The sequence below is a fragment of the Mya arenaria genome, chromosome 13, assembly GCF_026914265.1.
Source record: "Mya arenaria isolate MELC-2E11 chromosome 13, ASM2691426v1".
In the NCBI taxonomy this organism is placed as follows: domain Eukaryota; kingdom Metazoa; phylum Mollusca; class Bivalvia; order Myida; family Myidae; genus Mya; species Mya arenaria.
In genome coordinates, this window is record NC_069134.1 from 25352530 (window position 1) to 25496708 (window position 144179).

The 144179-nt window shown below is 35.1% G+C and overlaps 3 protein-coding genes and 1 pseudogene across 5 annotated transcripts; 3 read left to right on the forward strand and 1 right to left on the reverse strand.

Moving 5' to 3' along the window:
* Positions 1-8216: 8216 nt before the first annotated feature.
* Positions 8217-27799, reverse strand: LOC128213395 (2-iminobutanoate/2-iminopropanoate deaminase-like). The gene is made up of 7 exons (XM_052919045.1): positions 27677-27799; positions 11605-11760; positions 11010-11115; positions 10760-10814; positions 10263-10331; positions 9786-9841; positions 8217-8730 (listed from the first exon to the last, which is right to left on the reverse strand). The coding sequence occupies exons 2-7, from the start codon at positions 11745-11747 to the stop codon at positions 8674-8676; spliced, it is 486 nt and encodes a 161-aa protein (XP_052775005.1). The 5' UTR covers positions 11748-11760; positions 27677-27799; the 3' UTR covers positions 8217-8673.
* Positions 11722-20261, forward strand: LOC128213394 (ribonucleases P/MRP protein subunit POP1-like). Its single transcript, XM_052919044.1, has 8 exons — positions 11722-11768; positions 12039-12129; positions 13058-13230; positions 15449-15691; positions 16101-16188; positions 16605-17357; positions 18321-18473; positions 18889-20261. The coding sequence occupies exons 2-8, from the start codon at positions 12045-12047 to the stop codon at positions 20037-20039; spliced, it is 2646 nt and encodes an 881-aa protein (XP_052775004.1). The 5' UTR covers positions 11722-11768; positions 12039-12044; the 3' UTR covers positions 20040-20261.
* Positions 24809-26617, forward strand: LOC128215152 (zinc finger MYM-type protein 1-like; annotated as a pseudogene).
* Positions 27784-73792, forward strand: LOC128213393 (interleukin-6 receptor subunit beta-like). Of its 3 annotated transcripts, XM_052919043.1 has the most exons (18): positions 27784-27923; positions 32315-32461; positions 36745-37020; positions 48032-48155; positions 48972-49162; positions 49944-50080; positions 50645-50807; positions 54973-55064; positions 56121-56346; positions 56938-57104; positions 57834-57990; positions 59673-59837; positions 64305-64463; positions 64670-64757; positions 66469-66625; positions 67972-68037; positions 68488-68528; positions 69864-69982. In XM_052919043.1, the coding sequence occupies exons 2-17, from the start codon at positions 32383-32385 to the stop codon at positions 68491-68493; spliced, it is 2253 nt and encodes a 750-aa protein (XP_052775003.1). In that variant the 5' UTR covers positions 27784-27923; positions 32315-32382; the 3' UTR covers positions 68494-68528; positions 69864-69982. The 3 variants fall into 3 exon arrangements, with proteins under 3 accessions (XP_052775003.1, XP_052775001.1, XP_052775002.1); XM_052919041.1 differs by lacking the exon at positions 68488-68528 and having other exon boundaries at positions 69864-73792; XM_052919042.1 differs by lacking the exons at positions 27784-27923; positions 68488-68528 and adding an exon at positions 28016-28223 and having other exon boundaries at positions 69864-73792.
* The last annotated feature ends 70387 nt before the right edge of the window (positions 73793-144179 follow it).

The following is a 144179-nucleotide window of genomic DNA, read 5'->3' on the forward strand; positions in this document are numbered from 1 at the left end:
GGTATCAGTAGGTGGTGAAATATTATTTTGAATACAATTATATATATATATCATTTTTGTTATCATCTCTGATTACTGCCAAATATGCAACAGCCAACAGTATTTTTGCGGTTTTCTTTGATACCAGGAAACCTAGGACAGCCACTTCAGCGTGGCTATTTCATTGTCAGTTTTCAACGTTGTAGTCAATGCGTGCACCATCTGTCAAGTTTGGACATACATGGACATCTAAAAGTTTGACACAACAGAGAAACAGCAAACGCACGGCCTGTAAACGCCAGCTCCACCACTGTAGGGTGGTACAAAGAAAAAGAGCTGTCGACACTTCCGTGGTGGAGCTGTGCCCTATGTATACATGGACAAACGTGAGTATGATTTATATTTTATTTGATAATTTCATTTAACGGACATATTTCGAAAATCGCAGAATGTGGTACCGTTTAAGAAAACTTCTACTGTAGGCTGGTTACTATTTCGTTTCAATATTGTGCAAACTGTGGTGCCAGGAGCTTTTCTCCCGAATCAGACTTGTGCATATTTTGAGATCTGATTGCATAGCAAGTACATTTCGGTGCTTACACACCCCGTAAGAACATTCTCACGCATGCAAACATAACTGTTATGTAAAGTACCTATGCCGGAACACAACAATACTAATATGCACTTCTTAAAAAGGAAAAATGCACATATTTATAAAAGTGGTGGCGCTGTTGCCCTAGTGGTGGCGCTGTCGAGTAGGGGTGGCGCTATCGAGTATGTTTTGCGCATGAAGTAATATAAAAAGTTAACGCTTTTGGAATAAATACTAAAGTTGCTATGTTTATCATTCATTGCACATAATGCTGGTTATGCATACTACTTGCGGAAACAAAACTCTTCGCGAATTATCCTAACCTTACTGAAAACTATTTCGAAAACAAACGGCTAGGTGCTGTTAATTTACCATATAACTATAAGTATCTACCATGTGTGTCCGGTACGGATAGAAAAATCTGACCCGAGTGCACGCGCGTAAGCCGGTCACGCAGCGTGACCGAAGGACGGATTTTCGGTCCGGATCGGAAAAACAGGATTGATATTTTTTCTTGCAATTCTAAAATTATCAGTTTGTGTAAGAATTGACGTAGAAAACGCACTTTTGTACATTTTACCTTATTAGTTTTGTTTTGTTCCGGCATAGGTACTTTACATAACAGTTATGTTTGCATGCGTGAGAATGTTCTTACGAGGTGTGTAAGCACCGAAATGTACTTGCTATGCAACCAAATCTCAAAATATGCACAAACCTGATTCGGGAGAAAAGCTCCTGGCACCACAGTTTGCACAATATTGAAACGAAATAAAAACCAGCCTACAGTAGAAGTGTTCTTACACGGTACCACATTCTCCGATTTTCGAAATATGTCCGTTAAATGAAATTATCAAATAAATTATAAATCATACTCACGTTTGTTCATGTAAACATAGGGCACAGCTCCACCACGGAAGTGTCGACAGCTCTTTTTCTTTGCACCACCGTAAAGTGGTGGAGCTGGCGTTTACAGGCCATGAAACGGCTGCGTCGTATACTAACATAAAAACACACATTTACCCTAAGAAGTGCACAGGTTTGTTATTTTGAAATGATACTTTGTAATTTTGCATCAGACACATGACAAAATAAATCTTCGCGTGCTTGACGCAAAATCTGGACATTGGACCAGAACAGAGGGCTAGTTTCTCATGCAAGTGTTTTAATTTCGTCCCTCAATATTTGATTAGCGTTCGTCATATTTAGGAGGCCAAATGCTCGCCAGATGCCGCGTTTACACAATTTATGAAGCCATATTTGTCTTAATTTTCTGGCGTATTGATATTCCCGTACAGGAACATATTGTCTACGTATGTTCATGTATTTCTGTCCACATGTGTTCATGGTTGCCCATTGTTAATTAAGTAACATCAGCCGTTTTGAGTAAAGTGTTTTCGCAAACAATGAAAATATGTTACGTTATGAAGTAAATAACTCCAGGAAAGAACAGCAGTTTTCCTTCTGGCGTCAAATTTACAATAACTGAGATGATGTATTTCTGAAACATCTTGCTTTAAATTGCAAAATACCACATACAATATGGATCATATCAGGAAAAAAACTCTTATGTGCTTATACATGGTTCTGTGATGTTTAAGTTCGATAGACAAGATGTTAACAATGCCCAGGATCCATTTCGAGGGGTGATGCAAAAAGGTTCTAAGTGACATTAAATAAAGAAGAAGATAGAACCTTTTCACTTTCACCCCCTAGATTTGAAACGCCTATCCCACTCCGATGCCCTATCACATTGTAGGCCTGATGGTTCTACGTGAGTTTGGGGACTTTCATATGCACATTACACACACCTACTATTTGTAATGATTATAATAAAATCAAGCAATACACCCTTCACGTTGTTTAAATAACTCGACACCAGACCAGCTTTGTTTAAAAATAAAACAAATTTTAGAGCTGTTACAAATGTTAAAGCAGCTATTGTTATTGTATTTTAGGGCTATCTCAATTTGTCATTTTTCAAAAAGTTGTAAGCCCAGGCCTACAAGACCTATATATAGCTACGCCACTGCATGTATATAAATGTATAACATTGTGTGCTAGAACACGTCATCGATAAAACAAGGCTTTGTAATTCAAAACTTTTGATGACATGTCAGGAACTTTACACAGTCTGGTTTTAATTATTCGTGTATTTACTACGTCAAATACTGGGCAACCAAAAACACATACATTACACTAAATACTCAAATACATTTATAATGACGACTGTCAAATGCATGAGGCTTGCAATTCATTTCTGAAAATAGAACGTTTAAAACAAATAATACATGGGTACCATGACCAAAGCATCTGCACTTTGTTGTCAAAACACACACAAGACAAAGAGGGCCTTCAAAAACAATTGACTTCTACTGACCTCCGTCTTATTCGCACGAGCCATGCGATTTGTCATGCACCTGTGCCACAAGTCCTAGATTTTCCATAGGAAATTAAAATTTTGAAGTTGTCCCTGCTTAATTGTTCTCCCGCCAATAAACTATTTCCGGGAAAGCGCTCGTCACGTGTCGTGTAATATCGCAGCAAATGGAAACAAGAATTTTCATTCGATAAAGCACCTGCATCGTGGATATAATGACAATTTTCTGAATTTCAAATAAGTTCAATCAATTTTTTTCTAGAAGGCTAGAAAAAGCTTTATATCACGAAGACAAAAGCTGGGATAATGAATGAATTATTCTCACACTGTTTCCCCAAGTAGCGTGGAAAATGGAAACGGTCGCTTGTCCCACAGTTATTATTGGTATTGCGCGGGACCATTTTGTCTATTAACTTAATCAACGGGGACATGTGTCAAATTGCGTGATTTTTGTGGGGAAAATGCAGTTTTTGCACCTCTCACGTGTTGATTTATTAGCCCGACTCGGGCAGTCTTCACCTCACAATGTCGTCTGCCAAACGTCCCACCGTTTCTGTGCTACTCAAAAACTGACACATGCATTGGCGCCGTGGTACAGAGCGCCCGTGCATCCATATGCACAATGATTTGTTACACAATTAGCCCCAACGTTGTCACCAAAAACCTTAAGGAATAGGAAACGCACAGCCACACTTCTTGTGTGGTATATCGTGTTTTTCAAACTTTGTCAAAATGGCACCAAGAAGTGGTCGCCGAAATAATCTCGTTCTACATGTCGAGAAATGGCATGTGCTTTTCCTCATACATAAAATGACAAAAAGAAGATGTCACGGTTCTGTTGATTTGACTACAGAATGCAGTCACTGATTGGAGGGACGACAACGAAATAACACACAGCTTCGCTAGTGATCGAACCGAGGTCGCGAAGCTAGCAGTTTTGTTTAGTACATGTCGGTATATGTTCCAATTCCCTTTAGCTCGTATGTGACTAAATTAACTGAAAATCTTCGTACTACGAAATCTTCTGTGTAAAAACAAGTAATGGTACATATTTTGAGAAGCCTGTGAAAAGAGCTCCTCGGAGTTGAGAGGCTCAAACTAAGGCTTTCTTGGATGACAGTTGGGCACATGCTTTATATACCTCAAAACATCTTTAGTACGTATATACGTCAATACATGTTAAGTGTAAGACATGTTTTAGAGTAAACTTCAACACAAGTTTTAAAGTTTTCTTCAAGACATAGTTTTGAGTATACTTCGATACATTACTTCAGGACATGTTGAGTGTTTACTTCAAGACATTTAAATGTAATCGTTATGACATGTTCTGGGGAAAACTTCAGACATGTTGAATGTATACTTCCAAGACATGCTTAGTGAATACTACAAGAAATATTTAGTGTGGACTTTTTTAAGATGTATACTTCCAAGACATATTTTAATAGTGTATATCTCAAGACATATTAAGTGCACAAGTCAAGACATCTTTAGTGTATGGTTCAACACATGTTTAGTGTATACTTCAGACATGTTTTGGGCTTATTTCAAGACATGTTTAGGTGTTTAGTTCAAGACAAGTTTAAGAGTATATTTCAAAACATGTTTAGTGTATACATCAGGACATGCTTTAGGGTTTACCTCAAGACATGGTTTAGTGTATACTTTAAGATATCTTCTAGTGTATACTGCCATACATGCTTTAGAATATACTTCAAGACATGTTTAGGGCTTACTTCAAGACGTGTTTAAGTGTTTACTTCAATACAAATTTAAGAGTATATTTCAAGACATGTTTAAGTGTATACATCAGGACATGCTTTAGGGTTTACTTCAAGACATGGTTTAGTGTACACTTCTTGACAATTTCTTCTATATACCGTACATCATGACATGCTATAGAATATGCTTCAAGACATGTTTAGGGCTTACTTCAAGACATGTTTAAGTGTCTACTTCAAGACATTATTTAGAGTATATTTCAAGACATCTATTTGGGTGTACTTTAAGACAACATTGAATATATACTTCATAACATGCTTTAGCATATTCTTCAAGACTTGTTCCAGCCTCAAAGCTTGTCTGTAATTTCAGCCAATTGGGTCCCATTCACTGAGAATGGTTTTATTTGAATTTTTGAAGTGTGTCTTGAATCGTTGCATTTATCATCTGAAGTCAAGGTCACACGGTGGACAAGTAGTATATGCGCGATATAAAAAAGACACATGAAACCTCTACCATATAGTATCAAATTTGAATATCGCCTAAAATCAAAAGCTGCACATGAAAACCGATGTTACAGCTTTTAATAAATTAAAGTAAATTTCTTTTAACTTATAAATTAAAGATTGGTACAAATGAAATTTCTGACATCAATTTTTATGTAGATAGTACACAAAACCAAACAAAGACTTGATGGACTAATATTTATTGTAGCTAATAATACCAACTTAGGAGTTTCTGCTTACAGTGAACCACACTTTCGAGTCCCATGTTATTTTAGAATATTCTTCCAAGATCATCAAGCTGATGGTATTTGTTTTGTTTTTTTTGGCAGAAGACGTAATGTTACAAACGTAGAAACTTTAATCTTAAAATATTGAGCGATTACAATGGCAGTTTCATATGGGTTTAAACCTCAAGGGATTATTTCAGAGAGGAAAGATTCCATATTTGTGTCATGCGATCTTTCTAGGAGACAAGATAATGGCTTTATTGTATAATGCATTATCCTCCCAGCAAAGTTATTACATGGAATCAAGGGTTTATAGGGAAATCAATATTGGCTCGCACAATCTGTCTGATTTTAATGTAGACTTTTAGACTTCATAAGGGAAAATATGTGTGTTTTATATCAAAGCAAATATAGCATGAAGCAATATTTTCCCCGGAAAACGAATATGCCAATCTAATATCAAATAAATCATGCCATCCTAATAGATTGCATTATTGCCTAGCTTTATTTTGTGTGGAAAAGTTGCTTTTTAAATATGAAGATGAAATTCATATTAAAACAAGGGCAAAAAAAGAGCACTATGGCCGAATATAGACAATAGATAGTTCACTGTTCTTTCAAAAAAAGATTAAAATGATGCAAAATATACTTAAACATAATCATATGCACTTTAAATATATTATACATTAAGCAAATATAAATTAACTGCTAAATTTTCATCCGACTTTTTAACCAGGTTTTCACATAGTGAAACCTGGTTATTAGAATGATGAATGTAGTTATTCAGGCGGGCAGGCAGGCGGCCGGGCGGCGTCAAACTCACCTATGAAATAGAATAATTTCAGTAAGGGTTGACATATCTTGACTAACTTGGTCTATAGGAATAGTTTATGTATACCTTTCATGGGATTGCGTTTGGGGTTCTTCGAGTCAAGGTCAAGGTCACTGTTACTAAAAATAGAAAAACGGTTGAAACTGAATATCTTTGTTAGGTTTGACATATCTTGACCCAACTTGGTATAAAGGAAGGGTTTATGGATACCTTCCATGGGATTGCGTTTGGGGTCCCTATGGTCAAGGTCAAGGTCACTGCTACTAAAAATAGAAAAACAGTGAAACTGAATAACTTTAGTCAGGGTTCACATATCTTGACCAAACTTGGTATAAAGAAAGAGGAGACCTTTCATGGGATTGCGTTTGGGGTCCCTAGGGTCAAGGTCACTGTTACTAAAAATAGAAGAATGGTTGAAACTGAATAACTTTAGTCAGGGTTCACATATCTTGACCAATATTGGTATATAGGAGAAGTTTATGGAGACCTTTCATGGGATTGTGTATAGGGCTTCTAGGGTCAAGGTCACTGTTATTAAAAATAAAAGAATGGTTGAAACTGAATAAATTTAGCCAGGGTTCACATATCTTCACCAAGCTCGCTACATAAGAAGAGTTTAAGGAGACCTTTCATAAGATTGTGTGACATTCACCTTTTATGGGGTTGGACATAAACAAATGTTCAAGTTAAAAGTGACCAATATGCTTGTTTCAATGAAAAACATGACAAAATGTGATCTTTTCCACTGAAAATGTTCTCATCATTAATAAGATTACACATGCAGCTTTTAGTTTTTCATAATGATTTTAAGTAAAATGAATTACTTTCAACAAAGTTTAAAAATCTATCAAAATCCAGACATTTGTGAACAAGTTCCTTTAAAATCATTTTCATTTTCCAGCACCAGAGTTTGATGATTACTAAAATCACCGATGATAACAATATCTATATGTGCAATGACAAAGTAACATAATCATCTTCATTAATTGATTAACCTTTCCCTATTTATTTCCACTCTTATGCATGCTTCCTGTCTTCAGTGTATATCCTCTAACCAATTTGGGATGTGCTTATACATACACACAACACACAACAAATCAACTTAATTATAGTTCTCACAACACAGGCTGAAGTTCTTCTGTCACTGAAAACCTGGTTTTGTCGCATTGCGGCATTTCTTGTTTGTTTTTTTAATGGGGGCGGTCACAGTTGAATATGCATTCATGCTCTTCCTTATTGCATAAGGGACCATATACATGTGTCTCAAGATGAACCCTGACAGGATTGTAACAATTTTGTACATAGTCATGGTAGGTATGTATAGACGCCGTTTCCTGACAGTGCTAAACCCATTCGCAAATAAAGACCCTAGTTCAACATTTTTATTTGAGTCAATAAAATTGAAGGGGCGGCTGGAAAAGGAGGAGGCGAGCGAGTATGAAAATCTACAATAAATTTATAGTTGCCTTATTGAAATGAGTGATATTGTTAGAATTTAGTGTACTGATATTTACCTAAATACTGACCTTCACTACTTATTACTATGACACATAATAAACTAATGAATACAATGATAAATATAATAGTTTCAGACATTGAAATACTATTTACATTGAACTATTATCAAGGCAACTAATTTAGATGTATCAATTACTAATCAAAGACAGTACAGACATTTCATCTGTTATTTTATACTAATGTTATTAGCTTAATTGTGAAGGCAGCCGAAAGCTGATCTCTTGAATCAGTTTCCTGGGCGGCTATCAATACTTTGTACATTTTAGAGGCCATGAACGCTCCCTCGATGGGATCGAGCCAACATCATCTTGGGTGAGAGGCAGAAATCTTTACTACCATGTCCATGTTAATATGCATACAAACTTGCACTGTTGAAAATATTTCAACATACTGTACATAAAAAACATCAGTGATATTTGTTTTATAGTTCTTAAAACGTGTTGTAAGGGAAATAACTACAATAAAATTACGAACAGATGCCTTTTATTCCACAATTTTATGTGATGTAAGGGGAACAACTATTATAAAATATTCAATATGTACTGTTGTCATAAAATTTTAAATATTATTGCATATACTTTTTTAAACATATTGATAATAAGAGGAAAGCCAAGAATTGAAATATAGATATTCTTTTTTGATAAGGTCTCGAATAACTTTTATAATAAATTTTAATATATTGTATAATTATTTTTTTTTAAAAATACATAATTTTTCATGTAAAAATATACATCTATTTTTTATGAAATAATACTTAACACATATGGCAAATGAAGTTTAAGTTAAGTTAAAGTATTCACAATGATTTCAAAATGTGTAAAATTATCTTATATCACAATAATGATAAAAGCTTGATGCAACATAATCACATCCATCTTGACTGGCCCCTTCAGAAGTCCCTGTGGCCCCTAACAGGATCCAAGTTATTCATCCTTCACCTCTCCAGCAATTGCGATGGCTTCTATTTCCACTTTGGCTCCCTGACAAAATGAAGTGAAAATGCAGTTAAAGGACAATAACTATTGAACAAATTGGCAGCAACAAATGAAAAATATGTGTGCCAAGTTTCAGAACTATCCGACCTAAACTTTGGAAGTAAAACCTTTCTGTTGCATAAATCCTGTCAACCTAACAGACAAACAAACAAACTGGCCAACCATATGGTGACTCCAATATACACCCCCTTCAAAATTTGTTTGTAGGAGTATAAAAACAACATGGAATATATGAACTTTGTGCACTAAGTAAATTAATGAAATGGATCCTAATAAATGGTTGACGCATTTGGGGTTTTTTAAAATTTAAATTCTTTATCATGTTTAACTCATTTGACTTAAAAGTTATTTTCCAAAAATATTAGCGCTATTTTGGTGCTCTTATAACCTGGAAATTTGTGGCCACGTAGATTAATTATTAATAGCTATTAATTGAAAAAAACATTTATAAAGGCTACTATTTTTCATCTGTACACAAATCATATATATTTTTTTTAATTTTATCATTAAAAGCAAATGAGATAGGCATAAAAATGCATTGAAATTAGATTTTTTTTTCATCAACTTATATAATGCACCTTTAATGGCACTAATGATTGTTCACATTTCACATGAATGGTTACAAGCAGATTGTTCACATTATACATGGAAATATGGCTTACCATGGTAACAAGCTGTCTGTTCACAAAACACTTTGAAATATGACATTTTGATTACAAGCAGTTTGATTACACATGGAAATATGTCTTACCAGGTTTACATATTGAAATTAAATGTTTTATGGCTTACACTATAAAATGCAAGAAAGTACCTTGAACTCAATTCTACTTCATATTAACTCCTTTATTTTGGCTTGATTGTAAAGACTGTAAAGCTGATATGAATCACTCTCCTGGGTAGAAAATATTAATGGTTCCCTTTCTTAGGAGGCCATGGGAATTTTCCCCTGGTTGGACACAAACACAAACCTCTTGCATGAAAAGCAGACAATTTTACTACTAGACTTCTCTCAGCCTCACTCTCATTCCCTGCTAACTCACCTTTGGCAATGCAGCTGCTGCATATGCTGCTCGTGCTGGCAGCTTGGATTTAAAAACTGAAATAAGACACATTATGTATCATGCAACAATGATTAAATATACAGACATGTTTCACTTGTGTTTTAAATTGCCAGTTCTAAATGGCATTCTTTTTTATAAAATGACAATCTTTTAATATATATCTATACATGAATAATATCATGTGTATTTCAAGAGGTCTTGCATTGTATTTAAATCAGCCATTTAGATAATAATGATGAAAATCCCCTGGTTTGTGACTCAAATTTCCTGGAATTCTGAACAAAATCCCCTGGGGAGCCTTCCAAAAAAATAGCATGTATGAAGACTTATCAAAATGAAGATTTATAAAAAATATTGCAAAATTATGTTCACATGCAATAATATTGGTATTTAACAGTCTTGTATTAACTATTGAAAATGATAAGATTGTGTACATGTGTACATGTTACTACTCACATTTCACATACACTTCATTAACAGCACCGTAGTTACTCATATCATCCAAAAGAACTGTAGTTTTTACAACTGAAATAACAATTTTTTTTAAAATAATAATTTAGAAGCATACCTCTAAATAATATTTTTGAAGGATTTAACATGCAGTCAATATATTCAAAACATTTGAATTGACCAATACATGGGGTTTATATACAAGTTAATTAATTCAATAAAAAATACAGGTACAAGCCCAGTAATTGAAAATATAAAAAAAAGTTGACACTGTTTAAAGGCACAAGGCTAGGGCAAATGGCAATAAACTTGAGACACAAAGCTATCATATTATTTTATACACTAATTAATGTCACTTTTCAAGTTCTGGTGCACAATTTAAAACTTTTATTTAATTTCATATCAGTTGAGATACTGGCATAAACATGCTGTTAAACATGATATTCATGTGGTGATCATACTTATACATACTTTTGCTGATAATCCTATAAATATAAAAGTACCTTTATCATAAGAGCTCCCAGCTTCTTCCAGAATGATTCCCATATTTTTCAGTGCCTAAAACATTCAATTACAAGTAAATAAACAGTAGAGGTATGCTTTTCAATTTTTTCAATAGACCAAGGGACATAACTCCAAAAATGTTTAAGCTTGTGTGATATAAGCACATAGTGTGATGTATGTACATGTAGGTGGTATTCAATAACAGTGGGTAATAATATATGTGTATTTATGGGTTGAGCAATGTCACACCTGTTCTGCCTCTGCGACCACACCACCAGAGACGATGCTTCCAGTAGTCACATCCAGCCCGATTTGTCCTGATATGTACAATGTCCTATCTGCAAGCACTGCTTGGCTGTAAATCATTCACAACAAAATTACACAAATTAAATAAAAATATTAATTATTATATCAGTGTACATATATTCAGGTAAGAACACTATACACATGTACATCTATGAGTTCATATTCATGGTTGAACTTCAATTTTATTAAAACATATGTACTTACTTAAGGTAAATTTCACACTAAAGTTCTTCTATTATTACTTTTAGTACTTATAACTCAACATTTAAGGTTACATACTGCATTCACATGTAGTTCTTTATGACTTTTGAGCACATGCAGAAGAGATTTACTGCGTGTGGAACGGTTATTGCAAGCAACATATTTAATAAATGAAATAATTTTACCTGACTGATCGTTATAGAAAGTCAATTTAAACATGAACATGTAAAACGAAACAAGTGGGTACGAATTATCCCTAAAAATATTAGTTCTTCCAATTTAATTCTAGTCCGTGACACTTCCAACCATTACTGGCATTATCAAGAACAGACTCAACCTGTATGGACCAACTGCTCCAGGTGCCTTGGTCGTCGATATTATCTTTCTAATAACTGCAGACATTTTTGACATTTCCAACTTCGGCTTTTTACTGGGCGATAGGTCCATCGAGTAAGCACAATGTAAGATGGCTGCGCCCATTACACAGAGCCAACTGAAACGGTAACATGTATCATTTTTACAATTTTTAGCGATGCCAACAGAATGAAGCATTTTAATTCCATTGATCATTGTACTTGCATTATAAGTGTTAAGGTGAAATATTCTTACTAAATCTATTGTCTTATAAAATTGATTTGTCATATGTATTCGCGACTTCACCTGTGGGTTTTCATGAATTAATTGCCCAGTGTTTATTGCTATTCATTAGTCAATAAAAATACACGTGTTTAAAATGTTTTAACGTGTATGTGTTTCACAATTTACTTTTAGAACACTATGAAAAGGTTTGCCAGCCCATCACACTCGGAAGCCAAAAAGCTGAAAGCAAATGACGATGATTTGCTTAGTCTTGCGCCAAGAGGTAATTTACTTCTCAAGTTGTCATGTCTGGGACTGTTTACAGGAATGAACTCTTCACAGTTTATTATATGACAAGTCATTAGGAACAACAATTGCTTATCTTGGGCAAGCAATTGAAATGAAGCACTGAAAGACTACATGTAGGTGTGACAACCGTGATTTTATTTTTTTACAGTTCAGTTCACAGGCAATAAAATTGAATCCAAAAATTCTTTTTAGTGACCAAAAACTCTATAAGACTAACTGATAAGTGCTTTTCATTACCTATGAATAATGTAAATTGATGATCATTAGTTAGTTTCATGACAGTAATTAATAAACCTATATGTACATGTACTAGGATATATAAAATGTTACATTGCTTTTATCTCGCAAGTGTTTAGCTAGTGGAATATATGTTAAATGAAACCTGATATTAGCTGAGGGTGTTTTGACAATTTCTAGTAGGTAAAGTAAGTAAGTTAGTCAACCCATTTCCATTTTCTGCGCAATCATCTATCATCATCTATTCCCCTCAGTTCCAAACAAGATTTATTTAAGATTCTTTGACTTGCTTTCAAGTTCACATTTATGCTGCAATCTTATGAACCTAATTCAAATAGGGTTTTTTAATTTGCACTTTTTTAAACCATAAAACACCAAACATCCCTTATTGTAACCCCTGCATATTAATTCTTTTAACATGTCATGTCAAAAATTAGATCTGACAAGACCTGATTTCAGTTCTTCGGTTATATTACCTAAAATCGTTTAAAATTATGACATTTCGTTTTGACAAGTCATTGGCCACTTTGACCAGAGGTAAAACAAGCTGTCAAATTAACAGCAATATAAATCACTGCAAAATCATTATATATAAATACATATTACATTTTAAAATCAGGTTGTGAAACTTGTAAATATACTTTATAGCTTTATATTTTTTCCAGAGGTAAACATTCTTCAGTATGTGGAGAGCCATGCAAAGGAAATTCATAAGCTTACTGAAGAGTTGCGGCCAAAGCCATGTGGGGCACAGATTTCCCAGAAACTACCGAAACACATGCAGAGGAGGGCCATGGGACATGATGTGAAGAGACTTCCTCGCAGTGTCAGAAGTCAGGTACTATGATTACAAGTTCGTTTTGATGGAAATTGCATCATAATAGTATATGTATAAAACATGACATTGTGCTGATAAATTTAGATAGCATAAATGGAAATTTAATTTTATCTGGTCATTCTAAATGCCTCATTCAGGTCACTAACCTTTGATCTAACTTTTAACTGAAATGCTATTGCAACTGTCAGATGGAAGTCATATACGAGGGGTGATCGCAAAGTTTGTGTAAATTGTTCGTAACATTTTTATTTTTATTCCAATACATCTGAAACTGTATTATCCAGAAGATCAATATATTTAGAGATAAAATACGAGGCAAAATAATAATCGGCTCACTATAACAACAATAAACAGTATCCTTGGCAAACCATCAGGCCCTAGTCAGCGCACGCCGAAAAGTGTATACTTGTTATCATTCATCCACCTTAAGTAATGCAATATATACACTGGTTATTATTGTCAAAAATCCGTGCAAATCTTGCACGTTCAATATCAATGTCATGACATCATTTCCATAGAATTCATCGTTGTTTACTACATCCGGTTTGAAAATAGCAGCTTGTTTGTTTGAACAGTCAAGGAAACCAAACCTGCATCATGACGTCAACTGGAAACGTTGAATTACGGAGCGTCATTAAATTTTGTGTCGGAATAGGAATGACACCAGCTGAAACGATTTCAATGATTAAAAGAAGCAATACTTTAAAGGAGTTTGGCCCGGCATTCGTCTACAAATGGCACAAAAGATTTGAGAACGGCAGAAAATCGATTGAAGACAATAAGAGAGAAGGTAGGCCTTCAATCGTGATCCCAAGTGTTCGAGAAAAAGTGAGGGGTTTTATTCGGGAAGACAGACGGAAAACATTGAGACAGATTGCCAGTGAACTCGACATATCTCCTTCAACTGTGCATGGCATTCTTACGAAAGAGTTAGGTATGTCGAAAGTCAGTGCGCCCTGGGTCCCGAAGTTGCTGTCGGACAAAGAAAACCAGACGCGTGCAAGGTGTTCAGCTGCATTTTTGGATCGGAGTGCAGCCGAAGGTGACAAATTCCTTGATAGAATAGTAACAACAACCGAAACTTGGCTTCATCACTATGATCCGGAGAGGAACGGCCAATCGTCGGTGTGGAAAACACCAAGAACACCGCCACCAAAAAAAGCTCGGGTTCAAAGGAGCTGCCGAAAAGAGATGGTCATCTTCTTCATGGGTCACTACAGGATGATCCTTCAGCACAGAGTCAAAGATGGAAGGGCGGTGAATGCTGACTATTACTCAACGGTAAATATCTATGCAACCCATGGATGTAACTAATAAATATATTAATAATTATACAGTTACAAAAAAAAATAAAAAAATTATATATAAAAATATATAGCAATTATTAATTTTATTGAAAAGGGATCTTGTCAATGCTCTTAAGAGGAAATGGCCGGCTTTGGACCTTGATCGGATTATCCTGCACCAGGATAATGCTCCTGCACATAGGGCAAACTCTACACAGCTAGAGACTACATTACTGGGATTTGAAGTATTACAACACCCTCCCTAAAGCCCTGACTTAGCACCCATGGATTTCAGGACCTTTCCCCAGATAAAGACTTCCCTCCGTGGACAGCACTTTCAGGACGTTGCTGATTTAACACTGGCAACCCGTCGAAAAGTTTCACAACTTGACACAGACTGGTATAGGGAGACATTTAACAAGTGGATTGCGAGACATCAGAAATGTGTTGCCTTGCGTGGTGACTACGTAGAAAAAGTGCACCGTTCATTGAACATGGATGACGTGTGATGTTAATTGACGTCGTTTACTTTTTCAGCGTGTGTCAAGTGACGCATAGTGACTGTGTTGTTATTGATATAACTTTCAAACTTTTTAATGGATTCGTATAATATTTATCATGGAGTATTGTAATTCATTAAACATTATTGTGGTGTATTTTTCGTTTACTTCTTTACGATGGAGCAAAAATTACAATACATTTACAAGAACTTCGCGATCACCCCTCGTATATATATATATATTACAGACATTCAATAAATTTAATTGAAGAAAATATTTATGTTATGACTATTTCAAATAATTTGACAGACTCAGCAAAGCTAATAAATACTTGGTAAAATCCCTTAAATGGGTTGTAACGGTTTTTTTTTGCCTGAATAATAACGTTCCTGTTAATGTTCCATCCATACACATTCCATATTCTTGTTCCAGTTTACAAACAAGCCTGCTGAAAAAAAAAACAAATGCCCGAGCAGACGACACCGAAGACGCCCAAAGAATCTTCTGGTCGAGTACAATCGCCGTCAGAGGAAACACGTGTGGTTGGAGACTCATATTTGGCATGCCAAAAGGTTCCATATGGTGGATAAATGGAGTCATAGGTTACCATGGAAACCAACGCAGCGTGGAGAGAGGGCTTGCTACAGAGCTTCTGCTCAACACTGTCTTATTCAGGTGATATTATGGTTCAGAAAAGAATGGTCTATAGTTGCCTGTGTAGAGGGCCAAGTTTTAACCTTCTTGTTGTGCTAGTGTTCACATAAACAGAAATGTCTCAGATTATCAGCTATAAAAATAGAAGCTGAAAATTAAGACCCCAGAAATAAGTCATCAAAAATTTGCTCCTACTTTCCGAAAGTTGAAAATGTGTAAGAAACAAAGCACAATTAATATTAAAAAAAATCATAAACTCTGCAGTCCTAAAATTGCAGATAAATGATATTTTTTTTGTTATTCACAGCATTTATTTTGGCAGAATTGGACAAGTTACCAAATGCAAACATTAATTTACTTGATATATATATTATTATTGTCTGTGAAAGCATTGAGCAGTTTTTAAAACAGCCTTGTTTAATGTTTCCAGGATGTGTCGTATCTGTGCTGTATTGAGTTGCAAGGAGACCAAATCACCCTGCTAGATGGCCTGTCCCATCTTACAAGTTCCCAGGCTGGTATGTATTTTCAAGAATATTGTGAAGGTATGCACAGCTTGTTTGCTGATGTTGGTTTTTATTTAAGAAAAAGATTGAGGTATTGTCATATCCTTGGTTTGTCACCATTGTTGTGCAAAAACTTGAAACTTGACCATTATGACAGAAATTGTCATGTTGGCTGAATGATCATAAGACATCGTTAAAAAGTTAAGCTATTCTTATTTAACAACCATTTTATGATGTCCTAGTAAGGTTACTTTAAGTTCAATCAACTGTAGCCACTATGTGAAGTGCCTCTGAAATGCTGAATGTTCATATGATTCAGTAGTCAGCTGTTGGGTTATCATGTGTGACAGTTCGTAGCTTAACAACTGGTTTTGTGGATTCATAGTGTGTTGAGCAGAAGATAAATGGCACAGCTTTTTCAATTTCAGGCCAGACATTTTCCGCAGTATCATGCCTATCAGGGACAAGGGAAGGACAAACCATGCTCTACCATCATGATTCCTATCCCTGGAAGGCCATTGGTCCAGTTTCTTTTACATGGAACCCATCTCAGCCAATCACAGTGCAGAATGAAAATGAGTCTTCATCCCAACCCTTGGCAATACAAACTGCCAATGGATTGACCAATCATAGACAGTTGTGGCTGTGGTGCCATCCAGCATGTTTTGATGAAGTTTGGTTAGAACTTGTGAAGAGCTTCAGCTTAACCGAAAAGTTAATGACAAAACAAAACAGTGCTTCAAATGATATGAAAGTTGACCAAGAGGAGACAGCAAAAGAGACAGAAAATGAAGGCATTAATCCAGCAGTGTGTGACAAGTTTAAAGCTGACATAGGTGCCGAAAACAAAGAAAGCAATGTAAAAATGAAGTCACTGAGTGGTTCTATCAATAGGTTCAGATTAACTGGACCAGAATCTGTAGCAATTTTAATGGACATTTTGCAACCAGCAAAAGTCATGACCAGTGAAGAAAAAAAGGTTGGCAAACAGTGGTGGGGAGAATACTACACAGATAAAGGTAGAATTCTGGAATTCGAGGAGCAATGTATGTTTTTCAAGATCGCGAGTCAATGTTTATCACCAGGGGAGCTACAACCTCATAGTGTAGTTGCCATGACAACCAGGGATCCAAGGCTGACAAGACCTGAGCAAAGGACTAAGGTGGTTGCTGATGAAGGCAGTAAGTGTTGGTAACTGAAAATGTGGCCGAAATTTGGTCCCATTCGCAATCCCCAAAAGTATACCTTTTTCACAAAAATTGACTGAAATTCACAATCCAGTTTTTTTGTTTTTTTTTAAATTTTCCTCAACTTTCAACAAGTCAACTTGTACAGTGGTGTTTAAATGCATTCCTTATCTCTTAAAATTCTTCAAATTTTGTATTTTTGTGCATTTTTTTTGTTTCCTTGTTTGAAATATACTATTGTAAATTCACAACTTTGTCGCTTATTTTCACAATTTTAAGGGGCAGGGTAAGGGCCCTTGCTTGCCCCATTCACAAAAAACACAATGTTCTACTTTTATTGTCAGTTGTAAGGTTGAGCTTGAAATGCACAACAACAAAAGTATTGAATCTGTACATTAGCTTTTTTACAGGTCACAAAAATTTGAACCACAATTTTACAGGACAATTTTAAATCAAATTATTAAATACTCTTCCCCAAAAAAGAAGTGAAATTTTTCCGTAAAAGTACCCATGACCTTCAATACGAATCACCATATGGGAACTGCAATTCCCATTTTAGTAACAAGAAACTATGATGTCATATTGTTTGCTGACATCATATTAACTATAAGACCCATATCTGGTTGTCATTATTCACTTGTTTGTACCTGAGCCCCATACTCAGTGTACTACCTAGATAAACTCTAAGATTTCCTTCTTGATTTGTTTGTCTAATATTTTGCTTTCCTTGGAAATATAGTGTACAGCTTTTATGACTTCTTTCAGATAGTATACAGTACACACCATGGTTGATTATTTAGTCTCAATGTTGCCACTTTAGTCCACCAAGAGCAAGGAGTCAGAGGCATAGAGGCAGTGTTGTACACACCAACATGGAGAGTTCAGATTCCATGTCACAACTATGGTCCATTTTTAAATCCCATCTGTAATTATTATTCTCTATTGCCTTTGTTTCAGATATCAGCAGTGACCAGTCCGCGGTACAAACCAAGGTTAAGTGTTCAGTCTCCTCTTCGCCATTATGGTCCACTGAGGTCAGGGAGAAAGTTTTAGCAGGGAAACACACAGATGCCGAGATACACAGCTTCAAGGCTGATCAGATAGTTAGAGGTGAGAGAGAGAACAGATAGACAAACTATTCTCTAATAACTGAAATGGACTATAAACAACAAGCGATTCTTGTATAATGCCTTGCGTCAACTAAAAAGGAACAAGAAGTCTGGCCCCAATTTCTCGAAACTTTTTAAGTCCCTTATAACAGGATTAAGCTAAGCTGCCTTTTTTTGGTATGAATTTGTGTAATATCAACTTCTGTAAAAGTTTTTAAACTTCAAAAGTGAATTATATTAAGTCATTTATCAAAATAAATTTAAGTACCGTATGTACTTAGGTTTATTGTTATAAGCTACTTAAGCCAGTTAAGCTTAAGAAGTATCCAAAATTGGCCTGTTACTTAGGTATTTTGATGCAGACTATACACTTATTTCACTACTCAACGTGATTAACTGACTTTATTGTACTTTAGGCCAGCCTCTTGAACTTGGAGTAGAAGAGTCTGCAATACCAGTTATCCTTATTCAGCGACCTGGCAACACTTTTACCCCTAGCAATAAAGGTCATCTCCATGGCAACAATGGAAGTAAAGATGTTGCTATTGGTTTTGGAAGTGGTTTTGACATCCTTTTTCCTAAAGGCTGGGCAATGCCTTTCTGGCTGGGTTTGGTGTACCGAGGAGCGAGATGTGGAGGTTTGAGTGAACTTGAGGGTCAGGCTCATGAGGGGAGAGAACTTATGTTCCCTAATTGCCTACCAGATACTCAGGCTGGTAGGGAATGGGAGTCAAGTCAGGAAAAAGAGTTAGTAAGGAAATATAACCGGATTCCACCGGGAAAGAGGCCTAACTACACCAAGTTGAATGTCTTGTCACCTTTTAGATGCCCCTGGGAGATCTTGGTGAATCAGGCCAATGGGGATAGATTAAAATTGAATGGAGTAAATGAAGAAATGAATGGTGATTTGAAAAACGGAGAATGTATGAAGCAAGGTGATGGTGATGTAACAAAAGGTGTTCAGGAATTTGATGGTAACTTCTTTGTGGTGAGGTCTTTACAGACTTTGAGGCGGTTTAAGAAGATCTGCAGTGGAGGCCTTGGCACCAGTAAGGCATTTGATCAAGAATTAGTATCTTTCTCTGATGATCAAAAATTAGGAATTGTTCCTGTGACTTTATCCATGGTTCATAGAGGCTGTCCTGTCCAGTTTGCCAAAATTTGTCTTCCTAGTTTGCAGGATTTGCAACAGTTACAAAAGGACAAATCTTTCGGAGGTCCCCTGGAACCAGCTAGGGTGGACCCCTTGGAGCAACAAAGAAATGAGTTGAAGAGAGAACTTAAAAAGAAGGGAGTGAAAAAGGCAGTGAAAGTAGACAGAACTGTGACAGTGTTGGCAGAAACAGATGGGGAGAAGATTGAAAAAGGGAGAAGGGAGGTAATTGGTTATGTCTGCCAGGGAGGGTTTTCTCTAGGCACGGGGAATGGGGGTGGTCTAGGGTACATTGCTGCTGCAGTGTTTAAGAAGTTGTTGGATCAGGCAGCAGACAGGAAGGGACCACTGGTTTTGATCAGGAATCCTACATCTCTACAGTACCGCTTTGCAAGCTTGTCTGTCATTGTTTAGATAATTTTACATCAAAGATACAATGATATTGACTTGTACACATTTTAAACATTATGGTTGAAATTGACTTTATGCAATGAAATTGCCATTGGCATACAGTACACTCCTGTATGTATTATGAAATGATTTTGGTTGTTAGCCTTATTGTTATTGGAAAAACCTGTGACGCATATGTTGTTTATACTACATAATTAAATTCTAATAAAGATTCATTATTTTATATCCAGGTTGTCTGTTCAGTATTTCTGATCCATTTAACATTCAGTCATAACAAAATTTAGCAGTTCTTGAAACAAACAGCTTGGGTCTCTTCAAATGACTTGATACTTCACACAGTTGTTCAGGACAATCACACAATGAGGTTACATAACTCCATATTATCCTTAATACAGCTATGGCTCCTGATTGACTCTGACAGGAACTAAGGTTAAAGTTTTAGAGAAGGCTGAAGTTTTAGGGCAAGGTGGGATTTTATTAAAAAAAACTTCTATACCCTTTTAATCGACTTAATACTTTGCAGAGTTATTGACGACCATCTTACAACAAGGTTACATAACTCCATTTTAACCCTAAATACAAATTATGGCCCTTGATTGATTTTTATTCCATATGACTTGCACTTTTTTTTATCTTTTAACTAGGTTTTCACAAATTGAAAACTAGTTATTAGAATGACTTGCATCGTTGTTAGCGCAGGCCTGTGGAAGGGCGGCTTCAAACTCACCTATGGCATCAAATTATTTTAGTTAGGTTTGACCAATAGTGACCAAAGTTAGTATATGGGAAGTGTTTATGGGACTGGGTTTTGTGCCCCTTCAAGGTCAAGGTCACTGTTACTATAAATAGAAAAAATGGTTGGTATTGAATAACTTAAGTTAGGGTCGACATATTGGGACCAAACTCGGTATATATGAAGAGTTAAAAGAGACCTTTGATGGGATTGTGTTGGGGCCCCGATAAGGTAAGGTCACTGTTACTAAAAATAGTAATATGGTTGTTAATGAATAACTTAAGTAAGGGTTGACATATTGTGACCAAGCTTGGTATATGGAAGAGTTTATGGAGCATTTAGAGCCCCTAAGGTCACTGTTACTAAATATATAGTACAGTTCGGTTTTCTATAACTTAAGTGTTGTCATATTGTGACAAAATGTGATATGTAGGAAGCGTTTATGTAGGACTTCCATGTTATTGTGTTTTAGGTCACTAGGATCAAGGTCAAGGTCACTGTAACTAAAAGTAGAAAAAAGCAGTTGAAACTAAATATCACAACAAAGCCTGAAATTCTGTCAATCACTGATTTGTCACATCTTGATCAGGGTTTTTGTTTTCTTTTTTTATTGCTTTTGACATGCACTATACAGCATTATTGTATTCATTTCTAAGACATTTCTAAGACAATGCAGCGTAGTGGAGCGTGCTGTCCTATGACAGCTCTTGGTTAGTGTACTGGTATAATGCATATTAAATGTGAGTTAAATGACGTTTTTTAACGCTGTAGTTTGCTGCAAATATTATCCTGTTCAGTTTATAATTGAGTGTCTCAAGTGGTTTGTAGAAATGACAATAATATCAGTTTGGGAACGTTTTTTGAAGGATATCGATAAGAATTGTTTTAGTTTTAATTATATTTTTTAAGTGTATGTTAATTGAGTCTTAATGATATTTTTTATCGTTGTAATTGATATTTGCTCCCAATAACAAGCAATTTCCTAACACGTGTTGTTGTTTTTGTAATGTGAAGTAGCCTGTGATGTCCCTAGATTAATTAAAAAACAAATGTTTAGTCTAGTCTGTAGTGTCCGGTATTATTGATGACCTTCAAAAATTGTGAAGAAGTCTAGCTTGTTTATTCTGGGATATTTTTACTATTTTGATTAGGAAATAATTGCACAATATTGCAGGGGCGGTATTCATAAAAGTTCTTAAGTCATTTTCTAACTTAAGTCACTTTTCCTAATTTTATTTTCTCTTTAGTCATATGAAATTCCAAAATACATTATTTCTATTGACCTTGTTGAAAAAAACATCCTTTAATGTTAAAAACACTAAAACATTTCTTTGCATTTGACTTCGAAAAAATTAAGAAATTGACTTTAGTTGGGAAATGACTTAAGTAGTTTTATGAATACTGCCACTTGTGAGTAAAACCAAACGTAGGACTGGTGCACGTGTCTTCCAGAGAGTGAATTAAGATTTGATAGAATTTTTAAAGGGACTTGCTCATGTTTTTGGATCAAAAATAAGTTGTCCTGTCAATGCATCTGAAAACACTTATTTGATCATTATTTTACTCAATGATATCAGAATTTTAGAAAAAAATACAATTAAAGTATAAAAATTATCTTGCTTTGAGTGGGTTGCGAACCCACCCTGGTAAAGTCAAGAAAAAATTAGAAAATCAACACCTTATACATTAAGCCATGATGCACCAGAAAAATGGATAGTTTGCCCATTTAAGAAGACATTGATAACATCACCTGATAATGCCAACATCACCTGATAATGCCAATCAAACAATCAGGCAACAATAAAAATGCTCAATCCCTTTAATGATGGAATTGAAAGTTGTGGTCTTCAGAGACATATATTTGAGCAAATATCAACATTTGCTGAAGGTTTCCAGCTGCTAGTATATATAAGTTTTAACAATGCTTATTATTTGCCACACTTTATTTTGTATTAGAACACAAACTACATTTTTAGCCAATGAAATTCTAGATGGGCAATCACTAAGTACTAGAGTTGTAATCATTAAGAATTACACCTTGCGCAGGTGTTTAAAGGTCTGCCTTCTACCACTCATCCGATACACACTCCCTCTGTCAGAGTTTAATGTATCAGCCAATGAGGTTGTATTCTACGTGAGGAAGATGACCTGAAGTAATTTCCTAATGAATAAGAAAGGGCTTGTTCGCTACTCTCATTCTGCCCTTTCTTATTCATTAAGAATTTACTTCATGTCATCTAACTATTACATAACAGTCAGGGGCGTAACTAGGCATACTCCTGTACGCCTGTGCGTACAATTCGATTCCGATTTTAAAAAAATGCGAAAGGCTTAAACTTCGAAAACAGGCATAAAAACCAGAGGCTTAGGGGGTATAGGCACATAAATACTGACTCTGTGGTTTGTCAGAACTGTTTTCGAATTTATGACTTCGAAGTCAGTTTTCGGAAGAGTGATAACAAAACGTGTCTGCTTTTTTAAAATTTTAACTATTTTTTCAATGATGTCACGCTTGTGACGTCATCTATATAAGTACACCGAGGTTATTCCGAGTAAACAGCCATTTAAAATGGCATCCTCGTGTGTTTATCCGCCGTATCCGGGTGTTTTTGCTAGCAGTATTCAACCTTTGACTGATGCTCAGAAGTTTGAGCTATTGTCCACTTCATGGGACGAGGCACATTGTTGCTCTTTCCCATCAAGGTATATGTGTTAAATAATTGCTTGACACTGTACCTCGATGTACAACTATTTCATATTTGTTTACGTCGGATATGTATACTAAGCAACTAAAGTTAGGCACCGATATATCATTCATTTATTGCCTTCTGTACCGAGTATTGTATGTTTTGTTATGAAGATTTTTTCCCATGCTAGGGGATTGTACACATGCATTATTTAAAAAAAAACATGCAGCTATTGTCCACTTCATGGGACGAGGCACATTGTTGCTCTTTCCCATCAAGGTATATGTGTTAAATAATTGCTTGACACTGTACCTCGATGTACAACTATTTCATATTTGTTTACGTCGGATATGTATACTAAGCAACTAAAGTTAGGCACCGATATATCATTCATTTATTGCCTTCTGTACCGAGTATTGTATGTTTTGTTATGAAGAATTTTTTCCCATGCTAGGGGATTGTACACATGCATTATTTAAAAAAAAACCATGCAGTACAGTACCATGGTATGGTATACGATTTTGTAAATAGCAGGCAACATTGTACCAGTGTGATTATTAACCGCAGAGTAGCAAATACTTTTGAAACGTCGTCATAACATGGTAAAGCAAAAGCTTTCAATACTGTCAAAATTATACGATAAACAATTATTTTGAATTTATTTTTATAATTTTCAAAACAAATAATGTAAGTGCAAATACATTATAATTTTATCTTATTTACAGATTCAGCGGAGGAAAACTTCGGAAGGCCCAAGGTGTCTGGTTCAGGACCCATTCATGGCTGAGGTATTCTATCAGCAAAGATGGCGTTTATTGCGCGCCGTGCTTCCTTTTCGGTGACCAGGTGGCCCGTAGTAAAGCTTTGACTAGGGAACCTTTTACAGACTGGTGTAATTTTTCAAAGATTGTAGAAAGACATAGCAAATCCCAATGTCATATTGACCAATTAATTGCTGCGGAGAACTACTTGGCCGTGTTAAAAGGGCAGAAAAAAGACATTGAGTGCACAATATCATCTCAATTTAACGCCATGGTTGAAAAGAATCGTCAGATTTTAGTGTCTATTGTTGAAACAATTATTCTTTGTGGTCAGCAAAACATTGCGCTAAGGGGTCATGATGAGTCATCAAGCAATTTCCAAGCGCTGTTGCATTTCCAGGCAAAACATAATAAGCTTCTCAATGATCATTTGGTAAATGGTGAACCCGGTATACATCGCCCAAGATTCAGAATGATCTGATAGGTATTTGTGGCCAACTTATAAGTGGCGATATCGTTTCGAGGTGTAACGATGCTGGCGTATTTGGTTTCATGGCGGATGAGGCAACGGATGCTGCCACTATGGAGCAGATGGCCCTATGTGTGCGCTTTGTAGATTCAGAGAGTGACGAGATACACGAGGAGTTCCTCGGGTTCTCCCAATGCGAGTCTACCTCTGGAGAGGCATTAGCTAATGCATTCATTGAAAACCTCACGAAATTAGGTATGCAAAACTATTGAAAATATTTCATTGTTCTGTAACACATAAATTATGTAGTCGCATAAATGATCTTTAGATAATTGTTGGATTTAGATTAATTATACAAGTGAAAATTCCATACAGAATAAAAACGCACCCTTTAGAAAACCTTTTCCTTTTTATGTTGTATGCAATTTTCATGTGTCGTACACTTTTTATTTTATGTAATGTCGTGTTAGGGTCTTTGCTAAAAGATTAAAATAGCAGAAAAACGAATAAAACTTACCTACTGTTTAAAAAACGTTCTACAATGCTTATCATAACTCGTTTTAAGGTGTCAAAACAGATCAAATGCGTGGCCAGGGGTACGATGGTGCCAGCAATATGTCGGGCATACATCGTGGAGTGCAGGCGAGGATTCGATCCCTCATACCAGAGGCGATATACACCCATTGCAAAGCGCATTGTTTGAACCTCGCCATCATCCATGCATCCAAAGAGGTTTATGCCAGAAACCTTATGAGTTTGGTGCAACAGGTGGCATTCGCCTTTAATTATTCCGCAAAACGCTTACTTCAATTCCAAGAAACGCTTGCAGGAGATGATGTCAGCAGGGAAGGCATGGCGGAGCGAACGCGACTCCGATCACTTTGTGAGACTCGCTGGACGTGCGGACGCTTTGCACACATTCCTTGTATCATACAGGTATAAAACAATCTTGATTATACAGTCGAAAATGAAATCATTGCGTAAATATTGTTTTATTGTTATCCAAACACCATACTGGCATGGACATACTTTTTTGTATCCTGTAGGACCGTGGTAACGACACTCGACCGACTTGCCTATGAAGGGGATACGAAGGCTGCGGTACATAAATTGTCAGTTACGAATTTCGAATTTATTGTGACCCTGGTGGCGATTGAACATTTTTTGTCAGCCCTAGTTCCACTGTCTAACATGCTACAGGCAAAGGACTGTGACTTGCTTCATGCAGCTAACAACACACGGGTGTAATTATGGTTCTTCTTCAGGTAAATTTTATTTTCCATTTTAAATGATAAATGTTCATATTCAGCACACACGTGTAAGCATGTACATAGTAATTCGTTATAATATCCGCAGCGCCTTACGACTCCTAATTCTTTCAGGCGGAGAGAAATGACAATGAAGTCTGGAACAGCCTGTTTCAGAAAGCGGTGGAAATTGCTGGTGACGTTGAAGTCATACCCGCCGCTCCCAGACGTTATGGTCGTCAACAAAATCGACCGAACGCTCCAGGTAATACATCCGAATTTTGGAAGAGAAACATGTATTTGCCTTTCGTCAACCACTTGCTGGTAGAATTAGAAACACGCTTGATGCAGGGCCATGGTCGGTTCTGTGCCCAAAAGCTTCTTCCATTGAAGGTATCTTTTAACATACATATACATCCTTGGATTTGTTTGCTAGATCAGGTATATGATTTATTGTAAACTGATTTATTTAATGAATAAAAAACCTATGTCGCAACATTTGCGTTCTTATGTAGATTCAGAATGACGGTCTTCCCCGGAAGAGTATCAATGATGTGTACCAAGCCTTCCACGCATGCCTAGATGTGGATGAAAACATTTTTGTCCGCGAGTGTGAGCGGTGGCGTATGTGGTGGACGGACGCGACGTTGGCAGTTAACCGTCCAGCTGCCCCGGCGTCTTTAGCGGAATCAATTACGCTTGCAAGCAAAGCCCTTTACCCAAGCATACGACACTGTCTCACCCTTTTAATGGTCATGCCGGTGTCTACGGCAACAGCCGAACGGTCGTTTTCGGTAATGAGAAGGGTCAAGACATACCTAAGAAGTACGATGGGTACTGAGCGCCTGTCAGGTCTTGGTCTCATGAATGTATACAGAGACAGAGAAATCAGTGCCGAACGCATTGTCTAACCAGCAAAACAGACGCCTTGCCTTTGTGTTCAAGGTTTAAATCTTAATGTCGCTTGAGAAAGACACAATAGGGAAATTTTATGAGATCGATTATGTTTAATAATATGTACTGCGTATCAGAGAAACAGTATATTAACATTTAATCAATCTGTTTTGATTTTTTCTACCCAAATATATGTCGTTAATATAGCCCCTGGATAGTCACGAAATGCCAGTAAATCGCATCCTTCTCCAAAAAAAATTCCGGGGTGGGGGGGGGGGGTGGGGGGGTGGGGGGGGGATGCCCCCGGACCCCCCTGTTATGGGAGTACACTTCAAAATGACTCAGTTACGCCCCTGACAGTGGCGTAGCTACATATAGGCCTTGTAGGCCTAGGCCTACAACTTTTTAAAAAAATACAAAATTTAATTAACCCAAAGATGCAATAAAAACTGCTCAAACACTTTGAACGACTCAAAAGTTTGTTTTATTTAAACTAAAGAATGGTATTTATTGAAACTATGTACAGAGTGTATTGCTTGATTTTATTGTTATCATTGCAAATATAATTAAGTGTGTGAAATGCTAAAAAAGTCCCCAAAACTCATAATAGAACCATCGGCCTACAAGCTTTTTAGGCTAGCTACGCCCCTGAATAAGGAAAGAGTGCATTTTACAGACCGTGAGTGAGTCCCATTAAGGAAGAAAAATATTTAACAGACCAACTTCAAACATTAAGACATTTATTTTAACCGTCTTGGCATTGATCAGATTGCATGTCCAGGTTGCATATTTAAAAGGAAACCATGCATAAATCATTCGGTTTACTCCAATATGAATTTTATAACTTACTGGCAGGTTGGATTAAAGCACGTGTTAACTATGGAAGTTACTACCCTTTATATTCTTAACCACCGTCTTATGTCAGTAACCACCTACCGATAAAACTACATTGTATTCTAATTAGAGTGACACTTGATAAATGCTTTTTCACGAATTCAGGAAATACTTATAAGTGATATCTTTTTTATTGATTAAACTCTATAAAAGGATTCATATTTGGTATGGATTTCAGTGACCTCCTTATGTAAATAAGAGGGTGAGTCAAATAATGTTTAATCTTTATTTTATTCGATGTCTTTAAGAAATGTATATATTCATTATTTTCAGATAATATGAAACGAAATATGCTGTTTAATATTCTTGTGTAGACATGATTTCAATATATTTGTTGACACTTATAGATATCATATAGAGACACATCATTGAAGGTTACTGGACCGATGACAGGGTTTTATTAATAGAAGTGAAATATAATGATTTAAATTAGTTAACAATTAATAAAAAGTGTATTACCCAGTGTTTTGATGTGATGATCTTATTCTTTTGACATATATGAGTAATACCGATTTCAATGAGTTAACTGATTATTAATTTATATTAATTATATTACAAGTGTCTGTTATTTTTGTTTAGAATTAGTAATTTTTTATATAACCAGTGATGAATTTTTTATACTTATTAATTGTATTATGGTGGCATATAACAGCCATAAGATAAGTATTTTAATGTTTACAAATTGTTTTGTGTTGATCACTTAGTTTTAATTAGCAATAATTATCTATAGCTGTCTAGTTAATATTCGGGAAACTTTTTCGGTAAAATAATTATCATAAGACAGAAAACAGGCTTGAAAGTGCATGTTACATGTTGAAGGTGTACACCATTAAAATGTTAACTAACTAAAGTTATGGTTTGCGAATTCCACTATAACATAATTAAGGGTCAACTTTAAAAGACTTGTATTACCACTTATATATGAATGCATTTTTTGTGCTAGCAATAACTGGTTATCCTAAGTTATGATTTGTGAATTCCACTTAGTAATATATATATATTTTTTTATATATATAGCATGTTAAGTAAAAGATAGTAATATATATATATTTTTTATATATATAGAATGTTAAGTAAAAGATATTAGGATAAATTACCAACATTTAAAGCCATAAAAAATTACATAATTATGATAATACCGTCTTGTACCAGTTTTGTTTTCAGCTGTTTTGGGAAACGGGATCTTACTCAAATTAGTGGAAATTATGGCCTTTCTCTTCAATTTCGACCTTTCACTGCCTGAGTTACTTCATTATAAAAACTTTTTGATCTTGTAAAAATTTAGAAAAACATCAACTGTGTTTGTGTTAGTTCTGTTAAAATACCAGACAACATTGTACATTTCCCTTTTTCTAGAAGTTATTCCTTTTCAGCTGGATTTGTCATAAAAAAAAATCCAGGATAAAGATTGGCGCAAACTCAGTGTAGGCAGATGGGTGTTTGGGTATCACTTACATTGTGTTTTTTTCTTTTTTGTCATAAATTAAATACAACATGTTTTATCCAATCTTCATTGTGTCATAAATTAAACACAACATATTTTATCCAATCTTCATGAAACGTGGTCAGAATATTTGTCAGCATAATATTTTAGATCAGTTTGAATAGAGGTCATCTCAGATAAAAAAATATTAAGCCAAAATTTTGTTTTAAGTTTCTTATTCCTTTCACAAATTCATCAGTGTTCAACCAATTGTCAAGAAACTTGGAATATATATATATCAGCATGCTATTTAGGGCCAGTGTAAATATGGGTCAGCTTGCGTCAAAAACAAGGTCACTAGGACAAATCAAACAAACATTGCCTTCATAGATTCAAAAATGTTTATCCAATTCTCATGAAACTAGAAATGTGTCCATAGGACACGGATGCCCCCACTTCGATTTTTTGTCACAGAAAATAAGCCATAATGATTATTCAGGATAATCTGCACATATAGGATTAGTTGAGTTGAGTTGGGTTTTACGGCATCGCAAGACTGTATCGGTTATATGGCGCCATTCAGGCAGGAAAAAACTTGTTGGATCCACATTGGACACATACTTTTCAAGAATTAGATTGGAAACATATATTTTTGAAGTATTTTTGGCAAAAAAGGGCCGTAACTCCTAAATGACTAAAGCGATTTCCATGACTATCGAACTTGATCAAGATATTATGGTCACAAACATGTGTTTAAAGTTTGGTGAGGATTGGACAAACAGTTTTCAAGAATTAGATTGGAAACATATATTTTTGAAGTATTTTTGGCAAAAAAGGGCCATAACTCCTAAATGACTAAAGCGATTTCCATGACTATCGAACTTGATCAAGATATTATGGTCACAAACATGTGTTTAAAGTTTGGTGAGGATTGGACAAACGGTTTTCAAGAATTAGATTGGAAACAATCTTCGGGACGTACGTACGTACAGACAGACAGACAGACAGACGTACGTACGGACAAGGGCAACCCTATATGCCGCCACTTTGTGGGGGCATAACAAAAAAATGGTCAGTATATTTGACAGAATATTTGTCAACATGATATTTAAGACCAGTGTGAATCTTAGGTGAAAACCTGAGTGGGACCAGGATGAATAAGGCACAAAAACATTTTCTTATCTTTATAAACATTCATCCTGCTGCAAAGTCGCTTGTCTTAAATATAAAAATCCGGCTTTAAAGCAGTTTTCACATTTGCCCTTGGTTTGCAGGGGTTGGGGTACTTTAAGGGTACAACCTTTTGACATTTGCCCGTGCATCACAACCATAATTTAATTGCATGACCTAACTTAACCACCAAATAAATGACTGACTACGCTGTAGGAATCGATCTACATGAAATAAAGCTACTGAAAATTGGACAACTTCCTCATTCGTCCCCCACAAATGAGTGTGAAGACGAAATGCATTTGAAGCCTTTTTGTGGCTTGTGAAGAAAGATTATGATTATACTATAATGAATTCATGCTTGAAGTTTTAAATGCGATTTTGATTTATGTTATAACAACAAAAGGTAGTTTTTGCATTCCAACTGAAGGCTCCATTTGCAAAATGTTTATTTATCTACCAAAGATCTAGCAAGCATTATTTGTTAAAGCTGCACTCTTGCAGTTTGAAAGTTTTGATTTTTTGTTTGTTTAAGAACTAGCTAATTTTAGTACCAATGATTTCCCACTTAAGTTATCACAAACTCTCTTACCCTTTTTAAAGTCTATTTCGTTTCGCTTCTGGGCAAAGGAAAAGTCACGCTCCAAGTGCGACTCTCTTATATGACAAATCCTGGATCCACCCTAGGATCTCTTAAAACTCCCAAACTTTACACTTTTACAAATTTCCAGCCAGCCAAGCAAGTCTGAGCAACATTTTTACCAAATGCATGACACTTTAAACAATTGGACTACTGGGCTGATAAGCTGCCATGTGTGTAAGGAGACACATACATGTACCATGTACCTTTTCAAAGCTTCTTTGCTTGTAAGGCTCCCTTAAATGTTCTTTGAAACTCAACATTCATTTTCAAGTTCTGGAAATGCTGGTTATTTTAGTTTAGAGCATATTTTTCTTCAAAAACAGGCCTAAAGGGACCTTGGTGAGAACTGAGTGTGTTAATCACTACACTAAGGGGATAATAATAGGTTTTATACCTATTTTTATGCCCCCTTTTGAAAAAAGTGGGGTATATTGTTTTGCACATGTCGGTCGGTCGGTCTGTCTGTCGGTCGGTCGGAATACCAAATGGTTTCCGATCAATAACTTGAGAACGCTTTGACCGAGGGACCTCATACTTGGTATGTGTATTGGTCATCACCAGCAGATGAACCCTATTGATTTTGAGGTCAGTGGGTCAAAGGTCAAGGTCAGTGTGACCTTTACATGAAAAACGGTTTCCGATCAATAACTTGAGAACGCTTTGACCCAGGAACCTCATACTTGGTAGGTGTATTGGTCATGACCAGCAGATGAACCCTATTGATTTTGAGGTCAGTGGGTCAAAGGTCAAGGTCAGTGTGACCTTAACATGAAAAAACGGTTTCCGATCAATAACTTGAGAACGCTTTGACCCAGGGACCTCATACTAGGTAGGCTTATTGGTCATGACCAGCAGATGAACCCTATTGATTTTGAGGTCAGTGGGTCAAAGGTCAAGGTCAGTGTGACTGTAAGCTGAAAAAAGGTTTTCTGATTGTCCATATTTTATTTAAGTGTCCAAATCCTACTAACAATTTGGCTCCCAAGGGGGCATAAATGTTTCACTAACATCTCTTGTTCAACTGTGCAATGCTGTCTTCCCTCCTCCCCAAAATCCAGCCCTCACAACTTTTGAATGAGTGTAGTTTTGGGCTCTGGCAGAAACTGGAGTGCGCAGTTGACCACCAAGCAAACTTTAATAAGCTTAGGCGGGAAATTAAACCGATGATGGGACACCTTGGTGAGAAACGAGTGTGCAAGCTGCTGCACTAATTCTTCCATCCTAGGGTTAGGCGTAGAATCAAAATGGGCCCTTAGGGATTCTTTATGAAACTTCTCCTGGTAATCTTTGCTGTAGTAAATATATTTGGTTGTGTGATAATGTAAACAATTAAACACAATATTTGTTTTATTTTTAGGTCCGAGATGGAACAGGAAAATAAGAGTTAATAAACGCAAATAATCAGACACTTCTGACACGTCCAAAATGGCTGCATTTCAAGGGGCACTATGGTCCATATATGCAACGATGTTATGTGTGATTTCTTCTGTGCTGATAGCTTCAGGTAAAAATATATCATAACAAAAATAAGTAGGTGAGTAAAATGTTTGCTATTGCCAAAACTGATCTATTTATAATGCACTATGGAATTTGAAACATGTATTATAATGTTAGTATTTTTATTTTTATGCCCCCGAAGGTGGGCATATTAAAATCGCACCGTCCGTCCGTCCGTCCGTCCGGCTCTATAACTTTCCCTTGTATGGACAGATTTTAGAATAACTTGCCACATGTGTTCCACATACCAAGACGACGTGTGGCGTTCAAGACCCGTGTCCCTACCTCAAAGGTCAAGGTCACACTTATTGTTTATTCACAATGGAGTGCTGCATATAAGGACATAGAGTATAGGTTGTCGTGTCCGGGCTGTAACTTTCCCTTGTATGGAAAGGTTTTAAAATTACTTGCCACATGTGTTCCACATACCAAGACGACGTGTCGTGTGCAAGACCCATGTCCCTACCTCTAAGGTGAAAGATACACTAAGTGTTTATTCACAAGGGAATTCTGAATATAAGGACATAACAGTGTAGGTTGTCAAGTATGGGTGGTATTTTTTTATGTTCAGAGGCAATTTAAAATAACTTGCCATATGTATTTGACACGTAAAGGCAAGATCAACTTTTCATGTACTGACCTTGTTCGTAGGTCAATATCACATTCGGGGGTATTCGTCACATACTGTGACAGCTCTTGTTTTGTACAAGAATTTGCCTGCTTATTTGTTGAGCTCATAAAGTTTCAAAGTTTCGATCATATCTGAATGACACAATAGCCTATTTGACAGCAGGTAATTTGTTCTTTTCAAAGATTTGAAAATGGATATTGCACAAAGTGGATTTTGAAGGATGCTCTGTCAGATCATTACGAGATAAAAACAAAATGAATTCTTTATTGAATCGTTTTTGTTTATTTTTTAAACGGATGTGTCATTCAAGTTTCTTAGGTGTTTAAATGCATCCTGGAAGTTAAGGTATTTTTCAACAACACTGTTTTAACATTGATGAATTTTCTAAACATTAAAGGGACTCTAAACAAAATACATTATCTATTGACCAATCAGCATTTGTTTAAGAATAGTGCTGATATTAGTCAACAAATCAAACAAATATTCCAGCTATGAAATTGAAACCCATATTAACCCTTAAGCTGCTGATGGCGATTTTAAAGGCTTTGCAAACAGCTTGGAACCAGACCAGATGCCGAGTAACTCGGCGCCTGGTCAGGTTCCAAGCTGTTTGCCACTCAGTCAATATATCCCCAAAGTTTTAAGTAAATTGAAAGAAATTTAGAATAAACCAGACGACATTTTTGAGCAGACGACAATTTACCCAGCATGCAAAGGGTTAATTTCAGTGCAGTTTTGCCACATTAAAGTATTGATAGAAGTGTAGTACTATGGAACGCCGAGGTGCGCCCTTCTTTTTGTGTCCTAATCAATTGACTACCGTAACACGAATCCAATTCAAGATTTCAAAGAAAAGATATGATCATTTATAGATACGCTTTACATAATACAAGCTTTCAGAAACTCAATAATTTTAGAGACACATAGTATACCTCGTAGGTTGATGCGAAGATTATCACTTTTAGTTTTAATACATTATTACCGGTATGTTTAACTCATTTGACTTAAATATCAAAACCCCAAAATAGCATTTGATTCGGGTAATGATTAAAAAAAAATAAGAGATATTTTGGCTCTTTTTTAATTGAGCAATTTGTGGCCACATAGCTATTAATTATTTGAAAAACACATTTATGAACTTCAAGGATACTATTTTTTTGCTCAGCGTGAGCTATTGTGAAAGAGTGATTGTCCGTCATCTGTCCAACCATCCATCGTCAACATTTTCCTTCAAACAACTTTTCCTCCTAAACAACTAGGACAATTTCAACTTCACAGAAAGGATCCTTGGGATTTTAAAATAATTTCACAGGAATATTATTTTCTTGATTTTTTTATTATTATTATATTTTTTTAAATTTTGTTTTTATAATTATTCATTATTTTACAATCATTGAAGACACCAACTTCAAACTTCATGAACCTATACACAGTTACAATGCACTCTTTTGTGATAAGTTATACAACTCCAATTTAAACTTTGTTTAATAGAGTCATGGTCCGTTGTAACTTTTTAAACAAATACATACTTTTTATTTTTTTATACACCCGTTTAAAAAAAGGGACATATTAAAGTTTCACCTGCTACATACTGGCATTTGGGCAGACAATTTTGCGGATGATGTCAAGTATGTTGTCTAACCAATAACTTTAGAACCCTTTGTCCAATCATGACCAAATTTGGTCAGAATGTGTATGAGCATAATACCTTACCTTTTTAGTTTTTCTCAGTTGATTGTAAAGGGCCATCTTAGCTGATTTCTTCATCTTTAAACATTTTTGCATATTTTTTTATCATTAACGTAAAATGAGTTAAAGATGATTATGCATTAAAATAAAAAAAAATTAAAAATTGGCATCAACCTTTATTGTGCATCATTATACTGAATGTAGTCTGTCAAAAATGTGAAATTGTACTTGATGGAGAAGCATGCGAAAACCCAACTGACAGAATACTCTTTTAATATCACACAGAACATCATGAGGATTATTTAAGGAATGAATTGTGGGATTGGTGTCATTATCGGGGTATGAACGCAATTGGGCTGGTCAAAGTGTGTGGAGTTCAAAGGACTCCATGCGTTATTTGACTAGCCCAATTGCATTCATATCCCCGATAATGACATCAATCCCACAATTTATTACTTATATTTACACCAATAAGTCATTATTTCATTCAAGAATTGTTAAAAAAATACATTTAATTTTAGAAACTTTTCAGTAGTCCTTTCTTACCCATTCTGTAAATAGAACAACCTGACTGTAACCGGAAACATTTTATCAAATGATGTCACAATAATGCGGGGAAAAGATCAACCTCTTGAAATCACTTTTAAACATAAAATTGAAACACTTATGGCAACAAAAACATTCATCATATCATTAATTAACAATGTTAGTTAATTTCCTTGTTATCTGTTTCAACTTCCAAGGTGATGCTGTCAATGGTTGAAATTAAATTTATGCTAATTTGTATTTGTTTGATTAACACGATAGCATCGTGCTTGAGTCTGTTTCCTGTCTTGTAACCCGCCAGTACTAATGTCCTTATTGAGAGGCCATGAGAAAGTATCCGTGGGTGAGAGTGGTCTATCTTGTGGTATATGTGTCCACCAAGACATTGAGGATCTAAGCCCCACCAGGGTGTTATGTAGATATGCCTATGGTAGATCCCGATTTTCAGTTATAAAAGTCTGCTTGCCTACAGCCTAAAATACATTAAGTTTTATTTTAAGTTTTATTTGGCTTTTTCTGTGTTATTGAATGTTCCATACAAAATTCATGTTTCTTATAAGATCTTTAGAGCTTAAGTGACGTCAAGAGAGACCATTTGTACAGTTTTAGATATGAAAACAACATAATTTAGCACAATTGGCAGTGTTTCTCAGAGGTTCAATGAAAAAATTTCTTTAAATATTTTTTTTGTGCAGTATTATATAACGCTTAATTTGATACTTATATAATAAAACTAATATAATAAAAATGGTTTTAACTTAATAAGAATTTTTACCTTGCCTTTGATAGCAATATTCTTTTATACTTGGTAACATCTATTATTCTAGCAATGCACAATTTTAAATTACTCATCTTTTAACAAAAAATAAATAAAAAATGAATCATGTCTGCATGCAGAATTTCATATTATTTTATGTAAAGGTCTGCCTGTTTAGTTAGTTATGAATTGTTCCTGAATGAAAATGTATGCGCTATTTCAACTTGTTTGTTTAAAACAGGTTTAAATAGTTACTGTAAGATCTGACGGCATGAATATGAAGGACTGTGTGTGTATCAATTGGCAATTGAATTAAAGCCAGCCAAATAAAAAAATAAAAAAGATCCTTTTGCGATGGCAAAAAAGTTTCACAGAAGTTTTAATTCAGCCATATTCCACCACTTCAAAAAGTTTTGATATAAGGGCTGAGATTTTATGTGGTACTGGTGCATATTTATGTAGTATTTACATTGTTAAAATAGCACTGAGTGTCCCATATGGAGTTAAATATTTTAGAACTTGCGTCATTTTTGTCACATTATTTTACTCTTTTTTTCCCACTTATACACAAGTTTGTAGAAGCATTTATTTATGCTTGGTTGCCTTTTAGTCTTCGATATATCTTACCAATGGTTTTAATGTTTCACTTTTGCTTTTTTGCTTTCAGGGGAACTTATACCAGACGAACCCCGTGTGTGCACAAATACTAGTCTTACCTTCACGTGTAGCGACCCTGGCAACGCCAGTGCATTGCAGCTCCTTGTTTTCATGGTAGACTTTGTTATGATTCCTGAATCCGAGCTCGATCGAGGAGAAAGCAATGTCAGCTACACAATCCCTCGTATATCAACAGCAGATACCAATGCCAATGTGTTTTGTGGATATGTCAATGAAAGTTTAGAATATTATGAAGACATAGGAATGGCGTTTGTAACTGTATATAGTAAGTAAAGTTTTCGTTACTTTTTTTGCATGTTATGTAGTCTGGTGCAATATTGGACTAACTTAAATGCAGTTAATCAAAAATTGCACTGAACCTAATTTATAGCAATGGAAAAAAAGTGCTACAGCTATTGTTAACATTTTTATATGATTAAAGAAAGGCAATGTGATTTTTAGCTTGACTATTCGAAGAATAAGGAGAGCTATACTACTCACCCTTGCGTCGGCGTCGGGGTTGGCGTCACACCTTGGTTAAGGTTTTGCATGTAAACACCTTTAAGTCATTATCTCAGTAAATACATCAGTTATTGCATTGAAACTTTGGATATGTATTCCCAACTACCTTACATATTGAATTAATGAAGATAGATAACAATTATTTGAATATAATGCAAAAATAATAGGCCTTTATTATTCGACTTAAAAATTCTGTATAAGGCTTTGCGTGTAAGCACACATAGGTTAATATCTCAGCAACTACTTGAGGTATTGCATTGATACTTGATACAATGGTACACAACCATCCAACCTACTAAATTAACCAAGTTAGATAACTCTAGTTTGCATTTAATGCAAATAATTGCCCTTTATTATTCGACTTAGAAATTCTGGTTAAGGTTTTGCGTGTAAGCACACATAGGTTAATATCTCAGCAACTACTTCAGGTATTGCATTGAGACTTCATACAATGGTAGTCAACCATCCAAACTACTTAATTAACCAAGTTAGATAACTCTAGTTTGCATTTAATGCAAAATAATTGCCCTTTATTATTCGACTTAGAAATTCTGGTTAAGGTTTTGCATGTACCGGTAACCACATTTAAGTCAATATCTCAGCAAATATATCATGTATTGCATCGAAACATTAGATATGTATTCCCAGATAACACTTTTTTGAATATAATGCAAATTATGGGCCTTTATTATTTGACTTAGAAATTCTGGTTAAGGTTTTGCATGTTAGCACACATAGGTTCATATCTAAGCAATTACTTGATGGATTGCATTGAGACTTTATACAATGGTACTCAACCATCTACTTAAATAACCAAGTAAGATAACTCCAGTTTGCATTAACTTAAAATAATGGCCCCTTTTTTATTCAACATAGAAATTCTGGTTAAGGTTTTGCATGTAACCACTTTTAAGTCAATACCTCGGCGAATACATCATGTATTGCATTGAAACTTTACACACAGGCTCCCATCTATTTAACCTTCTTATTTAATCAAGTAAGATATCTCTATCTTTTATAATATATAATTTTTGCCCCTTTATTATGCGACTTAGAAATTCTGGTTAAGGTCTTGCATGTTAGCACACATAGGATAATATCTCAGCAACTATTTGATGTATTGCATTGAGACTTTATACAATGGTATTCAACCACCCAACTTAATTGAATAACCAAGTTAGATAACTGTATTTTGCAAAAAATGGCCCTGTATTATTAGACTTACAAATTCTCATTAATATTTTGCATGAAACCACATTTATGTTTATATCTCAGCACACCATGTGTTGCATTGAAATCTAATTTAACAGTGATCCATGCATGTTTTGCCAAAACTTTTCAATCCTTACATTGAAAAGCGGGGGAATAGTCCAGCGCGCTGTCTCTGAGACAGCTCTTGTTGTAATTTAGTAAAATGACAGGGACAACTATTGCATAGCACTTTTTTAGCCCTTAAAAGTTAGTTTGCCATAGCAACGTAATGTGCATGTTAAATTTAAATGTCACTAAATCCAATGGACTTCAATGCATGCATAACAGAAATGTTACATACCTAGGTACGCTGGACAATTTCAGCCCTACTTGCATGCTGGAAATACCAATACAACCAAAAATCTTATTGACTGTCTACTGATTAAAGATGGCGTTTATAAATTCTGTCTGACAAATATCTCATCCAGTCTGAATCATTTGTGTGTTCAGTGATTTTGAGATGGAAAGGAAGTTGCACAGTATAATAGGCTTGGACTTATTTTATGGGGCACAATCTTTGTTTTCAGAAAGAAGACCTTTAGATTACATACAAAAAATACCTTATACACATTCGCCCCTTCCCCTTTGTAGCTTCTTGACATACAACGAAATATAATTGATATGTATTTAAAACCAGATAAGGCAATAGTGTTCAGCTTGTTGAATGTGGCCAGTATCTGGTAGAATAGAATAAGTCTGCTCTCAGTTCAACAAAGCTGTTAAAGCTGCACTCTAACAGATTGAATGTTCTCACAACTTTTTAATTTTTTGTCCTAGAACGAGCCATTTTTTTTCGAAAATTCATGGAAAGCAATTATATAAGTCTGCTGACAAAAAATTAAATTGCAGATTTTTATATTGAAGTTCAAAAATGGATGTTTTATGCATTTTTCTTAAAACTGTTGGCTTAAGGCATAAAACATTAATTTTCGAACAGAAATATGAAAATCTGCGACTCTTATCTTTTCTCAGTAATCTTTTATCATTGGTTTGCAGATATTTTCGCAAAAATTTGCTCTTTCAAAGACAAAAAATAAAAAAAAGTTGTAAACATGGTATATCTGTGAGAGTCCAGCTTTAATAACAAAACATGTTTCAAGTCCATGTGCATTTCTTTGTCCATAGCTTATACATGTTTATTTCTTTATTGTATCAGTTTAACATTATAAACGGTTGTTAGTGGTCAGCATTATATTTTGTCCAATGAAAAGGGCGTATTTCTCAAGTTATCATTTATTTTAGCAAATCTGCAATCAGCCATTATTGATTTGAAGCGGTAGATATAAACAATGGCTCACCCAGTTAGTGGGTAGTTTACACAGTATAATGTAGACCACAAAAAGCTTAAAAGATTTTCAGTATGAACTTACACAAAATAAATGGTTATCATCATCAGACAAGGGCTGCGTTGCATCAAACCACTCGTTTTTGTAAGTACATACTAACGATCTTAAACCATTACTCAATTTAGATAAGGGTGGAATTCACAATCATGTTGCTGAAACCTAAGTTTTTCCTGTCTTTTACCAGCAAGGGGTGTAGATATCGGACCTTTTTTGTAGTTATTAGGCTGTAGGCCGCTGTAATTTGACTATGAAAATGTTAAGAAATGGATGTAAGTTATGAAATGACATAAGATGTTTTATGAATAACGGCCCTGCACTTGTTCTATTATAAGAAGTTGCCTAACATACCGGTACGCTATCTTATAAGATTGGAAATTAAGCCATATATAATTAAAACTTAATTGGCTCATTCTATTGTGTTGTTTGGTAAATCATCCCTTCAAAGTGGCCTACATGTATATTGTCAAGTTCTTTTTTTTTAAATACAAGGGTGACAGCAAAAAGGTTCTAACAACTTCATTATCGAATGTCACTTAAAACCTTTTCACGTTCACCCCTCAAAATGGACTTCTTCATGAGCAGTATTGCTATTTATAATGTGTGGGTTTTATAATTAGCTTAATTAGGATATACCAAAATGGTTTTGTTTCTTTGACATTTTTGAGAGGCTTATATAAATAAAGTTATTGAGAGTGTATTTAGATGTATATTATTTTAGTAACACAATTATTAGGGATAAAATGATAATGGAGTAATTTTGAAAATAAGCATTTAAGACTTTAAGGTCCCTGCTTATTGATTGCAAAATATCGGAATCGATTACTGCTTATTTACCAGTCAATTGTAACCAATTGAATCTGACTTCTTTCAAATTGGGAGAGAATCAGGATGATTCATCTTTTTTAAATATATGGAAGATCTTGTTAAATTCCGGGAAAAGCTTGGCTAAAATGCGGACAAATCCCGTAAAAAGAACGGATATTTTCCGGCACAAAGCCATGGCCCATTCCCCGCTATTTTCTCCGCATAAACAAAACCACTGCATTCACTTGGCACTGCGAGGCCACCTTGATCATAAAAGCACTGGGCTTTCCCCGGTATACCCCCGGGCCAGGGGTGGGGGGGGGGCCATGGTTACAATTAGCTGGTGCATTACTGGCGGTATTCTCTTTAGATTGAAAAACAGTGTAGAATAACAGTATACATGTAAATCAATTAAATTTTAGCTAAAGAACTTATCATACAGCATGAGATTTTGCATTCATGTTTATTCATATCCACCCCATATTATTAGTACCAATGATCGATTCTGAATCTTGACCGATTTTAGATCCCCACCAATGATGGGTCTGTCCATATTTTTGTTCATTTTTCGTTTGTCTGTTTGTTCATATTATACCTTTTATTTAATTGTTGACTATATTGATACACCATTTTACAAAGTATTTTTTTTTTTCAATTTCTTTTCAATCTTTTTTGGTACAATAACAAAGAATAATACATTTGGCCTTTCACTGCTCAAGAGTCAAGTGTTTATAATTCATATATGTTATTAACTGGGATTTTGAGATTACAAACAATATTTTGCTGAAACAATCATAACACTTCTGAAATGATGAGCGATACACTATTTGTAAAGTGTTGAAATTAAATGACACACATCATATTTTTAGCCATTTTACTCTTTTTTTATTTTGATTCTCTGGTTTATACATTTCTCTTTTTTGTTTGAAACAGTTTTGTTTTGTTTTGTTTGAGGTAAGGAAAAAACACCAAAAACATTTTTCAAAGTAAAATTATGTTTTAAAAACTTTTTGAATTTTTAAAATATGGCCTTGGTCATTTTATTTTTTTGCAAACTAGTTGAGGTGCTACATAATTATGATTCTGGCCCCAATTTCTCGAAACTTCTTAAGTCTCTTATTACAGGATTAAGCTAAACCCACTATTTTTGTCTTTCAATATATTGCGTTTTATATACTGGTTTAAAAGTTTTAATACTTTAGATAGGAATTATCATTACGATTACCAAAATAAGCCATTTTTCATTTATTAAAAATCACTTTAAGTAGGTATTTTGGCTTTTTGAAATAAGCAGCTTAAGCCTATTAAGCTTAAGAAGTTTCGAGAAATTGGGGCCTGGCCTTTAAATAGATCTTGTAACAAATGCATTTTAGTAGCATGCTTGCAAACATAGCTTGATATATTCACAACTCTGTAAGTTTGTGCTTTTAATGTATATAAATCACAGGCACACAGTGTTTTTTACTAGGTTTTCAACAACAAAAAATGGGTTATTAGAATAAGGATGATGTTCATTTAACAAAATTTGACTTTATGGCTTGTCAACAAAACTACATGAGAGTTTGGTTAGTGGTCACCAAGCTGGAAAAGTTGGTTTTCTCTGGGTATTCCAGTTTCCTCCTCAACACAGGATCACTCTCTCGCACAAAATGGTGCCAACGAGAGTGACTTTCTTCATTATCATTGTGAAAATATATAATGTTTAAACTAAAAGTACTTCTACCAGTATCTCTATACACATTTTGGCATTAAGAACACCTCCATCAGTAAATCATAAATTAGTTTTTGCTGAAATATAATATTGTTAATGCACATATTTGAAAATAATCTAAATTTTGATAGTACTGAGCATTAAGCTCATTTATCTTTCTTTTGTGAATATTTTATTTTTTTGCATCATTATATTGTTAATTGTGTGCACACGATCAATCTATCTCATATTTGAGCAGTTGAAATCTTTTGCATTTCTTGTTCAAAATATGAAAATAGTAATAAATGTTTCCTACTGTATGATTTTGCATAAAAGAATTACTACACCAGTAACAAAGTTATAACTTCCATAATTATGTTCTGCAAAGTGCCGGTTTAGTTGACCAGCCACATGAGGATACATTATTCCATGCCTAAGAGAGTTTTCCTTGCTTTTTGTCTCCACATTAATTTCAATATCAGCATGCGAAACAAGTAAAATGGGTGTAGCCGTTCTATAACTACCATGCAGATAAAAATGTTATGCACTTTAACATGCCGCATTCTATTTATTGAACGTTGTCTCTTATGATTGAAATTATACACTCACACTAAAGTGCTTCTATATAATCTCAAAAAAACTTGGGTTGAGGTTACTTGTAAATAAATTATAATACACAGGACAGGAAAGTCCAATCCAATTATTCAACAACCTTAAACAAATGAAATTAGACATACGACTTGAGACATACAACCTGAGACAAACAATTTTAGACATTCAATTTTAGACATACAACCTTAGACATACATCCTTAGACATACAACCTTAGACATACAACCTTAGACATACAACTTTAGACAAACAACCTTAGACATACAACCTCAGATATACAACCTTAGACATACAACCTTAGACATACAACCTAAGACATACAACCTAACACAAACAACCTCAAACATGCAACCTTAGACATACAGCCTTTAACAAACAACCTAAGATAAACAACCTTAGACATACAACCTTAGACATACAACCTTATACCTACAACCTTAGACAAACAACCTTAGACAAACAACCTTAGACATATAACCATAGACATACAACCTAAGACATACAACCTTAGATATACAGCCTTAGACAAACAACCTCAGACCTACAACCTTAGACCTACAACCTTAGACCTACAACCTAAGACATACAACCTTAGACATACAACCTTAGACATACAACCTTAGACATACAACCTAAGACATACAACCTTAGACCTACAACCTAAGACATACAACCTTAGACATACAACCTTAGACATACAACCTTAGACATACAACCTAAGACATACAACCTTAGACCTACAACCTTAGATATACAGCCTTAGGCAAACAACCTCAGACCTACAACCTTAGACCTACAACCTTAGACATACAACCTAAGACATACAACCTTAGACATATAACCTAAGACATACAACCTAAGACATACAACCTTAGACCTACAACCTTAGATATACAGCCTTAGGCAAACAACCTCAGACCTACAACCTTAGACCAACAACCTTAGACATACAACCTAAGACATACAACCTTAGACATATAACCTAAGACATACAACCTTAGACATACAACCTTAGACCTACAACCTTAGATATACAGCTTTAGACATACAACCTTAGACATATAACCTAAGTCATACAACCTTAGACATACAACCTTAGACATACAACCTAAGACATACACCGTTAGACATACAACCTTAGATATACAGCCTTAGACAAACAACCTTAGAATGCAACCTTAGACATACACCCTTGGACATACAACCTTAGATATACAGCCTTAGACAAACAACCTTAGAATGCAACCTTAGACAAACAACCTTAGAATGCAACCTTAGACATACAACCTTAGATATACAGCCTTAGATATACAGCCTTAGACAAACAACCTTAGACAAACAACCTTAGAATGCAACCTAAGACATACAACCTAACACAAACAACCTCAAACATGCAACCTTAGACAAACAACCTTAGATATACAGCCTTAGACAAACAATCTTAGAATGCAACCTTAGACATACAACCTTAGACATACAACCTTAGACATACAACCTTAGATATACAGCCTTAGACAAACAACCTTAGAATGCAACCTTAGACATACACCCTTGGACATACAACCTTAGATATACAGCCTTAGACAAACAACCTTAGATATACAGCCTTAGACAAACAACCTTAGAATGCAACCTTAGAATACAACCTTAGACATACAACCTTAGACATACAACCTTAGATATTCAGCCTTAGACAAACAACCTTAGAATGCAACCTTAGACATACACCCTTGGACATACAACCTTAGATAATACAGCCTTAGACAAACAACCTTAGATATACAGCCTTAGACAAACAACCTTAGAATGCAACCTTAGACATACACCCTTGGACATACAACCTAAGACATACACCCTTAGACATACAACCTTAGATATACAGCCTTAGACAAACAACCTTAGAATGCAACCTTAGACCTACAACCTTAGACATACAACCTAAGACATACGACCTTAGACAAACAACTTCAGACAAACAACCTTAGACATACAGCCTAAGACATACAGCCTTAGACAAACAACCAAAGATAAACAACCTTAGACAAACAACCTTAGACATACAACCTTAGACCTACAACCTTAGACAAACAACCTTAGACATGCAACCTTAAACATTCAACTGTACACATACAACCTTAGACATACAACCTTAGATATACACCCTTAGACATACACCCTAAGACATACACCCTTAGACATACACCCTTAGACATACAACCATAGACATACAACCTAAGACACATGACCTTAGACATACAACCTTAGACAAACAACCTTAGACAAACAACCTTAGACATACAACCTTAGACATACAACCTAAGACATACACCCTTAGACATACAACCGTAGACATACAACCTAAGACATACAACCTTAGACATACAATCTTAGACATACAACCTAAGACAAACAACCTTAGACATACAACCTTAGACATACAACCTAAGACATACACCCTTAGACATACAACCGTAGACATACAACCGTAGACATACAACCTTAGAATGCAACCTTAGACATACACCCTTGGACATACAACCTAAGACATACACCCTTAGACATACAGCCTTAAACAAACAACCGTAGACATACAACCTTAGACAAACGACCTTAGAAAAATAAAATAAGACAAATAACCTTAGACATACAGCCTTAGACAAGCAACCTTAGACAAACTTCCTGAGACAAACAACAATAGACAAAGGAACTTAGACTTACAACCTTAGACAAACAACCGAAGACAAACAACCTTATACAAATGACCTTAGACAAGCAACCTAAGACAAACAGTCTTAGACATACAGCCTAAGACATACAACCTTAGACAGATGATCTTAGACAAACAATCTTAGACAAACAGTCTTAGACATACAGCCTAAGACATACAACCTTAGACAAATGACCTTAGACAAGCAATCTTAGACAAATAACCTTAGACAACCTTAGACAAACAATCTTAGACATACAACCTCAGACCTAAAACCTTAGACAAATGACCTAAGAAAAAAACAACCTTAGACAAATGACTAAAGACATACAACCTTAAACATACAGCCTTAGACAAACAACCGTTTACAAGGACCTTAGACTAACAACCTTAGACAAACAATCTAAGAGAATTAACCTTAGACATACAGCCTTAGACAACAACCTTAGACAAACAATCTTAGACAAATGATCTTAGACAAACAACCTAAGACAAACAACCTTAGACTTTAAACCTTAGATATACATCCTAAAACAAACGACCTTAGACAAACGACATTAGACTTACAACCTTAGACATACAGCCTTAGACATACAACCTTTGACAAAGGACTTTAGACTTACAACCTTAGACAAACAACCTAAGACATACAACCTTAGACAAACAACCTTAGACAAATAACCTTAAACAAACAACCAAAGACAAACTATAAAGCATGGCTACCAACATGGTTATTCCAGTTTAAAGAAAATATTGTGTATGTTTTGATGATAGAGCATGATATAACCTGATTTGATTTTTATGAGTTTTCAGCAGCTGCAGTATGATATACATGTCCAACCTATGTATTACATTACATAGTATTCTAATGTTTGGCAACCTATATCACTTTATTTTATCCTAGTTTCTGACAATCAAGATTGAGAGAATAACCAAAAAAAAAAAAAATAATTGCCAACTTTATAATATTTAATAACAGGATATGCTAATAATGACAGAGGAATAAATAGAAATTCAGAATATGACAAACAATCTAAGTGCCCCTTTATATAAATGAAACCCTGGGCAAATCAGCTGTAAAAATCTCGTACTCATGAATAATTAATATGGTGAAATCCAGCTGCTTGATTGGTTGCATGAGACACACCTCATGCAGTGCGGAAATTGCCTAGAAGTTAAGGATGTTATCTTGGTTCAAAATAATCCAATGAGATCACGGCTTACAAATCGTTTTAGGCAGGATATTGTTAAAAATGATGATTATTATAAGTTCTTCACAAAGGAGATTCTTTCCTTTTTGTTATCGGCTATTTCATTGGTCGGAAAATGCTTATGAATATTCATGATTTCCCAAGTTTCCTTAGCCAGTTTGCCCATGGTATCATATAGGTTATGATATGCTGGGGTGCCAAGGATGATTTTAATGGTATACACATGTTTCTAGGGACAATACACACAGAGTAGCAAGGCCCATCACTCTGGCTTTTATGACTGTTGAGTTACTTTCAGTGAACAGTAAAACTGTGGTCGTTCGAACAAGCGGTCATTCGAGAACTGGCATTCCCTCGAGGTCGGAGCTTAGTCCCGAACTTTTTTCCTTCTATTTTCATATAAAATATACCTACGCTGCATCGAAACCTAATTATGTCGAGGAGTCGAGCAATATTCTGGGTCCCAAGTACACAAATCATGCACAAAACCTTATGGCTCCCTCGAGGTCATAAATTCACACTTTTTCCCGAACGCGTGTTCCAAAATAAACAAAAAATTGCTAGGTATTAAAATTTTCACAAGATGTGAAAATTTGCAATGACAGTTGAAAGGCAATTGATAAGGTGTGAAAAACCGTTTAACATTGTTAACGCATGACCGATATTAGTTGATATGTGCATTTCAGAAGATAATTATGAGAAATGTTAATGAGAAAAAAAAATATGAATAAACACTACCATATCGATCCAATTTCTGAAAAGAATTCCTTTTTGTCACTTTGCTTTGCAATATGGTTATTTTGTAAACAATACACACCGATTTATTGATTTATTGATATTTCTTTTACATTTTATATTTAGTTTACATATTTAGTAAACGACAGCCTTTGAACATATGAGCGATTTCTACAGCGCAACACATAATCGGTGTTTAAGTAAACAGACTACTTCATACTTGAAATACACTGAAATATATTTTATAACAAACTGGAGAATTGAAAATCGGGTTGTTCGAAACATCGGTTCCCTCGAGGTTTAGGCTCGCTCCCCGGTGACCTCGAGCAATCGCAGTTTTACTGTATTTGTAAAAATATGGATGAACACCAAGATTGTTTCTGTGTTAAATTATAATGCTACCTTTTTTTCCTACATAGGTTATCCCAAAGACCTTGAAGAAATTCACTGCGAAGTAGATGACTATGACAAAGCTATGACATGCACCTGGAAATGGGGACAGGAATACTTTGGCAAGAACACTCCAGAAGTCACATGCCAGTTGTGAGTTTGGACTTTTATCAAATTAGTAACCAAAGGTCACAACAAATCGATGTTTCATTCATTGGATTTGCTGTAAGCACGTAAAAAACCAATCTATTTTTGAGAGTCTGCTGCCAATTTTTACCAAAGAACATGAAGAAATGCCAACAAAGTCTTTCTAGTGAAGCCTTGTTGTATAAACAACATGTTTTTATATTTCACTGAAGACTCCTGCAGACAGAACATAATATTATTAGAAAAATTCTTTGTTGAATACAATGTACGTGAAGTTAGTGGCCTAGCGGCATGGAATTAGATTCTGAGCGGTCTGAAATTATCAGCCTGGTGGCCAAGCAGCCTGGTGGTCAAGTGGCATGAAGTTGGCGGCTTAACAGCCTAGTAGCATAATTTTTTTGTCTCTTTCAAAGCAATTGTTGATGCGTTTGCTTGGAAAACAATGAATGATAAACCAATGTTTGTTATTTATACATTAACATAGCGGCCTTAAATTGTTTTCTATTTCAGAGCATTTTTATTTTTGTTTTTTTCTAAAACAATGATAAATTAACTACCACCAAAATCACGCTGTGAGGCTGCCAGGACGCTATACTGCTAACTTCACGCCCCTAGGCCGCTAGGACCTAACTTCATGTACATTTGAATACATGCTTTAACTTACACTTAGAAGTAGGAATAAAATTGTAGCTGTTACATATAAGAAAAATAGTTTTGCCAGCGCCAGCTCATGTTTTGAAAAAAACACCAAAACTACTGAATTATAACAAAATGACGGCTGAACTGGATGACAGCTGAACTGGATCATTTTTCTCTATTCAGTCGAGCCCCAGAACTCTCAGCCTCATGGACAATATGTAATGCTACAAAAAAAGGCAAAGGAGTAACTCTACAGATAAACAGCACAAGGCAAGGGGACTTCAGTTTGAAGAAAATGGAATTCAACATGACGCTCGAGTCTCAGTGTGACATATCTACCTCCAAAGTGTTTCCAATAGATACAAACAATATTGGTATGTATTAGATTCTAAGAGAAAATATGATGTTTAAAATAGCAATTATATAAGGTTTTGAATCATACTTTGCATTTATGAGGTAAAGAAAGCTAATACTGAGATTGAGATTTGACTTGAATATCTTTGTGATACAGGGGTCTTTACCACTGGACCACAGGGGCGTTGATAAGTAATAGGTGTTATCTAACAAACAATTCATGATTATTGATCATTTGTAAACAATGCAGCGAAGGTCATCCACATTCCAATGTTGATGTTTTCAAAAGCCAAGAGAGTTGCTTTAATGGTTGAACAGAGTAGAAGAAAATAAATTGCATTTGCACTAAATTGCTGGTTTTGATAATGTGCACAGACATGCAACTTGATTGTGCAAAATGATATCTGACAACATATAGGGTGAAGTGCTAAGTGATTTGCATAGTAGTGTGCTCCTATATAATATCAATATAAGTTACATGAAAGCCCTTTTATATTTGCCATGGCAAGATTAAAGCTGCCTCTCAGAGTGCACTTTCTGTAACATTATCCACTCTATATCTATTGTATTGATGAAATAGTAATATTTTTAGCTTATACTGAATAATATTGAATACCTAAATATGATCCGCGAACATATCTCTTATAATCATGCCGTGGAGATTTGATTTTGTGCGCAAAATGACACATACAGAAAAAAAAAAGTGGCTGGGTCCGGGCTCAAACATGGTTAACCCTACTTGCAAGTAAGACCTCTACCAACTGAGCAAAATAAATGACATTTTATTATCTTCTCTTTCAGTCCGGCCAGCACCAGCATATAACCTCACTACTGCTGTTTTGAACAGTTCCTGCATAGAATTTCACTGGCATCACAGGTCACCACATCATAACAAGACACATCGCATAACTGTTACAAGCAAATGGAATGATACACAGGTAGTGTTTGCGTTTTTTAGCAGGCGATTGCATCAGCGTACAGTTTAAGTTTTTGAGCAAGTTGGCAATTCACTTATAACTCCAATACCCTTCATTCAATACTTTAACACTTCCACAGTTGTTCAGGACCATCCCACAATGAGGTCACATGACTACATTTTGTCTTAAATACAATTTTCTCCTCTAAATCAAACCATTATCCTCTATTTATTTTATGATGGCAGGGATCAATTTCAACAAAGCTGCTTTGGCTTTGACATCAGGTAACATACTGCACACAATCACCTTTGGTTAAGCACATTTTGGTTGTCATATTCACGACTTAGTTGTGCTACATTTTGTGGATTAGTGAACATTGCCATTCAAGATACAAAGTCATTTTCTGATTTTACATAATATATACTGTTAAAAGCATAGTAGAAGAGAATGTGATGATCTTGTAAGGTAGACATGCATTGACAAGCGCTCTCCTTTGAAGGCACTTTGACATAACCCGGTAACTGTAATCCTTATGTAAAATATTTTCAGACCAAAACTACAATGTATTTCGATTGTTTTTTTCAGGTCAAGGAATTAAATGCTACTCATGATACTGTCAGTAGGATCAACCATACGATATGTGACCTTCACCCTTCTACAACCTACTCAGGCAGCATTGAAATGATGCCAATTGTGGGGGGATACTGGAGTGACGAATCGCAAGTCAAAGGCACAACAAAGGAAGATAGTATGTATATTTAGCTTGTCTGTGTTTAATAAGTAATATATAAGTACATAATAATTTTCTTCAAGGTTACTTAACCTTTTGATTATATACAAATTATTGTGATTGAGCCTCAAATAAAGAATCTCAAAATAATTATAGAAGAAGTTTTGTATGATTTCTTTTCCTTGTGGCTTCTTGCCTATGATCGATATGATCGATTTATTAACAATTAACATTCCAAATCTACTGCTCTATCAATGAGTTCCAAATAAGATTAATTTAGACACAATTTTTTGATTGTTTATATGTTACATAAAACCCTCTAGTTTGGTCTGCCTATTGTTGTGTAATGCATATGGTCGAAGACTGCTGACATATTATTATTAGTACCCCTGGGTTCAAATCCTATCGATCGAAACTGTGTATAGCTTATGTTTACATAAAAAAACTACATGTGTATAAATAAATATTGAATTGAATTGAAACCTGCTGCTGGCGGATTTGTTTTCTTTCTATTTATTATTATTTTTTATAATTATACTTACAAATATGATTTCATGTCCTATCATATCACCTTGAAATGTCTTTCAAATTTTTCAGACAAGTTTTATATTTCATTGGATCAAAACAGTCGTTAATTGGCCTTCAATGGCTTGTGGCGAGAGTTGAAATTAGATTTTTTTTAATTATAATCACTCAATTGCAAAATTCTTTTATGCAATTAAAATTTGAGCATTTTGAAATGTTGGCAATTAAATGGAAAAAGAAGGCGGTGAAATATCAGTGTAACATGTTGGAAGTGTTCCGAATGGCTGTACACTATTTTATCAAACTTATGGCAGCACTCACTTATCAATAACAAAATTCAAGATAAAAGTACATAATAATTTTCTTCAAGGTTACTTAACCTTTTGATTGTATACAAATTATTGCGATTGAGCCTCAAATAAAGAATCTCAAAATAATTATAGAAGAAGTTTTGTATAATTTCTTTTCCTTGTGGCTTCTTGCCTATGATCGATATGATCGATTTATTAACAATTAACATTCCAAATCTACTGCTCTATCAATGTTCACTGTGAATAAGCAGAAAGCTGGGTTTTCTTGGATGAAACACACAGTTGTAAATAAACTGTTTTGCTAAGTTGTGACTCTTTTCAATTCAGAACTCTTTACCAATTATGCATTTTATACCCGATAGCCGACTATCTTGGTATATTTATAAAGGAAGGTCTTACTTTCTTTACTACAGCAATCACTCTAGCGATAAGTACACTCCAACTACGCCAAACAGGAAAGCCGAGCTTTCTCTGAAAGATCATAGAAGTTTCAACTAACTATGCCTCACAGGATAGTTGAGCTTTCCAGCAGGAGCATAGAAGTGTAGGCTTAAATAAACTATCATATCTCTCAACTACAACCTGATCCACTCGTCAGATATTTACTAAGGGATTTGCCAAAGCGGAGCTTTTCAGTAAAGATAGTTTAAAATTTAGATAAGCAACTACAAACTTCCAAGTCGATAAATACCAAATATTTCTTGATGTCCACTGGTTGGTAACTGCATCTAGAATGACAATATTATCCAAACTCGGCCTTATATACACCGCAGATAAGTGCTCGAGCAAAGTGATGCTTTCATTGGATATTTGTTATGTAAATTGAGCATTGATTGGTTGAAAACCAAGCACTTTGATTGGTCACAATCATCATTCTGATTGGTCAAAACTATTCTTATATAAATAACTATCAAAGACCATTTTTCGCTTGTGATGTTCTCTGTGTATGCAGCTGTGACACAACTCACATCAATATATAAACTTATCCAGAGTGTAAAGATCAAACAAACTTATCCAGAGCATTAATGTTACTTGCTCATGGTTTGTAAAATGCACTTTTTTTAATTACAAAATAAAGTGTGGCAAATCATGGATTGTTAAAAGAAAATACCAAAAGCTGGAACCCTTCAGCAAATGCTGATTTTTGCTCAAATATTGTCTTTGAAGACCACAATTTTCATTAGCGTTAGTAAAGGCTTGAAAATAATTTACGGCTGTGGTGTTGAGTAACTGGTGATTGACATTATCATGTGATGTTATCAATGTATCATTAACAGGTCAACATATCCACTACTCTTGTTAAAGTTCCAGTGACTGTGTGGGCTAGCCAGCTGTTTTCTCCTTTTTTCTCACTCTATTTGTGTGGTTTTGAACCTCACTAAAACCAAAAACTACATTTTTATGCTGTAACTGCAATGTCTGAATATCATAGAGTCAAATAATGGTAAAATAAGTGTTTTCAGATGCATTACCAGGAAAACTAATATTTGGTCCAAAAACAGGAGGGATTCACTTTAAGACTATATAAACTTTTCCAGAGCATAAAAAGCATACAAACTATTGCAGACGGGAGCATAAAGATCATACAAACTTATCATTTATCAAGAACTTAAAGCTCATATGAACTTATCCCGAGAAAATAAAGCTCATATAAACTCATATCAGTGCACAAAGACCATACAATTATGAAAACAAACGACTAAGTGTCAAAAGTAGTTCTTCACAGACTAGTTACCACAATCTTCTGAATTTCATTTTACTTTCCAAGGTCTGTTAACTTACAAATGGAAGACATTAGGAATTTTATTTGACATCCTTGAAACATGCTGAGAAATATATTAATCATTGGCGATTTAAGTGTTTTGCAACATCATCGCATCCATTTTTTGTTTTTTGATTTAATAATAATTAATATTGTACCCTTACAATTCAATGGTGCTTGCGCTTAACAGCATTAATTTTGTTTGTGAGTATGCAAACTTGATATAAATCACTTTTAAATTGTAATAAAAACCTGATACTAGTAGTTATGTTTATGTTTATGTTCCTCTTATCCTGTTACAATAGTTTTGAATTGTTGAACAGGACAATTATCCTGCGAAGACTGATGGTAATAGCATACATTACAAGTGAAACTATATATATGATATTTTGTCGATCATTTAATATTCAAACTTTCATTAATTGTTACACTAAAGCTTATTAAAAAGAATAAAAACCTCTAAAAATTGGGCGCTGAAAAAGTGAAGAGACTATGGTATATGGCCTCATTGGTTGAAATAGATAAGGTGCACAGAGCCTGGAAGTAGTCACTCTGTTGCTTGTCGTTTATAAGTAATGATATGACTTTAAGGGGAGATATTTTTAAATAAACCAGGTACAAGTGGTTAGAGTATTTTTTTTATTTTTTTTTCTGTATTCACTCTTTGTCCATCATTTTAAGGAAAGTTTGTGGTTTGTTATATCCAATACACAAGGAGTGGGTACTTATGAAATTTCACTTTTCAAGAGCATCATTCTCACCTCAGCATTTACCTGATTTTAACCTCACCTGTTCAGGTAGTGCTCATGATGAGCTGTTCCCATCACCAACCATCTGACAAAAATTGCTTAATTTGCTCCAATTGCCCAATTTAGATGAAACTTCACTAGGAGGTGCCTTGGGTGGTGCCCTTTTAATCAATGTTGTCCTTTGATGACCTTTACTGTGACATTATGACCTTCTATAATTTTGAAGCTACAGCAATCAAATTTGGACCATGTGCACAGTTTTGAAAAAATATATCAATGTTGTGCTTGGATGACCTTTTTACCTACTTTCTTATTTTTGAAGCTTTAGCAATGAAATTTAGTCCATGTGTGTAGTTTTGCAAACAAATATCAATGTTGTCCTTAGATAAGCTATGCTTAACCTTTTGACCTACCTTCATATTTTTTGAAGTTACAGCAATGAAATTTGGACCAAATGTACCCTTTTTAAAACAAAAATCAATGTTGTGCTTGGATGACCTTTACAAATACATTTGACAATTATTGATCATAGTTTAATCCCTATTCTTCACCGCTCAGGTCAGCGATTTAGGGCCATCATGGCCCTCTTGTTAAATGCAGTTCTGGTTAAGTCCACATGGTTTTTGCAGTTAATTTTAGATGCAGATAATTATGTTCTTTGCAATGACCTGAATCAGAATAGTGCCCACCTTGATGCTGCAAAAATTTGTAATATACTAGTCCATAAAACTTCTTGGTAGACTGCTCAAGAGCTTTCAGCTTGTGCAAGGAAACCCAGTTTTGATAATGTTTTAAAAAAAAAATGAATCACAAAAGCTAGTTTGTTACGTTTTCAGGGCCCTCTGCCAGCCCGGAGGTCATTGGGTACACTTGGGACCCACTGGAATGTGACAAGGGTACACACAGAAGGGTCAGAGTTTTTTGGAAGGTAAGGTTAAACATAATTTATAGCTCATCTGCATTTGTTTCAATAATGATATGCAGCCAGCTGTCTAAAACCAGTTAATTCTTTTTAAATAATGACTGTTGAACAGTTAAATTGCTCTCATGTGTAAACTAAATAAAAGATAACCTCCAGATAAGTCATCTAGTTCTATACATAATTTGTCCTTGATTAATTATAGTCGTAAATTGAAATTATCTTATTGTTTTCAATATCATCCATTGTTTTGCTACCTATTTGTGTGAATTAAACTTACTGGTTAGCCAGATACAGATTGAAGATGATTTAAGTAACAACTTTAGACCGTTATTGAAACAACATCCAGTTTTCTTTTAAAGAAAACGTGAAGTGATATTGGTATAGCCTTAGCATCGTCGTCAAGTTGCATAGAGTCTCAAGCTTGGCCATAACGTAAAAATCTGGTACCCATGGTGCCATAGACAGTATGCTTATGTTTAGCAAAGCACATAACTCTTGCTTTAAATAACTAAAGAGTTATCCTCCTTTTTACTGAAAAACAGCAGATTAGTGTTCACTATTGCTATGCAGAACTCCTGTTTTACACACAATACTTATTCTTATATTGCAGAGCACAGGAGCAAGAACTCTGAATGCAGTATTTTGGAGTTAATTTTCATGCTTATTTTTTGTCCGCAGCATGACGTAGAAGTTTTTGAGTTATTGACTTCATATAGAGTTAGATCTTATTGAGGAGAAGTGAAGTGCAGTGCATTTTGACTGACATCCAATCTGAAAATATATATATATATATATATATATATATATATGTATGATATATAGTTGGAAACAAATAGATTGTCTACTCATACTAAGATTTGCATGTAAAATTATAGTGCTATATCTGAAACTTGCTTTATATTTAACTACAAGTCCTGGTCTGATGTATTTTGCCATTCACTCTTTCAATGGTATGATATTCCCATTGTCTCAAACTAAAGTATACAAGAACGAAGAGATGAATTAACATGCAGTGTTGATTTAAAAAAATATATGGATATAAATCATTATGTTTTCTTTCAGCCTGTACCAGAAATAGACAAAAACGGGGAGATGATATTTTACAACGTAACTCTATGGCCGAAAGGGAAAGCCAAAATTATGAACGTGGATGGTATTGCAGCGAGTTTCTATTCAGTGAATTTACTGGGCATATTGTGTGACATGTCGTACAGTGTTACTGTAGTGGCCTACACAAGCATTGGAGGTTCCCCGCACAATTCTTCGTTCATTGTGCTTCGTCACTCAAGTATGTTTAGTAACCTAACTATGTTTTATTGATAACTTAAATCCCCCTAAAGCTATTTTTATGCAGGACTGAAATAAAGAAGGGGCTAAAAGATTTTGCTCATATTTTTATAATGGTCTGCATGACAAGCAGTCAAAACTCGCTATGTAGAAATTGTTGGGACCTCGATAAATACTTCAAAATAACAAACATTTGATATACATGTAACCAAAATACTGAACATTTAAAACTAAACCGAGAAAAAGGCGAAAAAGTTTGACATACATGTAACCAGAAAATCGAGATAGCAAAGTGCGACATAGGGAATTTAAACTGTAAAAAAAAAATCAACAGTGTGTGAAGTGCCAAAAACTGACATCACATAATTATTTTTATTGGATATTGTCAGGATTACTCTAGGATCATTATGAAGGTCAAAACACCAGTTTCTTTGCCTATAAAAAAAGTTCAGACAGATTTGAAGATTGAATGCTCAGCAAGTTGTTTTGTAAGTAAGCATAGAAATATACCGGGTAAGCCAATTTGAAAAAAAACAACAACAACGCAGTTTATCAGGGAAGATATATTGTACAGCTATTTTAATCATTCCAGCTATTGAGCGACCTCATTTCATGGTAGAGTCTGTTTCGAACAACTCCTCAGAATCAGGAACAAACACTGTGGATGTTGTAATTCTGGGAGATTCTGTGGAACAGATGACAAAGAGTCGTGCTCACTACATGATTTGCTGGTGTGAAAAAGATCGTGGGAGCTGCAAGGTAAGCGGTTTTAAATCTTCATAATTAAAAGTACACTCATTGTCTGATTTAAAGCTAGGGAAAAGTAATTTCCTCAGGATTTAAAAACACATTGCAATATTAAATCTTAGGTGTTCATATAATCCTAAAGCCTGCAATGAACTATGACAGGGAAAAAAAATCAGGGATGTTATAGGTTGTCTTGCAATGTAGTACAGGAGTTGAAGAAATAGTAGGTGTCTTGTGACAAAAAAAATATTGTTTTTTTGTCTAACTACGGTAGTTTTGCGTAATTATTGTACAACAAACGTACAACATTTACATAACATTTGTACGAAAAATGACCTGTCATGGATGCCAAAAGTTTGGTTTAATTCTTGCGACAATCTCTCAGCAATCACTAACATTCGTTAGATTTTTGTGTGATGATTCATCAATTTTGTATGAAATCAACTAATTTGTACAAAGACAGGATGAATTTTGCATCATCCTCTTATGTTGCCCCTGCATTATTCTTAATATCTACAGATCATCCTACTCTTTCTGTTTCCGTCATAAAAGCTTCAAAAAATTTCATTTGACCACTTTTAAAACATTGTTAATGTCTTACAAAGTTTAACTACGACAGATAAATGTATGTAATGTGGGTTTCATTGTTACAGAGGCTAAACATGTAGCCCAATTTTGTTATTTTATAAATTACATTGTCCTTACATCATTGAAGTTTTAATAAAACTGTTCATTTTCCAGCGAATGTCAGTTTTACAATGTGTTCCATCACAAATGAAGACAACCTCACTGCAGCTAGCCGATCCAGAAAATAAAATGTATGCTGTTGCAATGGTAACAAAGGCTGGTGATATAAGCTCACTGGCCCTAGAAAGCTGTATATACCCAAAAAATATTGGTATGTTTTATTTTATGTTTACCAGGGGTAAAAGGCTTTTGTTGAAATTTGCTAACATTTCACTTTTGCAAACATTCTGAATGTACAGTAGTACTATTTTAGTCATACATTCTGTCAATTGTAGCAGATAAATGAAACTATGGCTCTAAGATAATTTCAATTTATGTTTAAGTATAATTAAGATCTTTATTGAAACGGCCCTTAGAAAAAAATGGTTGAGGTATTGTCACAGCTTTGGCACTGTTGTCTGCATACAGAACTTTAAGCCATAACTCCAGAAACATATAAAACATAGAAAATTGTTATTAAGGGTATTTAAAGGACGTCTAATTTTGTTTTCGACATCTGCGTAGTTGTTGTGCAAAACTGTTTAGCTTGGCCATAGCTCAAAAACTGTGCAAGATATTCAAACGAAACTTGGTACACATGTCGCTAGAAACAATGTGCACATGCCCAGCAAAGCCTAAACAAGCTTCAATAATGGTTGAGTTATGTCCCTTTTTCAACTGAAAAAACAACAGGCAACAAGTGTTGGCATTCGTTCTGCAGCGCTCGTTTCATACATGGTTATAATGCACATGGTGAAAATTAACTTGTTAATATAAATCAATGGCGTTTAGTACCTTATTGTATCGATCAGCCCCATAGGAGAATCAGAAAATGGTATACAAGGTCAAATATACATTTATTTTGTGACATGACCTTCCTTGTTTTAGAAGAAATACAACCATTACATATTTTCTGCTTAAATTTCCCTAGGAAATGACACTTGAATTGACAAATTTTTCCCAACTAATTTAGCATCAAACTGTTTACTGAAAAATGATTAAAAATTTACAATTTTTTTTAGATAAAAGGCTCACTTTATAACTTTTCCTAAACTTGTTCCATAAATGTTTGTATTAAAGGGCAGCTCATGTAATCACTATATATGAGCTGCAGCGAGTGATTCTGGGCCTTCAAACATAATTACTAAAAATGAATAAATCATTAATTAAAATTGCCAAAAATAATGATTTTTTTATGTATATCGATTTCGTCCAAACTTCTTTCTTTTAAAGGTTTGCCATTGGAGCATCATTTTCTCGATGATTTATGACCATTGGTTTACTCATGTTTCGATAGCAACCACAGATTTCATCCCAATTATTTCGACTGCATTCATAGTCTGTGTTCTTAATTTATGTTCCATAATGATTCTGTGTTAAGAAAACAATTAAAATTATAAGCTATTTGTGATACTGATATGTTTATTTTGCATGTTATTTGTATATAAAGTGTTCTTTCGTAACGATGTCATGTGAATGACGTCAGATTTATTATTAAAAATGTGCAATACATGGTTTCTCTGGTTCGATTCAAATACTCCAAAGAATAATAAAAGCAAATATATATCCAAAGGCCCAAAATCGCGCGATGCAGCTCATATGTAGAAAAAACTATCCAAGTACTTTTAGCAATCTAACTATGGCATTGCTTTCCATAGTTATATGGGTTTCAAACCCATTGGTCAAGTCAATAACAGTCAATACACATATACACATATACCTGGTATACCTAATATATATATAATAACATATATACCTAAAGACTCACTTTGAAGGGATGAAAACAAACACATTAATTTCTAGTGTTTGTCTTTGTTTCAAAATTTTATATGCAAACTTTTAAATTTTTTACAGCCCCAACAGTGTCGCCAAATAGCGTGAAAGCAAGCCCCGGGTCAGAAGACAACACCATCAATGTTATATGGGACAAGCTAACTTGCCAGTCATGGCAGCCGTTTATCGCATTTTATGTCGTGCAGTATTGTACAGTGGTGAAGGAGGGCATCAATTCTTGCAAAGGTAAGCTATAAAGAGGTCTAAGGGATAAAATTAGTAATGATTATAATTATAATGATAATGATTTCTTGAGTTTATGTGGATAACATATTTGATATGACATACATTGATTCTATACAGTCCTCATACCGTGAAATATTTTGAACGAATATTTATGAAAGAGTATTGCATCAGATTAGTTACCATCTTCCCTGGGAAGTATTCTGTAGGATTAGGTAATGCCTGTTGTAAGACTGAATTATGCCTGTTGTAAGACTGGTTAATGTCTGTTGTGAGACTGGTTAATGCCTGTTGTGAGACTGGTTAATGCCTGTTGTAAGACTGAATTATGCCTGTTGTATGACTGGATAATGCCCGTTTAAAGACTGGGTTATGCCTTTTATAAGACTGGTTAATGTCTGTTGTGAAACTGGTGAATGCCTGTTGTGAGACTGGTTAATGCCTGTTGTGAGACTGGTTAATGCCTGTTGTGAGACTAGTGAATGCCTTTTGTGAGACTGGTTAATGCCTGTTGTGCGACTGGTTAATGCCTGTTGTGCGACTGGTGAATGCCTGTTGTGAGACTGGTGAATGCCTGTTGTGAGACTGGTTAATGCCTGTTGTGAGACTGGTGAATGCCTGTTGTGAGACTGGTGAATGCCTGTTGTGAGACTGGTCAATGCCTGTTGTGAGACTGGTTAATGCCTGTTGTGAGACTGGTTAATGCCTGTTGTAAGACTGTTAATGCCTGTTGTGAGACTGGTTAATGCCTGTTGTGAGACTGGTCAATGCCTGTTGTGAGACTGGTTAATGCCTGTTGTGAGACTAGTGAATGCCTGTTGTGAGACTAGTGAATGCCTGTTGTGAGACTGGTCAATGCCTGTTGTGAGACTGTTAATGCCTGTTGTGAGACTGGTTAATGCCTGTTGTGAGACTGGTCAATGCCTGTTGTGAGACTAGTGAATGCCTGTTGTGAGACTAGTGAATGCCTGTTGTGAGACTGGTCAATGCCTGTTGTGAGACTGGTTAATGCCTGTTGTGAGACTGGTGAATGCCTGTTGTGAGACTGGTCAATGCCTGTTGTGAGACTGTTAATGCCTGTTGTGAGACTTGTTAATGCCTGTTGTGAAACTGGTTAATGCCTGTTGTGAGACTGGTTAATGCCTGTTGTGAGACTAGTGAATGCCTGTTGTGAGACTGGTTAATGCCTGTTGTGAGACTAGTGAATGCCTGTTGTGAGACTGGTTAATGCCTGTTGTGAGACTTGTTAATGCCTGTTGTGAGACTGGTGAATGCCTGTTGTGAGACTGTTAATGCCTGTTGTGAGACTTGTTAATGTCTGTTGTGAAACTGGTGAATGCCTGTTGTGAGACTGTTAATGCCTGTTGTGAGACTTGTTAATGCCTGTTGTGAGACTGGTTAATGCCTGTTGTGAGACTGGTTAATGCCTGTTGTGAGACTGGTAAATGCCTGTTGTGAGACTGGTTAATGCCTGTTGTGAGACTTGTTAATGCCTGTTGTGAGACTGGTTAATGCCTGTTGTGAGACTGGTTAATGCCTGTTGTGAGACTAGTGAATGCCTGTTGTGAGACTGGTTAATGCCTGTTGTGAGACTAGTGAATGCCTGTTGTGAGACTGGTTAATGCCTGTTGTGAGACTTGTTAATGCCTGTTGTGAGACTGGTGAATGCCTGTTGTGAGACTGTTAATGCCTGTTGTGAGACTTGTTAATGTCTGTTGTGAAACTGGTGAATGCCTGTTGTGAGACTGTTAATGCCTGTTGTGAGACTTGTTAATGCCTGTTGTGAGACTGGTTAATGCCTGTTGTGAGACTTGTTAATGCCTGTTGTGAGACTGGTTAATGCCTGTTGTGAGACTGGTTAATGCCTGTTGTGAGACTAGTGAATGCCTGTTGTGAGACTGGTTAATGCCTGTTGTGAGACTAGTGAATGCCTGTTGTGAGACTGGTTAATGCCTGTTGTGAGACTTGTTAATGCCTGTTGTGAGACTGGTGAATGCCTGTTGTGAGACTGTTAATGCCTGTTGTGAGACTTGTTAATGTCTGTTGTGAAACTGGTGAATGCCTGTTGTGAGACTGTTAATGCCTGTTGTGAGACTTGTTAATGCCTGTTGTGAGACTGGTTAATGCCTGTTGTGAGACTGGTTAATGCCTGTTGTGAGACTGGTAAATGCCTGTTGTGAGACTGGTTAATGCCTGTTGTGAGACTTGTTAATGCCTGTTGTGAGACTGGTTAATGCCTGTTGTGAGACTGGTCAATGCCTGTTGTGAGACTGGTTAATGCCTGTTGTGAGACTGGTTAATGCCTGTTGTGAGACTAGTGAATGCCTGTTGTGAGACTGGTTAATGCCTGTTGTGAGACTTGTTAATGCCTGTTGTGAGACTTGTTAATGCCTGTTGTGAGACTGGTGAATGCCTGTTGTGAGACTGGTTAATGCCTGTTGTGAGACTGGTTAATGCCTGTTGTGAGACTGGTGAATGCCTGTTGTGAGACTGGTTAATGCCTGTTGTGAGACTTGTTAATGCCTGTTGTGAGACTGGATGTGAGACTGGTTAATGCCTGTTGTGAGACTTGTTAATGCCTGTTGTGAGACTGGTTAATGCCTGTTGTGAGACTGGTTAATGCCTGTTGTGAGACTGGTGAATGCCTGTTGTGAGACTGGTTAATGCCTGTTGTGAGACTAGTGAATGCCTGTTGTGAGACTGGTTAATGCCTGTTGTGAGACTGGTGAATGCCTGTTGTGAGACTGGTCAATGCCTGTTGTGAGACTGGTGAATGCCTGTTGTGAGACTGGTGAATGCCTGTTGTGAGACTGGTTAATGCCTGTTGTGAGACTAGTGAATGCCTGTTGTGAGACTGGTGAATGCCTGTTGTGAGACTGGTTAATGCCTGTTGTGAGACTGGTTAATGCCTGTTGTGAGACTGGTGAATGCCTGTTGTGAGACTGGTGAATGCCTGTTGTGAGACTGGTTAATGCCTGTTGTGAGACTGGTTAATGCCTGTTGTGAGACTGGTCAATGCCTGTTGTGAGACTGGTTAATGCCTGTTGTGAGACTGGTCAATGTCTGTTGTGAGACTGGTGAATGCCTGTTGTGAGACTGGTCAATGCCTGTTGTGAGACTGGTCAATGCCTGTTGTGAGACTGGTTAATGCCTGTTGTGAGACTGGTTAATGCCTGTTGTGAGACTAGTGAATGCCTGTTGTGAGACTGGTTAATGCCTGTTGTAAGACTGTTAATGCCTGTTGTGAGACTGGTTAATGCCTGTTGTGAGACTGGTCAATGCCTGTTGTGAGACTGGTTAATGCCTGTTGTGAGACTAGTGAATGCCTGTTGTGAGACTGGTTAATGCCTGTTGTGAGACTAGTGAATGCCTGTTGTGAGACTGGTTAATGCCTATTGTAAGACTGGTTAATGCCTGTTGTGAGACTGGTTAATGCCTGTTGTGAGACTGGTCAATGCCTGTTGTGAGACTTGTTAATGCCTGTTGTGAGACTAGTGAATGCCTGTTGTGAGACTGGTGAATGCCTGTTGTGAGACTAGTGAATGCCTGTTGTGAGACTGGTTAATGCCTGTTGTGAGACTGGTTAATGCCTGTTGTAAGACTGGTTAATGCCTGTTGTGAGACTGGTTAATGCCTATTGTAAGACTGGTTAATGCCTGTTGTGAGACTGGTTAATGCCTGTTGTGAGACTGGTTAATGCCTGTTGTGAGACTGGTTAATGCCTGTTGTGAGACTGGTGAATGCCTGTTGTGAGACTGGTGAATGCCTGTTGTGAGACTAGTGAATGCCTGTTGTGAGACTGGTTAATGCCTGTTGTGAGACTGGTTAATGCCTGTTGTAAGACTGGTTAATGCCTGTTGTGAGACTGGTTAATGCCTGTTGTGAGACTGGTTAATGCCTGTTGTGAGACTGGTTAATGCCTGTTGTGAGACTGGTTAATGCCTGTTGTGAGACTAGTGAATGCCTGTTGTGAGACTGGTCAATGCCTGTTGTGAGAATGGTGAATGCCTGTTGTAAGACTGGTGAATGCCTGTTGTGAGACTGGTTAATGCCTGTTGTGAGACTGGTGAATGCCTGTTGTGAGACTAGTGAATGCCTGTTGTGAGACTGGTTAATGCCTGTTGTGAGACTGGTTAATGTCTGTTGTGAGACTGGTTAATGCCTGTTGTGAGACTGGTTAATGCCTATTGTAAGACTGGTAAATGCCCGTTGTTAGACTGGTTAATGTCTGTTGTAAGACTTGTAAATGCCTGTTGTATTCTGCATTATTCGCATATTTGATGAAACTGTCAGAGATGGATTCAAGTATGTAGTGTGGGATACAACAGAATAAATAAATTAGTTTTATATAAAAAGTAGTTTGATGAGATTATATCATTTTATATGTTAGTATGTACATGCAGAATTATTTTCTTTGAAAAAATATCATTAATTTGTCTGAAAATTGAATGTGATTATCTCTCTTTCCAGGCACAGTAGACTCAGTGGAGGTTCCTGAGAAGGATTATAGCTACATGTTAACGGACCTGAAGGAGGATGAAGTATATCGTATTGTTGTTCGGGGAATGACAAGAGATGGAAAATCTACCCCTGATAGTGAACCAGCATTTGCCCAGGCTATAAATAAAAGTATGGTTGTAACGGATCCATTCAACTGTTCATCTGGTGTCTTCCATTTCTAAAAAATATTTTAAATATTCTTTATACCTGGTACTTAGACTTTGCTAAACGAAGTTGTGAAAAACAGTAATTTCAACATTTGATTTATAAATAATTTAGTCTGTTTTAGTGTCATAACTTATTTGAAATATGTACTTATTATTTTTATTTTTCAGCATTAAAACCTAGTGTAATTCTTGGGATCGCTTTTGGCTGTGTAGTTGCTCTGGCGTTTGCCATTGCTGGATTTGTATGTACTGTAAGGTGAGTGGATGTGTTCCATAGTTTGTACAGTGAAAACTCACTAAACCGGACAAGGTCTGGACTGGGCAAAATTTCCGGTTTAGTGAGGATTCCGGTTTAGTGAGGATTTGATGTATGGAGTAAGTTTACTCAAAATATTAACTGAGTTAACCTTTAAAGGGAAGTTGGAAATTGGAATAAAATAAAAACACGTAAAGATAACATTTATTTTACATCAACGATGGTTCAAGTAACTTGAAATAATGCATAGAGTATACATGTATATTCATTTATATATCAATGTACATTACAGATACAGTTTATACAGTTTTAGACGGAGGTTGAGACATGATTAAAGCACATGCAAAAGTGATAAACATAATTCTGCGTTTTTATTATCATCTTTTTTCCGAGTCTAAAAAAATAAAACAACTCGCGTAATTTAATGCTTGTTAAGTATGTTTGATTGTTTAATTAAAGCGCCGCTCTGTCACTCAAAGATGTCTTTAGATGAAACAACGCTCCAAAATGATCACTTAATAACCGTTTCTAGTTCTTTATTTTCTGCAACAAACAAATTAATGTTTCAATCAATTTTCTTTTCACAAGTTTGATTAACGTTTGATTATCGCGCGGCAGTCAATCCACAGCGCAATCATCATTATCGATTATCGAGTTATCACAACATCAAAGGTGCAATATTTAACGACGCACCGGCTGTCAAAACAAAGTGACACGCGATTCGCGAATTCCTAATACACAAAATCATTTTGACATGTTTGAACAAATATATGTCCGGTTTTGCGAGGTAAAATTATGTTGACAACTAACAAATTTTCTCGATTTTTTGTCCGGTATCCGGAATTCCGAGGTTCCGGTATTGTGGGGATTATTTTACATTGAAAATAGAAGGGGAAAATCGGGACTCTGAAAAAAGTCCGGTATCCCGAGGATTCCGGTTTTGTGGAGATCCGGTTTAGTGAGGTTCCACTGTATATGATCTGGGCTGATGTTTGCCATTGATTGTTAAATAATTGCCTTGTTGCCTAACGAGACTTAAGCAATATACAGAAATACTACATTTAAAACTAGTTTTAAGTTTTACAAAAAACTTATCAAATGTTTAATAGAAAAAGATCTGTCTAGTTTGTCAATCATACATCTAGTAATCCATTCTTTAACTTTGTTGGAGAGTGTTTTCTTTGTTTTTTTGTTTATATATTATTTGACTACCATATCAGAATGGTAATAAGAAGACAAGAGCTTTACCGTGCTATATTACTATGATGCGGATAAATTGCAAGGCTATTCACCTTAATGCACACTAGTTAATGAACGTTGTCCTTGGCAACTTGGTACAAAACAGTTACTTCACCATGGTGATTCAAATGATATGATTCCAATAACTTGAGTAGTGTATGCAAAAGCTATTACGGGACAACACTTTACTGAACTTGGTGTTCTTGTGTCTGTTGAAAATATGTAGAAAAGAAATTAACTTGGAATTACAGAAATAGTTGTTAGTACATTTTAGTACTATTTATGTCGTTTTTAAAAACAATCTGTTACTGTGTCTTTGTTCGATATGTTTCCTATGAAATAGAGAAAACTCATGAGCTTTTCTTTCATATAACAATAGTATCTGTCCAATCAAAATTTCTTATTTAAAAAAAACTACAAGAATATTCTGTCTTCGTGTATTTAGTTATATGGTGTTTATTATTTTCTTCAGAAAATGTAACTACCGACGTATAGAATTCTTGAGGAGTAAGAGAGAGATTGTGGATTTGCCCATCTCAGGTCCGATAGAGCAAAATGATATAACCCTAGAAAGCTACACAAGATATTCAGATCCCGCGAATGTTATACATGATGAAAATCATGCACAGGTACGGTATTTTCTATATTAATGAGGTAGGGGAGAAAACTCTTCTAATTAATGCAATCACATGTAACAATTAAATACTCTTCAAATTAAAGATTAAACCATGATGTTATATAGGAGGTTTTGTAAGTAAATATAGAAAAAGGATGCTTGATACAATTTCATTGGCTACGCTTCTGAAGAGGTCACCATTTGGCACCAATGAAACTGCCTGATATTATTTTTTTCAGCCAATGGGTTCTGGCAATTATATTAGTTGATTTTTTACACAATTTAACTCTTTCTTTAGTCCTAAATCTTTTTTGTTTTGGTTGACTGTACGCTTTGAAGGACAAGTGTTCTAGGCTGTTTCTTATTTATTTATGTACCCACTAATTTTTATTTTTCCTATTCTTGCTTAAAGCTCAATTTTTAAAATCTCCCTTAAGAAACTCTGGATCTGTTTCATTCAATTTATCCAATTTATGTATAAGTTAATGCTAAGGTTTTTACTGAGGGCTGTTTCACTGAAGATTTTAGTCAGTTATAGTTGTAAATTGAAGTAAAGATAGTGTCACAGTTTCATTATTTTGTTACCTTTTTTAGTGAACTGAACTTTAGCCCAAGTTAAAAATGAACAAAAAATAGAGAAAATCAAAAAAAATCAACATCTTGCCATTTATTAAGTTCACACAGATATAAGATTATTGAAGACCAAAATCTATTATTGAAATGGCCCTCTGGGTATTTAGAATTAAAGTTTTAGTAATTAATAGCTGAAATATAATGTTTTAAGCTTTCCAGTGTTTTTTTAAAGATATTGAAAATCGAGGTATTGTCATAGCCTTAGTGTTGTTGTCTTTAACTTTGTGCAAAAATCTTTAATGGAACCTTTCAAGATATTCCAATGAAACTTGGTGTACACGTCCCTAAAGACAATATGCACATAATCAGCAAAAGCTATAAATCTGGCATAAATAGTGTTTGAGGTATGCCCCTGTTTGACAAAAAACAACAAACAATGCTTGCGAGTGGGTCCACATCACTTTGCTTTTAAATGTTGTTTGACAAAATTATTTTGCTTCTTTTTTTAAGTTAACACAAAAGAATATAGCATATCATTGTTTGGGCCAGAGGCTTTTATCAGATAAAGAATTGCATGAAAAAAACAAACAGAATTATTTTGAACATTTTAGCATACATTCAAGTCATTTTTTAATAGTATTTTTCATATTTAACCATAATTTAGTTGCATAGAATTCATTGTCCTTGCAATTTCTCTAATATTTAAAAAAAACTAAAGAAAAGATGAATTCCACAGTTTTAAATATGTATGAAAAACAGCTGTTTCTCTTCTTTCTTTGGAAACAGGACAAGGGCTTGGATAATAACGGCTACCTCGTTCCTTCAGATAGGAACATTCCCATCAATGAAGAGGTATGTAATAATAGTGTTTGTTGTGATGGTTGTATGTTTGCTTTGTAACATGTATTTTGTTGGAAGAGAAAGACACTGATTTATTTGGTCCAATGTGTGTTGTAGTACAAAGACGTTGGCTTAGATAACATAGATATTCTCTGAAATATCCAAACCTACATTAGTTTGTCTGTTCCACACACACAAAAAAAGTTCAGTTATTATCATATATAGTACAGTTAGTATCATTACAATCTTTGACATGCAAACTCTTTAATATTGGCCTGAAGTTAGAAACCATTTAAGATAGTATCATGAAATTTGGTACGGAAAATGACCACATACAAATGTCGCAAATTCAGTAGATCAGTAGTTAAGTTATTCCCCATGGTAATGTGAGAAAAACTGATTAGCCTTGGTGCTCGACTGCTCGTGTGTTAAATTTTATATATCAGATCCCTTTAAATATAGGCATAAGAGATGAAGTTAGAAAATGATGTTTTCATAATTGAGTAAGTACTCTGCATTGCATAGGTGTCAAATACAAAATGGTGAATTCATATTTGGGTAAGCACTCTGAATTGCTTAAGTGTAAAATCCAAAATGGTGTATTCATAATTGAGTAAGCACTCTGCATTGCTTTAATGTTAAATACAAAATGGTGTATTCATAATTGAGCAACCACTCTGCATTACATTAATGTTAAATACTAAATGGTGTATTCATAATTGGGTAAGCACTTTGCATTGCATTAATGTTAAATACAAAATGGTGTATTCATAACTAAGTAAGCACTTTGCATTGCATTATTGTCAAATACAAAATGGTGTATTCATAATTGAGCAACCACTCTGCATTGCATTAATGTTAAATACAAAATGGTGTATTCATAATTGAGCAACCACTCTGCATTGCATTAATGTTAAATCCAAAATGGTGAATTCATAATTGAGCAACCACTCTGCATTGCATTAATGTTAAATACAAAATGGTGTATTCATAATTGGGTAAGCACTTTGCATTGCATTAATGTTAAATACAAAATGGTGTATTCATAATTGGGTAAGCACTTTGGATTGCATTATTGTCAAATACAAAATGGTGTATTCATAATTGGGTAAGCACTTTGCATTGCATTAGTGTTAAATACAAAATGGTGTATTCATAATTGAGTAAGCACTTTGCATTGCATTAGTGTTAAATACAAAATGGTGTATTCATATTTGGGTAAGCACTCTGCATTGCATTAGTTAATTCTGCATTGCATTGCATACATGTTAAAACTTAACATAGATTTAAATTTGTTATTGTACACAGCCAAAGCTGATCTCAGTCATGGTCCTAAAAACATGACAAATGCATGTCTCAAAATGATTAAAATGAGCATCAAATAACACAATAGGTGGTAAAATTAATCAGTTTGTTGGGTAACTAGAAAGGCAAAGGTATTTTTTGGCCTAGGTATTTATTCTACTTTTTTCATTACTTATCATAACCTGTAACTTGGATTTTTAAATTCATTCTTGAAGCTTATATTCAAACTTTACATCTTTGGCAACCTAGCAAAATCTCTTAATTATGTTAAGCATATTCTAAACTACCATTAAGCATTAAGTTAGAAAATATATTACAGTATAGGCATTGAAACTATACTGTATGTTTTAAATATCTTTATAAGAATCTTAATAACCTATACAAAGCAAATACTAAGTGTAAAATATGGATAAAATACTGGAGGAAGTTTGACAATTTCATTACCAATTTTTCAAACTTTTAGTAGATTTTACCATTATCTATAGAAGATAATACTGAGTGAAATTTTATTGATAATGTATCCTGTTTTTCAGCTTCACAATGATAAAAAGAGAATTGAAAGGCAGGGGAGCAAGGACAGCGGATATCCGATGTCTCCAACAAACAGTCCTCCTCCAGATGATTACAGTTGGGTTAGGGAAAATGAATCGGGTTCCTCCACATCTGATGATGCTAATAATGAGAAAAAAGATGGTGTAGTGGATAGGATGCCTCATAAAGATTCAACTGATCCTCTGATGCCAGGAGTTGTTAATTCTGATTATGTGCTTAATGTTGGTGACACTTCAGTGAAACAACTTAATGAAAGTGGAGATGGAGCTGACAAAACTTGTAATGCAAGAGATGATGGCGAGACACTGCAAAAGGAGGTAGATAATGGAAATGTTGATTCGACTAAGGACTCAGGATTTACTGAGAAGTCTTTTTTGAGAACTAAATCAAACCAGCATATATCTATTTGTTCAGACAATAGCCTTGATGACTATAGAAAGGCTACTATATCTGAGGAAGGGTCTCAGTGTTCTAGGAGATCACTTCAAAGCAAAAACACGGGCAACGTTAGATTGAGTGACCAAAAATCTCTGAACACTGACAATGTTCAATATACTGAAAATCCTGAACTATCTCAAACAGAACAGGATTCATTACCTTCAAGCCGCCATATTTCACTGCAAAGCATATCTTCAGATGCTTCTGTTCAAATGATTGAACAAATTCATGCTAAAAACCTCTTACTAGAAAACAAACTACACATCACCAATATCCCTGTTCCAACCCTTTTTAATGTCAGTAATTCTTCAATCTTAGGGCTATGTATTAATGAAAAAAACAGTGACTCTTATTCTCAACCTTCGCAAGGGTCATCAGGTCAAGAACCGGTAGCTGACTATATGATCCTTGCAGACCAAACACCACAAGGTCAAGGACATATTGAAAATATTGTTGAACCTATTGAGCTTGAAGATAATGATCAAGTGGAAAGAGAATTTAATTTGGGGCAAGACTATGTTCAAGCCCAATCTATAAATGTAGGCCAAGGTCAAGATTATACCCAAAATCAAGCATATGTTCAAGCTCAGGCAAATCAAGTTCAAGGTCAAGATTATATTCAAAACCCACAATGTGTGGAAGTTCAGGCCAATCTGGTTCAAGATCACGATCAAGATTGTATTCTTAATCCACCTAAATATTATGTTAAAGTTCCAGCTGATCTAGGTCACATTCAAGGTCAAGATCATATTCAAAACCCAGTATTTGTTCAAGCCCAGGCAAATCAAGGTCCAGGTGAAGACTATTATCAAAACCCAACAGGTCAAAGGTCAAGGCAATCTTCAGGTGCTAGTGATAGCCAGAAGTCAGATTCAGGAGTGAGTAGTATAGAAGAACCAAGTAATAGCCCTGACGCTGAACCAACTCCAAATTTTCACGGCGGGTATGTCTCTCAAAACAGTGTTCAAGCAGCGAATCAGATGATGCCAACATGAAAAGGTTCAAATAATGGGTATGAGCAAAATTGTTATCCCTGACTCTTGTGTTGAATAGACATGATGTCAAAATACCCTGATATAAACATTCATCGCTTTTAAACCAATGGAGAGAATTATTAGTCACATAATAAACCTGGGAAAAAACTGCACTTAAGGACTTTGATTAAAAATCTTTTTTCGTTAAACAAAATGGGTTAATTATTAGTGATGTTCCGATGATCGATTATAATCGAAAATCAATTGGTTGGGCCTGAAATCGCTGACAATCGATTGTATTTGGTTATAATTGATCATCGAAAAAAAACTGAAAAAAATATAAGTAAGTGTTCAGACGTTATATGTAACAAAATGGCAGATGAAAGCCACAATGAGCAAGTAAAAATGAACTATTTTTTATATAACACTTAATTACTTCAATCATAGACATAACGTATATGCATATAATGATTGAGAGTTTAATAATGTGCATGAAAAAACTTCACTTTATGTTTTACCTAGTATTTTGAAAAAAACAATTGTACTATCGATAATCGGTTACTTGAGTGGAACCGATTATCAATTGTAAAATTGGAACTGATTCCCAACACTAGTTAATATGGAGGGAAGCCATCCTTTGACAAATGTTTGAGTGTCTTATCAATAAAGATGGCATTTAAAATTTAATAAACTTTACCTAAATAATTTGTCAGAAGGCTGAAATTCAAGTGAAGGGAATGTGCAAGATGTAAATTGTTTGCTTTGCAGAGTATTTTCAGCTCCTGTGATTTTGTTTTCAGCATTGGGGTATTGTTACGCAAAAGATTTAACCTTGGCCATACATGTAGCTCAAAACCATTCAAGATATTCAAAAGAAACTTGGTGCATATGTTGCCAGAGACAATATGAACATGTACAGCAAGGTCCATAACTCTTGCTTTAATTAATAGTGGTTGAGTGATGCCTCTTCTCGACTGAAAAAAACCCAAAAGACAAGTGTTGGTGTTTGATCTGTGGCACTCTAGTCAGAAAGTGTACCAGCAAAACAGCCCTTTTATTAATATGTAACACTTGTAAACTGCATGTAATGTGAAAGTAATGCATACAACATTTTAATGAAACCTGTTATAATTGTTTAGGGAGCAATATAATATTCTTTGGGATAATGCTTTAAAGTGGTCATAACATGCAGTTATCTTCATTTTACATAACTTTAACATGTGCTTGCAAGAATGTAAGCAAGAAAGTTTATGTATTTAAGAAAATTTTGTTGATTGTTATGATTTCTTTAAAACAGATCATATTTTGTTTAAATGCTTTTTGTTAACATACTTTGTTAAATCTGATATTCGTGTTTATTGTATTAATTGTATTGTATTGTATTGTTTGACTATTATTAATCAATTGTTATTGTGATTTTAGAAAGATTTTTAAATTACTTTTAAAGGTAATTTCTATTTTTTTATCACACATTTTTGTGTTAAATTTATAACCACTTAAATAATTGGGACCAAAGCTTTGCAATTGTAACTTTTGCAAGCTTTGTGATGTATAATATTTTTAATATTGTATATTATACAAGCACTAGATGAAAACACATGTTTTGAAATTAAGTTTCAATATGTTTTTGTTTAAAACTAAAGTGAAAATTGATATTGAACAGTCAACTACTTTTTTGGTCATTCGAACAATTTCATTCTGAAAACTATGACCATGCTTTACAAACCCAACTTTTTGAAAAGCCTCCCATCAGAGAGGTAATTTTTAAGCTTGTCTATTTTTGTGAAAAATCATTTTCGGTATTATTATAGCCTATGTGTCATTTTCATCATCTGCGGCGGCATTGTTATACAAAAACTTTAACCTTTGCCATATCTCAGTACCATTCAGAATATTTATATCAAACTTGGTACTCATATTGCCAGAGACAAAAGGCATATGCATAAAAAGGCCAATAACTTTAATATTTGTTGAGTTATGCCCTTTTTTTGACTGACTAAAACAGACAAGCGTTGGCATTCTCTCTGTGGCACTCTTGTTTTTATTTACTGTACTCATAGACCATTTGATAGTTCTGATAATTTATAATCTGAGGCTAGAATCCTTATATATATTAGCCTTAATAATACTGTCTCCTACGGTGACCGTCACTGTCAGTAATTTCAGTTGTTCTGTGTTTTAATGGTGCATTAATTTCAACATAATTCTCATCATTAATTTTGCTTTAATTGTACCTCAGCAAGTTACCGTAGTATATTGTGTATAAGAAATATTAACATGTGGCTTATTTTACATTGAATGATTCAAAGGCAATCAACGATTTTTATGTTACGAGTCATTTTGTTTTCATTTTGTTATCATATGCATAAGAATTATTGAATGTCAACATGTTTTCCATTATTCTGTGTTGCAATTAATATTTAATTGCAGTGTATTTTATTTTGAAGGATTTGTATGCATTTTATTATTTTCTTTTTTTGATAAACATATTTACAAGTTGTATGATTTCATTTTAAGATATCTGTTTATGATTTCAACAAATTTTTTTTTATCAAACTGTTTTACACTATTATATGTAAATAATAATATATATTGTCATAACTTTGAAAATGTACTGTAAATTTTCCATTCAGCATTATTCAACATATATTATTTCCCATTAATTTTGATTTAAAGGAATCCAAGTCATTCAGTTTTAAATAGTGTTTTTTTTTGCAAAAGAGAGCATTTGCTCTCACATTTTGCAATTGTTTGTTTGTATGTTTGTGTTTATCACGATCTACCCACGCCTTTTGGCTGCATTATGGCCCCGCCATGATGCCATCATGCTTTAAATTGTGTTGAAATGCCATAAGTGGCATAAGATAGAAGTGTCTGCAATAGAAAATTAAACCCAGGTATTAGAAAATTGAAATAACTGAGTGTGATGCAAGAAATCTGGTTTGCAATACCTCTTAGCTCTATGCGAAGAGACCTCTTTGTTCTTTAACGTGCTTCGTGTAAAGCATGCACCGATCCACAGGGTACATTTAACTCTCTTGGGGTGAAACCAATGCTTAGTTCACCATTTTCCCAGTACTATCCTTTAATGCTTAAAGCTATAGGCAATAGAGTTCTTGGTACAATATTTTATCATCTTTCGGTTTTGAAGTGGCTGGTGTTTGAACCTCCCAACCTTCCGTCGGCCCAAAACGAACGCTCTTCCACTGACCTATCGGGGCAGTTTAAGTAATGGTTAACAGATAAGCTTTTATTCGAAGTATTTCAACTGTTTTGTGCACGTTTCACATGAAATAAAAAATGAATGTCAATATCATTTACACATTTAAAAAGTTTATTTTTGAGTACAAAATGAGTATATATAGTATACTTTTTCAGTATCATTTATAAATATTCATCGATCACAAAAAGTATCTTTGTAATACATATATTGTAATCATTAATTTTGTAAAATGAGCATTACAACATTTATCAATGCTGAATAGTTCTTTTGGTGCAAATGCTATTTACCTATAAAACGTAGCATGGTGTGTCTCTTTTGCATTTTTTTTTTATGACAAACCATTGAATTTGTATGTGAACATGAACAATAAGATGCATATTCTGTTACATTTAAAAAAAATCACACTTAAATACATGCTAGTTTAGACGATAAAATAAAAAAAGATTATTCAATGAATTTACTTGATTTTTAAACTGTCTCAGAGGGTTTCATTGGCAAATATTTGGTTTAACCATTTTTTATTGCAGGAAATATTGAACATAAATATAAGCATTTAAGCAGAAATGCATAACATGCATACACAATAAGGAGTGATAAAAGGCATAAACAGTGAGTAAATAAGAATTAAGAATTAAAGCTGTACTCTCACAGATTAAAGGTTTTGACAACTTTCTTATTTTTTTTCTTGGAACGAGCCAAAAGTTCAAAAAATGATGTTTTATGCATTTTTCCTAAACCGTTAGTAACGGTTTAAGCCATAAAACATTAATTTTCGAACAGAAATATGAAAATCCACGATCAGATATTTTATCAGCAATCTTATATCATTGGTTTGTAGATATTTACGCAAAAATTTGCTCTTTCCAAGACAAAAAATTAAAAAGTTGTAAAGATGGTAAATCTGTGAGAGTGCAGCTTTAACCATAATTGGTTTTAGCAAGTCGCTCTTTTGATAATATATTTAAGGCCACAACAAATTGATCATTTGTTCGTCGGATTTGCCGCACCTAAAATTCGAAAAATGAAAAAAAAAACAAAACTTTTTTTGCGCCCGCACTTACTATTTGGCCGCGCATATTATTATTTTATTTTTTACTTCTGAATTTCCTCTATTTTCTGAAGTTTTTTTACTTTAAATTTGAACCTGCAACGTCGACTTCGCCTTTTTTTGAAGGTATTTCCATGCTTTACATTCTCCGCGAGCAAATTTTCCTCGTGTCAGGACAAAATCAGGTCCGGGTAACCGCAAAACAGCCGATATTTGTTGACAGTCTTTTTTGTCGGGAATATTTTGCAGGACGCACCGTTGTAATCTATTTCCGGTATTAATTTGCAGGATACTTTCAGGGTGGAGGTTATATGGGAGACGTTTTCTCATTATTCAATGATAGAGGGGATTCAAAAATGGATAATGTCGTAAAATGACTTATTTGCTACATAATGGTTTAAAGCTGTCTATGGGTATAAGATAACTATATGGGAAGCAGTTTTGATATATCTTGGCCGTGATTACTAATATGATTACTATATTGAAACAAAGTGTTGACTATATGGGAGTCAGTTTTGGTAAAAAAAGAAAATCCTTACTATATGGGAACCAGTTTTGGTAACTCAACGAATATATAATCATATAACATAAGACAGTTGATAAAAAGGATTCAGTGTTTGTTAAATGCAATTTATGGGTATACAATTACTATAAGGGAGTCAGTTTTGGTGAACTGCAATTTATGGGTATACAATTACTATATGGGAGTCAGTTTTGGTGAACTGCAATATATGGGTATACAATTACTATAAGGGAGTCAGTTTTGGTGAACTGCAATTTATGGGTATACAATTACTATAAGGGAGTCAGTTTTGGTTAAATGCAATTGATGGGTATACAATTACTATATGGGAGTCAGTTTTGGTTAAATGCAATTTACAGGCATACAATTACTATATGGGAGTCAGTTTTGGTGAACTGCAATTTATGGGTATACGATTACTATATGGGAGTCAGTTTTGGTTAACTGCAATTTATGGGTATACGATTACTATATGGGAGTCAGTTTTGGTTAAATGTAATTTATGGGTATACAATTACTATAAGGGAGTCAGTTTTGGTTAACTGTAATTTATGTGTATACGATTACTATATGGGAGTCAGTTTTGGTTAACTGCAATTTATGGGTATACAATTACTATATGGGAGTCAGTTTTGGTTAAATGCAATTTATGGGTATACAATTACTATAAGGGAGTCAGTGTTGGTTAACTGCAATTTATGGGTATACATTTACTATATGGGAGTCAGTTTTGGTTAACTGCAATTTATGGGTATACAATTACTATATGGGAGTCAGTTTTGGTTAAATGCAATTTATGGGTATACAATTACTATAAGGGAGTCAGTTTTGGTGAACTGCAATTTATGGGTATACAATTACTATAAGGGAGTCAGTTTTGGTTAAATGCAATTTATGGGTATACAATTACTATATGGGAGTCAGTTTTGGTTAACTGCAATTTATGGGTATACAATTACTATATTTGATCCAGTTTTTGCATCTCTATTGTAGGCTAGGCATTGAACGCAGGTTACAATGAACAGCTATAATGATATATCTACAAAATGCAATGAACCGAAACTGAATCCCCTTTAGTCAGTCGGAAGTCAACTGTTCATTTCAATATGCATTCAATGCCTAGAGGTATCAAAACTGGATCCCATATAGCATTGATGCTTTACTCATGAAATGCAATTGCATTTAACCAAAACATGATCCTTTTAAGTCTACTTTCCAATTTAAAATGAATATGCGTTTGTTGTGTTATCAAAACTGGATCCCATATACAGAGGAAAATGTGTTTTTACCAAAACGGGATCCCTTACCGTCAACTGTTCGTTTCATTATAATGCTCACGGTTTAGAGATATCAAAACTGGATCCCATATAAAGTAATGCTACACACATACAATGCAATTAACCAAAACTGAATGCCTTTTAGTCAGTTAAGTCAACTGTGTATTTCAATATGTTTTCACTGCCTAAGGATATCAAGCCTGGATCCATCTAGTAGATTAATACCCATACACTTATGTTGCAAAAATGCAATTAACCAAAACTAAATCCCTTACAGTCAGTTGCGTCAACTGTTCATTTCAATGTGCGTTCATTGCCTAGCCTACAGTAGAGATGCCAAAACTGGATCCCATATAGTAATTGTATACCTATAAATTGCATTTAACCAAAACTGACTCCCTTATAGTAATTGTATACCCATAAATTGCAGTTCACCAAAACTGACTCCCTTATAGTAATTGTATACCCATATATTGCAGTTCACCAAAACTGACTCCCATATAGTAATTGTATACCCATAAATTGCATTTAACCAAAACTGACTCCCATATAGTAATTGTATACCCATAAATTGCATTTAACCAAAACTGACTCCCATATAGTAATCGTATACCCATAAATTGCATTAAACCAAAACTGACTCCCATATAGTAATTGTATACCCATAAATTGCATTTAACCAAAACTGACTCCCATATAGTAATCGTATACCCATAAATTGCATTAAACCAAAACTGACTCCCATATAGTAATTGTATACCCATAAATTGCATTTAACCAAAACTGAATCCCTAATCAACTGTCTGGTGTAATATGACTTTATAATATTTATTGAGTTATCAAAACTGAATCCCATATAGTTTTGTTGACTATACGGGGGTCAGTTGAAAGTCATTTTCATTTTTTGTTTATTTATTTTTTATAAAAACTTTAGCCTTATTGAAGTGTGCAATTGACTAAAATGGATCCAGTTTCGGTTTATCGCCTTATCTGCCAAAATATATAATTGGATACAATTTGGATAACTATAACCTTTGTTATCAAATGAAGGCATTTAGTTTAAAGTAAGAGCATATTTAATAATTATAACTCCACAACAGCCATCTTACTATTATAATATTAACTATAGCAGTCCTATCGAAAAGTGATTGCAAATACCGGGTACCGGTAACCGTGCTTTTGCACCGCCCTTCAGAACGATTTACGTTAACCAAAATCGAATCCCCTAAATATTCGATTTCGTTTCCCATATAACACTTACCTACTTTCAGTTTTCGTTAATGTAAAATACACATTTTTTATTGAAAATCAGTGTCATAGTCAATGGATTACAGTCTTCAGTAAACAACAACAGTTTCACAGCGTCGAAGGCAATAATTATTTATGTGTGTTTTAAGTAATTCATTGTTTTGTACTTAAAATTTAGTGTTAAATAATAACTAAACCAGATTTTGAGTGCAAAACTTATATTAAAATACACGGACACTCGACTTACAACAAATGAACATGTTTTCGTGAGTTATTTTTTAAATTCCAAAATGCATTTCTCAGTTTTATACACTGTACTCGTAATTGATAAAAATAGAAGGACTTGTAAATGTTTCAGAAACAGTCTGTATTTATGCACCATTCAATTGTAACCATGCCCCCCCCACACCCCAGGACAGGGGGTATACCGGAGATAGCCGGTGAAATGGGCCGTGGTTTCACCTTCCAGGTGGCCCTGCAGTGCCGTTGGTTTTACCCGGGGTTGGCTGGACCGAAAGTCAAAGTCCCCGCTATTCCCCGGACCATGGGGGGCGTGGTTACAATTGACTAGTGCATTACACATACATGTACATGTACAGTATAAAAATAACATCAGTAAAATCAGAAAATAAAACCTTTTATAAGTAAAATGACTGTTTTATTTTTCTCAATTCTTTGTTCTTATCCATTTGTTTTCTTTGATCGATTTGTAGTAAAGTGACCTGTTATTAAAGTGGCCTGTTTCTTACGGGCATTGAAGCTATGGAGGGTGTCATGATTTTTTTTTTCAAGGCACGGACCTATAAACCATTGGTTCGTGGTAAAGGCGAGGTCTTGAAAGGGAAACATCTTTATTCCACCACCTGCTCTAATATAATGACCGGTGCCACATTTGCAGATTCGTTTAATACTGCTTCAATTGTGTTGTCCCGCAATTTAATCGGCAGTGTCTTAAGTAATAGTAAAGCACTGGATCTTATTGCCATTTGTTATATATTGAGACAGATTTTTATGTGATACAATCAAAACCGTTTCATTTATATTTAAACTTCATTTATATTTAAACTAAGAACCTATGTTTGCAATTAAAAAGCATTTCTTGACATATTGCATAATAAATTTAGTAAGAAATAAACTTTTTAATTTTTATTTTATTTTTCGCCTTGCGCTCGCCTCTGAATTGCCTTAAATTTAAAAAAAAAGTATTTTAATATTTTTTTCGCTCGCTCGCTCCTACTTTTTTTGGGCAAAATCCGTAGAACAAATGATCAATTTGTTGTGGCCTAATGGTATTTATAAAATTTACAAAGTACAGGAAATAGCAAATCTACCAGAATGTGTACACACATACATATTTTAATTTATTATTTCAAAACAGCTATTTGTTTACACCAACATACATGTATCATTCAGTATGTGGGTTAACAACATTTCTTTCATACACAGGGTTTCCAATATCAAATAACTGCCAATGCTGAAAAATAGCCTGGGGTCTGTTTGAGTATGAGGGATTTATTAATTACGTCCAAAGAAGGGTAAAGCATTTCATCCCATTTTGAAATTAATTCCCCAATTCATCTCGAGGTACATTGTAGTTCTTGCTGTTTTTGATGCAAATGTCTGAGCAAAAATAGGTACTTGAAGTTTACCGATTATTTTTATTATTATTTGTTTTATTATTTAGTTTCCTCAAGTTATGCATTCTTTGGTGATATATGCCTTTTACGTTTTTACTTTATTCAGGATTGTTGGGATGAGAGTGTGGTTTGTGCACGTAAACTGGTTCTTGTTTGTGATTTTTTGTTTTTTAGTTTGATGTCTTTGGCGTTTACCCTTTGCCATTAAATGGGGTTTATGTTTAAACATTTGGCTACTGAGCTTGTTTCTGTAGTTGTTCACATAAATATTTACAACTGTACAATAAATAGCCTGATGTTAAAATCCTGATCTTTAGATTCCACTGTTTAATTTATAATGAAAAAAAACAACAGTTGAAGTTGATTGTACTATTTTTACTTTATGGTCGATAATTATTTCAAATTTAAATGTATTTTTTTAGAATTGATGGAATTTCCCGTGTAGTGTCGTAGCTACATATAGGCCTTGTAGGCCTGGGGCTACAACTTTTTTGAAAAATGACAAATTTTAGAAAACCCAGAAATGTATTAAAAACTAAAAGCTACTCAAACGTGTTAAGCAACTCAAAAAAATGTTTTATTTTAACCTAAGCAAGTTTGGCGTTTATTTAAACTATGTGCAGGGTGTATTGCTTGATTTTATTGTTATCATTTCAAATATAACTAAGTGTGTGTAATGTAAATATAATATTCCCACAACTTAAATAGAATCATGGGGCCTACAAGTGTTCGGCCCTAGCTACGCCCCTGCAATGTGTTCATGCTGTATTCATGAATGCAAGAAAAACGCTTTATGGAATTTGTTTGCATTCCCTTCTACATGAAAACATGAAAATATAAATCTTTAAAGTAAAAAAGAACATGCTGAGAATACCCTGTACATTGTTTTTGTTTTCAATATGTTTATTATCATTTGTAAGGTGGCCTTGTATGCATGCTTTAACAACTTAATACCTCATTCAGAGTAAAAATAGTTTATGAAAATACGTTATAATGGAAATACGATCATACACGTATAAAAGAGGCTCAAACTAAATTAAGATATTCATTTAATTTAAGTACATTATGACCTACTGTATTGAAAAAATAAAAATAAATCCACTATTATTAAATACCTAACTGTTAAAAAAGTACCAGTTAGTGTAAGATCGATCCACAATGAGCTCTTTGACAAAGTACATATACATGTATCAATGTCGTCATTTTTTCTGCCAAATACACAATTCACTTACAATTGTATGTAATATATTATATTTACAAAATACTTTCTATTTGTTTGTCTTATTTTTTTTTTATATCTTTATTCTCTTATGTGATAGAATGTGAATGTAAATCTCATTTATGGAAGAATAAATGAAGAAAATATTTTTTTGTTGCTTGGTGAATATCTGATGAAAATCATTACAGAATCCTGACACATTGATGGACGGACAGTGTGATTATAGTCGGGAGTCCATAAGGGGAAAAGTCGCTTATTTTTGACGGTCCATGGCATCGGAGAGTAGAATTTGGCATGCATGCTATATCTTAACTTTGATATGTTAGTAATCTGAAACTGCCCCATGCCATCCGAGATTTGGCCCTATATGCTCAGAATTAGGTCAAAGGTCAACTGAGTGCACTTTATGTACATGGTAATTGAAAAAACATCATATCTTTGTCAGTTTTAGGTTTACAATAACCCACATGGTATCAAAATGACGCTTAGGCTTTGGCCTTTATTTGCCACTTACTAAATTTTATATACCTAATTTGTATACTCATGAATATTAATGAGAATGTCCAAAAAAGGGTGATTTTTTAAAAAATATAATAATTTATGGACAATAGTTTTGCAATATCTTCGTTATTTATGTTATTTATACAGCCAGACTTTACCAAAATAAGGATGAGATATTCCTCTATCAGTAAATATATACTTTTTAATATTTTGATGCATCATTTACATGCACAATTACTGCTTAAAGTGGGTGGGGTAACTTGACACCAAAATCTTGAAAAATCCAAATGTTGTAAAATTAAAAAATCCGATGTTGTTTTCTTTTACATATGGTTTATGTATATAATTTGTATTAATTACCAGTATTTGTACATGGATCAATAACAATTATATAGGTCAAAGGTCATTCAAGTGCAATAATAAGTCAATTCAAGTCAATGTGTTACGTCGGGAGACCATAAGCGGAAAAGTCGCTCATTTTTGACGGCCCATGGCATCATAGAGTATAACTGATTCAATTCCATAATCGTATTGCCCAATATCAGCTGTGTGTGACTCCACACAATGCCACTGACAAAATCGAATGTGAAGGTGAGAAACTAGGTCAAGGGTCAAGTAAGTGCAAAATTTATTGAAACTCTACCTGTCTTACTCGATGTCGTTTAACTTTAAAACGCTTATATTTATCAACTTATATTTTGTTCTATATTATCATTGTATATATAGCTTTCTAGTAAATTCTCCAACAATGTTTCCAAAAGGTAGGGTTAAGGTCATTTAAAGGTCAACAAGCAAAACATACTCGAAAATTTTAGTATACATAATATGTTTTCTTTTTATTTAGCTTTATGCATCTTTATATTGGTGTTTAAAGGTAATACAAAACAGCCCATTGTATAATCTTTGGTTTCAGCAAAATTGGGCACTAGAATGATATCGGTTACTATGGTTACCAACAAAGCACAAAACATTGCCCAGGTTTGCTGATTCAATGACTTATGTTTTGCATATCTTATATCTGTTTTATTTAATAAAATATGTTTTTTATTAAAAATATATATCAGTTCTATGAACATATAGCTTTTGTGAGGCCAACTTTTAAAGTCAAATAAGGTCAAGGTCAATGTACTTTCGAGGTCAAACACGGAAATTAGCAAATAAAACAACATCTATGTGTTATCAAGAATTATTTGCCTTTGTTATGCTGTTTGGTACACACAAGTGTATTAGTGATGATGGAAAAATCTGCAACTGTCATGGGATACCTTCCTAGCAATGGATGAGAACAAAGCAGATATTGCGAGGTTTCTTTCCGAGAATTTGGCAACAAGGGCAGACTCGTTACCGAGAGATCAAGAGCTTGTAACAGGAGGAGGTTACCAAAATGTACTCAAAGCTACATCCAACAGACGTGAAGTACCACAACTGTCATTGAACCAGGAAGAGGCAGACACGAGGATCATTATACATGCCTTAGATGCTGTAAGAGAAGGTTATGAGAGAATAGTGGTCAAATGTCAAGATACAGATGTACTGCTCCTACTGATATACCATCTTGGGTATCTAAACATCGAAATATGGATGATGGCTGGGACTTCAAAGAAAACCAAACTATACCCCGTGCATAGTATCGCTCAGAAAATACCCAGAGATGTGCACCTTAACATTTTGGGATTTCATGCGTTGACTGGATGCGACACAACTTCGGCCTTTAGTGGCATTAGTAAGAAGACCTGTTGGAAGACTTATGTTACTTGTCCTGACCTACTTTCGGATGTTGGAAGAGACAGAAAGTCAGATAAGGCAGAGAAGTTTGTATGCTTGCTTTATGGGACCAATGAAACCTCTGTTGATAATGCAAGGCATTCGCTATTTGTTAAAGCTAAGAAAACGCTTGAAATGCTCCCACCAACAACTGATGCTCTTGAATTGCACATTGCAAGAGCAAATTATCAAGCAGCAATTTGGATCACAGCTGATGTACCAATTGTTGATACAGAGATCAGGCCTGTAGATACTAAGGCATGGCAAGATGGTCCTGATGGATTAGAAGTTGTCTGGAAACGATTACCAACAGTACCTGATGCTTGTATTGAACTGACAAGTTGTGGGTGTATAACCAAGTGCAAATCTATCCGCTGCAAATGCTTTAAAGCGTCATTGAAATGTACACCAGCATGTGGGTGTGATGGCATCAATTGCGCTAATCCAATTGACACTTGAGTCTATTAACTATGCACCTTTAAGTAAGAAGTTGGAAAACTCTGCATATGCATTTGAATTTACACATGTCCTACACATAGGCAATTGTAGTCAACGCCTATTGACAGCATTGTAGGGAATGAATCAACTGCTCTTGACAAGCAAATGCTCAATTTCCAACAGTGATTGCAATGCAATTAAACAAGGAAATTATATTTTGCCTTGATTTTTATCAAGTTTTCCTAGTGGATACTCTTTACATAGATTGTGGGCAATACATTAACTGTTCATACTATCCTCGGCAAGCTATGTTTAGATTTACCAACAAGGAAATCATCTGATAAAGAATAATGAGTGTGGATGAGTATTGAACTAATGGCCGCATCTCAGTAAAGATGCATTAATATGCTAACAGTAATATCTAATAGGTATTTCTTCCAAATAAGTACTGTAAAGTGCCATTATATTTGAGACTACATGTATTGACAACATTGTATGATATGAAGCATTTGCTAGTTGCGAGCAAACGCTTCATTTCTTAAAATGATTTAATAACAGTAAACAAGAAATGAAGTTTCAGTTGCCTAACTGTTAGTATTTTTATTAGAGTTTTTCATCACAGATAGGTCTAAGCATAGCTTGATGAGTAAATGGTTAAACACTAAACATTTCCTCGACGAGCTATGTTCAGACTTACCAACAATGAAAGTATCTGATGAAAAAAGGGAATGTTAGTGGCTACATGTTTAATCCTATGCCGCGTCATATCAGACGCATTAAGATTGTACCAGTAATATGTTATAGAGCTTTCTCACACAGAAGCGCCGTCTATTAATGCCTCAACATTGGATAACATTGAAAACATTGTAGGACATAAATGATTGCTCGAGCAAACGCTCTATATCCTTAAATGGTTTCAATAAATAAGAAAACAAATAATTTGTAATGCCAATATATTCATAGTTTTCATTTGAGTTTAACTTGTGGATCATTCTTACAAAAGCCTTCGTAGAAAATTGTAAAATGTTAACATGTTCATTTTAACACAATCAAGATTTGCCGATAAGGAAAGTGTCTGATGAAAAATATGTTAACATAGACCTGTTTTAAGTGTATTGAAATCATTTCAGCAAATACAGATTTTGCTCGAAACAATTAAGCAAACGATTCATCTTCTACTGTGATTTTAACAGTCATTACAAATGTGGCGATAAGGGCATTTCTGTGTAGAAAAATCATTAATAACACACTAAACATTGTTAACTTAGTTTGGTTAACAGTGCAAAACATAATAGTTATGACTGCTAGTGTTTTATGTATGTCTTTGCATTAATACATGCATACTTTAATAAATGACTTAAATTTACTTATTATTGCACTTGAATGACCTTTGACCTATTTAATTGTTATTGATCAATGTACAAATACTGGTTATTAATACACATTATAAACATAAACCATATTTAATAGAAAACAACATCTGAATTTTTAATTTTATGACATTTGGATTTTTCAAGATGTTGGTGTCAAGTTACCCCACCCACTTTAAGCAGTAATTGTGCATGTAAACGATACATCAAAATATTAAAAAGTATATGTTTTCTGATAGAGGAATATCTCATCCTTATTTTGGTAAAGTCTGGCTATATAAATAACATAAATAACGAAGATATTGCCAAACTAGTGTCCATAAATTATTATTTTCTTAAAAAAACCCCCTTTTTTCGGACATTCTCATTAATATAAGTATACAAATAAGGTATATAAAATTTAGTAAGTGGTAAATGAAGGCCAAATCCTAAGCTCCATTTTGATACCATGTGGGTTATTGTAAACCTAAAATTGACAAAGATATGATGTTTTTTCAATTACCATGTATATAAAGTGCACTCAGTTGACCTTTGACCTAATTCTGAGCATATAGGGCAAAATCTCGAGTGGCATGGGGCAGTTTCAGATTGCTAACATATCAAAGTTAAGATATAGCACGCATGCCACATTCTACTCTCCGATGCCATGGCTCGTCACATTTTCCTCTGATGGACTCCCGACTATTACTCTCATTGGGGGCAAACAAAAACAGAAGTCAGAAACATATATTCCCAATAAATTTAAAGTTGAACAGGTGTCTAAAATATATTTCTAATGGAGTCATATAAAATATAGTAGTCACATGGTCTGTTCATCCGTCCGTCTGTTAACATCGTCGATCAGCCACAATTTCAACTCTAAATCAGTTTGCAGTCAAACATAACAGAAATGTACAGTTGCATTGGGTTGCTGCAATATGCACGCTTTCCACGTATATGTCAAGGCCACTTTTAGTGGTCAATGCAACCCGATGGAATATTCAATCATTCGTGTCTCAGCTGTTGTCTATTTAGTTCTTATTTCAGTTGTATTTCAAAGATTTGTAGAGCAAAATTGAGATGTGAAGGCCCTCGAACGGACGATGGTGTTTTTGTAAAGCTCGTAACTAACCGTTAACCAATTGTCTCCAAATAACATGCATTCTCAGAATATGATAAAAGTTTCAGAAAATATACAACTTCAATACATTTCCATCAGAAAAATAGATATTTCAAGTCAAAACTCCGAGCAGGCCTAGGTAGGCAATTCCTAATCACCATCAGAATCTATGTTTTCAAACGAAAAAATCGCAGCTCTATAGTCACGTTATCGTAAATAATGTTGTAACAATTCTCTGTTCTTTTCATCTCGTAGGTTTACATTATTTACGATAAAAAAGACCAATTTAAAAGTGAAAAAATACTAGCGCTTACTTACCCCTCCCTAACCCAACACATTACAGGCGCGTAGCTGTCTATATGCGAGTATATACGCGACTGAATCCAAATGATTCTGACAAAAAAATCAGCCAAAATTGCAGTATTCGTACTAGACTACATGATCCTAAAACTGTCAATTTCCCAGTACAAAATAAAGAACCTCAGACCGCCTATAATGAACCAGATTGCATTATGATTTTTTCATAATTTTCCGAGGGGCATGCCCCCCCCCCTCCCTCGCACAATTATGAATCCACATGAATAAAGGGCTAGCTACGCCCCTGCAATACGCCCGTCAATCAGTCACGACAAGCCTTCGGAAAATCCTGGCGGAAAACCTCGAAATGTAGATGGTTCGTGGGTATATCCACACCCCATCCATTTGTCATGCAGCAGGAAGGAACAATAGCTCAGGCCAAGCAAAAGACATGGCCACGACCATCCGACAAGGAAGAGATGTGACCCTTCCTGTAGAAACCATCCATGTTTTAGCCGGAGAGGTCACTGCCAAGCCTTACCTTTCGTACACCAGAGTGAGGATGATATGCATAATATCAAACGTACGTTCCATTAATCCGAAATAGACTATCAGTATCAAACCTCTGATTAATGAGAAGGTAATGAGAATGCAAGTCAGACATACTCGGGGGAAGATGATTTGGATATGGACAAGTGTGTGTGTGTGTTGGTGGGGGGGGGGGGGGTGCGGCAAGTTGCAGGCTGGTATCACCGCTATTTCCATCGAGTAATAGTGCCATATTACATACCACACGTTACTTGTATTTCCAAGTACACTCTGTACACAACCAATGTATCAGACAATCTAAGAAGAGTCTTAGCAGTCACACAGGCGTCTGGCTTTTTGTTTGTGTTTAAAATGTTGGTTAACATCATTCTTGGTACATATAATGAGATAAACAAGACATTTGAGGATATTTAATGCCTTTGATGTAAATGAAGAACAAAAAGTATGTAACTCAAACTTACCGGTTTTCGCGGAAAAGTCAGGTTTTATTTCTATATCAACATGGAAACAATCAATTTTAACTAGGTGCCATGATAATAGGAGTCAATAACCTATTAAATGGTATTCGATATGTAAGTATGACTCTATATACACCCTATACTATAGCGCACACAATGAATACAACCTATAGCGCACACAATGAACACACCTAATAACGCACACAATGAACACACCCTACAGCGCACACAATGAACACACCCTATATCGCACACAATGAACACACCCAATAAAGCACACAATGAACACACCCTATAGCGCACACAATGAACACACCCTATAGCGCACACAATGAACACACCCTATAGCACACACAATGAACACACCCTATAGCGCACACAATGAACACATCATATAGCGCACACAATGAACGCACCCTATAGCGCACAAAATGAACACACCATATAACGCACACACAATGAACACACCCTATAGCGCGCATAATGAACACACCCTATAGCGCACACAATGAACACACCCTATAGCGCACACAATGAACACACCCAATAACGCACACAATGAACACACCCTATAGCGCACACAATGAACACACTCTATAGTGTACACAATGAACATACCCTATAGCGTGCACAATGAACGCACCCTAACGCACAAAATGAACACACCCTATAGCGCACAAAATGAACACACCCTATAGCGCACACAATAAACACACCCTATAGCGCACACAATGAACGCACCCTATAGCGCACACAATAAACACACCCTATAGCGCACACAATGAACGCACCCTATAGCGCACACAATGAACGCACCCTAACGCACAAAATGAACACACCCTATAGCGCACAAAATGAACACACCCTATAGCGCACACAATGAACACACCCTATAGCGCACACAATAAACACACCCTATAGCGCACACAATGAACACACCCTATAGCGTGCACAATGAACACACCCTATAGCGTGCACAATGAACACACCCTAACGCACAAAATGAACACACCCTATAGCGCACAAAATGAACACACCCTATAGCGCACACAATAAACACACCCTATAGCGCACACAATGAACACACCCTATAGCGCACACAATAAACACACCCTATAGCGCACACAATGAACACACCCTATAGCGTGCACAATGAACGCACCCTAACGCACACAATGAACACACCCTATAGCGCACAAAATGAACACACCCTATAGCGCACACAATAAACACACCCTATAGCGCACACAATGAACACACCCTATAGCGCACACAATAAACACACCCTATAGCGCACACAATGAACACACCCTATAGCGCACAAAATGAACACACCCTATAGCGCACACAATGAACACACCCAATAACGCACACAATGAACACACCCTATAGCGCACACAATGAACACACCCTATAGCGTACACAATGAACACACCCTATAGCGCACACAATGAACACACCCTATAGCGCACACAATGAACACACCCAATAACGCACACAATAAACACACCCTATAGCGCACACAATAAACACACCCTATAGCGTACACAATGAACATACCCTATAGCGTGCACAATGAACACACTCTATAGCGCACACAATGAACACACCCTATAGCGCACACAATGAACACACCCTATAGCGCACACAATAAACACACCCTATAGCGCACACAATAAACACACCCTATAGCGCAAACAATGAACACACCCTATAGCGCACACAATAAACACACCCTATAGCGCACACAATGAACACACCCTATAGCGCACACAATAAACACACCCTATAGCGCACACAATGAACACACCCTATAGCGCACAAAATGAACACACCCTATAGCGCACACAATGAACACACCCAATAACGCACACAATGAACACACCCTATAGCGCACACAATAAACACACCCTATAGCGCACACAATGAACACACCCTATAGCGCACACAATGAACACACTCTATAGCGTACACAATGAACACACCCTATAGCGCACACAATGAACACACCCTATAGCGCACACAATAAACACACCCTATAGCGCACACAATGAACACACCCTATAGCGCACACAATGAACACACTCTATAGCGCACACAATGAACACACCCTATAGCGCACACAATGAACACACCCTATAGCGCACACAATGAACACATCCTATAGCGCACACAATGAACACACCCAATAACGCACACAATAAACACACCCTATAGCGCACACAATAAACACACCCTATAGCGTACACAATAAACACACCCTATAGCGCACACAATAAACACACCCTATAGCGCACACAATGAACACACCCTATAGCGCACACAATAAACACACCCTATAGCGCACACAATGAACACACCCTATAGCGCACACAATAAACACACCCTATAGCGCACACAATGAACACACCCTATAGCGCACATAATGAACACACCCTATAGCGCACACAATGAACACACCCAATAACGCACACAATGAACACACCCTATAGCGCACACAATGAACACACTCTATAGCGTACACAATGAACACACCCTATAGCGCACACAATGAACACACCCTATAGCGCACACAATGAACACACCCAATAACGCACACAATAAACACACCCTATAGCGCACACAATAAACACACCCTATAGCGTACACAATGAACATACCCTATAGCGCACACAATGAACACACTCTATAGCGCACACAATGAACACACCCTATAGCGCACACAATGAACACACCCTATAGCGCACACAATGAACACACCCAATAACGCACACAATAAACACACCCTATAGCGCACACAATAAACACACCCTATAGCGTACACAATGAACATACCCTATAGCGTGCACAATGAACGCACCCTAACGCACACAATGAACACACCCTATAGCGCACAAAATGAACACACCCTATAGCGCACACAATAAACACACCCTATAGCGCACACAATGAACACACCCTATAGCGCACACAATAAACACACCCTATAGCGCACACAATGAACACACCCTATAGCGCACAAAATGAACACACCCTATAGCGCACACAATGAACACACCCAATAACGCACACAATGAACACACCCTATAGCGCACACAATGAACACACTCTATAGCGTACACAATGAACATACCCTATAGCGTGCACAATGAACGCACCCTAACGCACAAAATGAACACACCCTATAGCACACACAATGAACACACCCTATATATTTATATACTGTAAAGCTGCTGTAAAACTGTTAATGTTCTATGTATTTTGACACGTGTTAGTGTTTCCATTGCGGAATTAAATGTATTTTTTGACTGTATCATTATATTTATATTATAACGCACAAAATGAACAAACCCTATAGCGCACAAAATGAACACACCCTATAGCGCACACAATGAACACACCCTATAGTGCACACAATAAACACACCCTGTAGCGCACACAATGAACATAGCGCACACAATGAACACACTCTATAGCGCACACAATGAACACACTCTATAGCGCACACAATGAACACACCCTATAGCGCACACAATGAACACACTCTATAGCGCACACAATGAACACACCCTATAGCGCACACAATGAACACACCCTTTAGCGCACACAATGAACACATCCTATAGCGCACACAATGAACACATCCTATAGCACACACAATGAACATAGCGCACACAATGAACACACCCTATAGCGCACAAAATGAACACACCCTATAGCGCACACAATGAACACACCCTTTAGCGCACACAATGAACACATCCTATAGCGCACACAATGAACACACCCTATAGCGCACACAATGAACACACCCTGTAGCGCACACAATGAACACACCATATAGCGCACAAAAAACACACCCTATAGCGCGCACGAAATGAACACACCCTATAGCGCACACAATGAACACATCCTATAGCGCACATAATGAACACACCCTATAGCGTCCAAAAACACACACCCTATAACGCACAAAATGAACACACTCTATAGCGCACACAATGAACACATCCTATAGCGCACACAATGAACACACTCTATAGCGCACACAATGAACACACCCTATAGCGCACACAATGAACACACTCTATAGCGCACACAATGAGCACACCCTTTAGCGCACACAATGAACACACCCTTTAGCGCACACAATGAACACACCCTTTAGCGCACACAATGAACACACCCGATAGCGCACACAATGAACACACCCAATAACGCACACAATGAACACACCCTATAGCGTGCACAATGAACACACCCTTTAGCGCACACAATGAACACACCCTATAGCGCACACAATGAACACACCCTATAGCGCACACAATGAACACACCCTTTAGCGCACACAATGAACACACTCTATAGCGCACACAATGAACACACTCTATAGCGCACACAATGAACACACCCAATAACGCACACAATGAACACACCCTATAGCGCACACAATGAACACACCCTATAGCGCACACAATGAATACACCCTATAGCGCACACAATGAACACACCCAATAACGCACACAATGAACACACCCTATAGCGTGCACAATGAACGCACCCTAACGCACAAAATGAACACACCCTATAGCACACACAATGAACACACCCTATAGCGCACACAATGAACACACCCTTTAGCGCACACAATGAACACACCCTATAGCGCACACAATGAACACACCCTATAGCGCACACAATGAACACACTCTATAGCGTACACAATGAACATACCCTATAGCGCACACAATGAACGCACCCTAACGCACAAAATGAACACACCCTATAGCACACACAATGAACACACCCTATATATTTATATACTGTAAAGCCGCTGTAAAACTGTTAATGTTCTATGTATTTTGACACGTGTTAGTGTTTCCATTGCGGAATTAAATGTATTTTTTGACTGTATCATTATATTTATATTATAACGCACAAAATGAACAAACCCTATAGCGCACAAAATGAACACACCCTATAGCGCACACAATGAACACACCCTATAGTGCACACAATAAACACACCCTGTAGCGCACACAATGAACATAGCGCACACAATGAACACACTCTATAGCGCACACAATGAACACACTCTATAGCGCACACAATGAACACACCCTATAGCGCACACAATGAACACACCCTATAGCGCACACAATGAACACACCCAATAACGCACACAATGAACACACTCTATAGCGCACACAATGAACACATCCTATAGCGCACACAATGAACACACCCTATAGCGCACACAATGAACACACCCTGTAGCGCACACAATGAACACACCATATAGCGCACAAAAAACACACCCTATAGCGCGCACGAAATGAACACACCCTATAGCCCACACAATGAACACATCCTATAGCGCACATAATGAACACACCCTATAGCGTCCAAAAACACACACCCTATAACGCACAAAATGAACACACCCTATAGCACACACAATGAACACACTCTATAGCGCACACAATGAACACATCCTATAGCGCACACAATGAACACACTCTATAGCGCACACAATGAACACACCCTTTAGCGCACACAATGAACACACCCTATAGCGCACACAATGAACACACTCTATAGCGCACACAATGAACACACTCTATAGCGCACACAATGAACACATCCTATAGCGCGCATAATTAACACACTCTATAGCGCACACAATCAACACATCCTATAGCGCACACAATCAACACACCCTATAGCGCACACAATGAACACATCCTATAGCGCACACAATCAACACACCCTATAGCGCACAAAAAACACACCCTATAACGCACGAAATGAACAAACCCTATAGCGCACACAATGAACACAGCCTATAGCGCGCACAATGATGGCAGCCTATAGCGCACACAATGAACACACTCTATAGCGCACACAATGAACACACCCTATAGCGCACACAATTAACACACTCTATAGCGCACACAATGAACACATCCTATAGCGCACACAATCAACACACCCTATAGCGCACACAATCAACACACCCTATAGCGCACACAATGAACACATCCTATAGCGCACACAATCAACACACCCTATAGCGCACAAAAAACACACCCTATAACGCACGAAATGAACACACTCTATAGCGCACACAATGAACACACCCTATAGCGCACACAATGAACACACCCTATAGCGCACACAATTAACACACTCTATAGCGCACACAATCAACACATCCTATAGCGCACACAATCAACACACCCTATAGCGCACACAATGAACACATCCTATAGCGCACACAATCAACACACCCTATAGCGCACAAAAAACACACCCTATAACGCACGAAATGAACAAACCCAATAGCGCACACAATGAACACAGCCTATAGCGCGCACAATGATGGCAGTCTATAGCGCACACAATGAACACACTCTATAGCGCACACAATGAACACACCCTATAGCGCACACAATTTACACACCCTATAGCGCACACAATGAACACACCCTATAGCGCACACAATGAACACACCCCATATCGCACACATTAAACACACCCTTAAGCACACAAGCTAAAACGCACACCAGGAGCACATCCTATAACACACACCCGGAGCACATTTTATAACGCTCACCAGGAACACATCCTTTAACACACACCAGGAGCACATCCGATAGCGCACACCAGGACCACATCCTATAACGCACACCAGGAGCACATCCTATAACGCACACCAGGAGCACATCCTATAAAACACACATCAGGAGCACATCCTATAACACACACCAGGAACACATCCTATAACACACACACCAGGAGCACATTCTATAACGCACCCCAGGATCACACCGTATAACGCACACCAGGATCACATCCTATAACGCACACCAAGAGTAAATCCGATAACACACACCAGGAGCACATCCTATAACACACAGCAGGAACACATCCTATAACGCACACCAGGAGCACATCCTATAACGCACACCAGGAGCAAATCCTTTAGCACACGCAAGGAACACATTTTATAACGCACACCAGGAGCACCCTATAACGCACACCAGGAGCATATCCTATTAAACACACCAGGAGCACTTCCTATTACGCACACCAGGAGCACATCATACAGCGCACACCAGGAGCACATCTTATATTACACACCAGGAGCACATCCTATAACACACACAATGAACACATCCTATAACACACCCAAGGAGCACACCCTTAAACACACACCAGGAGCACATCCTATAACGCACACACAAAGAACACAGCCTATAACACACACACAAGCAGCACAACATATAGCGCAAGCGTTATCAAAATTTTCGTGCAGGAGTACCACTAAACCCCACTGCCTACGCTTTAAACCAAATAGATTTCGTTCCTCAAGCAGGAGTACCCTACGGTACGCCCACACTCACGCCAAATCCTGGACCCGCCTCTGATCATATATGACGCTTTCCCTTGATATGTGACACATTTATTTGTGTACATCTTGGACCTTTAAACTGTGGTGTAAGGTCTCTATATATATGTTATTATTACATGTGACAGAATTGTCATTACATGTGGTGGGGGTCATTATAACATGTGGTAGTTTTACGCTAATGTGTGTCACTTTTAATCATATTATATGTGATAAGTTATCACTGATAACACTTCTTACAAATGTGGCAGTGTTATCATTATATGTGACAGAATCGCCATTCCAATTGTTTATGTCAACATAACGTTGCATAGTTTCATTCAAATAATGTAGTAAAGAATACTCCTAACGCAAAATAATAACGTATAATTTAACCATTGAGTCGACAAATCAAAATTTAGTTACTTCCCTTAGTTTCAGAACGTCATAGATTATTCACGTTTTTCATGAGAAGCTCATATAAGTATTATTTATTAGTTTTAGCTCGACTGTTCGAAGAATAGGTGGGCTATACTACTTGCCCCAGCGTCGGCGTCGGCGTCGTTGTCGGCGATGGTTAAAGTTTTAGGGCAAGTTGGGATTTTCACTTTTAAGTCCAATCCCCTACATTCAATTGATTTAATACTTCACACAGTTGTTCAGGGCCATCACATGATGAGGTTAGATAACTCCATATTATTCTTTACACAGATTACGGCCCCTGATTGACTATGGAACTTAAGTTTAAGGGCAAGTTGGAATATTTATTAATAACTTCTATATCCTTTGTTCAATTGACTTAATACTTAGGTTAAAGTTTTAGGGCAGGTTAAAGTTTTAGGGCAAGTTGGGATTTTTACTTAAAACTCCAATACCATTCATTCAATTGACTTAATACTTCACACGGATATTCAGAGCCATCACATAATGAGGTTAGATAACTCCATATTATCTTATTCTCTTCCAAATTATGGCCCCTGATTGACTATGGAACTTAGGTTAAAGTTTTAGGGCAGGTTGGGATATTGTGAAATAACTTCTATACCCTTCATTCAATTGACTTAATACTTCACACAATTGTTCAGGACCATCACCCAATGAGGTTACATAACTCCATATCCTTAATACAAGTTATGGCCCCTGATTGACTTAGGTTAAAGACTAGTTAGGCTAGTAAAAGTTAAGGGCAAGTTGGGATTTAATAAAAAAACTTCTATACCGTTCATTAAATGCACTTAATTAAATTCAAAATTATTTGCGACAAACTTACAACAAGAAACATACCTCCGTTTTAAGCCTAATTACAAATTATGGGCCTTGATTTTTTTTATTTCCGTTGAAAGGCATATTTGTATATTCTAAACCACATTTAATAATGGGAAATCAAGTTATTTGAATGACTTGCGTCATTGTTTGGGCGGGCTGGTGGGAGCGCAGTATCAAAGTCACCTTATGTATCGAATAATTTTAGTTAGGTTTGACATAAAGAGACCAAACTTGATATTATTACATCCTTATTGTATTCCAAGTCAAAGCGGCGTAGTCGAGCGCGCTGTCTTACGACGGCTCTTGTCAACAGTACTAATACTTCGCTTTCGAATGCCAATGTCATCAAGCTGACCCTTTGCATATTCTTCTGTGCGTCTGTTCAGAATTCCTTGTTAGGTAACAGCTATGCTCACAATTTATGCTGTTTGCAATATTTGACTGTTTTTTTATACTACTGTGACTTTCTGCCATTTCAGAGGTTGCTGCCAATGACCTGGATGGTGACAGGCTGCTTAGTAACACTGGTTTCCTTTTACTGTAATGTAGACATTTCTAATATGTTCAGTTGCAGTTTCTTTGATGCAAGATCCCAGACAGGACAGATTGACATATTTTAGCATTGTTGAGAGAAGTCTCACACCTCTGCGTTGACGTATTTTCATACACAGTCATGACTGCCTTGTCACTTAGCCATATCTACACTATTGTTTTCATAATCAAGGTCATTCTCTGTCATTTTCAGATATTTGATAAAGAGTATGGGTAGATATGCAGAATGGTTCAACCAGTCACCTAAGTCACCTTCCCGCATACTCATTATGGGACTTATGTGGACATTGCCATGATGATTGGCTGCTGTGGACATTGGCTGCAGCATAGCACTCAATAATAGCCCTACCATCCATAGGTAAGCGATCAATATGGCTGGTTATATCACCATAACCCAACTCTCACAATCGTCAATAATTCGAAAACATTGAGCCTTTTTGTCCTTGCCCCCAGCCTGCATCTCAGGCTATTTAGTTTTGCCCAGTGTAAAGAAGGTGTCGGTCATATTTCTTGAAAACATTCCAGGTATTAAAAGTCCCAGATACCTTACTTATAATTTACAACAAAACTTGTTCAAATTTACTATTCAATTTCCCAGATTTGCACCTGTTATTTTATAGATATTGCCTAAGGCATAAGTAACCCATTCCCCACCCCTTCCCCCCACCCCCTTTCGGTTTTTATTTCAAATTTGGGTTTTTGGTATGACAAAACCTGTCAAATTTTATAACGGAACTGCGAGTATGCGTACATTCAGCCAAGCATCTGATAACTTTTGCAATTAACATATTACAATGGTGATTTATTTTCAACAATTATATAGTTGAGACCAAATGTTCACAATCAGCCTCACAAACAAAGGGAAATAATTCATGGGTTGAGTCATTAAATGTTGTAGTTTTCTCCCTTGAATAACTCCTCCATTACCTTGAAGACAGAAAAGGTTGGCAGACCAGTATAAAATCTTGTGGCCTTGTCATCATCCTTAGTTTTGTTCATCATATTCAGCTCTTACCTCTATCTTTCATTCTTCTTCTTTAGCTGTTGATTTTCTTCTATAAGCGGGTCGGTGTCACACTGCATGTCTAGGGAATATATATGCAAATCAAGCATATGTACATATGCAAATTGAATTGCTGTGCTGAATAATTATTTACAAATATTATTTTACAAATGTTGCATTGAAATTATCATGCACTACACACCTTAGTGTAATTACTAATATTTGAAGTAATGTATTATTACTTCACTTTGGTAATACTATCCTGGAAAATAAAAATCTTTGTCTTGCAACAGTTATCCTGTCATGCTGCAGCACAGTTTTCCCAGCAGTGTGGTTATAAATCAGATGAGTAATTGTCCTGAATTCAAAACATAGCCAGTAATGCTTGTTTATTTCACATTCTAATAAAAGCAAACACTTTATAGTCTTTTGTTAAAGTGGTGCATATATCATCATGGGACACGCCTGGGCACCTTCGTCAACGTCATTCTTGCCATCTCCTCAGTACCTGTGCATCAAAGTGGACATCTGGAGCATGCTGTCTTCCCTTTCCTTTGACAGCCTTTGCAGCTGCTTCAAATGTCTGCATGAACATTCAAACATGAATTATTTAAAAAAACAACAACAATGTACTTACATTATAAGGCCGCACTCGTCTATTTTAAACCGTTAATACCTATATAGAAATGACCAATATTAACAAATACATGGATATAAACATGACATTTTCAAAGTTCCAAAATTATGATTTTATAACCACAAAGCATTGACCTTAAATAAATCTCTTCTGAATGCCCTTTCCTGGCGCTTCTCGTCGGCGGCAGTCTCCTTGTAGTTAAAAAACAGAGTAGGAGCATAATCTGCATCCCCAACCTCGTATTTGTGTCACCCGGAAACGAAGTAATCTGAACAGACAAACGAGTTTCCATTTTGCAACCAGTTCCTTCTGTTTATGGGTTTTATCCAGCATCTTCGTGTGTGCCAACCTTTCGAATAGGGCATAGCAACAAAGGTAAATAGTGTCAATGTCATGATCTTCCATCTTGGATGCAAGAGATATGGTTTCCTTGAGACTAAAGAATAACGTAAGATCACTAATTTTAAATTTATTTAAATAAGCTGATCATATAAAGATTGTTATAATATTGATACTTACAAGAGGTGAACTGAGAATGAGGCCATATTTATTGTTAGCAAGAGGTGAACTGAGAATGAGGCCATATGTTCAACATGTTCTTACCTTTCCAAATATAAACTTGACATATCTAGACATGAGAACTGTATATTTTTGTTTGATTTAAAATTCAAATATTAACTGAGTATTCTAATGGGTATACAGACTGCTCAGGAACGAACAAAACACGACAACAGACATGATTTCTTTAGAAAAATTAACTGGAGTGTACACGCTATCTAGAACAGCAATACTTTGTATGATACACACGATGAAAAATATCATTTGCATCTGTATATCTACGAGAGGCATTCAAAAAATTATACCACTGGTCTTTGTAAGTTCAAAACGTTCAAATTTGTTCATGTTAAACTTTCAAAGTATTTCACATGCAGAGATACACACTTTTGAAGTCTTAATACCCACGAACTAAAATAAGTCATAGATAATAGATGTTCAAAACGGGATTCTTCTTATCCCGAAACAGGTTGGTGTAAAACAGTGTGTTTTGAAACGTATTGAAATTGTATCTAGAGAAGTATTTAAATAAAGATATTGACTTTTTGTGTGCAAAAAACTATTATGAAATAACAAATATTATAAGGTAATTAAGCATGTCTTTATGATTTTTTTTAATCTAAACAAACTATGCTTTAACCAGGAATCCCAATCGTAATGTTTAGCCTAAAATGGCTACACAACAATTTGTGCGTGAAGGATATGCCACAAAAAAGGATAAAAATCCATCGACGTACATTATTAGGACCAGACCTAAAATATGCTGCAACTTAGTCCCCCTTTGTTTAAGTGTTGAGACACTGACTCATTGCAGAACCTAGGGCATTTCTAAAAGTATAGCGCTTACCTGAGCTTATCTTTTGGCAAGGGAAATAAGAAAAAAAAGTCATATGGGCTTGGGTCAGGGGAAGTAGGTGGGTGTTCAATATTTATACGAAAAGCTACAGAAACAAGCTCAGTAGCAAAACATTTAAACATAAACCCGGTTTAAAGGCACTGGGTAAACGCCAAAGCATAAAAACATAAAATATAAAACATAAAATCAACCTGACCTTCTCTGGTTATATGAAAGATTTTACAATTTTATAGTCTGAAGCATTGCTATGAATTATAGCTGTTTGCCTTTCAATCCTTTACTTAGGCATTATTTGGTTTTATGTTTTGAAAGATGAAATAACATTATTTTTGTTTAACTTGTATGTGATGGTTCTCTTTTCAAGTTATTTTTACAACAAGGCCTCAAGAATGGAAGAAAATGCCATACTTGTTCTGCTTGGTGAACACGAATCTAATTATACATATATTGCTATTTTCTGTACTTGCAAAGACGATTTGTTTTGGTGATAATTTGTCAAATAGGTTCAAATGCTAAACAATATAGCGCAATGAATTTCTTTGTCTCCTTTATTTCTTTTCTTTCAAAGTTGACTCGTAAAACTGTGTTGTTTTGAAGTGACTCCAATAAGGAGTTCTTATTTGCGCTCTTATTATGGCAGACACGGTTCATAATTGAGGAAGTTAATAGCATTGTATTTTGTCTATCATGTCTTTTTTCATCTTCCAGACAAAAACAACACGAGTATGGCGAGGAAATAGGGACACTGGTCAATGACCATTGTCGCAAAAACTTACAAATAGCCTATCGAGTCAGTCAGAAATAAATATTGTAAGCGTCCATTAAGAAACCATTACTCATACATCTGTAGTAGTTTCAAGATACATTTGAATAGAAGAAAACAGTTGAGGAAACGTGTTAATCGTATTTGCTACTCAAATAGAAAATAAATCTACAGTTGTGAACCAAGTCACGTGAAACACACACATGAAGCAATATACTAAGCATGTTGTGTTCTTACGAAGCATCACGCCCGGGTAAAAAAGTTGAGCAGAACATCACTTCAGTAAAAGAGAGTGTGCAGATACTGAGCACATGGCTTCAACAGGTCTTTGATGTAGTTACTTAAACATTTACATAGAACATTCGTTGAACAAGCATTCGAAATAAAGCGAACTCTTTTCTAGCATCCTATTTTTACCTACAGTGCATTATATTGACACAACGCTGTTCCCAAATTAGAAACAGAAGCATATGTTGTTTACACACAATTTTCATGAAAAACGCCAAAGACATAGAACACAAAACAAACATCATAAACCAGAAACATGGAACAACAGCGCAAAACTCCACAACCAACACAGTACTTTAATATACACACGATATTAAAAACTAGGTGTGTTTATCAAGGATTGTTAGGTACCGCCTTGGAACGGTCAGTAACATGTAAATTTACTGGGGGTTTAAACCAGTTTGTGTACACAACCTCACTCAAAGTAAATCTTATGAAAGTATACAATGCTGATCCGAAATAAAAAAAAAAACCCGAAGGGATTGTGGTTTACAAAATGTTGTTCCAAACTTAAAACAAAAAACAAAACAAAAACATCAACAGTAGTGTACGTTACTTGCCTAATGCTGTTTCGAAATTACAAAGAATATGTTTGCAATAAGGATCTCAAATATCCGAAGTTCCGATAGGAAATATTGGTAAAGTCGTTCGTTATCGGGGAGTATGACACGAATTTATCAGAAATTATTAATTCTTTTTTAGAAATTGCAATACCTATGTAACTCAATTGACGATTTATCTTCAGTTTGTTTCATGACCCGTATGTAATTTCTAGACATGCCTTCCCTCATGTTTTCTCTATTTCAAGAACGAAAGCATTTCAGTATTTATGAGAGGATAACAACTGTTTGCCTAAGGTTTGCCAAGAATAGAAGTAAAAGTCCCGTCATTATAGAACCACACTGTAACGTTCGAATTAAGGGAGGACGAGTGTTATTTAATACACGTGTTACCAGAAACAATATATATATGTGTGTCAAAACGAATTGCACGTGTATTACGGTAGTTTAGTTGTAGCGAAACACTAGAGGCCTGTTCATCTAATACCAATCCTTCACATACAACTTTCGTTTACTGCGTTTATTGTAGACATTTGTTGAACCACTACAAAATTAAAATCAACATCGTTAATTTATTATTGCTATTCGTATATTATCTAGAACAAAAGTTCTTTCGATGATGTTAGCACTATGGAATGCTATAAAATATTAAAGTGTATCGGACCCGATTTTTGCATAGGCACATTTTAAATTCGGCCTCCGTTCTGAAATGAACTACATTATGAGGATGTAAAAGGTTATTTTAAAACAAAGTATTGTATGTTTGTAGTGAAAACATATTTTCTTATTCATTGTGTTTTTGAATTTTATCTTTAGATGGAAATGCTCTATCGGAATAAAGTTTTGTTAAAACCCCAGAATAGAATTCTATATAAATATGAGTTTAGGTCCTATGATCATTTCTTACTTTGTTGTGACTTCCCAATATACAGTATTCAGTCAAACATACTTGACCACGAATATCTTATATTATAACATTATATAGTGAAGTATCAATACTAAAGGCAATACTTAGAAAAAGCTTGGTTTTACAAACAAATCATATGATGACCTTGTACCTGTGTAATAGTTTTTAAAAACACTGCGCGAACTTGTATGTATTTGAATCAAATTTAGATCGCTATACGAGAGATAATTCGAGTGAAATAAAACTCATGCCAACGTACGTACGAAATTTAGCCATGAAAAACGATGGACTGATTGTTCCGAATATTGTTAAAGTTAACAACGTGACGTATTCTTTAATTTTGTCAAAAATATATGCGGTAAATCTGTCGGATGTAGCATTATGTAAGTAATTTTCTTTGTGCATGAAAATAACATGATTAACATATTAACACTCATGATATGGATATCTGCTATGTCCGTTTGAAGTGTACCTTTAGTGATTTGTTATGCAATTTCTGCCTTAAACCGGCTTTGTTTTCTTGTTATGTTTAACATTTCAACGCTTAAGCCTTAAAGTTAACACCATGAGTTCATAAACTTTTGTAATAATGTATGATATTGGACAAGTTCTTCCTACAGTCCTTCCCATTGACCAGTTTGTTCGAGATATTTCTAAGCAACTACCAGCTTGTATTCAATTGCACTTTATGGATAGATCAAATAACAAGAGGAGAGGTGCGTATTATCAGCATGTTCCAACTCAATGCATTTTCACAGAGTAATGGGCCTTTTAATTTCGTATTGTATAATATAGAATCAGTTTGTCCCATTATTTTTGTTCGAGCCATTTCCCAGTATCTTCCAGTTTGTTTTCAATTGAACTTTATGGGAAGCCTTACAAGAGAAGAAAGACGTATTATCAGCATATTTCAGCTCAATGCAATTTCACAATGGACCTATATTTAAATTAATATATATAGTATGATAGAGGATAGTCCGTTCTACAATTCGTGTCCAGGCTATTTCTAAGCAACTTCTGGCTCGAAGTCAATGAATCATTATGCGAAGCATAACAATATAAACAAAGGCGTCTCGGTCTCCGGGATATTCCTGGCAATATCATCTTAGCATACGTTAAAAAACGATATCGCTGAAGAGAAAACAAAAAGCTTCTGCTTTTTTTATCCGGCAGTTACATTAGAGATACAAGTATTTTCGGGGATTGAGTAAAATATATCCTTATTCGAGGTGAAGTACATTCAAGTCAGCGGATATCTGATCCTTGCCATGTTGTCAACCTGGAAGTTGACACTTGGAATAAAATTCTACTAGACGCCCACTGCAAGTGTCAGCAAGGGAATATATTGTTTTTCATTCATCGTAAGTCTATTAAAGTAAATTATTTAAGACTTCTAGAGCATTCCCTCTTTCACCAGAAAATGATGTACGCTATGTGAAGATTAGTTTTAATTCTGTTAGTTCTACATCTACCGTGTACAGATGCAATTGTGTTATTATTCTAAAATTAGAATGCAAACCTTTCTGGAATGATGGTACATGTTCATTTAAGACTTCTAGAACATTCCCGCTTTAAACAGAAGATGCTGTACGCTATGTGAAGAGAAGTTTTAATTCTGTAAGTTGTACATCTTCCATGTACAGATGCAATTGTGTTATTATTTTAAAATCAGTATGTAAACCTTTCTGGAATAATGGTACATGTTCACATGTACTTTCGGTGATTTTAGCCAAACAAATGAAGGTTCAGGGTTACAAGGAAGTTTCCCCAATGGTGACCTGTACCAGTTTGCTGCATCAGTTGGATACACCTCGTGGAGAAAAATAACCACAGAGCCTGTTTCCAAAATGGTCATGTCAGAGAAAAAGCTGCGAAAGCACATCCACGAGGCGATGAAGATTGCGAAAGAAACCGCCGAGGGCTTCCTGTTCGAGCGCGTTCACCGCTCCCCGAGCGGACCGACTCCAGGCAAGACGAGGTCTATTGTGGCAAAATTTACAAATTTTAAGCTTGTTCGTAGGCAATATAAAGAACTTATCGGTACATCATTCAATGTGTTTGAACAATTTCCACCGGAAGTGGTTGCCAAGCGCCACAAGCTCGTACCGAAGATGAAGGAAGCACGAAGACTTGGCAAGACCTCCTGGATTGCTTATGATACACTCTACGTTAACGGTGTCGCTGTAAGGGACTAGGGATGCTGTGGAGAATGAACTCCGTGTGCTCTCCTGGAATGTTCAGGGACTTACTGCTAATAAGCAAAATAGTGACAATTTTGTAAATATTATTTCATCTCATGATATTTGTTTTCTTTACGAATCATTGAGTAATTCTAAAAGTAATATTAATTTGAATGGTTATGTTTCGCATAATTTATAATATATATTATATAGAAAATTCCAGCATAGGAATGCTCGTAGAAAAAGTGCTGGCGTTTTAATATATTATAAAGATCATTTGAAAGATGGTATAACAATTGTTAAAAATAATTTAGACACTATTATTTGGCTTAAACTCGATAAAACGTTTTTTAATATGGACGATGATGTATATATGTGTGGTGCTTATATATGGGGAGAGAACTCCCCAGCATATAATACTAATAATGTTGATCTTTTTGAAAATGATGTGTCTTATTTTGAGGAACTAGGGAAAGTCTTTGTTTTTGGTGATTTAAATAGCCGCGTTGGCAATAAGCGTGACTTTATTACTCACGATCATTTTAATTCTTCCATTGATGATGTAGATTATGAGCCTGATTTTGCTTCTATTAGGGCCTCAATCGACCCTAGATTTAACAATCATGGTATGCGTTTATTAGATATTTGTAAATCTAAATGTTTACGCATATTAAACGGTCGAGTAGCCAATACGAACAAATATAGTTATTTTTCCCATAACGGCTCTTCCGTTATAGATTATCTTGTAACACATGAGCGCAATTTTTCATTGTTAAAATGTTTTACAATCGGGTCATTTAATGAGTGGAGTGATCACGCCCCGTTACATTTTTCATTGAATTGTAATAATAATACACCTGAGGCTAAGCTAAATAAATACAATGATGTTAAGTATAGATGGGATAATAATTATAAAGCTCAGTTTCGAGCAGGAATTATTTCTATGTTACCAAAATGTAATACTGTTGTTAGTCACATCGATTGTACAAATAAGGAATCCGTTAATAATGTTGTAAATTCGTTCACAAATATTGTTCGGAGTGTGGCGGATCCTTTATTTTCCAAACAATGTACGTTTAGTGATGTACCTGTATTTGACAACGATGATTGTATGAAAAATGCAGTTTGGTTTGATGAAGATTGCATAAATGCACGCACTTGTTATTTAGATGCTTTAAAATTGTACAATGCAAATAAGAATAATGAAAGTCGTTTGATATTATGTCAAAAGAGAAAAGAATATAAAGATTTGATCCGTAGAAAGAAAGTCCAAATGTATAGACTTAAAATGCAGGAAATAGAAAATTTAAAGACACATAAGCCAAAAGATTTTTGAAAGTATTTTAAATCTTAAAAAAGAGTGCAAAGAACAATATTTCGTTAGATGAGTTTAAATTATTTTTTGTAAATCTTAGTAATAATATAGTAGATTGTTCCAATGAAGAAGCAGAATCGTTTTGTGATAATAATGACTTCAGTCAGCCTAATACGGTATACCCTGAATTAAATAATCCGATTGGTATTGATGAGGTTAAGAAAGCTATTAAAGCATTAAATCGTTGTAAATCCAATGGTAATGATTGCATGTTAAATGAATGTTTTATTGAATGTGCCGACATACTTGCTGCATATGTGATATATTTAACTGTATTTTGAACTCCAGATAAATGGTCAGAAGGGATTATTGTACATTTGTACCATTGCATAGAAAAGGTGGTGTAAATGATGTTAACAATTATAGGGGTATTACTCTAGTTAGTTGCTTTTCGAAATTGTTTACGACTGTATTAAATAAACGCATTGAATTTATATGCGATAACATTAATATTATTTCGGACTCCCAATTCGGATTTCGTAAAGGTCGATCGACTGTCGTCGCTATATTTTTACTTACGTCTTTAGTGCAAAATTATATATATGAAAATAAACAATTGTACGTTATATTTGTCGATATGATGAAGTGTTTTGATACTTTTTATGCACTGTGGTTTAAGTTATATTCAAGGGAAAATATTGAATGTTATGAAAGATATGCATCAGAATGTTAAATCATCTGTAAAATCATGTTCATCATACTCAGAATACTTTAGCTATGCAGTTGGTTTACGACAAGGGGAGGTTATCCCCCCATATTATTTACACTATTTGTCGAAGACCTGGAATTATTTTTACAAGATAGCGTTAATTCTGGTATAAACATAGATGCTGTTGTATTAATTATGTTACTTTTTTGCCGATGATATGGCCATTTTAGGAAAGACACCGGCTGAAACTCAACAACAATTGGATTTACTTAATACATATTGTAATACATGGGGTCTTAAAGTAAATACTAATAAAACTAAAATTATGGTATTTCGTAAGCGCGAACATTTATTACCACATGAAAGCTGGACCTATGATGGCCAAAACATCGAAGTCTTAGTGATTTTAACTACCTAGGTACTGTTTTTAACTATACTGGTAGTTATACATTAAACCAAGAACATTTCGCTGAAAAAAGCTCCAAAGGCTTTAAATGTGTTATTGTATAAATGTAAAGAGTATGATTTAAAGCCTCATATATTTTGTCAGTTGTTTGATGCTTTTGTAGGGTCTGTATTAAACTATTCATGTGAAATATGGGGTTATACCAAATCGAAAGAAATAGAACGTATTCATTTGAAGTGCTGTAAAAGATTATTGCATGTTAAAATCAACACTTGTATTGCTAGTGTATATGGAGGATTAGGTAGATATCCTTTATATATTACTAGATACTTACGTATAATTAAGTACTGGTTGAAAATAGCTAATACTAACAATATATTGTTACGTGTTGTATATCTACAAGCAGTAGCTGATAGTAATAAAGGATATACCAATTGGGTTTCCAATGTTAAAAAACTTCTAAATGATTATGGTTTTACACATATATTTGATAATGTACAAAATGTAAACGTAAACGCATTTGTTCACGAATTTAAATGTAGGGTTATAGATACATTTAAGCAGGAATAGTATGGTTCATTATCTAATAGCTCTGTCCTTGATATGTATAAGATATTTAAAAATGCATTACAGTATGAAGAATATTTGAATATATTAGCAAGGAAATACCGCTTTTATATTTGTAGATTACGATTATCTGTACATCCATTAAGGATACAAATTGGACGTTATGCAAGAAATAATACTCCGCGTTATCAACGCTACTGTATGAGTTGTAACCATCTTGATATTGAAGATGAATACCATTTTGTATGTATATGCCCATGCTATTTAGTTATAAGACAGAAATACATTAAACGTCATTATTATGTTCGCCCTTCCGTTTTTAAATATCATCAATTATTAAATTCTGTTAACAGATTTGAGCTTATTAAGATCTGTAAATACGTTAAGGAATCACTAAGTATCCGTAGCTGTGTTCTAAACAATGCTACATAATTCTGTTCATTCTCTTTTACAACCAATTTATTAAGCTGTTACACTACTGCGTTTACATATTTATACCTTATATTAGTTTATTATTATTGAATAACGCTCCTGTAACACAAATATTTGTTCAACTTTAAAACTTACCTTGTACATACACATGACTTATATAAGTGAATTATTATGTGATTAGACGATGTACGTTAGTATAAGTCTTAATAAAATATCTGTTCTGTTCTGTTCTGTTTATGTCATGACCAACAAATGTTAACAAAAAGCGACACCCTGTCATGGCCCAATATGTTGCCAACAGGTACAATAACAACTTGACAAAGTTATCACAAATTAAACAAAGTTTTCTTTGAAATTTAAATATTTTAAAATAATAACATGCATAAAGACAAAATTTGATTCTATAAATTTAGGAAAATCTCAGTGAGGATGATATCTGCTGTGAAGAAGTTAAAGTCAGGTTCAATCTCATATCTCATAGAATCAAAGCGCTGATAGCGCGGTATGAACAGGGTTTTATACGGGGTTTCACCATTATGATTTACGATCATGTGTGTATTAATAAGGTGCTGATATGTTGCACAGTGAATCTACAACCATAGCCCCCCCCCCCCCAGGTTTATTAAAGCATGATGGTAAATGAAAAATTAATGATGTTCTTATCTTCTTATCTTATCTTTAACAATTCTTATCTTAACATCATGCTTCAATTATACGGGGTTTCACCATTATGATTTACGATCATGTGTGTATTAATAAGGTGCTGATATGTAGCACAGTGAATCTACAACCAAAGGGGGCGCCCCAGGTTTATTGAAGCATGATGGTAAATGAAAAATTAATGATGTTCTTATCTTCTTATCTTTAACAATTCTTATCTTTAACATCATGCTTCAATTATACGGGGTTTCACCATTATGATTTACGATCATGTGTGTATTAATAAGGTGCTGATATGTTGCACAGTGAATCTTCAACCATAGGGGCCGCCCCAGGTTTATTGAAGCATGATGGTAAATGAAATATTAACATCTTCTGTGTAAGAAGGCAAACGATGATGGAGAACGTAACCAATCCGAGCAAAACTACATCATATGGTGTTTCATATGAGTATATATATACTAATCAAACTTTACTCATTAGAAAGAGTTTGCCTATGTTTGCCTTGTTATTCACAAAACAACTTCGAAAATAAAACAGATTAAAAAGAAATGGTTTCTTAATTAAAATGATGAACAATTAAATAATTGATTTCAAACAATTGTAGACAATTCTCTTCTATTTCTATATCGTCAGGTAACTCGTCAGCACTTTAGCACGTTTGTTATTCCCACATGGGCTATCACGTGATGATGTTTTAAGCAGGGAAACTGTGTGATAATGGAGATCAATGAGACCATTGTTGCTTTCTAGGTCATTCCAGGTTTTAAGATGAGAATACATTTGTAATTCCTAAGCGAGGTTGGGTCTATATGTCCAGGTGCAGTTAAAATTCAAACAACAAACACAGTGTTCTTCAATATTTCTATATTCAACATTATCGAATGTAGATATAATATCGGAGCGTCATAAAAACATAAATATAAACAACCATAAGATAATGAATAATAACATGTTTATAAGTTAACATCGTAAACAGTCTTATATCTTATACCATGTAGGATTTAATCGTGTGCAGTGGCAGATTAAATTAAATGGCAAAAGCATATAAAACACACATATAATACCAGCGATTACAACAACAACAACAACAACAACACAGTTCATCATAAAACAAACTATTGACATGGAACTTACTGATTTATGGAATCAAACACTCCTACTCCCTCGTACTCCCATGATGACTTCTGTTATCCATGCATGTTATCATCAGTAACCAAACCCACATATATTTGTATATGGAAAGAGGCTAAAAGAATATCACGGAACTGCCATTCTCGGTTTAAATACAAAATCTGCTGATGTCGTAAAAATACATGACAAAACTAAATAAACAGGGGCGTACCTTGACGAAAATATATGTGTAGGCCACGTTTTAGGGGCCACGGGGTCATGCTCCCCATCCCCGGAAATTTTGCTTAGCTAGGTGATTGTAGGTGCGTTTTGGCGTATATTTCTTTGTTGTAAAAAACAAAATCATTATGCTTTACCTTAAATTAATTTTGTACCTATTTTAGCGAAAAAAGACAAACCATAGAAGTAAAAAAGTAAAACATTGTAGATTTTATTAATTAAATTTCACTCAATATTAATGCATTTTGTTGCCAAAATCAAAGTTAATCATATGCGTATTTGCACAAACAATGCCATATATATATGTCGCTTTCTACAGCACAGTTGAATTTCCGGGATCATTAAAAAAAACCTCTAGCTTCCGGGACGCAAACACATTGATGACGCGGTCAACATCTATAATCATGCTCTTGTGGCTGTGGATTAGGGTCAAGGATGACAACCTGTCGCTTTTCATTGTCGTTTGCAGGAAGTTTTTTTATTCGTTTCGTTCCACTAAACGACTTTTCACAAGAGGCTGATGTAGGTGGCATAGTAAGAAGAACCTCGAATATTGTAAATATGCTAGGATACAGGTCCTTGTTGGTCTGCTTCATGGTATCTTGTAGTCTAGATAAACTTGCGGCTGCGATGCTCCATCTCACATTTCATTCTGTTTTAAATGTGTCAAATGTTTCGTGGCGATCAGGGGCCTTAGCAGCATAAATTGATGGCAGCATGTCGTCCTGCAGAATTTCCAGTTTTGAAGGCAATAAATGTTGTGCACTGTATCTGTCTTTGAAGACATTTTACAAAAGTTAATCTGAAGTAGTCAGATGGTGTTTGCACCTTAGGATTTGCCCTGTTTTGCTGTCGACCAACTCTTCTTGGCATTGATGGTTGAATGTCGAAGCCTGAGCTTATATCCGTCGCTTTCATGTACAGTCCATTCTACACATCAGGATCAGCCCTCAGCCATTGCACAATTTGACAATGACGATTGTTTCTTCAACATCGTGTAGTAGATCATTGCTTTCCCTCTGAAGAAGATTTGTCAGGTTCACGGTAGTACCCAATGTGTTGCGTCACTACAAGTGAGATAATGAATTCAAAGCGCAGTACAGCGGACAAATACTGGCCGGCCTTCTCGTCTCCGTCTTCATTAATAGTTTCAAGTGCGTGGACCACTACGAGAAACTCTTTTTGGAACGTTTCGAGTGCGTCCGCACGACTGATTCAACGTGTCTCACATAACGAGCGAAGCTTAGTTCGTCGGTTCATTTCCTCTATCGTTGCGACTTCTCTAGAAAGCTCGTCCTGAAACGCTGCTAGACGATTTGCTGAAAAATTGAACAAGAATCCAATGTCCTGAACTGTGTCCATCATAGTTCGGACACTCGGGTGGAAATTGGTACTGGAGGCATGATTGCCAAGTTCCTTCTAGCAGTTGTTGTTTGGTATCTTTATCTATTGAAGTCAAAGTGAGACTATCGAAATCAGGATACGTAGGACTATGTTCGGCAATATTGGCACCAGGCCGTTTACAATTTCAAATGATAAAGCGACCGCAAACTTATACCAAACCGATTGGAAATGTTTAATGTACGGCGTAAACGCCCAGACTTCTGGTATGCAACTTTCGATAAATTATATACGGAACATTAATGTCGTGTGAGAATGTACTTTAGAGCAAAAGAAAACGATATATTTGAATACCAGGTTTCCGATTGATTAAAGCGCATTTGTCGGAAGTCATATTTTAGCCCCTCACCCTCCTATGCCTTCAGTTTTTTATTGCAGATTTGGCATTTTTATTTTTTCGTTTTTTTCTGAAAAATGTGTAGGCCGCGGCCTATAGGAAGCTACGCCCGTGGTAAATGCAGCTGAATGAAATAATGATCATTCCAATCCATTGCTAACCCAAGACAAACACAAAAGACTACAAATGCAAATCAATACTAACCATCGGAACATCAGATTCCAAGTAAAACAATCAAGTTTTCTAAAACAAAGTAAAACATCTCTGTAGACTTCAACTGTGCACGACAATCAATCAAGCTTGGATTTCCCGCTTCTTCTTTACAAAGGCAAGGCAGAGAACTCTGATTAACTTACTGCATTACCTCATTACATGATTATCTCTCTTCGACTGTAAATTCACTTGGCTTCATCATTGTGTCACGTGATTGAATGATGCGCTTAGAGTGGATAGTAATTCTTTGTTTACGTTTTGAAGTTCATTCATCTTTTGGTGCAGGGATACTACTTTAATGTTATCTTTATCTAAGTTCAACAGATTAAATTATTTAAATAGATATTGCGTTATAATTGCTTCTTGCTTTGTCAAAGCTACCTCGGTTATTTGAAACATAGCTTGCAATTAATATAGTTTGCACTTTCTCAAACAATATTTTTGGTGGTAAATCGGCTGGCGACATTTGTTACTATTAATAGGAATTTTCTGTTGTGAGTGTCGAGTTTGTGGCTACACTGAACAGGGTTGAAAACAACCCTTATTTGGCCGCGCCCCTATGGTTTCAGATTTATTTTACCATGTAAGTATATATACAAGTTTTTAGGGTGTTTAGCATATAAAATGACTGCTTGATCAAAAGATTCAAAAAATTTGTTGAATAACAAGAAACAACCCTAATTTGATCAAAGGAACTAAAAAGGCTGAAATCAAAGCGATGACTTAATATTTTGTAAGATTTGATTCTGGCGATTGCTCTCTTGGATTCTATGTCGAGCTATTTTCTTAGTCAATCTTATGTCAGCTGAGCTCATCTGAGCACCACTTCGAGCAAGAGGGGAGAATGTTCAGCTTTAAGCTTAATTTGATCTTGAATCCTGCAACCTTTAACCACTATGATGCCATTCCCCTCCTGCACTCTCCCCTCAGCTTTCCGGTTTTCTAAAGTAGCAAGAAACCCAGCTTTTTTTTTTAGTTAAATCTGAATCAGAAATAGAACCAGTAAATAACAATGATGCGAAAACTACACCATCTCTTTACTCAATGCCAATAATACCTTTATCAGTGTTACATGACTTGTAATCTGAATAACACTGGCTTTGCCTTGTCATTGAACTTGGCCGTTGAATATTGATTTCTGTTCCATCAATAATATAGAATTTTCGAAACCGTTATTCAGGCATCATTTCCATGATAATGTCACCGTGAGGCCAATTCTTAACCGATGAACATCGAAAAAACCTATATTGAATGCAGTTATTAAGTAATGCACTCGCATCTTGTTGAGAAATTGAGAACAAATTTCCAATGTGCACAAAATCAAATGGTATGTCTTAATTTAGTCATGACAAGAAACAGCAGATCATTGCAATTTTCTTTTGGTAGCCAATATTTTTCATCATCAAACGGCAACTCTTGCACTCTAGGCGGCACTAAGAAATTGTAAAATGATGAGAATTGCTTACTGTTCAAGCCATTATAGTAGACAAATTCATATTTTTTCTTGTTTAGCCTCAGCAGTGATGTACCAAAGTTTTACTTAGCACTTCCTGGCTCAGCCTTTGTGGAAAAGGTCTTTCTCTGTTGTAGCTTTTCATTTTCTAGAATCAATTTGGCCAAGTGCTGTTTCAGGCTCTCATTTTCTGCAGCTAATGCCAGCATGTCCAGCAATCTGTTTTTTTTTTTGAAAAACAGTGCGAATTATACTGTAACATTTTTGTAAAAGATAATAAGCTCTGAATGTAAATATGATATTCAAATTGTGTTATGGTAAGGTAAATGTTATGTTTTACAGGGACCACTCCTTGAGCCTGTAAACACACCCAGACAGCAATGTTTCAGATGCGGGAAAATAAATAATCCAAAAGAACTGAAAGACAGTGATGTTATTTTTGGAAAACCCCAAATACAGGATGCATTGCAGGGCATGCATAACAACTGGATGGATGTTACCGTCTCACTTGGTGATGAATTTCTGATTGAAAAGACAACCCGAACACAGAGTGTTTCAATACGATGACACAAAGAAAGGCATAAAAGAATAACTGCTTTAAATTTTGGTGCCATAATGACCAGACAAAATACTGTCAATGAGGCATTCATGAAAACACTTTCAATCGACCAAATCTGCAAACCAAGCCAACGTCATATGGCCATGTAAATGAGAAAAATGACATAAACAATGTAGATAAACAAAACAAATCCTCACTTGCACGATGTTGGCCTGATAGTTAACCCAGTCTTCCCATTTCTAGGTGCCAGCCCAGGTGGCATCATTTGCAAAGATGGTGAAAGTGGTATTTTGGAAGTCAATGTCTATATTCAGCCCGGGACATGACAATTTCTGAGGCAGTCAGAGATTTGAAGGGCTTCTACCTGATTGATGATGGATATACAATCAGGCTAAAAAACCCATCAGCATTACTTTCAGGCGCAAGGCAAGCTCATGATTTCAGGAGATACTTTCTGTGACTTTGTTGTATATACTAGGCAAGACCTGTAGATAGAAAGAGTGGTCCCTGATCAAGATGTAATGATGTCAATGCTGAAAAAGCTGCTTTTTATATTGAACATTTCAAGCCATATCTCTCTTTGTTAAACAAAGAAAATATTAAAAACACAGCAAATGATTAAACATACCAATATTATAAGTTCAAGTAAAACACTGGACTTACCATTTGCTTGATCATGGGCGGCACAGTTTCAGTAGCTGTTGTTGGCACCTGATTAGCAATGTCTTTGTCATTTTCATCTTCTAAAAGTTGATAAGCTGTAAACTGCTATTCTTGCCTTAATATATACATACTATTGTATTAAACAAATGTGCAAAATAATTGTTGTTTATTTACATATTGTTCAGCAGACTATAATGACTTCCATCCGGAATTCATAATACACTGTGCATTTATTCATATGTTCAGACCATATACTGTTGTGGAATTAAATACATGAAGAAAACATTCTTGACAGATTCCTTTTTTATGCAAGAACATTAGAACTTTTATACAAAAATAACTTTTGTGTTTTTGGTTGTCGGACACGCTGTCAAGCCACAATCTTTTTCTGGAAGGCTTTGTTACAGTTCGCAACTTGGGCGGCTGTTTTGCTGGCGTAGTGTGAGCATACGGCAATGCTGGTAGAGGATCAGGGTTTTGCGTTGTAGGTTGGCCATCAACAAAGTGCTGAAGTTAAATAAAGATATAAATTAAGGTGAAAGTGCTGACCAAAATATACTAATTGCTTGAACTGTTTATGTTAATTACAGTTTCTAATTCCCTAGGTGACTGTCATATCTTTTGTAAAACGGTTTCTATATCATCAATGAGTTATGTTAAGCATATTGGCTAACTTTCATTGTACAATTTATTAAATTAATGGAAATGCATACTTATTAGAGCGTCGAAGCCAGACATCTACGCAAAAAGAGCGTTAAGGTTTACAAATGTCTATTTGTTTTTTTTTTACTTCCGTGTTACGAGCGACAACTTCATAAAACGAATGTTGTTCCAAGATACAAGATACAAGAATCTTTATTTAAAGTCGGGTATGTGTAAAGAAGAAGCATTAGCTCAATGGGCTATTTTCCGACATTTCCCTCATATAGTTTAAAAGATGTACAGAACATACCTTTAAACACGCGTTAACATGCTTAGACGCCCGTGATTTTTTCATTTTTTTACAAATTCAGCTGATCATTTGGCCGCCCACATAATCCAAGCCATCTAATACACTTTTCAAGGTTTCTGCCTGGTATTGGGAATGGATAAAACTTAATATAATTCTCAAGTCTTTTGAGGTATCTGCTGACTGTGTTGCATGTACCATAACTGCACATTTTCACTATTTTTACAGCGAAATTAACATTGATGGATGTTGAAGGATATAACTTGTTTGTCGGTCAAAATGGCGGATATTAACGAAGCCAATGCGTGCTTATCAGCGCAGCAGTCTGATTGGTCATGATTTTTGTGTTTCTGCTCGGCCGCGCCATGCTGACCTTTTGACTGGAGGAAAAGTTCTGTGCTGATTTTTGTTTGTTTCAAAATCCATTGTTGTTGAAGCTATGAGGGTATAGGTCATTTCCAAAATTACCGAAAACCCCCTTGAAAAAAGGACGCATTTAAAACTAGTGTCAGTTAATTAAGGAATTAGTGGAGGGAGATGATGCGCACAGGTTAAGAAGCCCTATGCACTACTATCAGGTTCCAGGATAAGCTTGTAAAAGATGACATGGTAGCTATTCCAGGCTCTTTTAGGAAAGTGTTTACAATGATGAATTCCAGTTATGCCCTTTTTAGTCAGTAAATAACATGGCCCTTGGAAATTCTAGAAGAAACACTATATATAATACCTGAATTGTGAATCATACGCCCAAAATCGCTTTCAATTCTTTTACTGTTAATAAGATATTAGCTCATTCGGAAATGATTAGCAGTCATATAAATGTAATGATTTAAACCTTTGAAGGCTGATCCTAAAAACGACTTTTGTTAACTGTACATTAATACAGCTTCAGTTAAAAAAAATCTCATGAAATAAATATGGTTATGGAATAGGAACGTTATATGCTTATCCAAAATAGCTTCCAATCCCTTTTACCATTTATTTGACATTTAATAGCTTGAATGTATGTAAACAATTGTTGGATGAACAAATTTACAACCAAAAATGAAGTATGTTAAGAAAATGACCAGTCAAATAAATGGAATGTTTTAGCATGGAAGGCTGATCCTGAATACGGCTTCAGTTAAAAAATATATCATGTTGAAAATATTATAATGGAAAAGGAACGTTATATGCTTATCTGAATGAAATCATTTATTGCTCAAAATAGCTTCCAATATTTTTTACTTTTAATTTGATATTAGATTGAATTTATGTTAACAATTGTGAATAAATGAATTTACAACCAAATATGTTAATTTTCGAAGAGTATGTTAATAAAATTACCTGTCAAGAAAATGGAATGATTTTAACCTTTGAAGGTTGATCATAAATAAGGCTTCAGTTAATTGTTGTTTATTTCTCATGAAGAAAATATGGTTATAGAATAGGAACGCTATATGCTTATCTAAATGAACTCATTCATTGTCCGAAATAGCTTCTGTTCATTTGTATTACTAAAAAGATATAAAGTTATTTCTTTAAAAAAATATAGAATGAATTGATTTAGAACTACGTAGTATTTGTTTTTCTAGATTATCATGTTAAACAACCCAAAATGTATACACGTGCCTTCAGTGTAATTTTACATTAACGTTTTACTCAGCAAAACCAGTATTAGGTAATTAGAATCCAACATATACCAACATTAGATTAGGAACAAAAAGAGCGTATTTTGAGCATTTCAAGTCCCAAATTTTCATTTTATAAATTAGTAAAATCAGATTCGTCGAACGTTTTTTTTCGTTCGTCATTCTACGAATTTGAAAATAAAAAAAACCCTAAGAGATGCCTAAGAACAGTAGAACCGAAAGGGCATTATCATTTATATATCTAATAAATACTACTTATCAGGTAAAATTAATGGTCAAAAACAAGGCGATTTCTACATTTTTGCAACTTATCTTTCAACTTCGACTAATAAAATCGCATTTAAACTGCCCTAATCTCACTTTACGTGTACGTCCCTGCAGATATATTTTACTTTTCATCATCACAACTATAATAAAATATTACAATGAAAAGTACAGGTTCAATCCAAGCAATCGAACCTAAAACAATAAAATAAACCCTGTTTAGGGGAAGACAAACCATACCCTCATCAAAATTGCTTTACCGTTAAATGATGGGATTACCTTCTTCTTGCATGTCTTAATTATGTGGTGCTTTTAAAAGAACCTGAATCACAAATAGGGATGGTTTATTTTTTGCTTATTTGATTATAAAAATACCATTGCAGGATGATCTCTTTCTGACCTTGGTAAACAGGTTATTTTTTACATTTATTTAGCAAAAAATCTCCATATATTAGTCATGATCCCTTCTTAACTTTTTGTAAACCTGGAATTTTGGTAAACCTGGTTGTTTTTGACAATAATTTAACAAGAGTTATCCATTTATTGATGACGAACCCTTTCTTACTTTGGTAAACTTGGTAATTTTTGAAAAAACAAATCATATTTGCAAGAGTTCTCATTCATTACTTGTTCCAAAAATATATTCCTGTCAAAATCAAATCTGCAACAATACAATTGAACCGAATGTTTTTATTTTTTCATTTAGATGAATGAAAAGCAATACATATCATTCAAGCAATACTTATTATACACTTGTTTCTAAACTTGACAATGAAAATAACTTAAAAAACGGTATTGGAAAATGAAGCAATAGTGGCATTTGATTTAAAATAATAAAAGTTTAACGGATGGAATTAAGTGAAACATTTTTCTGCGTTCGTAACCGCGGTAGAGTATTGAAACAGTTTTTCAAAAGTTGGCACCATTTACCAATATTTACATTAACACATTAATTCCTTAAGGATGGTTGTTGTTTATCAAATTCACATTATTTCTGTATAAAGTGCAATGACGTTTCCCATCGAAATCGCGTGCATTTGTTCGATACTTCTGTCCTGTCATTGGGCGCACGAATACTAATGGGCGGGGCATATTTACTACGGAACTATTTTTTCAATGAAATCGTAGTAAAATTATTGGCAACCTTCAACACTAAAATCTGCAGTTTGATTGATTTAAATGTAGATGATTTCATGATGGATGGAACAATTGATTTAATATTAAATGACAATGATGACGATTTATTTCGGAATCGGAATTTAGAATTGACATTAAGTAAAAATAAAGCATCTGACAAAACATGAAATCGAGGAAATTAAAACAATAACATATTGAAGTACACCCAGCAACGTCCAGAAGAAAGAGCTCAGTTCAACACTAAGTCTTATCGCGTCCTCTGGCTTTTCTTCCGCGAAAGTTCACGTTACCCCACCCACCGCCACTGTCGTTACATCCAAATTAACTTCCAAAGAAATAACAATGCACTTGCTGATTTGTCCAACACCGTATTCCAACATGATTCATACACCAACTGATTCTTCAAAATAACACTCAACAAGTAAATTGACTGGAATTTCTCTCCAACTGAATTTGAAAATTCGTGACTAACAAACGCTAGTATCGCGTATTATCGCGAGATATATTGAGAACTTTGTAGGTGGCGAATTCTTGTTGTTTCTTGTTATTGTTAATTTTTCATAACTCAAGTTGTATTTTTCTAGTTGTAATACAGTTATAAAACGTATTTATAATATACTTGTCCTTGAAAATATAGAAAATAAACATATAAATAAGGAACTATTTTATCTGCGCATTCATTGTTGTATACAATTAGGTTACGGTAGCTATTCTAAATTACTCACTGTTGAGAACAACTAGAAAAAGAAAAAAGAGAAAATGCTCTTGAATAATCTATTTATTTTAGCAGAAATGTAGATTTAAATAAATGTAAACATAAGTATTAAAATTCGACATGTTGCATTTTATTGGGGTATGGTGTGCAATGGCGCAGTTCAAAATGCTGGTGGAGTCGGACTCCACCCATTTTGAACAGCCTCATTGCATACCATACCCCAACAAAATGCAACATGTCGATGTTTATTTCCTAAAATGTTTGAGTCACATGATTTTCATATATTGCCATGCTTTTCACATTGTTGCTATGAATTTAGATTTTGATTGATCCCCCGCCCCATCCCCCCGCCAAATATCAAATGTCAATTTTATTTATTTAGGTACCAGTGGTAAAAGAAGTAAAACAACATTTATGCACCTTTCAATCTGAGGGATGGACATGTTGTGTGGCACCATTAGTCACCAGCAGTTCTTCTCTTCCTCAATATAATAAATTTCTTGTTACAATGTATATGTGAAGACAAAAAAAACATGTTTTTTTTTCTTTTTAGGTTGTTGTATGTATCACTTTTTAAAATGTTTTTAAAGTTATTATTGACAAATTACTAACAATTTCTAACTGTCCACGCAGGCTCAACGACGATACAGCAAGCCTTATCAATGTTCTCTTTCTCAATCTGATGTGTTCTGGGACTATTTGTTTAAAATTCAAGTACATCAAGGTCTGCACTCCCCTATTGGCTGCATTATATCTAACCCCAATGTGACACTATCACGACTTAAATTGTGTAAATGCCATGTATTACAGGAGATAGAAGTGACTGCAATACCCAGTAAAATCCAGAGATTAAAATACTAGAAGAAACAGGGTAAGATACAAGAGAATCGGGTTCATACATATCCTTGCTCTTTGCGAAGATCCCTCTTTGTTTTTTTTTTGTTTGGTGTTAAACACCCATACACGAAATACAACTTTTCTGTGTGTTATAACCAGTATTGGGTAAACTTTACTCCCAGAATTAACCTTTGGATGGTGAGCGCTAGGCAATACAGCTATTGGGACATGTTTTAACGTCTTTTAATTTGACGCGGCCGGGGTTTTAACTCGTTTGAGTTTATTAAGGCCTGCCCTTGTCTATTAGCTGCATTTAGCTTGACACCGCCGCTGTGCCACCATCACGGTTTGTGATTTAACCTTTGACCTACCCCACTCCCTGAAGAGAGACTGCCTACCGATAAACTATCGGAGCGTTCATTTCAGAAATTCGTTTGTTTTAATTTATTCATCTGTCTCTATATATACAGTGGAGAAATGATGCAGTGATGAAAAGCACACAATCAAAATGATTATAGTATGTATGTTAAAAAACACATTTTATCAATACAATGAAAGTTAAAGGCACAACCCCATCGTAACAAAACATGTAATGAAGAATGTCAAATCATAGGTACAATAAATTGTAAAAAACAACAAATCAATAAATAGACATAAACACAGTTTGCTACAAACATAATTATTTGTGTTTCTTTTTCATCAAGAACACGGAAGGGTTGGTGTCCATTTGTAATGGTATAATTCCCGGCAAGCTTGTCGGTTCGTATCCACATAAGCGATGGTTGAAGTCTAAATACAAATGAGCAACAACCTGGGTTCTGTCTTGGATGCTATCCGTACTTGTGTTTCGACCGACTTTTTCCGTTTCATGAATTTTATGCCGGAAAACCACTTCTTTAAAGATTTTGGTGCGTTTTTAATTGAACGTGTTTTCGGCGATTCTTGACTGCAGACTCGTTCGTCCTGGTTGTCTATGCACTTTACACGGTCACTTGCAGAGTCGTTGTGCTGGTGTTCCTCGCGTGTGTCAGCACATTGTTGTGGTTTGGCTTTTACGTCTTTGTTGTCTTTCTGAATACCATTCACAGAACCTGCTCGCAATAAATACTCCTTAACTTGCCTTTGATTTATTTCAAAATATTTTCCTGATTTCTTTACGTCGTTTTGGGCATTCTTCTGAAACATATCTGTCTTTGATGAGTAATATTGTCTCAAATTGCTTTTTCGTTCATTTCTAGTGATGCCAACTCGATGGCACACATTCTTATAAGCTTCATGAAAACTGTTAAATTTGATAATGTCTGAGCATTGTAGATTCTCTATTTTGTCTATGAGATTACACACACTTTCCTTAACAGTAGACCTGCAATCGTCGAGACATTTGATGACATCGAAGGAATCCATTGTCTTATTGTTATTTATCAAGCTTTTTTCCGTACGAGATTGATGCATATCTGACTTGGATATTAATGTACAGCTCTTTTATACATTTCTGTAGTGTTTGGGATGGAAACCTTGAAAATTCCGTTCGACATTACGTGATCTTCAAGAAGTAGGCTTGTAAACTTCTTTATCATGTATAGCTTTTTGCGAAAACTTTCACAGTTTGTTGTCAACTTGTCGAGCACAGCATCACGAACAAATTAACAAAACTATGTAAATATATACATTTGTGGATGGTTATTTTGATAAAATAATACCTAAAAGAATCAACTATTTATATTGTCATTTACAATACTGTACATATTGTTGTTCCATTATTTAAAATAAGCTTCTATTTACGCATATTTATTCATTTTTCAGGTTTATTTTAAAAAAAACATACCCACAAAGGGAGCTAATTGTAAAAACGAAAGAAATGGAAATATATTGTGAACCAGTAAAACGTGGATGCACCATCATTGATGACAAGACACATTAATGAAAACTATGATGCTTAGAATTTTATAATTTTTGACATCACACATGTATGTGATTGTGTTGTAAGTGCAAGAATAACAATGATTTTGTATAATTAGAGAGTATAAGGTTGTCTTAGCAGAGACAGGTACGGACATCTAAAATACGTGACTATTGCATATCTATCCATGGCAATAATGGATAATTGTCTTTTTCAATTGGCACCAAAGTAGAAATAGTGGAATCAACAAATACGAAATAAAGTAAAATAATTATTTTGATTAAAATTAATTAATTAGCATTGAACTTTTCTAGTCAAACGGACACTATGATCATGTTAGAAAACCTTATTATAGTACTAATCAACATTTTAGCAAGTAAAAACATCTTAATTATGTAAGAAACAACAACGCAATTGTTATTCTGGCCAAAGGCATACATTTGCAGAAATTTTAAATAAAGTCTTATTTGTCAAAAACATCAAGGAAATTGTTATTTGCATTTTTTATCATTATAATGCCCACTTAGTATCTCTTGGGCATGATTTTATTATGATTAATTACTTGAACTTTCTTTCCGATCGTCCTCGAAGTAATCTCCCCTGGCAAGTAAAATCTAATTTTCCATCACGTAGGTCAATTGCAACGTACTAGGGCAACGTTTTAAGTCGATTTGGATGTACGTTTTAACAAAACAGTTCTAGCATCTTGGGATCAATTAGGAAAACGTATGACTTGAAACTGCTCCTTTGAAGAAATTGGCCTTTCTAAACTGCAATATTATTATGGAATCGTCATCCGACGTTGTTTTCGTTTTTTCAAACACTTTGTATTTCGGTTTTAGAAAGCATTTGTCACATCGCAAAAAGGTGATATATAAACAAAGAATAGGTTTACAAAAGTAACCATGATTTATAATTGTATATTTAATGCAATAGTATCAAACAGTATACATTACAATACAATACAATGAGGGTAGAGGCACAAAATTGTCCAAGTGAGTTTTCATTTAAATAAGTCACAAAGTCACACGACGAGTCGAGCTACTCTTCGCGAGTGTTCGTACGACTCGCCGAGGTCCAAGGAATATTTGTACAACCATCCGCGATCAACGTAACTGCTAGTAACCGATATTACAACTGGTTGTTCTACCCATTGCGATTCGTGCGACCACTCCGATCGCAACCTGGTGACTGATTTGTCTGGTGTGATAGTTTAAGAACGTCTGCGACTTGAAAATACTAGATGCATGATTTCCTGCAATATTTTGCGTTATTCCTCTTTTTAAAGATCGCAAAACATCTAAGATGGGTGCAAGTCATGTGTGTTTCTGGCTTCACCCATTGCTGATAACAAATGAAAACTCCAATGCTCAATAACTGTCCCAGCTAAACATACAATCATTAACTAATTTCATAGTTATGAAAAAGTGTTTAGTGTCTGCTGGCATTGGGTGTATTGTATCTTTTTTTGCTTTTATCATTTTGCCTTGTAACATGACTTTGGTTCAGGAATAGAGTACTTGGTTTGTACCGATAGATCGATCCCTTTGTTCAGAAATATCCTACTCTCACTGAATGACGTATGGTAAAGGAATTGCCTGCGCGCACGGTGTGGACAATGACAAATATAATAGTGCATGACCTAAGTTTCTTCCGAAGGTCAAGAAACTTGGGCTCGATCACAAGTTTTTTTGCATACATATAAAGGGAGGTGTTTCTGTTAACAACTTTCAATTCAATATTCTATTACAGACGAGTTTTATTTTCTGTTTAAAGAGGTAATATTATTCAAAACTAGGTTTTGGCAAAACCTATTTTAAATTTAACATTATGATAACAAAAATCTAGTATTAGTACGTCGTTTGTACATGTTACAATGAAGAACATTCGAGGCGATTCCGTGCTGACATTACCCTTCACTTCACTTCAGAGCAAAGGTTTGTTTCGGTTATATCTACACATATTGCCAGTTTACGCCTGATGTCAATACATCAATATTACGTTAAGTACATGCTAAATTAAATACTTCCTACAATTGATGGTGCAACTCATGATATATTCCAACCGTTTTCAAAGCAAATATAAAGCACCGAACATGAATCAGTTTCTTTTTAAGGGAAAAAATACTGTGGACGAGGTGGTGAAATATAAACAATCATAAGATAATGAATAATAACATGTTTATAAGTTAACATCGTAAACAGTCTAATATCTTATATGATATGTGCAGTGGCAGATTAAATTAAATGGCTAAAGCATTTAAAACACATATAATTCAAGCGGTAATAACAACAACAAGAACACAGTACATCAAAAAACAGAACATTGACATGGAACTTCCTGATTTATGGAATCAAACACTCCTACTCCCTCGTACTATCATGGTGATTTCTGTTATCCATGCATGTTATCATCTGTAACCAAACCCAAATATATAACTATATGGAAAGAGGCTAAAAGAATATCACGTAACTGCCATTCTCGTTTTAAATACAAAATCTGCTGATGTCGTGAAAATACATGACAAAACTAAATGAATGCAGCTGAATGAAATAATGATCATTCCAATCCATTGCTAACCCAAGACAAACACAAAAGACTACAAATGCAAATCAATACTAACCATCAGAACATCAGATTCCAAGTAAACCAATCAAGTTTTCTAATACAAAGAAAAACAAACATCTCTGTAGACTTCAACTGTGCACGACAATCAATCAAGTTAGAGATTTCCCGCTTCTTCTTTACAAAGGCAAGGGAGAGAGATCTGATTAACTTACTGCATTATCTCATTACAGGATTATCTCTCTTCGACTGTAAATTCACATTGTGTCACGTGATTGAATGATGCGTTTTGAGTGGATAGTAATTCTATGTTTACGTTTCGATGTTCATTCATTTTTGGCACAGGGATACTACTTTAGTGTTATCTTTATCTAAGTTCAACAGATTAAATGATTTAAATAGATACTGCGTTATGATTGCTTCTTGCTTTGTCAAATCTACCTCGGTTATTGTAAACATAGCTTGCAATTTATATAGTCTGCACTTTCTCAAACTATGTTTTTGGTGGTAAATCGGCAGGCGACATTTGTTACTATTAATAGGCAGTTTATGTTGTGAGTGTCGAGTTTGTGGCTACACTGAACAGGGTTGAAATCAACCCTGTTCAAAAATGGCGGACGTTTACGTCAATTCATAAGTGTCGTCACACAGTATTGCGTGAATTATTCATATTCATAGGCCATTCATATTTTGTATTGTACATCTGCACTTGGCACTATTTTGTCTAGATTCTTATGTGTTTGTGGGTTCGATGGAATTAAAACGCTGTTTTTATTCAGAAATAGTTTAAAGGTACAAAATGAAAGAAACATTATATTAGTCGGTTGATCTATGGTGTTGTATCACTTCTCGCTGCTTGTCGAGTGCGATACAGATTCTTTCACAACCAACGAGAAATGATACAACACTACGGATCAACCTACTAATATAATATTCCCTATTTATCATATTAATACGTATTGACCATAAAAATATGTATAATGAAGTTAACAGCATAGGTGGCAGTATCAGTCAGAAATAGAAATATATATAAAAATATGGTTTAAACAAATAAATAAATGGACACATATAAGCATTTGTCTTGAAGAGCTTAGATGGATTAACACTTTCATGAAAACTGTCTTAAAAAAGGGGAATCGGTTTTAAAAAGTCAAATTGTTTTATCCCAGTTTTTTTAAGTAAAATGTTTTACAAGCAGTTCATCTGATGTAATATGTTCAACGCTGTATACTCCACAAACTCATTATAAGTATGTAACTGTTAAGGCATGAATAAGCTTACCTACTAATATAAGTTAAAATGTGTTATAAATATTCTTTCATCTACTAGTAGGAGTTTGAAATTTTATGTTCAACAAATCAAGAGCCATCTTTATGACTATGTAGACTGAGTACACATATAGGTGTCTTGTTTAAAACAAATTTAAAACAGTTTAAATACAAAGTATGTCAGTGTCTTTAAAGCGTCTTAACAGGTTCATTTAATATATTTTTGACAAGACATTCAGCTATTTGGTTTACCATGTTCATTCAATCGGATCATCCGATCAACTGCTTGTTAAAAATGCATAACTAAAAGCTGGAAAAAGCTTTCTTGTCTCATCTACTAGACTTGACCAACAGGAGTATGGTGTGGAAATGTGCACACTGGCTGATGACCATTGTCGCAATAACTTACAGATCACTTATCGAGCCAGTCAGAAAGAGATTATGTAAGTATTTATTGAAATACGGTTATAAGTATTTTCCATGGCCGAGAGTGTAAGATAGGTTCATTCCGACCCGGGCGTAGGGTGTTAGCGAGGTTTAGCGAGTTTCCGCAAAACACCCTGCGCGCGGGTCGAAATGAACCTATCTTACACGAGCGGCTATGGTAGATGCTTTTTCTTCCACCTCAGTTAAACAAAATTAAGCAAAAAAATGTATTTTTTGCTGGAACTCTTTTGTGCTTAGTGAAGCAATTGCGTATGGATATGCGATAATTCGTGGTTGTCATGGATATGCGGGCAGTAATTCAGATTATGTTAATAGTCAAATCGGTCTTTAAATAGTTCTAACGAGAGTGAATCATTATTTCTTGAAAGGTGCGTGAAAACTGTTTTATGGTGACATTTGAAGCGAGAAATAATTAATTAGCGTTCAAAATATTGCCACAAAACAAGGTTTCCATGATCTAGAGACGACAGTCTTCAACAAGGGAGGTAATTACAATGTGGTGACTATTAAAAAGGAGTTACATACGGGCATTTTACATTTTCCCGTGGGCAAGATAAGAATTTCTAGCATGGTTAAATTATTGGATCTACTTATCTGAGGTGGGAGAAAAAACATGTAACAGCAGTAGTTTCAAAATACTTTTGACAGGCGCAAACAGTTGAGGAAATGTTTGAATCTTATTTTCTACTTAAATAGACAATAACACTACAGGTGTCCAACCAGTCACAATAGCATGTACATTTAATGCTTATTAAGGGCTGAGTACAGCAAGTGTAATTTAATTTACTTATATTTTTGAACCAAATGGTATACGTAGGTTTTTTTTTTGCCATACAAATGAAACAGTTTACTTAGCATGTTGTGTTCTAGAAATCTTACGAAGCGTCTCACCCGGACAAAAAATGTTGAGCAGAACATCACTTCAGTAACTGAGAGTGTGAAGACATTGAATACACGGCTTCAACATGTGACATGTGTAACATATACATAATCATAGAACATTCCTTGAACAAGTAAACGTTCCCTTTAAAGCACACTTTTTTATTTAGAGCATCCTATTTTCACCTATACTACAGTGCATACAGTGCATGTAATTGACACAACGCTGTTACAAAATTACAAACAGAAGTAAATGCTGCTTACAAAAAGTTGTTCCAAATGGTAAAACAGTAGTGTGTGTGCTTACACAAGGCTGTTCCGAAATTACAAACAACTTTCTTGCAATAAAGATCTCAAATATCATTAAGTACTGATAAGAATTAATGGTATAGTCGTTCGGTATAGGGGAGTATGGCACGATTTTACCACGAATGTTAGTAAGTTCCAGATTAATTCTATTTTTTTAGAAATTGCAAAACTTATCTAACTTTATTGACGATATATATTTAGTTTATTTTATGACCCGTATGTAATTTAGAAATATGCCTTAACCTCATTTTTTTTCTCTATTTCAAAATCAAAAGCATTTGAATATTGTTAAGAAGAATAAAATTTTGCCTAAGGTTCTCAAGAAAAGAATTGAAAGTCCCGACATCCTACAACCACGCTGAACGTTCGGGTTAAAGGAGCACACGTGTTATTTAATACATATGTTGCTAGAAAGAATATACCACATGTATGTCATAGCGAATTACTCGTGTATTAATTGTAGTTTAGTTGTAGCGAAACACAAGATTGTTCATCTCAAACCAATTCTTCACATACGAGTTTCGTGTACTGCGTTTAGTGTAGACATTTGCAGAACCACTACAACAATAAAATCGACATCGTTAATTTATTATTGTTATTCGTATATAATCCAGAAAAAAAAGTTTATTAGACGATGTTACCCCGATGGAATTCTATGAAAATATTCAAGGTGTATCAGACCCGATCTTGCATCATACGGAAAACTAGTTTTGGATTGATGTAATAGGCTTTTAAAACAAATATTGATAGGGCATTTCACATTTTAAATTCGGCCTCCGTATTTTACAACATATTATTGCATGTTTGTAGTGAAAAGATATTTTTTTATTCTTTGTGTTTTTGAATTTTATCTTTTTCGTTTAAAACAGAGAATAGAATTCTAAATAAATATAATTTCAAAGCCTATTGTAATTTCTTACTTTAGCAATTGTGACTTCCCGATATACATTATTCAGTGAAACATAATTGACTGCGAAGATCTTATATTATTACATTATATAGAATTATCAATACTAAAGGCAATGCTTAGAAAAAGCTAAGTGTTTATAGTTTTTTAAAAAGACTGCGCGAACTAGTATGTATTTGAATCAAATTTGGATTGATTTAGTGTACGTACGAAATTTAGCCATTTAAAACGAATGTTGTTAAAGTTAACAACGTGGCGTATTCGTTTACATTGTCAAAAATATATGCGGTAAATCTGTCGGACATAGCATTTTGTAAGAATGTGTTCATAGAGTGCATAACAATAACATGGTAAACATATTAGCACTGATGATATTATTATCTGCTATGTCCGTTTGAAGTGTACCTTTAGTGATTTGTTATGCAATGTTCTGCCTTAAACCGGCTTTGTTTTCTTGTTATGTTTAACATTTCCACGCTTAAGCCTTAAAGTTAACACCATGAGTTAATAATATTTTGTAATAATGTATGATATTGAACCAGTTCTTCCTACAGTCCTTCCCATTGACCAGTTTGCTCGGGATATTTCTAAGCAATACCAGCTTGTATTCAATTGCACTTTATGGTTAGATCAAATAACAAGAGGAGAGGTGCGTATTATCAGCATGTTCCAACTCAATGCATTTTCACAGAGTAATGGGCTTTTTGATTCCGTATTGTATAATATAGAATCAGTATGTCCCATGATTTGTGTTGTGCCTTTTAAATTAATATATATAGTACGATAAAGGATAGTCCGTTCTACAATTCTACAACATTTTCGGGGATTGAGAAACAATCCTAATTCGTGGTGGAGTACATCCAAGTTAACGAAAACCTGATCCTTGCTATGTTGTCAATCTGGAAGTTGACACGTTGAATAAAAATCTACTAGACGACCACTGCAAGTGTCAGCAAGTGTATATATTTTTTTCTTTTATCGTAAGTCTATTAAAGTAAATCATTTAAGACTTCTAGAACATGCTCTCTTTAAACAGAAGATGATGTACGCTATGTGAAAATTATTTTTAATTCTGCCAGTTCTATATCTACCAAGTTCAGTTGAAATTGTGTTATTATTTTAAAATTAGTATGTAAATCTTGAATGATTGTTCATGTTCACATGTACTTGCGGTGACTTAAGCCTTAGAACAAATGAAGGTTCAGAGTAACAAGGAAATCCCGCCAATGCTGACCTGTACCAGTTTGCTGCTTCAGTGGGATTCACCTCGTGGGTAAAACTAACCCCAGAGCCTGTTTCCAAAATGGTCATGTGTAATATGCACACAACAGGCATTATTTCTACGATAATGTCACGGTGATGCCAAATCTTAACCGATGAACATCGAAAAAAACATACATTGAATCCAGTTTTTAAGTAATGAACTCGCATCTTGTTGAGAAATTGAGAACAAATTTCCAATGTGCACACAATCAAAAGGTATGTCTTAATTTGCTCACGACAAGAAACAGCTGATCTTCCATTGCAATACTCTTTTGGCAGTCAATACTTTTCATCATGAAGTGGCAACTCCTTTACTCTAGGTGGCACTAAGAACTTGTAATATGATGAGAATTGTTCACTCTTCAAGCCTGTATAGTACACAAATTAATCTTTTTTCTTGTTTTGCCTCAGCAGTGACGTACCAAAATATTAGTTCTGGGCTCAGCCTTTGTGGAATGGGTCATTCTCTGCTGTAGCTTTTCATTTTCTAAATTCAATTTGACCAAGTGGTGTTTCAGGCTCGAATTTTCTGCAGCTAATGCCACTATGTTCAGCAATCTGTTTTCTGAATAACATTACAAATTATTCTGTTACATTTTTGTAAAATAAAATAAGCTTTGACTGTAAATATGATTTTCAAATTTATGTTATGGTAAGGTAAATGTTATGTATTAAAGGGACAACTCCTTGAGCCAGGAAACACACTCAGAGAGCAATGTTCCAGATGCGGGGAAATAAGTTATTTTTAAAACAAAAACAAATACAGGATGCATTGCAGGGCAAGAAAACAACTGGATGGATGTTGCCGTCTCACTTGGTTATGCAGTTCTCAATGAAAAGCCAACCCGAACACTGAGTGATTCAATACGATGGCACAAATTAAGGGATAAAAGAATAACTGCTTTTAGTTTTTGTGCTATATTGACCAGACAAAAGACTGTCGCTGAGGCATTCGTGAAACACTTGAACATTTCAAGCCATATCTCTCTTTGCCAAACTAAGAAAATATTAAAAACACAGCAAATGATTAGACACACCAGTATTATAAGTTCAAATATGTGTCTGGACTTACCATCTGCTTGATCATTGGATGGCACAGTTTAAGTAGCTGTTGTTGGCACCTGATTAGCAATATCTTTGTCATTTTTATTTTCTAAAATTGGATAAGCTGTAAACTGCTGTTTTTGCTTGAATATATACATAATATTGTATTTAAACAAATGTGCCAAAACATCTTTACTGTGTACATATTGTTTAGTAGACTATAATGATTTCCATCCTGAATTCAAAATGTTCTGCGCATTTAATAATATTTTCAGACCATACACTGTCAGATTGCTTTGGAATTAAATAAATGAATGAAATATTGTTTCTTGACAGATTCCTGTTTTATGCAAGAACATTAGTACTATTATACTAGCATACCTTTTTTGTTCTTGGTGGTCGGACACGCTGCCAAGCCCTTACCGTTTTCTGGAAGGCTCTGTAACAGCTCGCAATTTGGCGACCGTCTTGCTGGCGTAGTGTAGTCATTCGGCAATGCTGGTAGAGAATCAGGGTTTTGCTTTGTAGGTTGGCCATCAACAAAGTGCTGACGTTAAGTAAAGATATAAATTAAGGTGAAGGAAGTGCTGACCAAAATATTTCGTAGTATCATCAATTAGTTATGTTAAGCATATCTTTGTACAATTTATAAAAGTAATGGAAATGCATACTTATTCGAGTGGCGAAGCCAGAAATCTACGCAAAAAGAGCGAACAGGTTTACAAATGTCAATTTGTTTGTTTTACTTCCGTGTTATGAGCGACAACTTCATAAAATGAATGTTGTTACCTTATAAAGTGGAACAGATTTACATAACATACCTTTGAGCGCACGTTCACATGCCTAAATGTCCCGTGATTTTTCATTCTTTTCCATATCCAGCTGATTATTTTCCGCCCACATAATCCTAGCCATCTAATACACTTTCCAAGGTTTCTGCCTGGTTTTGTGAATGGATAAATCTTAATATTGTTCTCAAGTCTTTCGATGTATCTGCTGACTGTGTTGCATGTACCATAACTGCACATTTTCACTATTTTTACAGCGGAATTAACATTGACGGATGTTGACGGGTATAACTTGTTTGTCGGACAAAATGGCGGATAGTGTCGAAGCATATGCGGGGTTATCAGCGCGACTATCTGATTGGTCATGATTGTTGTGTTACTGCTCGGTCTGTTGACTACTGGGTCGCGCCATGCTGCCCTTTTGACTGGAGGAAAAGCTCTGTGCTGAATTTTGCTTGTTTCAAAATCCATTGTTGTTGAAGCTATGAGGGTATAGGTAATATCCTAAAATACCAAAAACTCTCTTGAAAAAAGGACACATTTAAAACCAGTGTCAGTAAATTAAGGAATTGGGGGAGAGAGGTGATGCGCACAGGTTAAGAAGCCCTATGCACTACTATCAGGTTCCAGGATAAGCTTGTAAAAGATGACATGGTAGCTATTCCAGGCTCTTTTAGGAAAGTGTTTACAAAGATGCATTCCAGTTGTGCCCTTTTTAGTCAATAAATAACATGGCCTTTGTCAATCCTATAAGAAACACTATATATAATACCTGGATTGTCAATCATTCGCCCAAATTCGCTTTCAATTCTTTTACTGTTAATAAGATATTAGCTCATTTGGAAATGATTAGCAGTCATATAAATGGAATGATTTATACCTTTGAAGGCTGATCCTTAAAACGACTTTAGTTAATTGTTGTTGTTGTTTTCTTAAGAAGAAAATGAGGAAATGGAACAGGAACGTTATATGCTAATCTGAATGAAATCATTAATAAATAAATATTGCAAAAATAGCTTCGTATCCTTAATAACCATCAATATGATATGAAATGTTGAAAGAGAACGAATTTACAAAAAAAAATATATATTAAATCTTTCAAGAGCATCTTGATAAAATTATCAGTCATATAAATTGAATGCTTTATGCCTTTGAAGGTTGAACATTAATAAAGCTTCTGTTAAAATAATATGGTAATGGAATAGGAACGTTATATGCTTATCCAAAATAGCTTCCAATCCCTTTAACTATTTAATTGATATTAGCTTAAATTTATGTAAACAATTGTTGAATGAACGAATTTACAACCCAAAATGACAATTTGAAGAGTATGTTAATAAAATGACCAGTCAATAAATCGAATGTTTTAAAGCATGGAAGGCTGATCATAAATACGGCTTCAGTTAAAAAATATATCATGTTGAAAATATGGTAATGAAAAAGGAACGTTATATGCTTATCTGAATGAAATCATTTATTGCTCAAAACAGCGTCCAATATTTTTGTACTTTGTATTTGATATTCGATTGAATTTATATTAACAATTGTGAATAAATGAATTTACAATCAAATATGTTAAATTTTAAATAGTATGTTAATAAAATGACTAGTCATTAAAGTGGAATGATTTTTGCTTTTAAAGGTTGATCATATAAAAGACTTCAGTTAATTGTTTTTTCTCACAAAGAAACTATGGTTATGGAAAGGGAACGTTATATGATTATCTAAATGAAATCGTTCATTGTCCTAAAAAGCATCTATTCCTTTTTATTACCAATATGATATTTCGTCATTTCTTCAATTTTGTAGAAATATTTGACTCAGTACTACATAGTATTTGTTTTTTGTAGAGTATCATGTTAAACAGTCAAAAATGTATACACGTGCCTTTAATGTTAATTTCTATGTAATTTAATGTAACTCAGCAAAAACAGTATTGGGTTATTAGAATCCAACATTTACCAACATTGGATAAGGAACAAAATGAATGTCTTTTGAGCCTTTCATGTCCCCATTTTTTTTATAAATTTGTAAAATCAGATTTGTCGAACGTTTGTTCTTCAATCTACGAATTTGAAAATTAAATAAAACACCATGAGATGCCTAAGAAAAGTAGAACCGAAAGGGCATTGTCATTTATATATCTAATAAATAGTACGTATCAAGTAAAATAAATGGTAAAAACCTAGGCGATTTCTACATTTTTGCAACTTATCTTTCAACTTAGACTTATAAAAACTCACTTAAACTGCCCTAGTCTCACATCACATACATAAACACCAAAAACAAACATACACCAAATACAAAACATACCCTCATGGAAAACGGTTTACCGTTACATGATGGGATTACCTTTTTGTTGCATGTCATAAGTGTGTGGTGCTTCTAATAGATCCTGAACCACAAATAGGGATAGTTAAATTTTGCTTATTTGATTCGAAAAATATCATTGTCATAGCTAAAGATGTACTCTTTCTGACTATGTTTAACACGGTTATTTCGACAACTATTAACAAAAAAGTCTACATATATTAGTCATTATCCCTTCTGGACTTCTGGTAAACCAGGTTATTTTTGACAATTATTAAATAAGAGTTATCCATATATTGATGAAGAACCCTTTCTGACTTTGGTTCTCATTTATTAGTTGTTCTCTAAACAAAAATATATCCTTGTCAAAATCAAATCTGCAACAATACAATTGAACCAATGAAAACAATTAAAAAAACCCGTATTGGACAACGAAGCAATAGTGGCATTTGATTTAAAATAATAAAAATTGAACGGATGGAATTAAGTGAAACAATTTTCTGCGTTCGCAACCGCGGTGGAGTATTGAAACAGTGTATTTAAGCAGTTTTTCACCAGTTGGCACTCTTAACCAATGTTTGTGACACATGATTTTGAGATATTGATGTGCTATTAACGTTGTTTCAATGAGATTTTGGTTGACCCCCCCCCCCCATTTATTTATTTGGACGGTACTATAGACGTGACTTCAATATCCAGTCAAATCCAGATATTAAAAAACTTGAAGAAACAGGGTGGGATACAAAAGGTTCGGGTGCATCATATCCTTGCTCTTTGCTTAGATACCACTTTGTTTTTATTTGTTTGGTGTTAAGCACCCACACAAGAGATAGGACTTTTCTGGGTTTTATAACCAGCACTGGGTAAACTATATTTCCACTATTACCCATTTAATGGTGAGCTCTAGACAATGCAGCTATTGGGACATATTCTAACGTCTTTTAGTTTGACGCGCCGGGGTTTGAAATCGCGACCCTCCGAACCTAAATTTATTAAGGTCTGCCCTTGTCTATAAGCTGCATTCAGCTTGACACCACCGCCGTGCCACCATTACGGTTTGTGATTAAACCATTAAACCTTTGATCTCCCCCGTCTCCCTGAAGAAAGACTATCTATCAAAACACTATAGGAGCGTTGATGTCAGAGATTTTTTGCATTAATTTATTCATCTGTCTCTATATATACAGTGGAAAAATGATGCAATGATGAATAGCATACAATCAAAATGGTTATAGTATGTATGTATGGACCACATTTGATCAATGCAATGAAAATTACAGGCACAACCCCATTATAACTAAACAATTAATGAAGAATGTCAAATCCTAAGTACTATTAATTGTAAAAAATACAAATAAATAGACATAGACACAGGTTGCTACAAAGATAATTATTTCTTTTTCTTTTTCACCAAGAACACGGATGGGTTGGTGTCCATTTGTAATGGTATAATTCCCGGCAAGCTTGTCGGTTCGTATCCACATAAGCGATGGTTGAAGTCTAAATACAAATGAGGCAGCAACCTGGGTTCTGTCTTGGATGCTATCCGTACTTGCGTTTCGACGGTCTTTTTCCGTTTCATGAATTTTATGCCGGAAAACCACTTCTTAAAAGATTTTGGTGCGTTTTTAATCGAACGTGTTTTTGGCGATTCTTGACTGCAGACTCGTTCGTCCTGGTTATCTTTGCACTTTACACGGTCACTTGCAGAGTCGTTGTGCTGGTGTTCCTCGCGTGTGTCAGCACATTGTTGTAGTTTGGCTTGTACGTCTTTGTTGTCTTTCTGAATACCATTCACAGAACCTGCTCGCAATGAATGATCTTTAACATGCCTTTGATTTGTTTCAAAATGTTTTTCTGATTTCTTTATGTCGTTTTGAGCATTCTTCTGAAACATATCTGTCTTTGATGAGTAATATCGTCTCAAATTGCTTATTCGCTCATTTCTAGTGATGCCAACTCGATGGCACACATTCTTATAAGCTTCTTGAAAATAGTCAAATCTAATAATGTCTGAGCATTGTAGATTCTCTATTTTGTCCATAAGATTACACACACTTTCCTGAACAGTAGACCTGCAATCGTCGAGACATTTGATGACATCGAAGGAATCCATTGTATTTTTTTATTTATTTAACAAGCTCTTTTCCATACGAGGTTGATGCACAACTGACTTGGATATTAATGTACATCTCTTTTATACATTTCTGTAGTGTTTGGGATGGTAACCTTGAAAATATCCGTTCAACAAAACGTGATCTATAAGAAGTAGGTGTGTACACTGCTTTATCGTGTATACGTTTTTGCGTAAACTTTCACAGTTTGTTGCCATCTTGACTCGGCGCGCACAGCATCACGAACAAAATAACCTGACACAGGTATGTGTAGGTGATGTATGGGCAAGAATATTAATGATTTTGTATAATTAGAGAGTATAATGTTGTCTTAGTTGAGACTGGTACGGACATCTTTAATACGTGATTATTGCATATCTATCCATGACAATAATGGATACTTGTCCTTTTCAACGGTCACCAAAGTAAAAATAGTGGAGTCAACAAATACGAAATAAGATAAAATAATTATTTTGACTTTAATAAGCATTGATTTTTTTAGTCAAACGTGCATTATTATCATATTAGTCACCATTTTTGCAAGTAAAACATCTCAATTGTGTAAGAAAACATCAAGGTTATTGGTATTTTTGCCAAAGGCATATAATTACAGAAAAGTCTTATTTGTCAGAAACATTAAGAAATTTGTTATATGCATTTTTTATCATTATAATGCCAAATTAGTATCTCTTGGGCATGATTTTATTGTGATTCATTACTTGAGCTTTCTTTACGATCTTTTTGAAGTAATCTCCCCTGGCAAGAAAACCTACACTTCCCATCTCGTAGGTTAATTGCCACTACGAAGACAACGTTATAAGTCGTTTGGCTGTATGTTTTAACAAAACAGTTTTAGCATGTTGAGATCAATTAGGAAAACTTATGACTTGAAACTACTCCTTTGAAGAAATTGAACTTTCTAAACTGCATTAGTATTATGGAATCGCCATCCGGTAGTGTTTTCGTTTTTTTCGAACACTGCATTTCGTTTTTTGAAGGCATTGATTGTCGCATCGAAATTTTTTTATATATAATAAAAAAGAATAGGTTTACAAAAGTAACCATGAGATGAGTAATGCTTGTTTATTTAATTAAATAGCAACAATCAGTAAACAATACAATACAATATAATAGGGATAAAGGCACACCCGCAACATTTTCCAAGTGAGTTTTTATTTAAATTAGTCACAAAGTCACACGACGAGCCGAGTTACTCTTTGCGAGGGTTCGTACAACTCGCGGAGGTCGAAGGACTATTTTTACAATCATCCGCGATCAACTGCACCTGCTAGCAAACGATATTACAACTGGTCGTACTAGCTATTGCGATTTCTGCGACCACCTTGATCGCAACCAGGTGTTCGTGTATTCTCAAAAATCTCCTTGCGACCGATTGTCCTGTGTGATTGTATGAGACCGTCTGGATCTTTATAAGACTAGTTGCGAGATATCCTGCAATTTATCCAAATCTCCAATGCTCAATTAATGTCTCAGCTAAATATACACTAATTAAATATTAATTAATTAATTGAGCACATTTGGTGTTTTGTATCTTTTTCCTATATATTTTGTCTTTTAACAGGATTTTGGCACAAGATTAGAGGACTTGGTTTGTACCGATATACCCCTTTGTTCAGTTTTGTACGATGAAGAAACCGAAGATGACTTACTCCCATTCAGGGCGTTTTTGTTGGTAATAAACTGGTTTCGGTTTTATATAGGTTTCACGAACTGAGTATTTTCAATCGTTTTTTAACGAAAACCGAAACCGGTTTATAAGTCGTTTGGCTGTATGTTTTAACAAAACAGTTTTAAATAAAAGAATTAAATAAAGACCATGCCATATTAAATACTTCCTTCAATTAATAGTGAAACTCACGATGAATTCCTACCATTTTCAAAGAGCAGATTCTTTTTTTAAAGGAATATAAATACTGTAAATGAGGTGTTGAGACCCCTATTCCCTTTGTGTTACATGCTTTGTATATTTGCACCATTCGCAAGCGTTTGAGATACGTTGAAAACTACCACACGGAAATTCCTTGCTGAGCAATAATACTATTTTTTTTTTACAAAACTCTAGTCAAAACAGTGTTCATCTACTGTATACATCAATTAACAGTATCAAGTACAGTGTCAGATATTTTGGCTTTGTTTTATCAGCTTTGAATGTATCGTCAGAACCGACGAATATATTACACTGATAACTTGAAAAAGAAAAAAAAATGGCGTTTATACATCGATTCCAAAGATGCTGTGAATATTGCTAATTCCAAACAAATAATTGATTTTCCTTTTTTTTGTTTGTTTGCTTAACAGCATCCTCTTATACTTATTTCCGAATAAACGGTGATGTTTTATGTACAATTTATCTTAGTCATGGAATAGAATAAATACTAATACATATGATGTCATTTCATGAGTTTTTTCTTTAAATAAAATGGCTAGTATGTAAAGGCATTTTGGGATGGACGTGAGAGGGGCACCGACATAGAATCGTCCAGGTGAACTCTTTATTTGATTTAGGTAAAAATGTGTTTAAGATACACCAGAATTCACCGTTTATGTTTCTCGTTCAGTCTCGTTTGGGCCTTTACCATGTTCCCTTAAAAAAGGTTTATATATTGTGTTTTTTTAATACTGGACTTGTAGTTTGCATTTTATTAATCTTATAAGAAGTATGTGAAACGAAGTTAACAGCATTGGTGTCAGTATCAGTCAGAAATGGTGAAACAAATGTCGATAGTAATTATGTTTATAAAAGGAATGTTTTAACAAATAATTAACTGGACACATATAAGCATTTGCCTTGAATAGCTTGGATGGATTAATTCTTTCATTAAAACCGTCTTTAAAAAGGGGGATCGATTTTAAAGAAATGAAATGTTTTATCCCAGTCATTTAGAAAAATGTTTCACAAGAAGTTCATCTGATATAATATGTTTAACACTGTATACTCCACAAACTCATGATATGTAACTGTTAAGGCACGAATAAGTATACCTAATTAAAAAAGTTAAAAATATGTTATAAATATGATTTCTTCTACTAGTACGAGTTTATAATTTTATGTTCAACAAACCAAGAACCTTCTTTATAACTATGCAGACTATGTCCACGTACACATACCAGCTTCTTGCTTTAAAAATATACAGTTTAAATACTTAGGAATCTCAGTGTCTTTTAAATATGCACTTTTACCCCCAAATAAAATTAACAACAATTAATACAAATGTTTTGATAAACCAAAATGGATGAATAAATGTCGACAACAGAAGTTCTTTTGAAGGATACCGAGTTTAATTTGAAAGAAAGGTGCAGAAAACATGGTATATCTACCTTCATGTGAGACTATAGTAGGTCACAGTTAATCTTTTAGCATTCACCAACCATTTAATATATTTGCGTGTTCAGCTTTTAAATACACGGTTACAATCTAGTTATCTGTATTTAATATTTTCCATAAATGCATTATTTAGTAAGCACTCAAAATTTATGTTTGTTATACATGTGTATACATATATTGATTTTGAATAAGAGTGTAACTTTATGTGGCTTATCAGGTTCATTTAATACATTTTCTACAAAAGAAGACATTCAGCAACGTGGTGTACTATGCTTATTCAATCCGATCAACCGATCAACTGCTTGTTAAAAAGTAGTGCTTAACTAAAAAAAATGCAGGTGCGCGTATTATCAGCATCTTCCAGCTCAGTGCAATTTCACAGAGTAATGGGCCCTTTAATTATGTATTTTAATATAGAATCAGTTTGTGCCATTATTTGTGTTCAATTTTATCTTAGCAAAACAAGCATTTATATACCAGTTTCCAATTGAACTTCATGAGAAGCCTAACTAAAATAAAGGAAAGAGGATTACCAGCATGTTCCAGCTAAATGCAATTTTACAGAGTAATGGGCCTTTTTTAATTCTATACAGGGTTATAAATAATCGGTCCATTCCACAATTCGTGTCCGGGCTATTTCTGAGCATCTAATGGCTTGATTTCACTGAAACATGCATGGAAATGCAACTTACAATAGGAGATGCGCTTGTTGATAAATTTCAAAAAGCATTATTTGCTAATGAACATGAACACAGTTAGTATTGTCACCGGTGGTCACAGCATCAACTGATCATACATGTATGTTTTTGAATTGTGATATAATATGCTGCTGATAAGTAAACGTCTTTGTTTTTATATATGATTAAAGTGTTTATTCTCGCCTGCGTCGCACCATGCTGAACATTTGACCGCAGGAAAAGCTCTCTGCTGAGGAATTTTGTTTGGAAACATTTTGTTGTTGAAGTTATGGTAAAAATCGTTTCCCCAGAACAAGCCTTTTGTCAATCCTGGAAGAAACACTATATTTAATACCTGAATTGTCAATAAAACGCCCCAAATCGCATTCATTTCGTGGACGTTAATAATATATTAGCTTATTCGTAACTTATAAATATAAGTCGAATGATTCATACCTTTGACGGTTGATCCTATATAAGACATTAGGTTATTGTTGATGTGTTCTCATGAAGAAAACTATGGTAATGGAAAAGAAACGTTATATGCTATTCTGAATGAAATCATTTATTTCTCGAAATAGCTTCCAGTATGTTTTAATATTAGTTTGATATCTATAGTATTAATATGACTAGATTTAGATTAAAAGTATGTTAATAATTGTGAATAAATGAATTTAAAACTAAATATGTTACTTTTTGAAGAGTACGTTAATAAAATTACCAGTTTAATAAAATAAAATGGAATAATTTAAATATTTAAAGGTTGATCATAAATATGTCTCAATTAATTCTTTTTCTCCTGAAGAAAATATGGAAATGGAATAGGAGAGTTATATGCTTATCAAAATGAAATCATTCACTGTCCGATATAATTTCTATTCCTCTTAATTACTGATACGATATAACGTTATATCTTTGAAAATATGTTAAGTGAAAGTGTTTAGAAATACGTCGTATTTGTTTTTCAAGAGCATTTTAATCAACAGACTAAAACGGATACACGTGCCTTCAATATTAATTTCCATTAACGTTTTACTTCAGCAAAACATTTACCATAAAATATAACATTTTACCAACATTTGATAGGAGCAAAAAAGAAAGAATTTCAAGCCCCAAATCCGCATTTTCTAAAATTGTTTCAGATTCGTGGAACGTTTTTTTTGTTCTTCATTCTACGAACTTGAAAAAAGAACACCTGAGAAATGCCTAAGAGGAGGATAATCGAAAGAACATCATCATGTATTCATTTTGGGATATATATATATATATATATATATATATATATATATTTATAAAGTTGTATATATATATATATCTATATATATACAACTTTATAAATATACAACTTATCAGGTAAACTAAAAGACCCAAAGCAAGGTGATTTCTACATCTTTCAACTTGGACTTAAAAAAATAAAAGACTTAAATTGCCCTAGACTCAGTTAACGTGTACATCCCTTTAGATCTATTTTACTTTTCAATCAACACAACTAAAAATATAATACAATGAAAAGCACAGGTACAAGCCAAGTATTCGAACATTCAAAAATAAATGAGCAATTTATTTATGGGCACAAGGCAAGGGCCCAAACGACAAAGAACTATGGACACGATTAAAATAACATCACATACACAAATACAAACACCAAAAACAGACTAACACCACATACACAAATACAAACAACAAAAACAGACTAACACAACATACACAAATACAACCAACAAAAACAGACTAACACCACATACACAAATATAAACAACAAAAACAGACTAACACCACATACACAAATACAACCAACAAAAACAGACTAACACCACATACACAAATACAAACATCAAAAACAGACAAACACCACATACACAAATACAACTAACAAAAACAGACTAACACCACATACACAAATACAACCAACAAAAACAGACTAACACCACATACACAAATACAAACAACACAAACAAACCATACAATCAGCGAAATTGCTATTCCGTTAATTGATTGGATTATGTTCATGCAATAATTGTGTAGTGCACCAAGAACGCGAGTCAGAACTAGGGACAGTTTATTTTTTCTTATTCGATTCTTAAAGTATCATTGACGTAGCTAAGGTTGATGTCTTTCTGACTTTGGTAAATCAATAAAAAACGGTATTGGAGAACAAAGCAATAGTGGCATTTGATTTAAAAAGATGAAATATTGAACGGGTGGAATTCAGTGAAACAATTTTTTTCGTTCGCGTTGGAGTATTGAAATAGGGAATTGAAACACTTTTTTTGTTAGTTGGCACCGTTCACCAGTGTTTGTAACACATGATTTTGATATATTGCCATGATATTTACATTGTTGCTCTGACTTGAGATTTTTATTTAACCCCCTCACCCCCCGCAAATTATTCTTAAATCAGAAATTAGGTTACTGTAAACCATTACGTTTTATGATGAATGGTTAAAGGAGTGTTTTAGGGTATGTAGGGTTTGGTGGCTTGGACATATCAAGAGTTACAGTCGTTGAGGCTTTATCGTTACCAAGTGTTAGTAGCTGAGGATGTTTGTACGGACGATTCATCCTCAGTGGTTCCATACCACATAAGAGTGAGGACTGTTTAATCCCATATACCCCTCCAGGATTAGGAAGGGAGTTTACCACAAGGAGGAGTTTATTTATTCAAGTTTATTTATTTAGAAGGTACCAGTGGTAAAAGAAATAAAAAAATGACTTTTATGCACCTGAATAACGTTTATAAGAAGAATGATAGAATTACTTTCAATCTGAAGGATGTACATGTTGTTTGACACCTTTGATCATCAGAACTCCTTAGTCTTTCCCATTATATAAGTTCTCTTGTTATATGTGAAGAAAAAAAACGGATGTATTTTTGTTTTTAGGTTGTTGTATGTATCACTTTTAAAAAAAAGTTTTTAAAATTATGATTTTCAAAATAACTTACAATTTTAACTGTCCACACACGCATATTAAACGACGAGCCAGCAAGCATTTTCAATGTTCTCGTTCTGAATCTGATGTGTTCTGGGGCTATTTGTTTATAATTTGAGTATATGAAGGTTTGAACTCCCCTATTGGCTGCATTATGCTTGACCCCATCACGGTAAATGCCATTAGTAACAAGATATAGAAGTGTCTGCAATACCACTCAGTCCAGAGATTTAAAGACTTGAAAAAACAGGGTAAGATACGGGTGCATCGTATCCTAGCTACTACATTCCCAGTATTACCCATTTAATGCCGAGCGCTATGCAAGGTGGCTATTGGTACATATTTTAATGCTTTAAGTTTGACGCGGCCAGGGTTTGAACTCGCGACCTTCCGTACCTCAGGCAAGTTTAAGTTTATTAAGGTCTGTCCTTGTCCATTAACTGCAGTTAGTTTGACACCGCCGTGTCACCATCACGACTTAATCGGTGGTTTACGTTTAAATACAAATGAGGCATCAAACCCGGTTCCGATTTGGAAGTTTTTTGTTCTTGCGCTGGGGCGTTTTTTTCCTTTTCAGGAATTTTATGCCGGAAAAACATTTCTTTAAAGATTTTGGTGCCTTTGTCATCGAAGGTGTATTCGGCGACTCTTGATTGCAAACTTTTTCGTCCTTGTTGTCTATGCACTTTACACAGACAGTTTCAGAGTCTTTGTGTTGTTTCTTCTCGTTTTGGTCAGCACATTGTTGTGGATTAGCTTTAACGTCTTTGTCGTCTTTCTGAGTACAATTAACAGAACCTGCTCGCAATGAATGAACTCTTTCTTGACTTCGATACGTTTTAACGCATTTGTCTGATTTCTTAACCTTGTTTTGAGAAATCGTCTGCAACATATCTGTCTTGGACGAGTAATACTGTCTCAAATTGCT

What these genes read in the sequence shown, in the direction of transcription:
- LOC128213395 (XM_052919045.1), bottom strand. Translation starts at nt 11,747, where the DNA reads ATGGGCGCAGCCATCTTACATTGTGCTTACTCGATGGACCTATCGCCC. An exon ending in GGAGCAGTTGGTCCATACAG is followed by an intron (nt 11,116 to 11,604) that starts GTTGAGTCTGTT and finishes AATGATTTACAG; the next exon opens with CCAAGCAGTGCTTGCAGATA. An exon ending in TAATGAAGTGTATGTGAAAT is followed by an intron (nt 9,842 to 10,262) that starts GTGAGTAGTAAC and finishes GTCTTATTTCAG; the next exon opens with TTTTTAAATCCAAGCTGCCA.
- LOC128213394 (XM_052919044.1), top strand. Translation starts at nt 12,045, where the DNA reads ATGAAAAGGTTTGCCAGCCCATCACACTCGGAAGCCAAAAAGCTGAAA. An exon ending in CTCGCAGTGTCAGAAGTCAG is followed by an intron (nt 13,231 to 15,448) that starts GTACTATGATTA and finishes TTCTTGTTCCAG; the next exon opens with TTTACAAACAAGCCTGCTGA. An exon ending in CTCAACACTGTCTTATTCAG is followed by an intron (nt 15,692 to 16,100) that starts GTGATATTATGG and finishes TAATGTTTCCAG; the next exon opens with GATGTGTCGTATCTGTGCTG.
- LOC128213393 (XM_052919041.1), top strand. Translation starts at nt 32,383, where the DNA reads ATGGCTGCATTTCAAGGGGCACTATGGTCCATATATGCAACGATGTTA. An exon ending in TTCTGTGCTGATAGCTTCAG is followed by an intron (nt 32,462 to 36,744) that starts GTAAAAATATAT and finishes TTTTGCTTTCAG; the next exon opens with GGGAACTTATACCAGACGAA. An exon ending in AATAGATACAAACAATATTG is followed by an intron (nt 49,163 to 49,943) that starts GTATGTATTAGA and finishes CTTCTCTTTCAG; the next exon opens with TCCGGCCAGCACCAGCATAT.